Source organism: Pinus tabuliformis, chromosome 1_2 (genome assembly GCF_031772625.1).
Source record: "Pinus tabuliformis cultivar Carrire ecotype Pingquan chromosome 1_2, CPIR1, whole genome shotgun sequence".
Lineage (NCBI taxonomy): Eukaryota > Viridiplantae > Streptophyta > Pinopsida > Pinales > Pinaceae > Pinus > Pinus tabuliformis.
Genome location: NC_142298.1, coordinates 954349010 through 954493188, shown reverse-complemented (window position 1 = coordinate 954493188; position 144179 = coordinate 954349010). Strand labels below are relative to the sequence as shown.

At 38.0% G+C, this 144179-nt stretch overlaps 1 long non-coding RNA gene and 1 pseudogene across 3 annotated transcripts; both read right to left on the bottom strand.

Annotated features, from left to right (window-relative positions):
- Positions 1-55545: 55545 nt before the first annotated feature.
- On the bottom strand, positions 55546-61055 carry LOC149209128 (uncharacterized). 2 transcript variants are annotated; one of them, XR_016252832.1, is made up of 3 exons: positions 56259-61055; positions 56073-56165; positions 55546-55900 (listed from the first exon to the last, which is right to left on the bottom strand). It is a non-coding gene; the product is annotated as an uncharacterized LOC149209128 (long non-coding RNA). The 2 variants fall into 2 exon arrangements; XR_016252831.1 differs by having other exon boundaries at positions 56073-61055.
- A 175-nt stretch (positions 61056-61230) lies between these two features.
- On the bottom strand, positions 61231-114233 carry LOC149209127 (heat shock protein 90-5, chloroplastic-like; annotated as a pseudogene). Its single transcript, XR_016253080.1, has 13 exons — positions 114129-114233; positions 66054-66070; positions 64755-64880; positions 64571-64664; positions 64377-64459; positions 64034-64184; positions 63831-63947; positions 63563-63670; positions 63043-63147; positions 62783-62923; positions 62555-62647; positions 62041-62118; positions 61231-61640 (listed from the first exon to the last, which is right to left on the bottom strand). The product of XR_016253080.1 is annotated as a heat shock protein 90-5, chloroplastic-like (transcript).
- Positions 114234-144179: the final 29946 nt, after the last annotated feature.

The following is a 144179-nucleotide window of genomic DNA, read 5'->3' as shown; positions in this document are numbered from 1 at the left end:
TTTATTGTATTTGAAATAAATCTAATGTATTTAATACTTTCAAGAAATGGAAAGCTTTGGTTGAAAATGATACAGGAGAAAGGTTGAAGTGTCTTAGATCAAACGATGGAGGTGAATATTGCAGCAAAGAGTTTGATACGTACTGTTCAGAGAATGGAATTTGTAGAGAGAAGAAAGTTCCAGGAACACTACACTAAAATGGCGTGTCAAAAAGGATGAACAGGACAATCATGGAGCGTGCAAGGTGCATGAGATTGCATGCAAGATAGCCTTTACAATTTTTGGCAGATGTTGTAGATACTGTTGTTTATCTAATAACTAGAGGGCCTTCAAGTTCCTTGGATGGTGCTATTCCAAAGGAGGCATGGATAGGTAAAAATGTAAACTACTCATTTTTAAAGACTTTTGGTCGTGAAGCCTTTGTCCACATTAATAAAGAAAATAAAACAAAGCTTGAGGAAAAATCAACGAAAGGTACCTTTATTGGATATGATGTTAATGATTTTGGTTATCACTTTTATGATTATGAAAAACACGAAATAATTAGAAGCAGAGATGTCATATTCAATGAAAATGTTTTCTATAAGGATTAGTTATAAGAAAAGAAACATGAAAAAGAAAATAGAGAATACACAGTGCTTGATGAGATCACAGAAAAAGTGATGGTGCCTATAAATCATAATGATCAACAACCAAAACAACAACAACAACCAAAACAACAACAACAACCACAACAACAACAAGCACCTAAAACACCTGAAATTGGTGTTAGAAGATCTACAAGGATAAGTAGACCCCCTGAACGATACTCTCCTTCATTATATTATGTATTGTTGACTAATTCTAGTGAACTAGAATGTTATGAAGAAGGTGAACTAGAATGTTATGAAGAAACAATGCATGTAGAAACTAGAAGAAGTGGGAACAATCCATGAAAGAAGGGATGGACTCCTTAGCACATAACTAGACATGGGACTTATTCAGGTTGCCTGCAGGTAAAACAAAATTGCAGAATAAATGGGTCTACAAGTGAAGGAAGAAGATGGAGGTAGAAAAAAGTATAAATCTAGACTTGTGGTGAAGGGGTTTGCACAGAAAAATGGTATAGAATTTGATGAGATATTTTCTCCTATTATTAGAATGACTTCAATCAGAACTATTTTAAGTCTAGTAGTAGCTGAAGATTTGCATCTTGAGTAGTTAGATGTAGAGACAACCTTTCTCCATGGGGATTTGAAGGAAGAGATATATATGTAGCAGCCACAAGGATATGAGGTAAAATGGAAAGAGAAACTAGTGTGCAGGTTGAAGAAGAGATTGTATGGCTTAAAACATGCTCCAAGGCAATGGTATCTAAAATTTGACAGGTTTATGTCTGAACAAGGTTATACTAGAAGTCACTTTGATCATTGTTTTTATCTCAAAAGGAAAAATGATGGAAGCTATATTATATTATTATTGTATGTAGGTGACATGCTTGTTGCAGGTTCTAAAATGTAGGAAATAAATGTGCTCAAAAGAAAATTGGAAAACTCATTTGCAATGAAGGATTTGGGTGCTACGAAACAAATCCTTGGTATGAGAATAACTAGAGATAGGGAGAATTGAAAATTAACATTGTCTCAGAGTGAGTGCATAGAAAAGGTGTTGAAAAGATTTAATATGCAAAATACAAAACCAGTTAGTATACCTTTGGTTAGCCATTTCAAACCAAGTAAGGAGGTGTGTCCCAAGACTCCGGAAGAAATTGCTTATATGTCTAAAGTTCCATATGCATCGGCAGTTGGAAGCTTAATTTATGCAATGGTCTGCACAAGGCCTGATATTGCACATGCAATGGGAGTTGTAAGCAGGTACATGAACAATCCAGGAAAAGAACATTGGATGGTGGTGAAGTGGATTCTCAGGTATTTGAGAGGTACCACAAATCAAGAATTATGCTTTTGGGGTTTAAACATTGCTCTACAGGGATATGTTGATGCAGATATGGTGGATGATAGAGATAACAGGAGGAGCACCACCGGGTATGTGTTTGTTGTAGGTGGAACAACTGTCAGTTAGGTCTCAAAACTGCAAAGTGTTGTTGCACTCTCAACAACAGAAGCAGAGTATGTTGCTACTACAGAGGCTAGTAAAGAAATGATTTGGTTACAAAGGGTTCTGGATGAATTGGGTAAGAAGCAGGAGTTGGGAAAGTTATACAGTGATAGCCAGAGTTCCATACATCTTGCAAGGAACTCTGCATTTCATTCCAAGACTAAACATATACATCTCAAGTACCATTTCATACAGCCAGTGTTGGAAGACGGACAATTGAAGCTGGAAAAGACACACACTAGCCAGAATCCTGTAGATATGTTAACAAAAGTTGTAACCAAGGGGAAACTAAGATTCTGCTCAGTTTCAATTGGTCTTCAAGTATGATGAAGAAGATGAGAAACAACTAGGTCCAAAGTGGAGTCACTGTCCAACAAATGAAGCAGCGGTGGAGCTGCTATAATCAATCTCCAAGTTGCTATAATTAATCCCCAAGTGGGAGATTGTTGGGTGTGGAGCCTGATTATCTTCTTTATTCAGAGGTATCACCGCATTGGACCCCAATTCATAATGTGGCGGCAACACTGCCTGTAATATTTGCGCTGCAAGGGGGGTCTAGGGGGTGGGTGGCTATGATCTTTAGGAGCCCCCCCTGGTGGGGGATTGGGGGTAGCACCCCCGAAACTAAAAATATATGTAAAATTTCCTTGTAAAATGTTGTAATTTCATAGTCAATCTGGGCTGTTCATTAGGCATATATCTGATGGTAGAAGTTATGTTTAATTTAGGATTTTTTTCCCTAGAGGGCAACCCCTCATTATATATGAGGGAATTTTATTGTGTCTATGTAGATCTGTATTCTGAGTGAGAAAGAGAGAGGAGATTGTGTGAGAGTGAAGAGGGAATTATAGCAGATCTGTTATAGGTTGTATCTCTTCATTTTGATGGATAATATAAAAGGAAGGATTGAATATTTCTCCATGGAAGTAGCCCAAATTGGGTGAACCACGTATATCTGTGTCTATCTTGTTTTATGCATTTTTTGTGTTTATATTTCTGTGATATATTTTATGTGTTCCATTGCTCTGTAATATATAATTTTATAACAACACCCTCACTATCTCCTTGATGAATATTTGGGCTACCTCACTAGTTGAATTAGTTGACTTCAATGCAATGAAGTGAGCTACCTTTCTCAACTTATCAACCACAACCATGATGGAATCATGATGCCTCGATGTCCTCGAAAATCCTATAATGAGTTTCATGGAAATGAACTCCCATTTCCATTCTTGAATCAGAATAGGTTGTAATAGACTAGTTGGATGCTTGCACTCTGATTTCACTTGATACCAATACAAGCATATTGCAACAAACTCAACCACTTATTTCTTCAAATTCCACAAATAATAGAAATTCTTAACAATTGTCAAAGCCTTGTGATATCCTAGGTGGCCGAGTATGACTTGACATGAAACTCTCTCAAGATAAGCTTCTTCAACTCACCATTAGCAAGCACATAAATCATGTTCTTAAATCTAACCTGACCATCTACCATGAGGTGATACTCCTCATCCCTATCACATTTAACTTGTTTCTGTAATCCTCGCTTCAACTACTAGAACTTCTCATTGTGCTGCCTTGCATGTAATATCCACTCCTACAAATATGTCCCATAAGAGCTCACAACTAAAATATGGTTCACCTGCACTCTCCTACTGGGAGCATCTGCAACTTTGTTCTATTTTCCCTTGATGTACCTGATCTCAAATTCAAACTCACTGAGGGTAGCCAACCATCTAGCTTGCATGGAATTTAGATTGGGTTGATCAAACAGATACCTTAGCCCACCATGATCACTCATTAGAACAAACCTCCTGACAAGGAGATAATGTATCCACTTATTCAATGCATGAATGATAGCTACCAACTCAATATGATGAGTCACATAGTTTTTGTGTTGCTCATTTAGATTCCTTAATTCATACAAAACTACATATCCTTCCTACATTAGGACTTCACCAAATCGTTCCTTGCAAGCATATGTACAAAACACAAACTCATTATTAGGATTTGGAATCTTCAAAACCAGAGCATTTGTAAGAAACTTCTTCAACTACTCGAAATTAGTTGCAGACTCCTTAGTGCATTCAAACTTCTTCCCTTTCCTCTACAAAGATGTGATAGAATAGAAAATCTTAGAGAAGTTCCCGATGAAACTCTTGTAATAACCTGCTAGTCCCATGAATGATCTGACCTCATCCACATTCCTTAGAGTTGGCCACTCCATGATAGCCTTAATATTTTCTAGGTCCACTTCTATCCCTTCCTTGGAAAAACATGTCCCAAGTAATGAATAGGCTTTTGAAAGAAACTACACTTCCTAAGCTTGGCATAAAACTTATGCTCTCTCAATAATGTCAACACCGCTGCTAGGTGCTTTGCATACTCCTCTTCATTCTTTGAATATACCAATATGTCATCAACAAAGACTATCACAAACTTGTCCAGATAAGGATGCAATGAATTGTTCATTAAACACATGAAGGTGTTTGGAGCACTGGTAAGACCAAAAGGAACCACCACAAACTCACAATTCCCATACCTTGTTTGAAATGCAGTGTGATATATGCCTTCTACTTCGATGCACACTTGATGATATCTTCATACTAGATAAATATTCGACAACATTGTACCTCCCTTCAGCTAATCAAACAAATCATTAATCTACGACAATGGATACATGTCCTTGATAGTCACTTTCTTTAGCTTCCTGTAATCAATGTACAATTTGAGAGTACCATCCTTTTTCTTTACAAAAAACACTAGAGAACCCCAAGGAGATACACTTGGCCTGATGTATCCCTTTATCAAGAATGTATTTTAGTTTCATCTTCAAGTCCACCAACTCTGGAGTACTCATCTTGTATAGTGCCTTAGATGTTGGTGTTTCTCCTAACCTCAAAATAAATAGAAAGTAAACCTCTCTATTAGGAGGCAACTATGGAACCTCTACAGGAAACTCTTCCTAAAACTGCTACAAGACAGGGTACCTCCTTGGGACTTCATCATCCTCATCCTCTTTCTCCTTGTCACTGGAAATATGAATTGCAAACAATACACATCCCTTCCTACAACTACACTTTACATACATAGATTTGACCATTCTCACTTATGTAGGCTTCTTTTTTCCCTGCAAGACTCCCATTTCCCCATAATCTTCCAGACACTCAATGGCTTTATCATAATAGTCTAAATTGATCCTGTGAATAAACAACCTATTGATGCACAAAATATACTATATGATCCGAAATGGAGCTCGTGTAGATGTGTTGAGGTATGCATACCATTAATCTCAAATGCACAAGATCTCACCCAATGATGAACTCTTCTCTTAGTTCTTATGGCCAACTATACCAACCATGATTCTGCATGCACTTCTTTACTTAACCAGAACTGATCGACCATGTTAGGACTAATATAACTATAATTAGATCCAGGGGAAATCAAAATAGAAACAACTTGATCACAAATCTGACAGTTCATCTCGATAATAGAAGCCTGATGATATGCCTTCATATGCCTTCCTATTCTCCACCACTACATAAATATGGAGAATATTCTGGCCTACATATCCATGTGTCTGTGCTTCCTGAGCACTGTAAATCTGATCCCTATCACCTTGATGTGATGGAAAATCTCTCTTGCGATTCTCTCCAAGATAATTCCAACAGCTCAAAGGTTTCCTGCAATATCCTATATTTTGTTTCTCTCAGGCTACGATCCATGTCCTCTTTCAACTGCATTGAACTTCATATGAGGTTCCACAATTTTGTTATTACCTTCATCCTGAGATCTTCCTCGCTTCTTAGGCCATTTTCCTTTAGTATTCTCATTACCTTTCCAGTCCCTCTTGAACTCAAGATTTCACTTAGGCTACTCATAGTAATGATTCAACTTACCAAAGCATTCCTCCAATGACCGGGGCTCATCATACTCAATCTTATCCTTAAATTCTAAAGGCAATCCACTTATGAACCTTTGGACCTTGTCTTCTCATCCTTGAGGTAGGGCACATACCTCAACAACTCCAGAAACTTGGTCATGTACTCTTCATCTATCATGGAATCCATCTTGATCTCATATAATTCCTTGGCCTTCCCGTCATAATATCTCTCAGACAAGTACTTGTTCCTAAAGAGTCTTTTAAACTCATGCCAACTCAACTCCTCTTCCCTGATGTCTCTGACCCTCTTAACATCTTCCCACTAGATATCTTCTTTTCCCTTGAGATTGAAGATATCTATCTTGGCTTTCATATTATATGAATAATCATGTAATCCGAAGAAATTATTCATCCCAAGAAACCATGCTTTTACATCTTGTAAGTTCTTCACTTCTACATCAAAAGTAGGATGATTGGATTTCCTAAACTCATCTGGAAAGTAAACCCTCTCTCTCCTCCTATAAGGATGTTGGTAGTAATGATGATGATATTTCTCAGAAATGGAGCTGGAACAAAATCCATGAGTGTTATTCTGTCTATAAGGTGTATCCAAATATATGCCACCTTGGAATATATCATCTCTATCCATCATGTGAATTCTTTGAGACCTACTGCCATATGCCTTATCCATCTTCTCCTCATGTCAATCTCCATGATTGTTCCCCAATTGACCCTGCTTCTACAAATCTATAAGGCTTTGAATAATTACTGCATTGAACTTGGTTTGCTTTTCTTGAGCTCTAGTAAGTCTTTCTTGTGCCTCAATCAACTTTTTATTATCTGCCTTGCAACTTCTAATATCTGCCTTGTGTTATGAAACTAGCTCACAAAAAGATAGAAAAGATAGTTGAATGCCTTAGAATTCAGCCTCTTTGAGGGGGCAACCTCCTTTACATTACACAAATGAACAATTCTTGGATGATTTAAATGACAAATCCTGCTTTCTATATATAGGAGTCTAAGGAGTCACAATATAACCCGGCCGACCTAACAATAATAATATAAAGGCACAAAAATAACAATAGAGGGATTCTATGGGGCACAGTAATAACAATATGGGGACAATAGGGGCACAACAATATTAATAAGGGATACAACTACAATAGTAATGGGGTAATCACTAGTATTATAGGGACCTAACATGCCCCTTTCCTTCAAAAAAGTGTTGTCCTCAACACTTGAGTAGTTCTGGATGCTTCTGTATAAAATTCTCATCCTCCCATGTGGAATCTTCAGCGGATAAGTTCTTCCACTTGATGAGATACTCTGAAATTGATCGATTTCGTAGCTGTCGAGTTCTTGTTTCTATGACTACTTCCAGTTCCAATATAATTTTTCCTTCCTCGTCAAGTTCTGGCAATATTGCTTGAACTGGGAGCTTGTCACCTATAACCTTCTTTAAACATGAAACATGGAAAATTGGGTGCACTCGAGAAGCTGCAGGAAGCTCCAATTTGTATGCCATAGTACCTATCTTTTGCAACACCTTGTATGGACCATAATACTTTGGTGATAATTTATTATCCTTCTTAGATTGCTTCAGGGAAATTTGTTTATATGGTTGCAGCCGTAGGAATACCCAATCACCTACACCAAAACTTCTTTCACTGTGATGTTGATTTGCCTGTTGTTTCATTCTATTCTGCACCAACACGAGGTTATTCTTTAAGAGTTGGAGGACTTGTTGATGCTCGATGTGATGTTCCACTGCTTGAACCTTAGAATTTTCTCTTAAATATGATGTGATGGATGGTGGTTGATATCCATAAAGTGCCATAAATGGGATCATTTTTGTTGATGTATGGAAGGGAGTGTTATACCACCATTCAGCCAGAGGCAACCATTTGACCCATTGTGTCTATTTATCAGATACAAAGCAACGAAGATATCCTTCCAAACATTTGTTTACTATCTCAGTTTGCCCATTAGATTGAGGATGATAAGATGAGCTATGAGCTAACTGAGTACCAAGACAAGAAAATAATTTTGTCCAAAAATTTCCAGTGAAAATGGGATCTCTGTCACTTACAATAATCTTTGGGTTTCCATGTAGCTTTTGAATTGTTTCCATAAATGTAGTAGAAACTGTACTGGCTTTTAATGGATGTGATAATGCACAAAAGTGTGCATACTTGGTAAGTCTGTCAACTACCACCATGATGACACTCTTTCCCTCAGACTTGAGTAAACCTATGATAAAATCCATTGAAACCTCCTCCCAACATTGACTTGGAATGGATAAAGGTTGTAATAGACCCGAGGTCTTAATTGTTTCAACTTTATTTTGTTAGCAAACCAAACATTCCACCACAAAGTTTTGAATATCTGATTTAATGCCATCCCAAAAAAATTCCTTCTTAACCTTGTGGTAAGTTTTTAAAAATCCTAAGTGCCCTCCTAAGGGAGAAGTGTGCAATTCCATAAGAATATTTTGTTTGAGTCAAGAATGCTTACAAAGGTATAAGCGATCTTTGTACCATAACGAATCATTTTGCCAGCTAAATGTATCAGATGTACTGGAATCTTGTTGTAACTTTCGAATAAGTGCCCACACTTTTTCATCATTCTTCCATTCCTCCCTTGCTTTGTTTATCCAATCTGGTTGGATAATAGAAATTGCGCACAACAATGCTTCCACATCCTCATCCTTTCTTGAGAGTGCATCTACCACCACATTTTGCTTCCCTTTTTTGTAGATGATTTCAAAGTCATAACCCAACATCTTCGTGACCCACTTTTGCTGCTCTCAGAGGATAATCTTTGTTCTAAAAAGTATTTAAGGCTATCATGATCCGTTTTTACCTTGAAGTGTCTTCCCATTAGGTAGGGTCGCCATTTCTTAAGTGCATGTAGTATTGCCAACATTTCCTTCTCATAAATAGCTTTGTGTAAAAACTTTCTCTTGATTGGACGACTTTCAAAAGCAATGGGTCTTTCATCTTGCATTAAAACAACACCAATTCCATTTCCTGAAGCATCACATTCCACAATAAAGGTTTTTGTGAAGTTCGGTGTAGCTAAGACTGGTGCTTGGCACATTTCCTCTTTAAGATGTTCGAAGGCCTTTATTGCTTCTGGAGTCCATGAAAATGAATCTTTCTTCAATAATGTTGTTAGAGGTGCTACTATTCTCCCAGAATTCTTAACAAACTTGCAATAATACCCTGTCAACCCAAGAAATCCTCGCAAATGCTTTATGGATGTGGGAATTTTCCATTCCTTAAAGGCTTTAATTTTCCTAGGGTCTACCTTAACTCCTTCATGAGATACAATATGACCCAGATATTCCACCTCTTGTACTCCAAAGAAGCATTTGGATCTTTTTGCATATAATTGTTTCTCCTCTAATAGTTGTAGCACCCTGTCAACATGTTCAACATGATCCTTCCAAGACTTGCTTTAGATTAGTATATCATCAAAAAATACTAACACAAATTTTCTAAGGAAGGGTTTAAAAATGGAATTCATCAAACCATGAAATGTAGAAGGTGCATTGGTAAGGCCAAAAGGCATGACCAAAAGTTCATAATTACCCTCATGAGTTCTAAATGCTATTTTTGGAATGTCTTCAGTCTTCATTCTGATTTGATGATATCCTGAACGAAGTTCCAACTTGGTGAAGTAAATTGATCCATGCAATTCATCGAGTAATTCATCAATGACAGGAATTGAAACTTATCTTTAATAGTGAGCTTGTTGAGCTCCCTATAATCCGGACACATGCACCATGATCCATCCTTCTTGTGCACCAATACTACTGGAGCAGAGAAAGAACTTTGACTAGGTTGAATTATACCAGCCTCTATCATTTCTGCAACCATATGTTCAATTTCACTCTTTTGCGCATAGGAATATCTGTACGGCCTGATGTTTGGAGGAACACTTCTTGGAATCAGATGAATAGCATGATCATGATCATGAATAGGTGGGAGACCTTTGGGAGTCTCAAATACCTTGGAATGATTGTCCAAGACTTTTTGGAGATCTGGAGAAATAGATGATTTTGATGTGGAAACATCTAGCGAACATAATTGTGCAATTACACCTCTTTGTTCCTTTTTTAGAAGCTTTCTCATATCGTTATAGTTGATTATCTTTCTTGGTTTCCCTGCAATACCCCTTAATTCAACTTGCTTTCCTTCTGCATAAAATTTCATGAGAAGTTCTTGAAAATTAAAAGCTATTGTACCCAAGGACTGTAGCCATTGGACTCCTAGTACAACATCAGCACCTCCCATTGGAATGGAAAGCATTAGGCTAGTCAATACATATTCTCCCATGGATAGCTTGATATTATGGCACTTTCCAGAGCAATTTATTGTTCCTCCATTTGCAACCATCACTTGACACTCTGGTGTTGGATATAGAAAGCAATTCAATTCTTTTGCTACCTTACAATGAATAAAATTGTGGGTACTTCCTGAATCAATCAACACTATTATCTTTTTCTTCTTGATTTGTCCTTCTATCTTGATGGTTTGAGGAGTGGTAATTCCAGCCAATGCATTCCAAGATATGGTTGGATTCATTTCTTCTTTATCTAGGCTTTTTTCCTGGAGTATATCCTCTTCTTTTGACCTTTCTTGCTCCTTTTCTTCTTCCTCTTCACAATCTATGTAGAATTATTTCTTCTCAGCACACTTATGAGCTTTAGTGTATTTGCTATCACAACTATAACAAATCCCTTTTGCTCTTTTTTCTTCCAATTTTTGTGGTGTCAACCTTATAGGTTGTGGAAGACTAGGGGCAACAACACTTCCATCTTTATAGTTGTGAGTGGTATGCTTCCTGGTTGCCATAATTTTGATTTCCATTTTTCTTGCTAACCTGAATGTCTTCTCTAATGAATTAGGTTCCCAAAGGCGAACATCATGTTGGATATTCTCCTTTAAAGTCCCTATGAACACATCAATCCTATGTTCCTCTAGAATAATTTTTACCCTTATGTTCAATTTTTGGAACTCCTCAATGTGCTCCATTATTGAACCCTTTTGTTTGAGACTTATCAATTGGCTAAAAAAAAGTGTTGCTTTTTCTATCCTCATAATGTGCTGTCAATTCTTCTGTAAAAATTTCCCAAGTGATAATTTGTTTACGAGAGCAAATCCATTGATACCATACAAACTGATTTGGTTCCAAATATAAAGTTGCAATACATACCTTTTGTGTGTTTTGCACATTATTGAGATCGAAAAATTGCTCCATCTGTAATATCCATGTTGTGGGATCCTTGCCATCAAACTTCCTCATCTCAATTTCTGGAATATGGTGGGTCTTCGATCCAGCATTAGAGTCTATGAAATCATGATTAACATTTCTTTTGTTCGCATCATGAGTTTCCTTTGCTACCCTTTCACCATTAGTAAGTATTACTTGTAGAAAATTTGTCAAATCTGTCTTCAAATCTATCTTCAAATCGTCAATCTTAGCTTCCACGCCATTCATTTTAGCTTCCAAGCCATTCATCTTAGCTTCCAAACCCTTTATCTTAGATTCCACGCCATTTATCTTAGCTTCTGTTAGCTTTTGTGAGAGTGAAATTTGTTGCACTTGGTCTTGTAATTTTGATATGTCATGTAGCATTTCTTCCTCTTCTTCATGAGTCATGCTAGAGCTTTCAGGTTGCTTACTAGGTGTTTGCATTTTCTTTCCTCGGGGAATCAATTACTAATAATAATACTCTACTATGCCCTTTGAATTCCTTCAAAATAATTTTTCAAACCAAGCTTAAGCAAAAATTTAAACACGCCTTTTTTCACTTTGTAGGAGCTCGATATTGCCTTTGATATATCTCTGTAATTTCAGATCATCCAATTTTAAAATTGCGACCTGCAATAGCCTTCTGTGTCATCTTTCCAATGCCACCAGTCTGATCCCAATTCAATTCTCCAAGGAAGAGTTATGCCAAATCTCCCACAGTGCCCTGATTATAGACTAGTTTAGTAGAGCGAACCTATACGACGTGCCACGTGTCCCTGTTTCGACCTTTGGCTCTGAAAAATATGTACAAGAAACTACAGTCCATCCTCTTTCTGTACCTTCTAATGAAATTTCAATCCGATGCTCAGAGAGAAAATCATGACAATTTTCCCCAAGTCACCTGTTTGGACCGTAATTCAGAAGTCTGCAAAAAGACCAACTTCCTCAGATCATATCTCCACAAATATAGTGCAAAAAGTTTTGAAATTTGGACCCGAGGTTTAGTGCGATTTTGTCTCATATGGGTTTTTTTTTTCACTTCTGAAACATCGCATAAAAAAAGTTATAGTGAAATTTCCATGATGACCTATTTGGAGCAGCGAAACCCTAGAATCCAAAAGCTCTGATACCAAATGTTTTGAAACCAGCTCACAAAAGGATAGAAAAGATAGTTGAACGCCTTAGAATTTAGCCTCTTCGAGGGGACAACCTCCTTTACATTACACAAATGAACAATTCTTGGATGATTCAAATGACAAAACCTCCTTTCTATATATAGGAGTCTAAGGAGTCACAATATAACCCAGCTGACCTAACAATAATAATATAAAGGCACATAAATAACAATAGAGGGATTCTATGGGGCACAATAATAACAATATGGGGACAATAGGGGCACAAAAACATTAATAAGGGATACAACTACAATAGTAATGTCGTAATCACTGGTATTATAGGGACCTAACACCCTGAGACTCCTTAGTGTATCTGCTAGATAAGGAAAATACTCTTCTCCTTTCTTCTCAACTTAGGTTTCCCATTCCACTGATTTCACATCAGGACTATAAGATGATTCATGTGAACTGTAGTCCACTAATATGTTCTTCATCTCTGATCTTTTATTTCCCACAAAAATATAATGTTAGATAAACCAAATAGAAGACATAATCAAAATCATACCTCAGTTTATCTCAAGGGAGGATATTTTATCTGCACAACTTAGTCTAGATTTACATGATATATATATATATATATATATATATATATATATATATATATATATATATATCTATCAACTTCATGATGCATACAAAATAATAATACAAAATTGTAACAATAATTTCACACATGATAACCATAACCATCTAAATGTACCCAAAGATCCAGTGTTTCAACCTTGCTTTAATACCACTCTATAACCAAGTATCATAGGAAATGTTGTAGGGAATGAAACTTCTCTCATACCACTCCCCTCACATTTACCTGCTTTTACAAGCTCTCCAGAGTAAACACAAGTAGAGAGTTACTATGACATGATGGGAACTCCAAGTTCCAATTATGGAAGTGGGGCCTACTAACTAAAACTCTTATTGCCACCCATTAGGGACACCAGATCACTTAGGAGTTTAAAAACCACCCCTAGTGATCAATCCCTGAGTTGGAACTTCTTTTTATAGGATTTACCTCCCAACCGTACACTTGACACACTATGCATGAAGTTGGAAGGCTCCAATCGCACCCACAATCCTTCCTGCATGTGGTTATGATTGAAAACTTCCAGTTATGTGCATGTGGTGGTGAGATCTATGTCGCTTTTTCAGGGTTGGCTTGTAAGAAACTACCCATAATTTCCTAGAAATTTCGAGAGTCAAGGCGCATGTGATAATAAGTCTAACAACCAATACTCAAGAAAGATCTTGACCAGGACATGACTAATACATGATACACATTTCATCAAACAGATAGTAAACATAGAAGCTAAAAGTCATGAATTCACATCTAATCATAAGCATATGAACTTGATCATAGAGTTATCAAGTCAGTCCAATTCCCTCTCAAGGTAGTTGCAAAAACACTTATTAGCCTATGCATTCATCAACCATTCAATCACTTATCAAATCATGAACAAGTTCCATAGTAAGAGCACATAATATAACCAAGCATATAACTAGCATATAACCAACATAAAATCCATGATAAACCAACCATAATATCAACATAATAACCAGTATAAGTTTTCATCAATCACAATAAGGAAAATAAATTATATTAACATATGTAAAATCCAACCAAGTCAGGGACTTCCACGTACCACCTAATCATAGATTGGGATGAACCAAATATATATTCTATCAAAACACACCCATGACATATTATAAGCATGAATGTGGGATCATATCGGTTAAAACAAAATAGAACCAACCATGGATTCAAGAGGAAAAACCACCTCAACCCTCAACCACAGTGATTTCACCTAAATTGGTCCAGAAATTGCTAACATGAAAATAAGCTTGGATGCCTTCGACTTCCTTCACCAGCTCCAAAGGATTTTTGTTGTCTCCACCTATTCTTCAAGAGTTCTAGGATAAATCCCATCTCCCCCCTTGACCCTTGGGAATTTTCTCGAGACCACCTCAACCAAGATCCAAGTCTACTGACAATCCAAAGCTTAATCAAAGAGAGAATCTACTACATTGTTATCTAGAAAATGGAAATCCATAAATCTAGGTAAATACCATTCCAATGACATCCAAATAACCAAATAACCACGTCCATGTACCATGCATTCAAATCTCAACAATGAAGTCACACATGAAACCAATTACCTACAATGAACTCCAGCTTTAGTTGTTGATCCAACCTTCTCTCTGTTGCTGACTAATTCCTTAGCTTGCCCTTTGCTTTCTTCTCTCCAATTCAAGTGAATGTTAAGATGCTCCAAGAATTCTCTAAGTGTTCAAGAGTGTAAGAGATCTAGAAGAACAAGAGTTGAGCCAAAAACTGTCAAATCTACGTATTGATCAAAAGCTATGAGTTGTTTCTTCGATGCCTTTTTATCATTCATGTCTTGTCTCTTCCTTTCCTTTTTCCATTTTCTTTCATTTCCCTCTAATTTATCCCTAATTTCCCTTACATTCATATTTGTGTCTCTTCATCTCCTTTTTCTCCTACTTCCCTTTATTTCCTTAATTAACTTCTATTTATTACCTCTTTACCTTTGCCAATGCCTTTTCCAATCTCCATAGCCATTAAAAATGCAAGTGATGCCTACTATAATGTTTACCCATAATTAAACTTGGAATACATGTCCCATGACCTCGGTATTATTATATTTACATGGAAAATCAATAAGGGGATGTTACAAAAATAGAGATAGAGATCATCTTGGAAGGGATTAGTCATTTCTTTCTTCCTATGTGATTTACTTTTTGCAAGTGTGAATACATTTTTTTGCAAGCATGAATTTAATTTCCCATAAATGTTTTTATTACTTTCTAAAAATGTGTGGATTTGACTACAAATGTGGTTTGTACTCAAGAGTTTGTAGAACCTTGCCAAATCTTGTGAACTATGTGTATTCCCTCCACAAAAGTAATCATTGATACTAAAATTGTAAATCAAACCAATGAAAGTAGAAAGTGTGATATGCATATACAATGCATGGTAATTCACATGTTCCAAACCAACCCTGGGTTGATAATTAAACATATAGTCTCTTGGCCATCTTTCTGAGCAATTAGAAAGGTAATTAAAAGGTTTGTCAATTCATATGGAAGAAGATACTATAGAAGTACTTGAATAAATCCAAAGGGAGGGCATGATATGTTGAAGTATGTTGAAATTGCAGCAAGAAAAGGATTCATTTGACTAGCGCCTTTGTCAAATGGAGAAAATTTGATTTTCCACATTAGCAAGATCACTTATATTGCAGTTAGCTAGAGTGGAATGGATTTGTCTCCTAGTTAAATCATTAAATTCGAGTTATAAGGTAAAAGTAAAGTTATGCATAGGTTGATTGGTAAAATATAGAAATCTAGTGGAGTTATTGTTAGTTAAACTTAGTTAACTGAGATCTAGCCTTTAGTGGAGTCAGTAGAAGTTTAGTTGAGTAGTTATAACAATTGTTAACTCACCCATCTCTCAGTTAATTGATTATTTTACTAAAAATAGTCTCAGTCATGCATGGAATTCCAATTTCCTAGTTGAGTGGAGGAAAAGAGAATCAATGTATTTATTATTATATACTACTTGAGTGTATAGGTCTTGCATTGGAGCATGTGGTCAATTCCTTCAAGATTTGCACAAGAAAATAGGAATTATCTTATTTTTTAGGGACTAATTTCGACAAGGATTGTGGAAGGAAATAGAGGAATGAAATGTCCTATTTTGGCTATGTTGGTCAGCATAGATCAATGAGTAGGAGATCAGAATTGCAGTGCAAGGTGTGCTTCACGATTGAAGCAAGACATTGTAATTGATCCATATTATCATCTGAATTAATGCAAAGTAGCGGAGGGGTTTTTCATAGTTGGATTCCCTTATAAAATCATTGTGTTCCTTGTGTTTTGATGGTTGTATGTTATTTCAGGTGTTTCTATCATGTGTTTTCCTCTCTACAAAATATTAGAATAAATTTTTGTCTCTTGATTTCAGTTAGATTTCATTAGCAGTAGAAAAATTATTTACATTTCTTCATGGTATCAGAGCTATGAAAGACTGCATAGAAACCTTTCTCCAGATATTCTCTTAGAGAAATTTTGATTTGCAGAGTTTTGGTATAAATTCTCTTAAGTGCAGGAAAAATATCCTTCAATGGATTCATGATTGAGTATGAATTGGAGGGCACCTCAAATTTTTGTGCTTAGAAAGATAGGATGGAAGTTTTCCTAGTTGATAATGGAGTATTCGAAGATACAAAAACTAATATTCCAAATCTAACAACATCAAATGCACAAACACTTTCTCAGTGGAAGAAATACACCACAAAATACAGGAGGATTATTCTAGAGGGTGTCAAAGATCATGTGGTTTTGAACTTGCATGGAAATGAGAGTACTTTTGAAATGTGGAAAAATCTCAGATATCTCTTCAAGAGAAGAATTGATACTAGGAAATTGGCATTGAGAGATAAAATCAAGAGCATTCAGATGCTGAAAAATGAAACCATTCCACAATACCTCTCGAGATTAATTCGGATTTGAGATGAACTTGGAGGAGTAGGATAAAATGTGGCATCATCTGAACTTGTGAGATTAACACTCCTTGGCCTTCTGAAATCTTGGCACAACTATCAGGATTCAGTTAATGGAAGATAAAATCTACCATATTGGGATAGAAATTTGGTCTGGTTTAACGTAGGATGAGATCAGAAGAAGCATTCGAGATGGTGTCACATCCATTGCAAATGAGGTAGAAGACAATACTCTAGCCGGAAAAGGAAATAAGGCCAAAGGCATGAAGGCCCAAGGAAAGGAAAAATCCAACCATGAAAGTGGCAAGAAGAAGGACATCAACAAAATAAAATGTTTTCACTGCCATGAATATGGAAAATATGCAACCAAGTGTCCACATAAGAAATCCAGTAAGGAGCCTGTAGCAGGATCAAGAGGAGATGCTCTAGCATCTTAATTCGAGTTGGATTTCACCCTCATTTCTTGCATGGAAAGCACAGTAAGAGGGAGTGAATGGTACCTAGACTCTGGTGCCTCATATCATATGACATGAAGTAAAAATTTCTTCAGTAGCGTAGAGGAGAAGGACTTACAAATACACATATATATTGGAGATGAATGAAGGTAAAGTACCAAAGGGATTGACACTATCGCCTTTAAGAGGGAGTCAATATCCCATCTTCACCTGAACGATGTAATGTATGTTCTTGTTTCTGTAGCTATACTTGACGACCGTTATATGATGTGGTGTTTAGTGAGGGAAAATATTTTTTGAAGCATGTTGCTACTGTATAAGTGAAACAAATTGGAGTTGGAGTGAAAAAAATCTACAAACTAGAGGTAGATTTCATCATGCATGTAGTTATACCTCCAGGAGTGAGGTGGGATGATGTAGAGCCTTAGTCCTAGAGTTGTAAAGGTTTGGGCAGGATCCATAGGAGAGCAACAACAATTATAGTATACTCTTCTCTTGGATCATTACCCTTGCTACAGGGGCCCACAATATTCAATAGCATAAGGATCAATTTTATTTTATGCAGTCAGATCTTGAGCAAAAATTGCAGTCTAGTAGCAGTCAGAGACTTAGAGCTCAGAGACATAGCTGATTCATTATTTTGGATGCTTCTTAGTTGTAATTGTTGCAGTATCAACAATAACAGTGAGAGGGAGTTGTGTTACAGTACATTCCTACATGAGTAGGATTGGGATTGTCAAAAATCCTTTTCTTGCTAAGAAGGAGTGTTGAAATTGTAGCAAGAAAATGCTTCATTTGACTAGTGCCTTAGTCAAATAGAGAAAATTCAATTTTCCACGTCAGCAAGATGACTTGGATTACATTTAGCTAGAGTGACATGGATTTGTCCTCTAGTTAAATCAGTAAATTTGAGTTATAGGCTAGAAGTAGAGTTTTGCATGGGTTGATTTCTAAAATCTAGCAATCTAGTGGAGTTATTGTTAGTTAAACATAGTTAACTGAGCTCTAGTATTTAGTGGAGTCATTAGGAGTTTAGTTGAGTAGTTATAACAATTATTAACTCTCTAATCTCTTAGTTAACTAACCAATTGATTAGAAATAGTCCAATTCATGAATGTAATTCAAATTTCCTAGTTGAGTGGAGGAAAAAGGCATTAATGTATTTATTATTATATACTAGTTGGAGCAGGTGATCAATTCCTTCAGGATTTGAGCAAGGAAATAGGGAATTATCCTATTTTTAAGGGGCTAATTTCCTCAAGGATTGCACAAGTAAATACGAGGATATCATAGGCCTATTTTGGCTAAGTGTTGGTCAGAGAAAGTCAGTGAGCAGGGGATCAGAATTGCAATGTAGGGTGTGCTTCAGGATTGAAGCAAGACATTGTAATTGATCCTTATTCTCATCTGAATTAATGCAAAGAAGTGGATGGTTTTTCTAGTTGGATTCCCCTATAAAATCATTGTGTTCCTTGTGTTTTGATGGTTACATGTTATTGTATGTGTTTCTATCATTTGTTTTCCTCTTTGGAGAATAGTAGAAGAAATTTATATCTTTTGATTTCAGTTTGATTTCATTAGTAGTGGAAAATTTCTTGACATGTCTAAATAATAAGAGGTATTTGGCATAAGTCACTTATGAATACTCATGGGAAAGTATAATACACATGAGTATCATTATATTGAAGATATTTTGAGTTGTATTTTCTTGTAGAACACATGGCTTGTGAAGTGATTCCTTCCATAAGGAGTAATTGATGATGTTACCCTATATTAAGGGTTATTCTGTATATACTATTGGTGTATTTAATGGTGAATGTATTTGGTGTTTTGGGATTATATTGGAAATTTTCATGGCAGATTATCTCCTATATCTTTGAAGTTTTACTACATTGGTGCACATTTTTTGTTGAGGACATTTGCCAAGTGATGTGAATTTCCCTTGTAGTAGATAGTAATATATATATGAATACTGGATAAAAATATAGTATGTTATTTTTTGAATCTTTGAGCCATCAATCCTCGCTCGATTTCATGTTGGATGAAAAATATTTTCTTAAAGTAGGTCATTTTGTGTGATTATCCATCTACAATGATCTCGTACGAGTACCTAGTTATAAACCCCGATGCATTTCATGTAAATTTGAGTTTATAACATTATTTCCACACTATGTACACAACCTATTGATATGATCCATAGCTCCCATATTGAATAACCTTCAGTGATTAATGAGCCTCTAAATTAGACATAAATTAAGGCCCATGCCTCTAATTTAAAACATAAATTAAGGCCTATGACCATCCTTCAACACATTAAACCTCTTTTTTTTCATTAGATAATTTATTTTTAACTTGAATATATTCATTAGGAAGGTTTATGAATAATTGAATATTTGTGCCTAATATTATTTATTTTTTTGTGGATTATTATGAGAATATTGGGTAGATAATGAAGAGTTGGAGGAGGAGATAATTTAGGGGCTTGTTCCCTACTACTGGAGGATCAATAATAAATGATAAGTCAACAAGATATTATGGAATAATGGCACAAATTGTGGAACTCCAATGATTGAGCAAATCTAGGAATGTGTTCCACTAATCAAGGGAGCAAATCCATTAATCAAGGGATTTTTGGTGGGGAAAGCTTCCTCCATTCATGGGGAATGATTCTTAATCATTTTGTATAAGCACCAAGTCGAATTTTCCTCTAGGGAATGATTAATAAAATCTAGGAATGTGTTCCCTTCCATTTAATGCAAATTCCTAGTATTGGGGCTAGATCCACTAATCAAGGGATTTTGTTGGGGAAAGCTTCCTCCATTCATGGGGAATGATTCCTAATCATTTTGTATAAGTACCAAGTCGAATTTTCCTCCAGGGGGAGTTTTTGCATTAGTGTTATTGTGGAGAGAGCATTTTTGCAGCTCCATTGTATTTTCTTGCAGGGATGTAATTCTATTGATGAAAATAATGAAGATTGATGTCATGTTCAGCTTCTAAATCTTGTTCTTCTCCATAGGTCTTTGATTTTTCTTGAGCTTGGCCAGCCTAGAAACCTTAGAGCCCTTTTGTATCTTTTCTTTCCTTCTTTTCATTGCTTATTCACATGCATCTCTAGTTTTTATTTCTTTATATTTCTGCATTTTGTATTAATGATTTCTTGTTGTAGGATTGAGTTAAATGGTTGATGTAATTTCCTTTGTAGGATCACAAGCATTATTTCATCCTTGGAAAAGCTTTGGAAGTTCACAATAATCATTGAGTTGCTTGGATTAGTCTTCTTATTCCCAAATCTAGATTGTTGGACCTCCTTTTTAGCAAAGAACAATAAATTTCTGCTATTTTTTAGAGCATGCTAACAAGCTTCAATCGAATTGATTCCACTTGCATTAGATCAAAAAAAATTCTAGTTCATAACAAAAATCACCCCATTTCATTTTCAATTGCTTTGATTAGGCATTTTTTAGATTTATTAGCTCACTAGTTCGCGAATTTCTAGATTTTCGGATAGTAATGTTTTTTATTTTTTAGAATGGGTTAACAGAGGTAATTTTTAGTGATTCTACTTGGAATGGGGACCTAATATATCCTAGTTAATAACAAAGTTTGTACCATACAATTTGAATTTTATTTTCTTGGTCATTCGATGAATTATAGTGAATCTGTACATCCTGTAGGAAACTTCTCCAAGCTTTTTGAGCAAATCCATCCATCTCCCAACTTTGGTTTTGAGTTCGGAGTGATCCTAGAAATTTTCTCACTCCATTCCATCCATATACCACATTCCCTAAGCCTTCCATCACCTCCAACACCTTCCATTTTTCTCTCGGCTGTATCTTGTAGGTTTTCAGGGGATACTGTAGGTTTCTAGTACATCATGTAGGTCTTCCTGAAATGGTCTGTTTTGAGGCTGAATTGAGAGAAAACCTCTAGGAAGTCACTAAAAGCCTCCCAAGGGTCTCCCACACCATCCAGCCATCTTCTAACCCTTCCATCCAACCTCCAAAATCCTTAATTCACTTGCCACATCACCAAAGGAAATTAGTTTGCATACTTGATTTTGCATGAAAAGACAAAAATACATAAATAGATTTATTTCAGTCCCTTTACTTGCACATTAGTGATGTTTGATGCTTCTTACTTCTATTAGCCTCCTGTTGCAACAGGTGTTCATCTTTCATGATTGACATTTTTTACATGCCGAATATGTCATACTTTGCATGTTGCAGTGTTTCATATTTCCAGGAGAAGCTAAAGAAGATTCCATGAGAGTGTGCTAGTCTGAATGCCACTGCTGTGTTCCAATTTTGATGAGTCTTTTCATTCCTTGAAGATTTTCTATTTTGGGTAGGCCAAAGAGTCTAATCTTGGCCTCCCCAAGTTTCAATTTCCCGTCTTAGAATATAGAGAATAATATTTGTCCAAACAGCTTAATCTTGGCAGATTTGTAGATAGGTAGAGAATCAAAGGAGCCCAACTGCTTAATCTGGGCCCTTGGCAGAAATAAGTGTAGATTTAGATAGGAAGACAGAAAAAAGAAAAAGTGTAAAGCTGGGTCTGCAAGTCTAAATGCACCCAAACCAAAAAGAAGAAAAAATGTTAGGATAGTAGGCTGGGTAGGTAGTTTTGAGGTTGCAGAATGATGATTTATGATCAATTTTGTGTTTCAAAGTGTTATATATTTTCAGATCACAATCATGATGCAGTTTCATTTGGAGGAGCTCAAGTTGGACATCACTAACTCCCCCTTCTTCTTATTCCCTAAATCCCTTACTAACTTCCCCAAAGAGGTCAAGATCTGCTTGAGCCTCTTAGTTTCATCATTCTCCATATCATTCGCCTTGGTGAAGGTTTGCTTCACCCAAGGATTCTCCATTTTTTCCTCTGTGAGTCATTTTTACCCCCTAAATAGCCTAAGATCCCTTACCTTAGCGCTTTCTTGTCATCTTCATATTAACTATTGACGGTATTATCTAACTCCCTAATTTGTATCCCCTTCCCCTGCTAAAACTATGTATATAAATCCCAAAAACAAATATTAATATCCCCTCCCTGGCACTATAGCCATATTTCTTCTAAAGTCTGGGAAATGATAGCCCATCTGGGGCTGTTTTTAGCCCATCCGTGTCTTAGCAGGAGTTAGTTTGACACCTGGTCATGCTAATAACCATTTACCCCTAACCCTAAACCTACAAAACCCACTTTTTCGCCCTTATCCTAAGTTTTTATTCACAAACATTTAACCCCCGCTCGCTAATAGTCCCATAACCCACATTTCCTAAGTCTAAACCCCCCCTCCGCGTTATATTAATATCTGAATATTCCGCGCGCCCGTCCTTTATACTTCCGCCGCCTCGTCCATCCCGCCAGCCGTCCGATCATCCCCGCCCGAGATCTACGGTGGGCGGGCCTTCCCATATGCCAATAGCCCGAAGGTTAGCATCCGGGAGATGGGCGGTATTACCGCCGTACTCCCGCCATGTGTCACCCTCTGCACTGTGGCGGAGCCCCCTCCCCCGAAACCGCTTTAGGGCAAAAGCGGTGCGCCCAAAACCGGAAACCGCCAACACCCGTCATCTGCCGAGTCAGCGTCACGACACCGCTGACATCACCATCCCGCGTCGGCATCCTGCCACCACGTCCCTGCCAGATAGCTGCCACCGTACTGCCACATCATCACACCTATTGTACTGCTACGTCATCGCCCATCTGTACTGCCACATCACCTCCGTACATGCTGACGTCACCCTGTTGACGTCATCATGCCACGTCATCTGTCGTACCGGTCCCACCATGCTAACGTCATCATCAGTTTTGGCGCGAAAGGCGAAAATCGTGCTTAGGAAGCCCAGATCCAAATTCTGAGGCAAATGGCTACGGGAAATGGGCCAAAGTGGAAAATCCTTCATAGCGCAGCCCCCAGCAAGCCCAAAAGGCGCAAAATGACTCGTTTTTCTTCGCGAAGTGTTCAGAAAGGAGCAGAGACAGTTCTAAAGAAGACAGAAGGCCGAGCAGCGGCCATTAAATTGTGATTCGACAAATTCAGCACCACAACACATCAAGGAAGCGGCAAAGAGTATCAGTTGAACATTTTTAAATGAAATTCTTCAGTTCCCAAAGCAGGTTAACATTGAATGGCAGTCAGCAAAGTCAAATCAAACAGTGGGAGCCCATCCCAGCTCTCAAATCACAGTTAATGCCTTTAATGACCGCCGAACACCAATGAGCAGAGACCCATACACATTTATTTCAAAAGCACTGCACCAAGCCACCGAGGACAACACATTTACTCAGTTTTGATACGGTTGCCCTCAGCGCAGCCCAAAATATTTTCCTACATTTATTTCTGGACAACATTAGGTTAAAGTACTCTTTTTCTTTCAGACCAATTAGGTCAAGTTGTAAATACCCAATTTTGGACAAGTTTTCCCTATATATACCGCCCTCAGTATTGTTTTAAGGGTTGGAAGGTTGAGAATTTTCACGAGAGACTCGCATTGTATACCTGAGTTATTTTCTATAATCAAAGACTGCAGAAAGCCTGAAGAACGACTGTCTGTTGTGTTGATTAATGGTTTCTGGAGACTGAATGTGGAATTCCTGTGCTGCAAATTGAATCAATAAGTGCCTCTTACTTCTGTTTACATTGTTATCTGTTCATATATCGCCATCTGAATAGCAGAAAGAAAGACTAGTTTAGAATTTGTTTGAATACACTCTGAGCTCAATTTCTGTTGTTTATCTATGTTTTCAACTGAATGAATTAGAAATAAATATGAATTCCTTCTGGCTCATATTTACCCTAATTCACCTGTGTTTTCCATTTATCTAGGGATTCTTTGCTGCCCCTAGATAGGGCTCGTTCCTTCCTTTTGCTAATTTGAAGCAGATATTCTTAACCGCCTCTACTTCATTAGCATTCTACCCATCCTTTAAACCTGAAAGATTGTTTCATGCGCAGCTACCCTACTCCACTCTTACCTCTGGTGACCAAGAAAACACACAATTAGTTTTCCTCCTCGACTCCATGCCCAATGGTTTGAAATTTACTAGTCTATGTTTTGCCTCTCTACCTGGAAATATCAGTCTTCCCACCAAATCATACACAAAACCCTTGAATTGAACAACTAGCCTAAAATCCTCACAAACAAAGCTAAATCAGAAAGAGAGAGCCCTCTCTGACTGCAGATGGGCTAGAATCTGCAGTCCAAAGTTGGTCTGTGGTTACCTCGGCCGTATCCTTATTAAGCTGACAGGTAAGGACAACCTGAGTGATAACAACTTCCATGCTTAGATAGGAGAATTTGGTTCATGATAATTTAGCATTATTGCAAAGCATAGTTTCTTGGAAGTTAATTAGGAAATGGTGTGATTTAGCATTGAATTTCTGTCTCTTTCCTTGTAATTTTCTTCTTGCAATAGGTTAAGGTTCCATTTCAAACATTTCATTTTCCGCAATTAGTTTAGGACTTTACTTCAGTACATGCACTCCATTACATCATGACATCAAAGGAAACACATGTTGGAAATAATACTGAGAGGGGGGGGTGAATCAGTATTATCAGATCAATAAAACTTTTTCAATACTCAGAAACATATATGCTACTTCAGTTAAGTGAACCAGCGTGTACACGCCACTGTGTCTAAAGCAACCAGCGTATAACCAGAAATCTTATGATTCAGTTAGTTTATCTTCAGTAAATGCATCATGACATTATTAACCATATTAAAAGTAAACAGGTGCAGTATAACCGAACAGATCATCACACAAAATCCACACACGTGAACACCATGATATAAGGTGGAAACCCAATGTGGGTGAAAACCACCTGCTGCAAGTCGTCTCTATCTTTCTTTAATAAGAAACTTCAGTTTACAATCTTTTGTACTGGTGCAGCCTTATACCAGTACGCAGGCTACAACCTGCAGAAGGCTACAACCTTCTCTCGTTTTCCAAACTCTCCTGGAAGGGAGCTCCAACCCCCTTTGCTCTTGTACTAGCTAAGATACTAGTACGTAGGTGCTGACCTACAATCTTCTTTCCTTTAGGTACCACTTTTCATCAATTTTCAGACTGGATATTTCAATCTGAAGACCACGATTCATTCACTTTTCATAACAAATCATAGAAGCACAAAACAACCAATACTAGCATCATCAATCTTTGAATCACTGAACCTCTGAAACCCTGTCAACACCCAGTCACCAGAACACAGAGCAGACTACAGAACCCTGCAATAACAGACAGATCCAACTGCAACCCAAAAATTAAGCTTCAAAAGATATATGCTACTTCAATGAAACAAACCTGCGTATACACGCGCTTTTACCGAAGCCAACCTGCGTACAGATCTAAAAATAATTTCTCATAACTTGCAGCTGTACCAGACATCAGTCATACTCAGAACATAACATTGCGTCAGTATGCAGATCTAAAAATATGCGTAATCAACCATATACTGATAGTTCATTTCAAACAATTTGATCCCGATCTATCCTTCCATCAACCGATGTGATCTCTCCTTAGCTCAGATCAAGCAATGTATCATCAACCCAGAACCTGCATACTAGATCTCTTTCTTCATTAGATATTCAAGACTTTTTCCATACAATTGCCTAATGATCTTCTTCTCCTTATATAGCTTTAGGCCCTTCTCAATACCACGGTCCAAAACCATATTAATACAATACCATCAACTTCAAAACTCGGGATCAACACGACTGTTGAGATACTTTGGTCCAAAAACATAGGCTCAAGTACCGAGGACTAACTACCACGGACCAAGGGAAGCTTCTCTACATGTACGCTCTTTTATGTTCATGAAACTACGTGTATACGCAACTTCGTATATAGCGAGCATGCGTATCCGCGACTTAGTATTAGTGTACTAGCGTGTATACGCAACTTGGGCTTAATGAACCTGCGTATATGAAATTTCTCTTCATTCTTGTAGTCTGGACTGAGATCTGTCATCAAAGAGAGTTGCCATCAAGGACAACACCTGTACCGTAGCGCCACACCTGTGCCAAAATGCCAACAATCTCCCCCTTTGGACTTGATGGCAACCCTAAGATCCTTAGAATCATTCTCCCCCTTTGTCATCAAGGGAAAAGGGCTGTGCTCCCCCTGAGAACATGCTGATATCTCTGCTCTGCTGTGCTGAACATGCTCCCCCTGACTGTAGGCAAGATCTGCAAAAGATGTTCTTCAAAAAGAACCAAGACTTATACATCATAAAGGACCTTCCTATCACCAAAAGACTCAATACATACATCCATACTCCCCAACCAAGAGGGGATACATCAGAAATTTACATATAACAACCAATTACATTACATCATTCATCCCAGGCATAGTGGGGAAACCAACATAGGCCGTTACATGACCTTGACATCATAAAAGAGATATCACAAAAGAGATACATGACATAGAGACGAAAAATCTAGACCAAGACTTATGAAAGTCACCAGCAGCATCTGATAATCATCTTTTTCGATCAGCAACCAAGATTTCCTTCTGTGCTCCTTCTCCTGAAACCAACAACAGTTGTGAACTAGAACCAAAAGCATCTAAATGCCAACAATGCTTTATTAGACTTTAAGCTGCTCCCCCTGAAACTGTGCTTGCTGCTCCCCCTGAAACTGTGCCTGAAGGACTCTGTCATACCCATCTCAGACCTTCTTCAACCAGAATCTGCCCTTGCTGTTCAGAACTCCATATACGCGACTTAACCTGCATAAATCAGCGTATGTACGCGGATATCCCTTACACAACTCGCGTATACCAACTTTTCTTTAGAACAGACAAGCTTCAACAGCAGGATGAAGCATCAACTACTCCCAGCTTTTGTCTGAGATATTCAAAAGTCTCCCTGGGCAGTGGTTTTGTGAGAATATCAGCAACTTGTTCTTTAGAAGAAACATACTCCAACTTGACCTTTTGTTCAAGCACTTGTTCCCGGAGGAAGTGATACTTGATTGGTATGTGCTTGGTCTTTGAATGCATGACTGGATTCTTTGAGATGCTGATTGCACTTGTATTATCACATAACATAGAGACTGGTGGAGTGCAAGTGATTTGAAAATCCTGCAAGGTCTGCATCATCCAAAGAAGTTGTGTGCAACAAGATGCCGCGGCCACATATTCTGCTTCAGCTGTAGATAAAGCAATCGAACTCTGTTTCTTGCTGAACCAAGATACTAATCTGGAACCCATGAAGAAAGCACCACCACTTGTGCTTTTCCTGTCATCCACACTTCCGGCCCAATCTGCATTTGTGTAAGCATGAAGAGTGAGATCTATATCTCTAGGATACCATAAGCCATAGTTTTGAGTCCCTTGAAGATACTTGAAGATCCTTTTGACTGCCTGAAGATAAGTTTCCTTTGGGTTGGCTTGAAATCTTCCAACAATTCCTACTGCATGCATAATATCTGGTCGGGTACCTGTCAAATAAAGCAAACTCCCAATCATGGATCTATAAGTTGGTTGGTGAACTGTTGCTGATTCATCATTTGCACTGAGGCTGCATCCTGTAACCATGGGGGTACAAACTGGCTTTGAATCTTCCATGCCATACTTCTTCAATATCTGCTTGAGGTACTTGGTTTGAGACAAGAAAATACCTCCTTCATTTTATTGGATTTGCAATCCAAGAAAGTATGTCAATTCTCCAAGTAATGACATTTCAAATTCTTTCTGCATAACCAAGGCAAAATTTTGACTCATAGCCTCTTCATTTCTGCCAAAAATAATATCATGTACATACACAACAAGTATTAGCAATTTGTTATTTTCAACTTTCATATAGAGATTGTTATCTGCTGATCCTTTTGAAAAACCTTGTTGGTGAAGATATTTGTCCAAACGATAGTACCAAGCCCTTGGAGCTTGTTTGAGACCATAGAGAGCCTTTTTCAATCTGCATACAAGGTTTGGATCATTCCCAAGAATGAAACCATCTGGCTGCTCAATATATACTTCTTCTTCTAAGTCTCCATTCAGAAAGGTTGATTTCACTTCCATTTGAAATACCTTGAAGTTTTGAAAGCTTGAGAGAGCAAGGAACATTCAGATGGCCTCAAGTCTTGCAACAGGAGCAAAGGTCTCTTCAAAATCTATTCCTTCTTGCTGCGCATACCCTTTACAAACAAGTCTGGCCTTGTTTCTAATTACTTCTCCATTTTCATTCAATTATTTTTGAAGACCCATTTTGTCCCTATGACATTCTTATCTTTTGGTCTAGGAACCAATTCCCAAGTGTTGTTCTTTTCGATCTGCTCAAGTTCTTCATCCATTGCTTTGACCCAACATTCATCTTTGCATGCCTCTTTCACATTTTGTGGTTCAGTGGAAGAGAGTAATGCCAAATAGCTTGAAGCTTCTGCAATTGTTCTTCTTGTTTGTACTCCTGCTTCTTTCTGCCCCACAATCTGAGATTCTGGATGATTCTTCTGAACATATCTAGATGGAGTCTTCTCTTCTATTCTTGTCTACTCCTCTGGTTCTTCTTGAGGTTCTTCTTCATCATTCTATCTTTGAGGATAGCCTTCATCTTCTTCGATGTATTCATGACGAACTTGCCTAGGAATGTATCCCTTCTCATCAACCAAAACATCAATGCTGTCAACAATTCTGCCAAGTCTTTTATTGTAGCACTTGTATGCTTTGCTATGTGGAGAATAACCAAGAAGAATGCCTTCATCTGCTCTTGGTTCAAGTTTTCCAAGTTGCTCATCAGTATTCTTAATATAACATTTGCTCCCAAAGATTTTGAAGTGCTTCACCGAAGGAGTCTTACCACACCAGAGCTCATGAGGAGTTTGAGTGCTGTTTACTCGGACATTTGTTTTGTTGAGTATAATAACCGCAGCATGTGCAGCTTCACCCCAGAAAGTTGCGGGAGTACCTGATTCATCAAGCATAGCACGAGCCATTTGTTGGATTTTTCTGTTCATTCTTTCCACAACTCCATTTTACTAAGGAGTTCTAACTGTAGAGAATTCTCTTCTTATCCCATGTTCTTCACAGAAATCGAAAAATTCATTCGAGGTAAACTCCCCACCTCTGTCAGATCTGAGGCACTTAATTTTGTGTCCTGATTCATTTTCAGCCAAGGCTTTGAAGGATTTGAATTTTTCGAATGCTTCATCTTTGTGCTTCATAAGTCCTAACCAGACAAACCTGGAGAAATCGTCAATGAATAATATCAAATATTCTTCTCCTCGAGGTGTTGTTTTTCTGAATGGACCACATGTATCTGTATGTACTAGCTCAAGAGGCATGCTAGCTGATCCTTCCTTCTCAGGAAAATTAGTTCTGGTTTGCTTTCCAAACTGACGTGATTTGCATATGGTGTTGTCTGGAATTTTGATATCTGGAAGATCACAAACTGCCTGATATTTGCATGCTTTCCTTATTTGTGGAAAGCTTAGATGCCCCAACCTCCGATGCCATAGCCAGTGTTCATCATCCTTGCTCAAATAGCATTGTTGTTGTCTTTCTTCAAATATGTATAGATTATTTGGAGTCCTTCTTCCTTTGATCACTGTTTCACCTGTATCAAGATCACGAACACAACATCCATTTGATCTAAATATTACCTTTGTTCCTTGATCGCACATCTGGCTAACACTCAGAAGATTATGCCTCAATCCATCAACATACAAAACATTTCCAGCTTTGACCTTCTTTTTCAATGGAGCAACGCCTTTTCCTTTTATGGCTGCAGAGATATCGTTTCCAAAAGAAACTTTCTTTCCCTTTTCTAATGTGGTATATGATTCAAGTTTTTCTTTGTCCCCTGTCATATGCTTCGAACATCCGCTATCAATGTACCATAGAATTTCTTAACCTTCTGCATAAAAGGCTATCCCACATCTTTCTGGTTGCAGTTCCTTTATTCTCCATGTTCTGACATTTGAGGTTTGTTCCTTCTGAGTTGTCTTCCAGAACCTGCTCCTGCATTCAGAGTCTTCATGACCAAAGTTATTACAAATAGAGCATTCAACTTCATTTTCAAGAACCGAAAAGTTGTTATAAGTCCTTTTCATGGTTCCAGTCATACTTCTTTGCTTTTGAGCTTCTCTAGTCATGATTGTCTTGTAGGCAACACATTGAGCTGCTTTGTGACCGAAGTTATGGCAAGAAAAACATTGGCCATTAAAGAAATTTCTGCGGTAATCAGATCTATCATCCAACCGATTGTAGCTTCTATTGACATCCATTCTTGGGGCAAATTGGGAAGATTTTACCTGTGGCTGATTGTAGCTTCTGTTTGTCCTTAAGGCAGCTTGTCCCCGAGTTTCTTGATAGTCTTTATTTGTTCTTGAGGTAAACTGTCCCTGATTCACCTGATGACTTTTATTTGGTCTTTGCTCACTTCTCCTTGCTGCATCAAGATAACTTTTAGAGGTAGAAGCTTGAGATGTTTCTCCATTATATCCCAGACGTGTCTTGATCAGAGGAGAACGCTGCACATTGATAATCTCATCCAAGGTTTCAGATCCTTTAACAAATTTAAGATTAATCGCTTTTGTTTTCTCAATCTCCTTTCTAAGACAAACAATCTCACGTTCCAATTTTTCAAGATGTTTTTCCTTTTCCGCCAGTTGACATTGTAGAGAATCAATAATAGCATTTTTCTCTTCTAAGAAAACTTTGAGATTATTCATTTCTTCACAAAAACCTTCTACATCTATAGCATCCATGTAGTCATCATCTTCAAAAGCCATTAAAAGTTTATATCTATTACCCTGTTCATCTTCGTCACTATTTGAAAGACCATCACTATCTTCATGAGTGTAATAGCTTTTCTTCTTTTCATTCTGTTTCTTGTTCCATTTAACAGGTTCCTTTCCCTTGTCATTCTTATCTTTGTGAGGACATTTGGCAACATAATGACCTACTCTTCCACAAGCAAAGCATTTAAAAGGTAACTTGCCTCTGAACCTTCCAGAACCCCTTTGAAGAATTCTGACAAAATTTGATTCTTCTTCTTCATCTTCTGGCACGTGACTTGCTTCATAATAATCTTCTTTGCCTGAAGCCTTGAAAGCAGCTTCTCTTCTGTCTGATGGACCTCCTTTTCTCATTTCATAAGCAGTTAGAATTCCGTGAAGCTGAGACATAGTAAGAATTCGTAGATTTTCCTTTTCTTCTATTGCAGACACTTTAGATTCAAATTTGGGGGACAATGATCTTAACCTTTTCAACCACAATAGCCTCTTTTATTTCTTCACCCAAGTTTTTCATGCAATTAACAATCTCATCTACCCTAAGGAAATAGTTAGCCACACTTTCATCATTATACATTCTGAGAGTCTCATACTTAATCCTGAGAGTTTGAAGTTTAGCACGCTTTACCTGTTCCTCTCCTTCATAGCTCGTGACAATTTTGTCCCATATTTCTTTTGCGGATTTATAGTGCATTACCTTCATGAATTCCGATTGGGATATACATCCTAATAGAGTACTGACTACTTGCGCATTTGTTTCATATTTCTTTTTCTCGGCTGGATCTGTAGGAGTAGCTGAAGGAAAAGTGTAGCCTGTCTCTACGATGTCCCAAACTTCTGTACCAAGAGATTGAAGATAGGCAGTAACTCTTACCTTCCAATAATTGAAGTTTGTCCCATCAAAAACCGGTGGTCTGATTGATGCTTCTCTCTCATAGTTGCTCATGATGAACGATCTACCTTCAAGCAATCAAGCTTCTCTGAAGGACCTGCTCTGATACCAATTGTTGGAAATAATACTGAGAGGGGGGGGGGGTGAATCAGTATTATCAGATCAATAAAACTTTTTCAATACTCAGAAACATATACGCTACTTCAGTTAAGTGAACCAGCGTGTACACGCCACTATGTCTAAAGCAACCAGCGTATAACCAGAAATCTTATGATTCAGTTAGTTTATCTTCAGTAAATGCATCATGACATTATTAACCATATTAAAAGTAAACAGGTGCTATATAACAGAACAGATCATCACACGAAAGCCACACACATGAACACCATGATATAAGGTGGAAACCCAATGTGGGTGAAAACCACCTGCTGCAAGTCGTCTCTATCTTTCTTTAATAAGAAACTTCAGTTTACAATCTTTTGTACTGGTGCAGCCTTATACCAGTACGCAGGCTACAACCTGCAAAAGGCTACAACCTTCTCTCGTTTTCCAAACTCTCCTGGAAGGGAGCTCCAACCCCCTTTGCTCTTGTACTAGCTAAGATACTAGTACGTAGGTGCTGGCCTACAATCTTCTTTCCTTCAGGTACCACTTTTCATCAATTTTCAGACTGGACATTTCAATCTGAAGACCACGATTCATTCACTTTTCATAACAAATCATAGAAGCACAAAACAACCAATACTAGCATCATCAATCTTTGAATCACTGAACCTCTGAAACCCTGTCAACACCCAGTCACCAGAACACAGAGCAGACTACAGAACCCTGCAATAACAGACAGACCCAACTGCAACCCAAAAATTAAGCTTCAAAAGATATACGCTAGTTCAATGAAACAAACCCGCGTATACATGCGCTTTTACCGAAGCCAACCTGCGTACAGATCTAAAAATAATTTCTCATAACTTGCAACTGTACCAGACATCAGTCATACTCAGAACATAACATTGCGTCAGTATGCAGATCTAAAAATATGCGTAATCAACCATATACCGATAGTTCATTTCAAACAATTTGATCCCGATCTGTCCTTCCATCAACCGATGTGATCTCTCCTTAGCTCAGATCAAGCAATGTATCATCAACCCAGAACCTGCATACTAGATCTCTTTCTTCATTAGATATTCAAGACTTTTTCCATACAATTGCCTAATGATCTTCTTCTCCTTATATAGCTTTAGGTCCTTCTCAATACCACGGTCCAAAACCATAGTAATACAATACCATCAGCTTCAAAACTCGGGATCAACACGACTGTCAAGATACTTTGGTCCAAAAACATAGGCTCAAGTACCGAGGACTAACTACCACGGACCAAGGGAAGCTTCTCGACATGTACGCTCTTTTCTGTTCATGAAACTGCGTGTATACACGACTTCGTATATAGCGAGCCTGCGTATCCGCGACTTAGTATTAGCGTACCAGCGTGTATACACAACTTGGGCTTAATGAACCTGCGTATATGAAATTTCTCTTCATTCTTGTAGTCTGGACTGAGATCTGTCAGCAAAGAGAGTTGCCATCAAGGACAACACCTGTACCGTAGTGCCACAAGTGTGCCAAAATGCCAACAACACACATTATATGCCGCACATATAGTGTCGCCACCTCTTCAGTTTGTATGAACCCTGGGTTGATAATTAAAGTCGGTAGCCTTGGGAGTTGTAGCATTCTTGTTGCAATACCGAGGCGCATCAGTAATTATCCCTTAAATGTGGTGTTTAGAGAGTGTAACCCAAATGGATAATGTTATCCAACTAAGTTTCATTATAGATTTAGGTTTGAGAAGTAAATAATAGACTTTGTTTTACTACTCGCCATTAAAATGAAAGCACACTTGAATGTACCCTAAAGAAAATGAATATGCAAATGGGTGATCATGAATGACTAGCTTTGAGTCCATGTATGGTATCTTTCTTCTAGAACAAAGCTAAAGTGTTCTAATTGCACATCTAGAACAAAAAATATGGTGCAATGGGGATATGGCATTAAGTCCAATTCTAAACAAAGTTGCAGAATGCTATGTTATTGACATTGCAACATACTTAGAGTGCTCTGTAAGCACATGCAAATAAGAAAGTATTATATTTCCCTTCGGTTTTGAATCCAAGTTTTCATAAACATATTTATCAACGAATTTTTGTGTTGGGCTTGGATTATAGGCATCAATAGATTTAGTATTGGGTATGCAATTAAAACATAGGATTGTTCATTTATTTTTATGTGATACTATGAACACAACGACCAAGACTTTAACCTAATTGAGAAGCATATCTCATTCATGCATATTGGTTATTAGTAGTAGAAAAGTGGCACTCGTGATTGCACCAAGAATTGGCAAAAATGATTAGTAGAACCATTGGGTACAATAGTGTTTGTTGTAACATAAAATTACCTAGTAAAAAACTCTTGACTTTCATCACTGCATTAGTAACTAAAAAAAATATTACTAGACCCATTGAGTACAATAATGTTTGTTGTAACGTAAAATTACCTAGTAAAAACCTCTTGACTTTCTCACTGAGATTTTCTAAACCCTCCAGTTTCTTGCTTTTCCAAATCGGCTAGTACTTATTTAAAGTTTTCATTGAGTTAAAATTCCTATCCTATATCAAATTTTCTAGCCTATAACCTACTATATATATATATATATATATATATATATCTAAATAGAAATATATATATTTTTTAATTAAAATAATAATAATAATAATAAAATTATATTTTATATTTCATACCATCCGTTTTGCACATTTTATTTATCACTTTGAATATTGACATTATATCATATTATACCACTCACATCATATGCCTCCACCATATTTCACGGCCCTGCTTTACTCAACATGTAAAAACCATATATAAAACATAATGTTTGTAAAATCATCGTGAATGTGGGATAGCCCAGCAAAGCCAAAAAATAAAATAAAAATAAAATGTGGGTTTCGATTACAAAAATTTAGATTTCACACTATTTTTGCAAAAGGAAGGATTATAATAGTTAAATAGATCAATAAAATGATGGATTTCGCTACATAAAAATAATGGATGGTCATATTCAAACTAATAGTCATTTTATGTGAGATCACAACTGAGTTTTGATCAATGGTCTCAGTTTATTTCGGCACCAAAATTCAAAAAGTGATAAAATTCTAAAATGCAACCCCAAAATTAATAGAAAATCAACACATAGCATGTTTGTTTCTATGACAATGAAATGGGGAAAATTATACAACATCAACTAAAAATGAAAATTCCAATGGTGTAACTTTTAAATCGCATGATCAAATAATTAATTAACTATTCATATAAATTGCAGACCCCCCCCCCAGTACCTCAGTCCTTACTTGGAAGATTTATATGAATTTGTGAATCCTGGCTCAAACTTTATTTGAAGTTTGGAAATATCATTATCCTAGTCACTCTTGTGGTGCTTGAAATTGTGTTTTTCATCTAGAGAAGATAAAATACACATACATTGAATAAGACATTAAGATTAACCTTAAGTAAGATGACACTGCCTAGAACTTGGACATATGGGAGGCTTCCATTAGATATATTTGAAGCTGAACTTGTTTCTGGTCGCATAGGGAAGGTGTACTATTTGTCTTTCGAATTAACAAATGAATGAAAAGTTGTAGCATTTACCAGTTTGTGGACATGCCTTCCGTTTGGATTGCATTGATCAGTGGATTTCAAACAAGACCACATGCCAAAATTGTCTCCCTTCTCTAGGCAACTAAAGTTGTTCATCTAGATTTGGTAACTAAAGTTATTCCTCTAGATTTGGCAACACCACTTGCAATTACCCATCTAACTCATGAACTAGTTGAAGTGATACCTCATACATTGAATCACTAGAAGGAAATTCCATGGAAAAAGTACCTACACAAGAAAGGTTGAATATCCCTAATGCAATGAGAGAGTATCACAACTGACCAAGAGATGAATGAACTGGTCAAGCCATTGATATAATAAACTTGAATATGCAAAAAATTGAGTATAGTACTAGAATATTTCCAGTAGACGAAAGTTCGAGAATAAAACCAGATTTTCTATATTTCAATAAGATTAATGCAACATACCTAGAATGGGCTTAGTGCTCTATCTAGGTCTTTTACCATGTTATCATCTATATCCAATTTCGAAACATCATCAATAAAAAATATTTGGTATGATTGTCACAGTAGCGTTTGTAAATTCGGTGGTAATGAGTTCAATCCCTTAGGGTTGATAGTACATGGTTTTTTTCTAACATAGTATAAATAATTCACAAGTTTCATTAGTTGGGAGCTTAATCACATGTGATTAAATGTATAACCTATTTTTTGTTTTGGGTGCATCAACTTCAATGTGAGTTAATTTTGTTTGCTTCAGGGAAATTGAATGGGTTTGGTGTATTAATGGCTAAACATATTTAGATGGACGCCTCTCCTTTGATGATGATGACAACTATGCCATTTATCTCTTTTTCTCTTCATTATGTTTTAAGAATAATGATTGCAATTTTCATGTCTAAGGTCATCCTTCCACATGAATTTCCTACTGCCATATGACTGGGTTGTCATCTGATACTTTGTGTTTTTGGTGCATGAGGTTTTGAAGGCCCGTCTACATTAGGTGGAATTTGATCAAAAACTTGACAGTGTGGAATGGAAATAATGACATTTAAAGAACTTGGAATAAACACACACACACACAAGATGACTAATAGCATAATATGCATAAAATAAATAAGAGTAATTAGTTTATCTACAATTGTCATGGTAGGAGATTCCAAACTTAGTAGATTAGGAAAGTGGAAATTTTAGTTCTTGTTCTATTATTGGATATAACTAGGAATTTTATTTAACAAAGTTTGTAAAATACTAAAGGTTAATTGATTTTAACATAAAAGGGTTAATTGATTTTAACCTAAAATCATTTAAAGAACAATTGTCTTGACGTCATGTTTTCAGTAGTGATAAAATGTGAGGAGAGGGGACTTGAAAATGGATTCAATAATTTTCAGGAGAGAAGCTATGGGAATTTGTAATTTCATGTAGAGATTGAAATGATGTAATTATTAAAATCAATCATTCAAGATTCCAATTTTCAACAAATTGTCACATTTTCTTTTTTCTGGTGTGATTTTTTTGCATTTCAAAGCCTTTTTCTTCTTATATCTTTCTAGTGTTCAAATTAATTTAGTATGATAAAAAAACTTGCAAGCTATCTTTGAATATGACCGGTTAATTTAAAATGATTAAATTAGTGTAGAAACAATTTGTTTTGAACACACTTTCAAAGTTTATTTGCTATCCATGTAGTATAAGTTTGGGCATTGGGAAGGCTATATATATTGGTGACTGTAGGGAGAGGGATTCCCAAAGAATGGTTTTGGGGCTAAAATCCCATGTTTGAGTCAAATTTTGTAATAAAATTGTAAAGTCTCCAAATTTTGTGGTCACGGAGCACGAAGATGTCATAAGTCATAAAGGGTTGTCCGCCCTTAGTTTTGTAAAGTAAAGTCGGTTGTAAGAGATCTACCCATGGTCCGTGAACCATGGGATTATATAAAAAGACCTAAGCTCTAAGTAGTTTTAGGGACATAGAATGTAAAAGAGTCGTAGCTCTAAAGTAAGAAGTCTAAATCTTGGGTTGTAGTGTAGGTAGAGGCTCTGCATCTGTGTGCACAGAGGCCTAGGGTAGAAGTCCATAGCTGAGTGCGTGGACCCCTACAGTTGTGTCTGCAAGGTAAATAGAATCTGTAATCACTTGGAAGACATCAATAAAGAGAGATATTCCACAATTTATGTGTCTTTATTCTGTTAATCCATATTGTCGTCTTATGTATGAATTCCCTTTATTATTCTTATGCGATACATGAATTAATGCAATTACATTGGAAAACTAAATGCAATTATGGATATTTGTTTACATGATGTTAACTATAATTGTTGATAAAGATAAGCTAGTCACTTATATTAATTGGGGAATCTGCATGGTATGCTACCATAGCAGCGCGAAAGTACCTGAGTAGCAGGTTAGGTACGTGAAGGTCGATCATACCCTTTCGCGGAGGTAATGAAGGGTGGAATAAGGGGCTAGTTTGGCAACCCTAGAGCTAAGTGACCTACGCAAAGGCAGGGATAGAAGAAATTAACCGACATCACAACCATCTCAGGGTGTGGAAACTTGGTTCCAGCATCCCCCCATACTGCTTTGGGTGATATTTCGGCCCGAGCTCCGCGAGCTGATGCCGAAAGGGCCAGTAGTGTAGGGATTTATTTGGCTAAATAACGTTGAACCTAGGTCAACACCCCTCAAGCCAACAAATGGTTCCGTTGCTGGGACCAAAATTTGCATAAGAGATGTGTGATGTCATATCACTGGAATCCAATTAAGAAGGAGATCAGAGACTGGTTGGCTAGGAAGATCCACAAATTCGCAGCATAGGAGAACAGAAACCAACAACTGACAAAGGAATAGTGGCTGGACAAATACCTATATACAGAGATCCACGAAATTTTTTATGCTCCTTTCCAGTTGAGTTATAGGAGTGGATCACGAAGCTAGCAGATAGCCAAGGATGGTGGAAACTTGACGGTCCTATTGTCTGGACGCCGGAGCTAGTACAGAAATTAGAAGCATCTAAGGACAAGATCGCCCGCGTTGTCGATCATTAGCTCGATCGTGTCATAGGAGGATTTGTGATTGAATTCGCGGTCAACACCTTAGTCAGCTACAATGAGGCAGAGCGACACTTTTTCAAAGGACCGTGAGGTAAGTACGTGAAATCTTTGAATACCTGGATTAAAATGCTATTTTGCAAAAAACAGGTTATGCAACTACCTTGATGTTTGGAGCTACACTAAGTGGAAAAGTCTGCAGGAATGAAGGAAAAAGGGGTCCTGATTGTAGTCCATTAATTTCACCCCCATGAGGTGACGAAGAGGGGATAGCGCAAGTTTCTCCGTGAAGTGATATTCAATTAATAAGACAAGGATTCCTATGAATACCACCTCCACCCACACCACCTCCAACTTCACCACCATCACCTGCAACTTCACCCGTACCACCTCCACCTGCGACTTCACTCGTACCACCTCCACCTCCACCGCAGTTTAGTATGGAAAATTTAGTAAAGTTGCCTTTGATCAAAGGCTTGGGAATTGAGGACCCAGAAAAATTCTAGTTCGTTGTGAAAGCTGTATGGGAAGCTCAAGGCATTACAGATGATCACATAAAGAAGGCCACATTGGTTAGTGCTCTACAAGATCGTGCGCTAACCTGGTATATCAAGTACTCTAATGATAACCCGAATGTTGGAGTGGCAGACATCCAAACAACACTGAATAGAGAATTTAGTAGGCCTAAATATGAGGCACAGTAGATTGGTGGATTCAAAGAAATCATGATGCAACTAGGAAAGATGCCTTGGGAACTATATCAGAGGTTGAAGTGTACAATCCATGAAGCCAACATGAATTTGACAGATAGATAGCATCGCGTGTGGTTTGTGGCTTTGCTATTGCCACACTTAGAGGTTGCGCTATCACAACAGAAGATAACAACTCAAGCGGAGGCATTGGAGATTTCCATGAGAATACATGAAACTCTGATGCAAGATCCAAATCTAGGGGTTCAGCAAATCCATGTGCAGTTGAAGAATATGTGCCTTGAGATGTAAAGTCTGAAGCAGGACAAAACGATTCGACCAGAAGTGCACGAGGAGGTATGGTGCTTGAAATGCAAGAGTCAAGGGCATGACAAGGACCATTTCCCGGTCTTTGCGAACTATATTATAGGAGGAGGACTGATGCTTTTGAGGCTAGAAGCCAAAGAAAGACCTAGCGCGGGGCCTGCATTGTGGTGTGCTATATGTCAGGTAGCAAGAAAACATGCTACGGATAACTGTCATTTTCTACAGAAGTTTGTACAGACACTGCAAGAACTATTCTGCAACTTTTATATGTCGGTAGGGCATGATGAGCATAATTGCAGGAGTTATGAGATGATGCATAGAACTCCCGCCTATAGGGTTCAGGCAGAAACGCGGCCCCCTGACTAAAACGTGGGGATGGTGCAGACATGATTTTAGGGGCATGGACGAGGCCGAGGTAGAGGAGGACCTAGCAGAGGTCAAGGACAGGTTATCTGCTACAATTATAGAGAACTGGGACACTATGTCTGTGATTTCACTAACCCAACACGTCCTTCGTACAAGTATTTCACGTTTTTTAATAATGAAATGGAAGACTATCTTACGCTAATAACAAGGATACGTGACATAGGGGTGCTACCACCTCCGCCGACTCAGAAGCTATGGATGATGAGGTCTGAGACAAACGAGGAGGATCCAAATGTAAATATAGTGCTCAGAAGTGGAATCACGACAGGAGATGACAAGGGGAAACAACCAGAAGACAGTACATGGGTTTGCAAAGCTTTGATGAAGGAGGCTGAGTTTGATTTGGAGCGCGCACGTGAAACCTTCATGGAAGCTAAGAAGAGCTTCACTGAGGCCTCCACCTCAGGAAGCAAGGATAAGCCTGATCAGGAGATGGACCCTTCTATGCTCACAACCTTCCTGGAGACCTGCATGAAGTTACTGCGCGATAGTAAGGCTGTGAATGGGTTACAAGATCTCATCAATAGATGCACTGGAACCATTCTAGGTGAGTCGCGTGTAGTACGAAAGATTGGCAAGAATAAAACAAAAATGGGACAATAGATGAGACTGACCGTGTAGATAGAAGAGTATGAAATGGATCAGGTTATTTTGGACCTGGGGTGAGATGTGAACGTCCTACCAAAGTAGACTTGGGAACGGATGGGGAGACTCACACTACAATGGTCTCTGATTCAACTAAGGATGGCCAATCAATAGAAGATCATCCCCATGGGGCGGCTGCAGGGGGTGACTGTGGATATTGAAGGTGCAAGCGTGCTAGATGATTTTGAAGTAATAGAGATAGTGGATGACAACAACCCCTATCATGCACTCCTGGGAATTGACTGGGCTATTGATATGAATGGGGTAATCAACCTAAAGAAGTGAAATATGACAGTACCCCTAGATCCTGCAGAAGGATCGCCCTATACTAAACCAGTCTGCGATTATGCAAGTGATGATGATTTCGACTGTATCTATAAGATAACAACGCGAGACCAAGATTGGTTGAATCCCACCATGGATGGATGAATTACATGGGATCGTGAGAGTTCCTGCACCTCGGACTCCGATTAAGAGTTAAAACGTTGACAGAATCGGTTACACGAAGTGACTATGTTGAACTGCAACATGATGACCCAATCATTGTGCTATGTGTCCTCAGAGGTAAGAAATTTTCCTACTTATGATGGCTTGAATGAGGTAGATATATTTTTGGATGCATTTGAAAGGGAGGTACCAGAAAAGTAGCACTTCCAAGTGTTGGACTGGGCACTGCGTGCTACGCCTGCAAGATGGTGGGGTACGCATAAGGGAAGCTTTGATGATTGGCGCAAATGTAGGAGGATGATGAGAACATGATTTGGGAAGCCTAAGATGCGAATGATAGACAAGTATGATGGGCAGGATGATCCACACACGCATTTGGCCAAATGGGCCTAGGCTTATGGAGAAAAGCCCCAACCTGAATGGGTGCACTTGTTTTGTCACACCCTGGATGTGTCTTGATGAATTGATACGTAGAAATAGAGCTTCACCATGGTACAGGTGAATGGGATATTCTGCATGGGGGATTCATAATGACATTCAGTTTTGAAGACATTTGACTTTATTGATGAGGCACTACAAGAAGTGAAAGAAACAATCTTTAGGATACTGCAGGATTCTTTGGACCTGATTTAGCTTGAGTGGGCTACTTAGCTAAATCACATGTTGGAATGTTATAACGTGACTGCTGAAGAAGAAGATGAGGACTCACAAAAGATTAACATTCTAAAAATAGAGGGTCGTCGCGAGGTTAAAGGACCATAGATTGAGAACCCTAATATAACTGTGTCATTGAAAACGGAACAAGTAAACATTGATACAAAGGCAGAACCCAAATTCGCAAAGATTGGAGACTACTGGGATGATGCGACAGTGGATAAGGTTGCTGAATTGCTCTGCGAGTACCAGGATTTATTCCCCACCAAGTTTACAGATTTAAAAGGGATAATTGGGGACCTAGGTGTTATGAAGATCACGTTGAAACCCAACATGAAGTTGGTTAAGGAAAGACCTTACCGTCTCAATTTTAAGTATAAGGAGAAGGTCTGCTTAGAACTAGACAAGATGCTCGTGGCAGGAATCATTGAGCCTGTGGAAGAATCTGACTGGGTAAGCCCAATGGTGGTACAGGAAAAGATGTAGAAGGCTAAAATGAGGATATGCATGGATCTCAGAATGTTGAATGACACTTGTGTACATGATCCTTTCCTGACTCTATTCACTGATGAAGTGTTGGAAAATGTAGGTGGCCAGGAAGCATATTCCTTCACTAATGGATTCTTTAGGTACCACTAGATCAAAATTGCATTGGAGGACAGGAGAAAGACAACTTTCGCGACTGAGTAGGGTTGTTTTCAGTACACTGTAATGCCATTTGGATTGAATAATACACCTGCAATCTTCTCGTTCGTAGTCATTGTTGTGTTCAAGGAATTTATTCATAAGTTCCTGTAGGTATATTTTGATGACTATACTATGTTTGGGCTCGTAAAACGCCATGTAGCAAGATTGTGCCTGATGCTAGATACCTCTCAAAGATACCAGATGACGCTCAATCTAAATAAGTGTCTGTTTTGTGTTCCTTTTGGGACCCTATTGGGTCATGTGGTTTGCAAATAGGAACTGATGGTAGATCCCACGAAGATTGCGGTGATACTGAACTTGGAAGCACCGAGGAGTGTGAAGCAGTTGCGTGCTACTTTAGGACACACGAGATTACAAAAAGTTTATCAAGGCTATGCCCAAATCACCGCGCCTATGGAGAAATTGTTGAAAAAGGATGTCACATTCTTCTGGAACAAGGATTGTAAGAAGAGCTTGGGTATATTGAAAGAAAAGATGGTCACTGTGCCGATTCTAGTCTTCCAAGATTGGAAGAAGGAATTTCATGTACATGTCAATGCGTCATGTATAGTGTTGGGAGGAATGCTGACACGGGTTGGAGGAGTAGGCTTAGGCCATTCTATCGCATTGGAAAGTCGAATATTATCCAAAGCGGAGAAGAACTATTCCACCACCAAGCATGAAGGGTTAGCCATGGTGTATGCACTCCAGAAGTTTAGGCACTACTCGCTGGGAGGCCATTTTAAGATGTATACGAATCACTCTGCGCTGAAGTACCTGGTCAATAAGCCTATGTTGGGGGCGAGAATCTGCAGGTGGCTCTTATTGTTCCAGGAATATGATTTTGAAATTATTGTAAAACCTAGATGACTGAACGTGGGACCAGACCATCTGTCACACATCAAAACGGGGGAGGAACCCACTAATTTGGAAGAAGGATTGCCTGACGCACAACTATTTTCAGTGTGTGTCGTGGATGGTCATTTTGAGGATATAATACATTTCCTAATGACAAGTACTACACCGGAAGGATACACTGTCCAACAAAAGAAGGAATTAGTGTTGCACGCAACATATTTCTCTATCATTGCTAGGCATTTGTACAAAATGGGGTCTGATGAGATACTGCACCGATATGTACCCAAGTTTGAAAGAAGCAGAATCCTCACAGACACTCATGGGAGTGCTGTGGGAGGACATTATGCAGGAAGAGAAACCGGACAGAAGATTCTACATGTAGTATTGTGGTGGCCACCCTCCATCAAGACTCAAAAGCATATTGCAAGGCGTGTAATGTGTGTCAAAGGACTGGTAGGCCATTCCAAAGGGATGAAATACCTTTGAATCCACAGATAATGTTGCAACCCTTTGAACAGTGGCTGATAGATTTTGTGGGACCCATTCAGCCCCAAGGAAAGACAACGGCAAGGTACATTATCACCGCAATGAAGTATTTCACTCGTTGGGTGGAGTCACAACCTGTGAAGGATTGCACAGGTGCGACCACTACAAATTTCCTCTTTGAGCATGTACTAACGAGATTTGGATGTCCAAAGATCTTGATGAGTGATCGCGGTACGCACTTCCAGAATGAGATGATCAGCACGATGACAGAGGAATTTTAGGTATATCACCAGAAGAGCATGCCTTATCACTCGCAAGCTAACAAAACAGTGGAAGTGTTCAACAAAGTGCTCGAAAACGCGTTGACCAAGGTTTTCAATGCTCAGCGAAGTGATTGGGACCTATGCATACCTGCAGTACTATGGGCTTATCGAACGACATGCAAGAAGTTGACTGAACAAACCCCCTTTAGGCTTGTCTATGGGTTGAAGTGGTAATTCCTATGGAATATATTGTGCCTAGTCTATGCATAGTGACGCTCATAGGTATGATGGATTGTAAAGCCCTGGAGGAAAGGCTCGCATAGTTGGATGAACTTGAGGAAGATATGTTTTAGCCTGGCTTTCACCAACAGGTCCAAAAGCAGCGCGAAAAGGAATGGCATGATCGACACATTAAGTTGTGCACATTTAAGGTAAATGACATGGTTTTGCTATATGACAGTAAGTTTGATAAATTTCTAAGAAAATTTAGAATGCACTGGTTAAGGCCCTATGTCATTAAGGAAATTATTGATGGAGGAGAGGTACACCTGGTCAAATTAAATGGAAAACCCTTCCCAAGAAAGGTGAATGGAAGTCACTTGAAGCCATACACCGACAGTTCGGCCATGTGACTAAATGAAGGTAGCATAGTCTTAGCGCTCCAGGTAGATGAAAGGAGGTGCAGGACTATAAGCTACACTGCCCAGGTTGGGGAGCTGTGTGATTAGAGGATGGTGTGGAGCAAGGAAGTGTCACAGGGTCCGCAATAGCGCAGAGGGAACTGCTCTACCTAGGGAAAAATCGTTCAGGTTTGCTAAAAGGTGATCGTTAAAGTCACTATTCATGATTTGATAGCAGAAGTGAGGCCAAATGGAGTGGGTGGCCGATATTTAAGATGAAATTTATGGCTCAGATCCTTGAAAATCTACCACCAATCCAACATTAATGAACCGAATTTGGGGGGAATGGTCGGATTTGAATTCAAAATGCCCTATAAATTACAAGTGGTTGTCTAGTGAAAAACACTTGGCATTTTGAGTATTGAGTTGTTGAGCTCTCAGACACCCATGAACTGAGAACTCTTCACGGCTTTCAAAGAGACTCCCACATTTGCAAACTTGCCAGAGACGTTGCGAGCACTGTTAGAAAGCGTTATTTCAGCACACGCGGAAATTATAAATATTAAACAAGTAGTAGAGCAGCCGACATAAGAAATGGAGATAGAGGCAGAAGTAGTTGTAGAGGTCCATAAATCACCGAGGACGCTGAGACCAAAGCCGATCCCAACCAAGGAAACCGTGAAGGACAAGAAGGGCAAGCAACCTCCTATATCAGTGCATGCATTGCCAAGGAGAAACCCACCAAAGCGCACCACACAGGAGAAAGGAAAGGCCATAAACTTAGAACCAGAGGAGGAATATATCGAAGACATCCCAATGGACGATGAGGATGTGGGAGCTAAAGTGGAGGAGGTTGAAGCCTAGGGTGCGGACCCTATTACTCAGTTGTCGAAGTATGTCCCTCCATGCAAGCCTAAGACCAAGATACCAAAGTACATCGATGAGAGCAAGGCTCCCCTGCAAACCCCTCTGCTGTCGGACGAAATTGTTTTTGATGGTCCGTGCTTAACATGAGTGTTGATGGTGAAACTTGAAGGCTGGGACTTAGCGAACCATGAGAAGTTCCTACACCTAGCGACCGAGCAGCTGATGTGCCGCATCATTAATATGAATACGGGAATGACCGCATTGGAGCCGTGGAGGTGGCTCAAGGGAGTAAAAAAGGTAGGGTTTCTCAACCTACTCTAGGTGCCGCACTACAACCGCACCTCGGTGATAGTGTTGGTCATCAAGCATCTGTTGTGCTTGGTGCATGATGGGTATCTATGGCTAGAGGAGCTGATACCCATCAGAGATAGGTTGATTCATCGAATAATGTGACTACCATATACAGGAGAGAATTCAGCCATGATCTTTGGCGGAAAAGGTGGTGAGCAGGCTCTCGCAGAATCAATGAATGAAAAACTTAAACTATGAAGAAGCCATGTCGATACGCTATATCCAGCATTTATGACCCCGATGTGAAGGTAGCCACACATATTTTAGCAGGGAAAGTGATAAGCGTCGTGCCAATGAGGTGTCAGCGCCTGTCATCACGCTCACAACACATTGCGCTGAAGGAGTCTATTTCAACTGGTTGGACTACCTTCATAGAGAGTTCCTCGCGAACTACCGTGAAGAACAATAGCTCAACAAGACGTTCCACTATGCGTGGCTCTTGCTGTCAATTATGTTGGTAGCATGGGAGCTACCAAAGGGCAGTAGTTCCCTTCGGTCGCACCAGACCTCCATGAAGCAGTGAAGTATGCTTTGTTGTGGGCGACCAAGGACGTGCAGAGAGTCAGGGACAACAAGATCTTTTGGATCTTGATGATGTATGCCAACCTGCAGGGCTATGTCAAATTCAAATACGATTTCCATCGAGTATCTATCAAGGCACGGAAGGACCCTGAGCAAAAATGGTACGAATTTTCGTATCTGGCCACAGATGACGCCATTGATGTGGTGCTTGATCAATGGCCAGCAGAGTGGCGCACTACGAAAGAATTGGCGGTGGGTGGGAGCAAGTCCACTACGCAAAATAAGGAGGAGGCCAAGCTTAAGATGGTACAGCTGGTCAAGAAGAGGAAAAAGGAGGCCCCTAATACAGCCCAAGCAGAGCATGAGGCCACACAACAGACAAGGAAGCAGACAGGTGGGATAGAGCGGGGCTCTGACAAAGGTGCAAGGTCACCTTCACCTAAGACAGAGGAAGAAATAGAACATCATGGTGCAGACCCTCAAGAGACGTCTACCTGCATCAAATGCCTAAGAGAGCTGGAGAAGGGGGGGTCCAGGAATAAATCAAAGGCGACCAAGACCTCATTGGACCCCATCACATTAACAGAGGGTGATTTACATAACATCGATGACACAGTCAGGGATTTCAACTTGGAGGCCTTGTAATAATTCAAAAAGTAGCAGAAGATCATCCTGGGGTTATCCAGATAGGATTGCAGGAATTTCAAACCCGCGCATCGTAAGCTGGCACGGTGTCTACCAGCTTGGCTATCGGCACTTCAGAGGTTGCCGATATGTTGCGCACAAAGGCTTCTAGTGTGATAGTGCTATCGAATGGAGCACTGACCACAAAGAATGAGGCTAATAGGCCCACTGTCAGCACCCTAAAGGGAGTTGGGTTGAACCTGGTAGCACTCCCGCATGAAGCACTCCACCTCTTGTAGGATGGAGTAATTGCAAAACTGAGGGCCCGAGAGCATTGCACCCTCTAGGTAATCAACGAACAATGGATCAACAATAAACAGATGGCCCTACAGAGAAATGTTGTCATCGTCGCTAAGACCGAGGCAACCAATCATAGCAAGAGGATTATGCAGGTCATTGAGGAGGCATGTCGAATGGTCCCAGAGTTGGCCATTCCAGAGGAGGAGCCAGTCGAGGTACACATCCGCAAGTTGGCCACAGGGGTGTGCGACACTCAGACTGAGATGGCGCGGGTTTAGTTGGAGTTGAACCTACAAATTACAGAGTTACAACTGAGGGCCCAACCTTCAACTCTACTAGAAGTGAAGGAACAATGGGCGACCACTGTCACAGAAGCAGCAATGGTGGTGGATAGTGTAGTATCAGACTGCACACAATTGTTTGAAAAATCATTTGAGGTCCTAACAAGTTTGCAGGAGGACCCAATATACAGAGGCTAGAGACTGAAGCGTGTGTTTCCAGGAAAACTAGTGCCTTTTCGATCTGCTACTCCCACTAAGGTTGGTAGCTATCTTAGAAACAAACAATCAAAGCAATTTGTGATTTCCTTAATGTATGATAGATAAGAGAGAAGCAAAGAGGACCAACCTAGATCTTCCACTTGATTCCTTGCTTGATTTCTCTCTCCCTTGATAGAGGTTGCAACTCCTCTCCTACTTGTCCCGTTTTAGAGAATACCTGTAGAGACAAAGTAACAAAATGCCATCAAGGCATCTCAATCTATAATATCATAAACAATGCAGAATCAGAAATACATTGATCATACAATTGCATTTACAAATAACAAGATTCACAAATACACGATTGTATGGAGGAAAACTCAAAGAACTTTATTAATAGTAGAAATAGAAGAGAGGATTACAACCCAGCTGTCTGATCCAGCATCATCCTCCCAGCATCAAAGCCCTCTTCACCTCATGAAAAGCAAGATCACCCAACAATACAATGTTCCTTCTCAAAGAGAAACCAACAACACTTCCTTACAAATTACAAAATTCCAGCCTCTAGATCTCTCAGATGAGGGATCCATTTATAGATGTCTTCCAAGGGTGTGAGTCAGCTCTGGGTTTTTTATTAGTGTCATTCCACTGATAGTTCTTGGTTCCACTTGGAGATTTCATTGATCTCTTACTCATCCCTGGGCAAATTTAGAGAGGCAAGTGTCATAAGAGAAGTTTCTAGAAGATTCCATGAGCATCCACCTAGAAAATTGTCTCAACCGTTTGTCCATTCTCGCTCATCACACCCTACAGAAGGCCTCTTCAGTATGCATCACACCTGGCTAGTGTAGCAGCCAGTATGCATCACACCTTGACCAAGGAGCAGTTAGTATGGTCCAGTTTTGGTCAGTTCTGAGTGGTCTTTCAAGTGGAACTTATGGGAAATGATGTAATTAGTTGACCATGATCCTTTAAGGTATGAAACAACACTTTTAGGGGTTAAAGAACCCTTGGTTTATCAACATATGTGATTGGGGTTGAAATGCCCAAATATTTCTATAACAGTTGCCCCCTAAAGCATGAGGTCATAAATCTTTTGATGTCGGGTGAAATACTTTATCATGAGGATCTGAGGTATTCGAACTAGAAGGTGACCTACATAAGATACAATACAATACATCATCATCATATTATCTTCATGATCTAGCTGAGGTGGGCATTCCCATGCTCAGCTTTATAAATTCATTTTCATGCACATAGAACAGATAATCATCTGTTGTTGCAGACTGATGATTCTTTATATGTAGAGTCATCATCCCTTAGCGTGGATGATCATCTGTGCAACTTCTGTGTACATTTGACGTCTTTATTTTCCTAAGTATACCGCAGCCCGGTTGGATGAAACTAGATCCGGGGTCTTCAAACTCGATCAATCTTCGCCTGATGTACAAGTCGATCCATGTGAAAAGATGTTCTAAATTCAAACATGGAAATACATCGCCTAATTACCAGCCAATGATGTAAGTTGTTAATAGGCGTAAGAGGAATCATCGATAATGATAATGGCCCTCAAGGTACTATAGTACAATTCACGTGGTTTGAATATATGAGTCGATGTCAAACACCACGCAAAATCTTTTGGTTGAAGGCCATTGATGTAAACCTGTTGTTGGAAGTGAGAAACTTGCCATTGAGACATGCAAGCTTCAAAGTACTGAAAGGGTTGTTTCTAAGTCAACTTCTTGGATAATAAGCCGATGTCGACAAGAAGTGACTCATTGTAGCAGGGCCTTAATGTATCCCACATCTACGACATGAAATGGAGCAAATGATTTTCTGGAGTTGAAAACGATTTGATGATACAAGGTTCAGGAATGGCAATCATGAAAAATGGAGAGTGAAGGTATTGCAGTGGATGAGGCATTAGCTGGGCGGTAAATTCTCTGAATGACTTCTCTTGAACATATCGACGACACTGAGATGGATTGGTAGTGTTAACCCCAAAAGATGGATGGTGTGTAGGACCAATGGTGATATGACCGGTGAATGGAATAACCCAACCCGACTCAATCATGGTGATGGAGTGAAAGTGTCATGTTCAAGAGCGACCTGCTACCAATGAAGTTCTTCAAGTTTTCTTCCCTTTTTCCCCAGTCATTCCTGACCAGTACCTCTTTATTTTTGTCAAGCTTGAGGAGGATAATATATACTTGTTCTATAGTTTGCCCTTCGGGCAAACCTGTCGCTATGTTTTAGCGAGCCTAGCGACAATGAAACTCGTTCTTGTCTAGGTGGACAAGTTTGTCATTATTGTTTGAAAGAGTTTAACGACAAATATAACTTGATCTTTTTCATGTTTAAAGAGTTTGAAAAGGGATGAAAAGAAAACTCCAACAGTCCTTTTTCATAGCATAATCCCTTAAGTCTGAAAAAAGTATAAAATAATACAAAAGGGATGACTTTTCAATCGTTTTAGCGAGCCGAAAAAGACAAGCCCTCGATCATTTTGTGGGATGATCCCTTAGGTCCAAAAATATTAAAATGTAGAGGAGGGATGGCTCTTCCCCTTACTTTAACGAGCTGGAAGGGCCAGTAGTTCGACAATATTTTCATATTTAACGAGTCTAAAAAGAGCTTAAAAGAGACTCGTTTTTTAGGAACAAGTGATGTTTTCAGGTAGCAACTGGTTCCAGGTAAGTTTGGAACTTCTCAAAACATGACAGTGTGAAGAGGGTGGCTAATAGAATCATTCATTGCAATTGTTCCTCAAAAAGGTAAACAATCAAGTGGAAGCATATGATCAGCCAAAAGAATGGAGGTGATGGTAGAACACAACTAAGGCTCAAAAGGCTAATAGCATGGAAATCACAGAGGTCGTTTACTGAAGGTGGGTTTATTTTTAATGACCTTGAACCTTACGGAAACATTGCTCATTAGCGGGTTTATTTTTTAACGAGCTTGAACCTTGCGGAAACATTGCTCATCCCAGTCGTTTAAAAGATGTCTCTCACTGGTAGGTTCATTTTTTAGCGAGCTTGCACCATGCGAAACTTTGCTCATTTTCCTTTTTATGTAAGCTAGAAACAACCAAACTATAGAGCTAACTACACTAAAAGCTAAGGAACTACTGAGGTTAGGTAGGATAGTTTTGTCTTTTGTCTAGACAAAACACTTCCTTTGCTTCATCCACGCACTGCAGACAAAGGTGAATGGTGGTTAGACCAATCACCTAACCTAAGAAGTTGAAACTAAAAAGCTAAAAAGATAAGAAAGGAAATTGGTCGTTTTTCACTTTCATACAAAGGTTTGCATGCCCCCAGGTATTGAGAAAAGGAGAGTCTCCCAGTTACCATATGGAAGTCCCTGCGGTTAGGCAGGATTGTTTCTATCAGTGGTTAGACAAAAACCACTTCCTTGGCTTTGTCCATCGAAATAGACAAAGGTGAATGGTGTGAGCTTCCAATCACATAACCTATCGGGAAACCTATTTTTCAGCTGGGTTCGCCTGCCGAAGCAGACCAGGGTGCATGCCCCCTAAGCTTCGTTACATTCACTGGACTACTCGCCGCAATTTGGTGGATGGAATGAAGGTTGAAGAGACACTCTCAATGAAAAGAGACCATTTAGGGATGATGTTTGATTTGTAGTTGTGTTTGAACCGGGAAATGAAAGTTGGTCAATAAGCTATATCATTTTTCCTTCACGCAGGAAACATATCACTCGAAAGAGTGTGGAAACAATAGCTTCCATGCTATATATATAGTCACGTCCAAGAAGAATATTGTAATCTAATGGTTCTTGGACTACCATCACGTTCAAATGAACGATTTTCCTTTTGAAAGTTATAGGCAACTTCGGAAGGATCCCTAACGGTCCACTGGTTCCTTTATCAAAGCCTGATAAATTTTGAGTAACAGGCATAAGTGATGGTGAACCAAGCGCTTTCCAAGCAGTTGAGGAAAGGATACTCACTTAAGCCCCTTCATCTATGATAGTGCCAGACACGATCATTTTGTAAACTTGTACTATGATTTAGAATGGTACATTAGATGGAAGGCGGGATCTTGCTAGTTGATTCCAATCGAAGGAAACAACTAGACTGCTCAAAGGGGGTACCGAATAAATGGCTGGATGAACCCCTTGAATTGGGGGACTTTCCTCCTGTTGTAAAGGAATGGGTGGATTGCCCCCAAGTTCATCAGACTCTATATTAACAAAAAGAATTTGAATGACATCGTTTTCATTCTCTTTGGAAATAGTATCATCTGAAGGCGGACCTTCTGAAGGCAATACTAGGTTGACTGCCATCTCAACCTGTTGACTTTGGTCCGGTATGGACTCAAAAGGTTCACTCTCAATGATAGGCGTTTCGACTGACGATTGAGTTACGTTAGTCGGGTTTTCAACTAGCAATGGACTTGGTAAGAGTTTCTTGTATCTAGGTGGAAGTCGTTGCGGTGCAGCAGGATAGTTATCCAGGACACTTTTTGCTTCGTCCAGAAAAGGACAATGGTGAAGAGCATGATCACCTTCACATAGCCTACATGGAAATATGACTTTTCCTTTCTGTCCATTGATTTCACTAGTTGATGGTGTGTTGTCAACATGATGACCAGAGGTTGATGACACCTGACGGTGCGAACGGGAAGACCATTCTCTCAAGATATGAGGGAGGAATCGACATTCTCGATGAAGGTGGTCTCCCTTGCAAATTATGCATGGAGATCTGTGTTTGGAAAGTTTGGTGTGCGGATTTTCACCAGATGTTGCATGGTTGTTGTTTCTGGGAAAGCTAGTGTCTACTCAGATCTGCTAGTCCCACTAAGATGAGTAGCTATCTTAGAAACAAACAATTTAAAGTAACTTGTGATTTCCTTTATGAGAGATAGATGAGAGAGAAGTAGAGAGCACCAACCTTAGTCTTTCGCTTGGCTCCTTTCTTGTTTACTCTCTCCTTTGATAGAGCTTTTGCCACTCCTTTCTCACTTGTCCCACTTCAAAGAACACCTGTAGAGTCAAAGTAGCAAAATACCATGAAAGCATAGAGATCTATAACCATAAACAATGTAGAATCAAATGTACAATAACCATACAAATGCATACACAAATACAAGATTCAGAAATATACAAGTATATGGAGGAAAACTCAAATAGCTTTATTGATAGAAGTAGTAGAAGAGAGGATTACAACGCAGCTGTCTGATCTAGTGTCATCCTCCCAGCTTGAAAGCTCTCTTCACCTCATGAAAAGCTAGATCACCCAACAATACAATGCTTCACAGAGAAACCAACAGCTCTTCCTTACAAAATACAAAATTCTAGCCGTTGGATCTCTAGGATGAGGGATCCATATATAGATATTTGCAGGGGGTGAGTCAGCTTCTGGGATTTTGATTAGTGTCATATCACTGATAGTTCTTAGTTCCACTTGGCGATTTCATGATCTCTTACTCATCCCTGGGCGAATTCAGAGAGGCAAGTATCATATGAGCAGTTTCTAGAAGATTCTTTGAGTTTCACTACAACAAAACCAGTGATTTGCACCAGATTTAACCTCAGATTTTAGTGCATTTTTTTTTGTAATTGTGATGAGCAACCTAGCGCTAAATCTGGCTCTATTGTACAATTTTTAAAGCATCCTTTTTTGCACCTAATTTTTCATCATTTTTCACGCTAAATTTTGCATCATTTTCTACACCAAACTATGCATCATTTTTTGCGTCAAATTTTGAACCAAGTTTTGCATCTTATTTTATGATAGGTTTTGCTTTTAGTTTTGTGTCATCTTTTGCATCTATTTTTCATCGTCTTTTGCTTCCTATTTTGTGTCATTCTTTGATTCCATTTTTGTGCCATCATTTGCATCAAGTTTACATCGTATTTTGCATCCAATTTAACGTCTTTTTCTGCATCCATTTTGTGTTAGTTTTTGCATATATTCTTACGCTAGGTTTTGCATCTAGTCTTACACTAGTTTTTGCTTCTAATTTTGTACCTATTTTTGCATCAGCTTTTGTGCCTATCTTTGCACCATGTGTTGAATTTGATTTAGCACTAAATTTTGCATCCATTTTTGTGCCTATTTTTGCATTTTTTTTTGGACCATTTTTTATGTCCACTTTTATGTTTGATTTGTCTCCATTTTTCCCATCCCATTTTGCACCATATTTTGCATCATTTGTTGCATCCAATTTTGCATCATTTTTAACACCATTTCTTGCATCCAATGTTACATCATTTTGAGCATCCAAATTAGCATTTATATTTGCATCTTATGTTTAGTCATATGTTGTGTCCACCTTTGCATCTTATTTTGTGTCTAATGGTACGTTCAATTTAGAGCCATTTTTTACGTCTACTTTTGTATTTGTTTTTGCACCAAGTTTTGAATCATTTTTTGCATTCAATTTTGAGCTATTTTTATGTCCATTTTTGCACCATTTTTTGTGTCTACTTATGTGTCCAATGTTGCACCATTATTTATGCCCACTTTTTCATCCAATTTTGTATTTTTTTAGTGTCTAGTTTTACATCGTTTTCACCATCCAAATTTGCATATTTTTCTGTCTCTTTTTGTGTCCACATTTGCATATAATTTTGTGTCTAAGTTTGAGCCTAAATTTGCATTTGATTATGCATCATTTTTTACATCCAATATGGCATCCTTGGTTTCACCTTTTTTCAGCCCCATTTTGCATCTTGTTTTATGTATTTTCTTACATCTTTTTTTTTTCTTTTTTTTGCGCCCAAGTTTGCATCCCAAATTTACACCATTATTTTCATCATCATTTGGCATCTTAATTTATAACATATTTTTCTTCTTTTTAGCACTCAACTTTGCATCTTATTTTACATCTAGTTGTCTGTCTTTTTTTGCATCTAATTTGGTGTCCATTTATGTGTCCTTGTTTTTGCCCAATTTGATATCCTTTTGTATGCCATGTTTTGTTCCCTTCTTTGTGTCAACTATTGCACAATTTTTCACTTCTAGTTTAAAACACTTTGTATGTCATTGTTTGCATTTTGTATTAATTCCTAGTTTAACATCCAATTTTACTTTCAATTTTGCATCCATGGTTACATCCGCATTTGACTTCTTATGTAGAGTATATTTTTCTTTACATATATGACCCCCTTTATAGATTCATTTTACTAATTTCAATTGCATAGTGAAATATATCATAGTTTCTAAATATCATTAAAGAAGATATCACAATTCAAAATCATTTGTAAAGAAATTTAAGGGAAATTGACAACATCCATCTAAAAAAATAACAATGTCATCATACACAAAGATTCATTGACAATTTTCAACACATATGTATAAAATAGCAACATAATACTAATAAGATCAGTGTTATTTTTAATCAAAACAACTAAAATTTAAATATGATTAACAGATCAAAATATTTCATTAATATCATTATTCTACGATAAATTAACAACATACATCCAAAGATGGTAATATCACCATACATTATTATTCTCTATCAAAATAATGATGATACTATCCAATATATAAATCAAATAAAAATATAATAATGATAATATCATCATCATTTTAATTAAATCAAACTCATTGTATGATTACCAAATCAAAATGTTTCATTGATATAGGGTAAATTCACAACACCCATCTAAACATAACAATGTCATTCTACACAATAATTTCTTCATCAAAAACAATTCATGTGCATGCCTAGCTACCACCACCAAGATCATCCTCATGATCATCTTTACCATCCTCATTAGTCTCATCCACATCATCACCAACAGCACAACTATCTTCATCATCTCCTCCTTCACCACCATCATCCTCATCCTCATCATCTCCTGATATATGTTGAGCATAGTTTGGATCATCATCGTGATCATCGTCTTGGCAATCATTACCTATAGCATTCTGGCAAAAGAAATCAATATTAAATGTTAGTATTAATTACATAACACAATGCATGTTTTTGTTATACAATGCTAACCATAAAATGAGGTAAGATATAATATCTAATAGTACTAAAAAATAAAATGAAAATACGGTTCAAAATTATATTGGAAATCCAACTAAGAATACATACCATAGAGTCCATCCAAACAATAAATTCAACCCATCTCTTTTGTTACAGCACCTCCTTTTCCAAATGATTTGGAGGTCTTCCATATTTTAGTTCCTGTCAATTAGTAAATAGGGAGAAATTAGATAACAATGACTTTCTTCTAGTACAAATTTTATTTTAAAAATATCACATGTTTAATATACTTACAAAGGTTGTTATCAGTGCTTTTAAACCTTTCTGCCACTACGATGAGTGACTTTTGTCTTGGTTAACCTCGCCTTAGATGCCTTGTCCTTAAACATAAACCAATTCAATTTATTTTCCTAACTGTTAATCACTTTAGTAGTTTATTCCTACAATAACAATGAATTAATCACATTGCAATCTTCACAAAATTAAACATTGTGGAAGATAAACTGGAAATTGAGAATATACTAGCATACACAATTGTAACATCGTTATTTTTGGACAAAAGTCCCCAGAAAAATTCAACTTGGGAAAATCGGTGTAGTAGCGTAAGGTTTTTATTATTAAGCAACGGTGAGAAATTCCGAGTACAACTCGATGTTGAAATTTGCTAATCCTACAAAGAAAAATGTTGGTAAAAATATTGTGAGGAAATTTTCCTCATCCCCACAAGCAATCTTGGCTCAATCAAGCCAATCGAACTAGCTCTCCAATGCCTCTACACAAGCCCTACACCAACTCTGCGCATGCTTGAAACTCGTTGGCCTGGAACTGCCTCTGATTACTTTTTGACTGACTGTCACTGGTCTGGAAGCCTTTGGCTTAGCAATTTGGAATTTCTTTCGGCCACTATCACTTGCAATGACCCTTCCTCTAGCTAAATCAAATTTCCCTCTAGAGACGCATGCGCAGCACCAGCGTCATCCTCTCTGTGGCTATCTTTGCCTCTCTGCAAGCTACTCTCAAGATCTAGAAAGTTTCCTCCGAACTCACTGTCTTTACCTCTCTCTGTCCCTGCTTCCCTTCTTTGGCTCACACTCTTCCAGCGAAAAATTGTTGCTCTCTAGAAAGTCAAACTGCGCAAGGAAATCAATCTCAAGTGTATTCCTCCATCTACCCATCAACTTCTTCCTATAATCTCTAGTTGGGACTCAAACGACCAAGATTAAAACTTAATCAATGACTAAGATTATTTCCTAGTCGATCAATGTGAGTTTCTAGATAAATCTCACCTTCCTCAATTAATTACTGTTAATTAATCATTTTCCCTAAGACTTAGGAAAAATTTAATTACTGATTAATTAACTTAATTAAGGCACTTCTAGGTGGATTTTCCTAAAACTTTTTCTGGGTAATGGAGTCTTAGTGTTTCTTAGCCTCTCTGACAACTGCAAATACTAGAACACCATCCGATGCTACAAAAACTAACATTACCCACCAAAGTGGGTGGCCCTATAGGAGAAAAAAATTATCCCAATCTTCACATCCATCTGACCAACCATGCAGCCACTAAGAACCACCACTAGCTGACAATCTGCCATTGTATCCCCACCACCTGCATCTGTCATATACATTCTCACCCATCCAACAAAAGCACATGAATGAAGATTGGCTTCCAATCAAAGGCTAATTTATTCATTTTGCAATTTGGTGCTTATTCTTGTTTGTATTTGGGCATTTTATATGTATTATGGGATGACCTGGAAGAAAGAGGGGATTTGACTGTGATCTTGTTCCCTCACCTTAAATGGGAGGGTTAATCTTCGATCTTAATCCAATGGGGCCTCCCCTAATGGCCCAATGGGTATAGGAGGGGTTGATTGAGATAGCATTGTTCCATTTATCCCTATTACATACTTTCCACTTTTCATCTTACATTACAAGCCCATGTTCCACCTCCATTCTTCAGGTTCCATTGACCCCTAGTTTTCTAGGATTTGACACCCATACATCTACATACCTAGGTTGGGCTCGAAACTTTGCCCTAAGAGGTTGATACAACTAAAAGAAAAAGAAAGAGCATATCATGGCCACAAAATAAAATAAAAAGAACATCAAAATGCCAACCCTCAAATGATAATTCTGGGAACTGCAAAGTGATATTGATGGAGATTTGAGGGAAAACCCTCAAATAATGATTTTTAAAGGCTTTTACACCACACTTGACACTCAAAAGCCTCAACGCATGCCACATGGAGCTCATTTATTGGATGACATCAACCTTTTGAGGCCTCGCTGCTCACACATGTGGGCTTTCATTTGATTTATTGTCTAAGCTAGATGGGTTGACTTGTAACCCAATGCATCATTATGACATGTGGGCTTTCATTTGATTTATTGTCTAAGCTAGATGGGTTGACTTGTGACCCAATGCATCATTATGATTTTACTTATCTTTTAGTGGCTTTTAGATTAAAAATTATACTTGTCCTCCTGATGTAAATAAAGGAAAGGATTTTTTCATTTGTCATCATCATCACTTGTGAATTTAGCGTCTCTACTTGAGAATTTGAGCCTCTTTTCCTATTGGAAGATGTGATCTATGGAGAATACTTTGTATTGGAGCTATATTCTTCTCTTTGGAGAAGTTGCCTTGGATCAATGATTGGATTGTACAGGCATGTTGTCTTGCAAGTGCTCTTTTATTGAGAAAAATTGATTTCATGTATAATATATAGAATAAACCGATGATCTATATTAAATATTGTGCCTTAATTTTGTTGAATATCAACTTTGTGGATGCTAAGTCATATTATTGCATGCATTACTCATTGTATGATATGTGAATGGAAAGCCCCTTGGTGATCTTACATTAGCTCTCCCAAGTGAATTTTGGTCCCGCACAAAGAAAATACTTAGGGTTATGATGTTAGGGCATCAAAATATCCTTACTCCTTTGAAAGTTTTAGCCAACCTAAAGCATCCATACACTCCATCAACACTAGGACTAGGCATCGCCCATCCTTATTTGGTGATAAAGTCAATTTTCATCCATAAAGTGTACTTTCTCTCTCTTACCTATCTTAGTCCTCTGAATGGCCAAGCGACCAACTAGGGCTTTTAGTGACAAGGAGAGGGAATTTGGGTCATGGAAAGTCTAAACATCAAGGGTTGAGTGGTTGCCACAAAATCATTCCCCTTGGTTGGCATTCATTCTATTTTTATGAATAATCTCCTTGCCCTAGATATTTTTCCTAGCGTAAACCCTAGTTTAGTTATAGCTTCAACGTGGGGGCCTCTTAAGGGTTTCGTGTGTCTTAACCTTGTTGGAATATGTTGTAGGAAGCCCTTTCTTAGCATCTTGACCTTTAGTCATCCCAACTCTGAACCTAAAAAAAATCAAACCCTAGGTCTTATGTTGCCCTAATTTGGCCTTTTCAAGGAAAACGAACGTCTTCCTCTTGATGCCTTATGCCTAAATTGTGCCTTTCCCTTGGAGGCCTCTTTGTCACCTTACACCTCCAGGATTAGAACACCTATTAGGTGACTTATTATATATAGGGACTCCTCCCATTGGTGAAAATCCATAATGAGCAAGGAGTTTTGGTTGTGGTGACAATGGGCCGCCACACCATTGTTGTCACTTAGTCTAGTGCCTTCCTTGTAGGGTACCCCTCTCCAAGGCCTGCTAGATTTTGCAGCAACACAAAAAAAGGAGGTTAAAAGACAAAAGAGGCTGCAAAGGCAAACACCACTACCTGCCATTGTCATTGGCCTGGCACAGTCTCCAAAACTTTTAGGAATAGTTGTACAAGGATAATAATAAAGGTTTTGATGCCTATGAAGAGGGATTGAGTGCATGAATTATAATAGAGGTGATAAGCAGTATACTCCATGGAGGAAGAGAATGCTCAGACACACAACAAATCGATAGTATTAGTAATTATATGCATATCAATAACATCAACATATTTCTCCCTGTAATACCACCTATGAATGTTCCTACTGAGAGCTAGATGCTTGAATGTGCATTGAGAGGCCAAGAGGGGGAATATCAGTGATCAATATGTGTGCATGAGGATATGATATGTGTATTAGAGAAAAGAAAGAAATATTTCTGAGTGAAACTGTGTTTATATTTGTGTGAAAGCAAGCCTCTTCATTGGTCAGAACAAAGCAAGCCTCTTCATTGGTCAGAACAGCTAGGGATAGGTTGTGTAAATAATGTCTGTTCATATGATAGAGGTTCTACATGTATGTGTACGCCTTGGTTATGTACTAACAAACCATTTCAGGTCTGTTGCCGAGGACATGGTATAAGGTCCCAGCAATGAAGAATGTTGCACTGGACACCAAGGACTCTTACACAAACTTTGTCTACAGGTAAGAATAAATTATGCTGCAAGAAATAGTGCGCCATTGGTGCCCAAAGAGGACATGAAGATACCTATGAGCATGTGATCTGGGCATGCAAGCACACAGAAGAAAAGATAAAACCAAACTCACTTCTTTTGAAATTCAATATTTTTCATAACACGTACTCAATCAGACAAAACATAGGACTTAGACCATATGAATAAATGTGGACAATAACAAAAAAAGGATTTAAAATAAAAAAAGGCAGCAATTTTGTAATAAAAATATCCAATCCAGACATGCATGCCTGTTCTCTTTGAAAATATAAAAAAGAAAGCAATTCCGTACTCAAAACATCCAATCTGGACATGCATGTCTATTCTCCTTTGAAAATAATAGATCTACCTGCAAGCAAAAATAATGATCCCTTGAAAGCAGAGGATGAAAATTATAATAATAATCTAATTTTAAGGTGTATGAGACCCCCTTGTTTGTGGGACAAGTGACCCACCTCTGTGCAGTGATTTGACTGCTAAAGTCTACTGAGGTGTACATACTCTAACCCCCTGTGGTTTGACTTTGAACCTGTGACCTCTTACAAGGAAGCACATGTTATCAACTATTAGGCCCGCTCAAGATGTACAAAACATAGTTTTCTCTGATGTCAGAAATGAAATTGACAAATTTTGCTTCATTTAGGGTCATGTTTCTGCTGCAACTGATGGTCAGAGAGTTGCTCTTATTTATGGATAATTTTCTACCATATTCATTGGCATGCTTCTTCAGAATGAGACAGACTATATAGAACTTCCCAGACTATAGTTATTGTGTTCCATCATCAAGTATTTCAATAGAACATACAAATTACTTACCTAGGTCCAGGTCTTCTTTACAAATATCAACAAATTTTTTGTCTTTGTGTGTCTGAAGATTTTGAATAGCGACCTCATCAATTGGGTCTACGAGATAGAGGACTTGTAAAGCAACACAGTACAGTGCAGTTGTCACTTTCTATGTACTATCAAGTTACATGAAATATATAATTCATTTATGTGGAAAAGTAAAATCATATCTCAATATCCTTCTGCAAATTTTTTTCCAAAAATGGTGAACTCCTGGCACTTTTAATGCTATCTGAAGCAATATAAAAAATATCATTTTGTTTTTCAGTCATGTTTTCATATAATCATCCAAGCTAATCATCTTCTCATCATGCATGGATGAGAAGAACCGTAAAAGAGGAGCAATCTGTTTATGATTATTTGAGTCTTCGATACAGCCCAATTTGATATACTTTCCAAAGTTCTCCCAGAATTTCTTGTAATCCTGCATTAATAATCCAAAATAATGTAAATTCCTTTTACAAAAGCTTCAAAACACATTCACTCAATCAACATCAAAGAATATGACAGAAGACAATGCAATAATACTTCAATTTCATTAAGCTAACAAGAATCAATCAACATTACTGTCACAAAACATGATTTCCATTTCTGAGAAGAAAGTTCAGGAACATAAAGATGTAAGGAGTCTATAAACAACTCAAATTATGGCACAGATATTAATGGGATTCTACTAATCTATGAAACATAACTCCATTCAAATAGATAGTGTTTAATGAGCACCTCACATTGAATTTAAGGTGGAAAGTAGGATAGCATAACAATATTTTTGGACCATGACACGGTTAATAACTTTCCTCTAAATTTACACGTTGTGGACTTACATCTTTATTCTCACTTTTCACAATACCCTGATTCATATCAAATGTCTTCCGTACAAGATGCGTCTTCATTATACGAACCTGACATGCACATTCAAGGATTTAGTCACAACTAAACTCAATAAGTAGACAAATGTTCAACCAAAATGCCATTGCATCAAACATTTACTACTGCTAAAGACACGAAAGAAAATAATCACAATATCTTGTAGTTAGACTCGTTGAAACTTAAAATGGCATATGACTTGATGTAACAGCAATATAAAATCCCTACCTAGCTCCAGAACAAAACATTTACCATCTACAACTAAATCAAACATAAAGACACAATCCATATTTTTCTTCTTTAAGCCCACGAAATACTTGGAAACCAAAATATTTCCAACATAGAAGCTCATATTAATGCTTGCATATCAATAATATTCAAAAAGGTACCAACTGATCTACATATTAAATCTTATAATTTAACCTCATACAATGGCATATTTGAAAAGGAAGGTGTGAATGAGGAACTTACAATGTGGCTTTCTTGAAGTATCTCCCTGGAGACATTAAGAGGAAGATCATTTGAATCGACAACACCTTTAACAAAGCTCAGATAGCGTGGAAACTACATACATGTAGAACATATTTTGTTCAACATAAGCAAGTCCAGACTCCAGATACCCTCAAATGAGACTAAAATTTTTGGAGGAAACATTCCAGGAGTGAAGTAGTTGCAAAAAAGACAATCAATACAACTTACCAATTCACCATCAAAGTCATTAGAAATAAAAACACGCTTGACATATAGACGAATGTTCTTAGTCTTTGGATGCATTATATCCTCAGTGTTGAGGGGAGCCATACCAGGGATGTAAAGGACACTTCTGAACTCTACTTCACCCTGCATTTAGATAGTATGGGGCAATTTGTTGTAATAATATTTCATACACCGATTACGTGAACCAAAAGAAGGAATTTTCCTACTTAAAGATCTCTGTACATCTATCCAAAAGGCCATACCTTGGTTGTGAAGTGAGTGTATGTCAAAGGATCTAGAAACTCATTGAATGCCTTCTTGTAAAACTCATCGTAATCTTCTGATGTAACCTCTTTGGGATTACGCATCTAGAACATGAAAGTTAGAAATACATAAGGCTAAGCCCCAGAGGAACAACTAGAGATTGACATGGGCCATGCTTAATCTATATATAAAGGATTCAGGCATGCAATATTAAAATGAAATAAAACAAAATTTTGAGTTCACAATTAGCCAGAAAATATATGAAATGGTTGTTGAGAATAAGATAACACCCAATGCATCCATAGGGTTTTGGATAGATGGTGATCAGGTGCAATGTTAAGGCACTCCTAGATGTTAAGTCACTGGTTCAATTACCTGCCTTATTAGGGTGTTATTCTTGGACATGACCATGATGTAGCCTCACCATTGCTAAACTTCCAAAAAAAACAAAAAGATAAAACCCAATGCAGCCTAAAACATCCTTTGGCAAATTGGCACAATAACATACAGATGGCTTACCCAGATAGGATTTGTTTCATTTGCCAATTCCCAGTCCCAATACTTTTCTGTCACAGTCTTAGTTTTCTTTTCCTCCCCTTCTTTTACTTCAGCACTGTCATCCTCAACCTTCAAAAGATCCCAGCTTCTTTCAGAAGATAAATCATGCTTACAGCTAGCTTTGACACACTATTAAACTTTGTTTCACATATGATTGACGAGCAAGGGAATTAGTTCTTATCTTTTATAGACAGGCAGAAAGGAGCACGTCAAAACCTATCCCGCTCACCTCCTTCGTTTGGGACTTTTCCTGCCATGTGTACATTGGGAAAGAGACAAACTGTGAATAATTCTTAACCAAGTTACGAACCCTTTCCAGATCAGCATAGTCAAACTTGTCATCAGGCTGCATGGAAGGACAACAAATGGAATATAAACATATGGTAGCATAAAAGAAATTTAACAATTCCATGCAAAAGAAATGCCCTCTACCTTTGGGTAAAGGGTGATTTTAGTCCCTCTAACAATGAGATTTTCTGGATCTGTCTCCTCCCGTATTATATAGGAGCTAGTATCAGCTTTTCCTTCCCACACATACTGCTTATTAAACTTTGGGCTTTTGTTGAGACGGTGACCTGCGACACATTGAGGATCATTATTATGCGCAGCAACCAAAAGAAACTCCAGCATTTCCAAACAATATTTTTTGGTAATGATGACATCATTTCTTCAGAAGATCTTTGTAGCTCGTCTTTAACCAAAAGGAATAATTAAGCATAGCAAAGACTTATCAGCCATTAATCACTGAAAACTTAACCAAGAAATATAAAAAGATACCTTATCAGCAACAAGAAAAGCAGAATAGAAGCCTACACCAAATTGACCAATCAAATTGTTGTCAAGGCTAGACTTATTTTCCTACAAACAAGACGTACATTTTTGTAAAACAAGAATGTAGAGCATAAACTACTATCTCGAAGCTGGACTGGACCAACTGATTTAGTAGCAAAAATGTTAAAATAGTCCAACCTTCAAAGCCTCTAAAAACTTCTTCGTTCCACTCTGAGCTATAGTCCCAAGACAGTAAATTGATTCTTCTTTGGTCATACCGATGCCAGTATTCCTGTATACCACACAAAGAGATAACTCTTGTAAGTCATCAGTTACAAGAACACGATAATTTTATTTGAAAAGTGCAGCATATAGAACTTACAATATGGTGATGGTCCCATTCTCCTTATCTGGTTTTATGTGGATCTCCAATTCACCACCATCTCCAAGTACACTCGAATCGGTAACACTTAAAAACCACAGTTTATCTAGAGCATCACTTGAATTACTGTTGCACAAAAATCAAATGATCATTCTTTTGTATTAGACATATTTTATTGATAATCTATGTAGAAACTACATGGGAGAATTCCATTCTTAATAAAACTTTAAACTAGTATTTCTGATAGGTCGATATATGTCCATTTAACAAGAAACCAAATAAAAAACCCTCACATCCAACAATGACCAAAAAGGCAATGCACACAATTATATGAGATGTAATAGAACATATCAAACTTTAAATCTGGAAAACAAAAGAGAAATTTGCTTACTACTACACTAGCTTTTCCAATTTAAGTAACTCTTGAATTTATGCAACCTAAATTTCAGTTGTATATGTAGAAGATAAGAGTTTTTAATTTTGTTTTAGACAATTAGTGTTATATCTATCAATAATTCCTCTATTTCAGAAGATCAACTATGTATTTTACAGCCCAGTAATCATTCAGTTATACGTCTCCTATGTTCATATTTTTTCACTTAGATTTCAGACACAAAATCAAGGTCAACTAAGATCTTAGTCTGAGTCTCCTGGTTGTGTGCAGATCATTGAGATCAATAAGATTGTAAGTGTGTTACAATGAATGTCACAAGAAACAATGGTTGCACTTGTAGAACACTATACCATTAACAAAGTTTATATCAAAAATTCTCCAGAAACTCGAGATAAAAGTTCTCATAAAGAGTTTTGTGAGTGTTAGATGGTTAAAACATCAAACCCATAGAACACATGCCAGAATAAATTTCTGGAAATGAGGTTCTTGCTATGATCTCCTTGCAACCATCCTTATCTTTTCTTGGATAAAGTTTTGGATCCTCTACCCTTAGTTCAGTTAAGAACCCTAAAGAACCAACCGGTAACTATGTCTAATGGGAGGAAAAAGGTTCCAAGCTATTTTCTAATGTTAAAGGATATAATAACTGCCTCAGATAATCACAAATTTCTTCTGCTAGAAGTGGCTAGCTAACAGAATGTCTGCAATTCCTCTGCCCTAGGATAAAATAATGCTAACCTAGCAATAGAAAGTTATGGCTTATAATAATCCATTCATTAACAATACTGAAAAATAACTCTATGCACAGAAAGTTTAGGGGATTCCATCATTTTTTCACATAATGTGTATAAACAGCGCAGGCAATGTCAAAGTTAGTGAGGGTAAGTTCATATGGATCAACTAACCTCTGTGCTACGTCTTTCTAAGCCACGCAGATTTGTCCCACTATCTCCCCGGCCCATGCACTTTACTTCTCTCCTGCCACCAATAGCTTCAATCTACGGATGATCTGGTATTGCTGGCCATTTTTCGTTCCCACAACATCTTTTTATGTTTCTGGTTATCGTCCCAAGTCCCCTCCTTCCACATTTTTTCATATTCCAAATCGGGGTTTTCCCATAGCAAATGATCTATGGTCAGCATATTGAAGATGGGAGCGAGATCCATAGGTTCCAGCGCTAGCCCTTTTTCATTCCCACCGTGTCTTTTTCTAGTTATCCTCCCAATTCCCCTCCTTCCGCCTTTTTTCCTATTCAAAATCAGGGTGTTTTTTGGAGCGAATTGGGGTTTTCTGGTGCGAATGATCTATGATCAGCATATCGAACATGGGAGTGAGATCCGCAGGTTCCAACGCTGGCCCTTTTTCGTTTCCACAGCGTCTTTTTCGAGTTATCCTCCCAATTCCCCTCCTTCCGCCTTTTTTCCTATTTGATATCAGGGTTTTCTGGAGTGAATGGAGCGAATCGGGGTTTTCTAGAGTGAATGATCTATGGTCAGCGATTGAACATGGGAATGAGGGCCATAGGTTCAGTTACGGCCAGCCAAAAAAAAATAACTTATTTAATGGCCATGTATATTTATTTCTTGAAATTACAATAATCCCTACTAAATATATATATATGTATATGCATATTCATCATCTCTAATTAACAACTACACATTAACCACGTTCATGTACTCCTATATGGATAAACATGCTTATTATCTTTCATGAGTTTCATTAAATATTTAACATATTATTCATCATCTCCAATTAACAAATATACATTAATCAAGTTCATGCACTCTTATATCGATAACATGCTTATTATTTTTCATGATTTTCATTAAAGATTTAACATATTATTCATCAACTTTGGATTGGGCGAGGATGAATTCTAGTATATTACCAAGTGTATTTTTTTTTTCCAATTGTAGTTTTTACTTTCATGATTAATTTAGTTGTAGTTTTTACTTCCACGATTAATTTAGTCTAAGTTTTCTAGGTAGTCATTAATGATCTATTCAGTGCTATGTGGGGGTTTTACTTTTCAACAAATATGAAGTATCTATGTTGCATTGGGATCTAGTGACCTTGTTGAAAAACCCTAGAAAACATCTTTGAAACCATCTACTAACACTAGTTGAACTTGAGATTTCCCAAAAACTGAAAGGAACGACTAAGGGTTGCTTTGCCAATCCACTCATAACCTAATCCACTTTGGTGATGAAGGGAAACCAAATATAAGATATCAAACACCTTCCCTCATGCATAGTGTGCATAGAGGCTCAACCCCTGTAAAGGTTTGAACATGTGTTGTTTACATTGTAGTGCCCATAGTTGCACCATTTATACTTTACTCTTGTCTTTTTGGGAGGAATAGATCACTTAGGCATCATTTTAGGATTTATTGATTTATGCAATAATTATTTTAGTCATTATTGACTGAGGTTGGAAATGCCATTGTGGTTTTTTCCAATAAGAAAAAATATCATTTGTGTATTAATATTAATGCAAAGGTGTAATTTAGATCATCTGACATATATTAAATATGCTTCACATGTATGACATGGTAGTATAATATGTTCAACATCTAATGTTCAGTAAATATCAAAATCTCCATAGGATTCAAACAATTTCATGAGACTCTAGTACCACTATGTTCCTCATGTACATTCAAACTAGATAAGCAACTTGATATCCACGTTAAAAACTAGTATCCAAAATTCAATAGATATGACCCTAATAATCAGAAGTGCAGATCTGCATGAAAAGTTAAGACTTCAACTAGGGTTCAATCATTATCATAAGGGTGTCACAACAATGGTGGAGAATTTCATAACTGAAAATGCAAATAGCTAACATGAAAATTAGAATGGTTAAAATAATGGAATAAGAAATAAGACTATAACAATTCCATAGATGAATTTAATGAAAATTGTTATCATTGTTGTGTATCACAGGTGCTAGGAGAGGCCATCGAAACAAATGAATTTATTTCCAATGAAGACACACAACATGATTTAGGGCATTAGGTACTTAAATATTACATTAATTTATAAAATATAATAAAATGAAATTTAGTTTCCGATCCTTGTTTTCCTAAACCTAGTAATTTATATAGTTTATTATTCAAACTTGAAAAAAAATAATGCATGTTGTTGATTAGTTTAGGTGGAAAATTTGTTTGCAACAAATACAAAGTTGAACCCTTTTATTGTAAAACAACCAAAATATGTACACAAGGGTGGACCCCATACTGTTAAAGCACATCGCATGAGAAAGTGGGTGAAAGAAGATATGACAATTGAGTTTGCAAATACAATAGAAATTGGTGGAAATGAACAAGAGGTTAGTCATGATGATAATACATGGAATGAATACTTTGATACAATTGTTATACTTTGTGGGTGTTATAAATAAGTTCAGCTATAAATTAATGGATAATATAAGTACATTATATAGTCTAATCTCTAACCTTAGAAAAAAGAATGCATGTATCAATTATTTTAGGTTGGCAATGGAATCAAAACAAATGAGGAGTTTAATCATTTTGATAGACCAATACAAATACCTGCATATGGATGTGGCCTACGTCTTACAATTAAATCAAGGAAAAAGAAATGGATGGAAGAGGATATGACAATGGAGTTTGTAAATGCAATAGAAAATCAACACAATGAACAAGAGGTTGGTCATGATGATACTACATGCATGGATGAATAGTTTGAGACAATTTTTGTTTTTGGATGTTCCTAAGGTAGAATCTAAAAATATGAAATTGATGTGGCTTGTTTTCAAAATAATGTGTTCAAAAATAATATTTTTAATTTATTGGATATATGTATAATATTGTTTTGTTGAGTAATTTATTGCGTATATCTTTGAAATGGATCCATGTTTTATACAATAATTGCTATCTAACATTAAATAATGGTTGCATTTAATTATAGGTTAGATAATAGTTACTATGGTTACTTTCATCTATTAGTTGAAAATGGTTAGAAATGATATGAAGTTATGACCACGACAAAATTAAAATAATTTATGTGTGTATAAATTGTCACATATTGTGCATATAGACAAATATAACTTAACGCACAAATATAACTTGTTAAGTTGAATTTATGGAATTAATTAACACAAATATATTAAACTACACTACAATAAAAATTTAAATTATTAAGGATATTTGGATGGGTAATGAAGGTGAATTCAAATTGTCTAATGAGTTTATTCATATTTGTGATCAATAATAATTTTCCCACATGTAGGTAATATTTTCCCCATATAGGGAATCCCTGATGGCATAGGGTCTCTATCATTGTATTGTTGTCGTCGTTATCATCATTTAATCATCATCCTCATTGCCATTGTCATCGTCATCATATTCACCATCACCACCACTATCATAGGTCATTTTTTGATGAGGGTTATCATCATATCTTCCTTGGTTTCTAAAATATATATATATATATATATATATATATATATGACGACGATGATGATGATGAGAAAAAAAATCATTGGTCATAAAAGGTTACCATACATAGACTATCTTTAAAGGTAGATCAAATTATTTATTTGCACACTTCCAAAACATGTGGTTTCTATTCCAAGGTAGATCTTGAACACATTGATGAAGGCAACTTTGTCTTGGATGTATCATCCAAGCATTCTATATATTTACAAGTTCACCTCTCATTTTCATTGTTTTTTAAAATGTTAAAGATTTTCCCACATGATATACTGAATAGTTAATGAACAATACAAATAGTTTCCACGGTTGATATTATTCTACTTATATGCTCTTTGTAACTGAACAAAATTATTAATTTTGTCTTGAGAAATAGACTTGTAGCACAAATAAAATGGTTGGGAATCATTTAATGGCTATATCAATTCACAACTACTAACAATTGTTTTTTCTTTCTCCTTAAGTTTTGCAACCCAATTTGACTTAAACATGCTTAACATTGAAAAAACCATTTGTCAATACTTAAGGTTTTACAAAATTCCTATAAACAACTATCTCTACTTGGTAATCTAAAAAATATTAACAAATTCACAATCTCATATATTGGTCAAAAGAGACCATCGTCAAAGTGAATCAAATACCAAGAATGATCTATGTCTACTAAAACCTATAATCACATTGTTTCCCTAATAGAAACTAAAAACTTCTATACCCAGTTGTTGAACTTTTGCAACCAATTATAAACCTTCAACAAGAAGTTTTTTTCTAATGAGGATTATTGCCATATCCTCCTTGGTTTTATGAGGAAAAAGAAATAAAATTTCATTCCTTATCAAAGGTAAACCAAATTAATTATTTGCATACTTCCAAAACCTAGGGTTTCGTATCCAAAGTAGATCCTAAGCACATCAATGAAACCAACTTTGTTTTTATGTATCATCCAAACATTATGGACAATTATAGACTCACCTCTAATCCATTGTTTCTAAAAATGTTGAATATTTTCGTACATGATATCCTAAACAGTTGAATAATACAAATTGTTTCCATCGCTATTCTTCCATTTATATGTTTTTTGCAATTTATTTGAAAGAGCAAATGTGTCCCAACAATTAGACTTGTAGTACAAAGAACATGGTTAATACATATGATTCAGCCAAAAACTAGTTACTACCAAAATTCAACCAAAAACATATTAATGCATAAAAATAGAATTAAAAACAAAAAAACAAAAACAAAAATTTCCCAAATTAAAAACAAATAAATTATCAAAAAAAAATTTACCAAAATTTAATGATTTTTTTAGTGCTAATACTAACATCACCATTACAACAAGATATTTTTCTAGTGCTAATACTACCATTACAACAAGATATAAGAGGGATATAATGAAAAAAGTTTAATAATAATATGTATGTAGAAGATGGTCTTCAAACTGGTGAATTCATGATAATCAATGGGACTACAGTCAAAATAATTGTATGTTATTTACTTTTTTACATAGATTGTCAAAATAATTGCATAAATCAATTTTTTTAACCAAAATTTAACAAAAACTTTGCTGGTGCTAACATTAGAACCACCATTACAACAAGATATCTTTCTAGTGTTGACAACACCATTATAGTAAGATACCTCAAGAGAGACAGAAAATGTAAAAAGTATGATAGTAATACGTATCCAGAAGATGGTATTGAAACTAGTAATTGTTCACGAATCCATAAGATTGTAAGGTCATTCTCATTATCATAATCATTGTCATCATCATCACCATCATCCTTGTCATCGTTATTTCCATCATTACATTATCATCATAATCACCATTCATGCCATCAACATCAGCTCCATCATCATCATTATGGACATTTTTTGCAATTGTTCATAATTATAGCTATTGTAAGAAATATCAACCCAAAAAATGTGATCAGTGCTAGAAAAGGGTTGTTTAGGACACATTGATATACGTAAGAGAAATAACAACTCTATTTTTAAGAGATGATCGGTGATGATCATCATCACCACCCTTATCATTGTCATTGTCATTTTTATCATCCCCATCATCCTCATTAATGTAATTTCTATCATCATTGTTGTAATCATCATCATGGACATCATCATCATTCATGCCATTATTGTTTTTTATGATGACCTACATGAAAATGATGATAATGATGATGATGATGACAAGGATGACAACACCAAAGATAATGTTTATGATTATGACAATGGCAACATTTAAAAATTGGGAAGATTCGCCAAGGTCATTAGCGTCGTCATCATCATAATCATTGCCATCATCATCATTGTCATTGTAACCACTATCGTCTTTATCATCATAATCACAATTCATGTCATCGCCATCATCTTCATTTTCATCATTTTCAAGATTATTGACATTGTCATCAATTGTTCATAACTGTCAATGCCATAAGGAATATCATCAATGCAGAAAATATGATGAGCGTTGGAAAAGGGATGCAAAAGTGAACACAGAAATGGGGGCAATAATAGAAGTAAAATTGGATGAAGAGTGGATGCAACATAAGTAGATGCACAACAACATGAAAAACCTGACACAAAAGTGGATGCAAAAGAGATGCAGTTGTCAATGCAAACTTGGATGCAAACATGAATGCAAAAGTGGAAGCAAACATGGGTCCAATGGTAGGCGTAAAACTTGGCACAAATTGTGGTGAAACAAATGTGGATGCAACAACGGACACAGAAAAGGACACAAACCTAGATGCAAAAAAGAGACAAACATGGATACAAAATAAGATGAAAAAAGGGACGTAAACATGGACAAAAATATGGGTGCAACAGTGGACACAAAATTAGATGCAAAAATGGATGAAACAAAAGTTGATGCAATAGGGGATGCAAAAACATACACAATATTTGATGCAAACTTGAACACAAAAGAGGGTGCAAATGTGGATGAAAAAGTGGAAGAAAATGTGGTTACAATGGTAGGCGCGAGATATGGTGCAACAAAAGTGGATGGAACAATAGACAAAAAAATATGCAAAATAAGATGTAAAAAGGGATGTAAAAGTGGAAGCAAACATTGATGCAACAGGCGAAACAAAATTGGATGCAAAAAATGGATACAATGGAAGTAGATGCAAAAGTAGATACAAAACAATATGAAAAACCCAATGCATAAACCTAACACAAAAGTGGATGCAAAAAGATATGCACTATTTGATAAAAATATTTGATGCAAAAGAGGATGTGAACATGGATGCAAATTAGAAGCAAACATGGGTACAACAGTAAGTGCAAAACATGGTGCAAATTATGGCACAACAAAAGTGGATGTAATGATAGATGCAAAAAAGAATCAAACTATGATGCAAATGAAGATGTAAAAAGGGATGCAAAAAGTGGACTTTAAAATGGGTGCAACAATGGGTGCAAAATTGTATGCAAAAGTGGATGTAATAGAAGTATATGCAAAAGTAGATGCAAAACGAGACACAAAACCCAATGCAAATCCTGATCCAAAAGTGGATACAAAAAGTGATGCAAAAATAGATGTAAAATTTTATGAAAACCTAGACGCAAATGAGGATGCAAAATTATAATCAAAAGTGGGTGCAAAAGGAGGTGCCAAAATAGGCGCCAATTGTGGCACAAAAATATTAGATGCAATAGTGGGCACAATAATAGATGCAAAAGAGGATGTAAATATGGATGAAAAACAAGATGGAAAAGTGGATGCAACAAAAGTAGATGCAAAATTATATGCAAAACTAGACACAAAATGTGATGTAAAACTTGGCAGAAAAGGGATGCAAAAATGGATGCAAAAAAGGGTGCAAAAGTCGATGCAAAAGTTGATGCAAGTGTAGGTTCAAAAAGTGGATGAAAATGAGGATGGAAAAGTATGTCAAACAAAATTAGGTGCCAAACTTGATGCAAAACCTAGAACAATAAAATTTGGTGCAAAACCCGGTGCAAAACCTATTGCAATACATGGTGCTAAACTTGGTGTAAGATTTGGTGCAAAACTTGATGCAAATTTTGTGTCATGTTTTGCACCATATTTGATAAATGGATGCAAATAGCACCAAAAATGGGTTGTAGATGCAAAAACATAAGTAAAAAGGGACGCTAATCATAGGTATTTGTTGTAGTGTTTCCACCTAGCAAACTGCCTCTGCCATTTGTTTGCTCTCGCTCATCGCACCTTACAGAAGGGTTTTTCAGTATGCATCGCACCCTTTGTGTGTAATAGGTGAGATGCATCGCACCCTCAGCATGGAGTAGTCTGTATGGTCCAGTTTTGACCAGTTCTATGCAGATTTTCAAGGAGAACTTCTAGGAAATGATGTAATCGGTTGATCTTGGTCCTTTAGGGTATGAAACAACACTTTTATGGTTTTAGAAGCCCTTGGTTTATGGACATATGTGATTGGGTTTGTAGTGCCCAAATATGTCTATAACAGTTGCCCCCTAAAGCATGAGGCCGTAAATCTTTTGATGTGGGATGAAATGCCTTATCATGAGGATTCGGGGTCTTTAGAACTGGAAGGTGACCTGTAATAAGATTCAATACAATACATTATCTTCATAATATTTTCATGATCTAGCTGAGGTGGGCATTCCCATGCTCAACTTTATAAATTCATTTTCATGTACATAGGACAGACAATCGTCTGTGTAGCAGACTGATGATTCTGGTAGATCCATCATCCCTTATCTTGGATGATTATCTTTGCAGCTATGGAGTACATTTGATGTCTTTATTTTCCTGAATATATCGCAGCCTAGATGGATGAAACTAGATCTGGGGTCTTCAAACTCGTTCAATCTTCACCCGAAGTACAAGTCGATCCATGTGAAAAAGATGTTTTGATGTCAAACATGGAAAGACATCGTCTGATTACCAGCCAATGATGTAAGCTATTAACAGGCACGAGAGGAATCACTGATAATGATAATGACCCTCAAGGTACTGCAGTACAATTCACATGGTGTGAATACATGAGTCGATGTCGAACACCACGCAAAATCTTTTGGTCGAAGGCCATTGATGTAAACCTGTCGCCAGAAGTGAGAAACTTTCCATTGAGGCATGCAAGCTTCAAAGTACTGAAAGGGTTGTTCCTAAGTCAACTTCTTGGATAATGAGTTGATGTCGACAAGAAGTGACCCGTCATAGGAGGGCTTTAATGAATCCCACATCTACGACACGGAACAGAGCAAATGATTTTGTGGAGGTGAAAACGATCTGATGATACAAGGTTCACAGTGGCGGTCATGAAAAATGGAGCATGAAGGCATTGCAGTGGATGAGGCATTAGCTGTGTTAGTGAATTCTCTGAGTGACTTCTCTTGAACATATCAGCGACATTGAAATTGATTGGTATCGTTAACCCCAAAAATGGATGGTACAGAGGACAAATGGTGATATGACCGGTGAACGGAATAACCCAACCCAACTCAATCATGGTGATGGAGTGAAAGTGTCATGTTCAAGAGCAACCTGCTACCAATGAAGTTCTTCAACTTTTCTTCCCTTTTTCCCAAGTCATTGCTAACTAGTACCTCTTTATTTTTGTCAAGCTTGAGGAGGATAACATATGCTTGTTCTATAATTTTCCCTTTGGGCAAACCCGTTGCTATGTTTTAGCGAGCCTAGCAATAATGAAACTCGCTCTTGTCCGTACAAACAAGTTTGTCGCTATTGTTTTAACGAGTTTAAAAACAAAGATAACTCGGTCCTTTTCATATTTAGAGAGTCTGAAAAGAGACGAAAAGGAAACTCCAGTAGTTCTTTTTCGTAGTATAATCCATTAAGTCGAAAAAAGTATAAAATAATACGAAAGCGATGACCTTTCTGATCAGTTTAGAAAGCCGAAAAAGACAAGCGCTCGATCTTTTTGTGTAATGATCCCTCGGGTCCAAAAAGATTAAAATATAGAGGAGGGATGGCACTTCCAATCACTTTAACGAGTTGGAGAGGCCAATTTCTTGGCAACCTTTTCATATTTTATGAGTATAAAAAGAGCTTAAAAGAGACTCTTTTTTGAGGAACGAGTGATGTTTTCGGGTAGCAACTGGTTCCAAGTAAGTTTGGAACTTTTCAATCACGGCAGTCTAAAGAAGGTGGCTAACAGAATCACTTGTCGCAACTGTTCCTCAAAAGGGTAAACAATCAAGTGGAGGCATATGATCGACTAAAAGAGTGGAGGTGACGGTAAGAACATGACCAAGGCTCAAAAGGCTAATAGCAATGTGATCACAAAGGTTATTTACTGAAAGGGTGGATTCATTTTTTAATGAGCTTGAATCTTTGGAAACTATGCTCAGTGCTAGGTTTATTTTTTAATGAGCTTGAACTTTGCGGAAACATTGCTCATTCCAGTTGTCTTTAAGGATGTCTCTCATTAGTAGGTTCATTTTTTAATGAGCTTGCCCCATGCGAAACTTTGCTCAGCACCTTTTGTATGCAGGCTAGAAACGACCAACTACAGAACTAACTACACTAGGGGTTAATGAACTACTAAGGTTAGGTAGGATAGTTTCGTACAAAACATTTCCTTTGCTTTGCCAGTGCCATCGGCACCGACAAAGGTGAATGGTGGATCAGACCAATCACCTAACCTAAGCAGTTGAAGTTAGTAAAATACTACAGGGTTAGAGTTACACTGGTCACTTTTCACTTGCATAAAAAAGGTTTGCATGCCCCTAGGTATAAAGAAAGGTAGAGTTTCCAGGTTACCATACGAAAGTCCTTGTATTAAAGCAAGATTTTTTCTTCCACGTTGCAGACAAAAAACTTCCTTGGCTATGTCCATCGAAATGGACAAAGGTGAAAGGTGTGGATCCACTTCTAATCACATAACCTTCGATGAGCGAATCCTATTCCAGACTGATCCCATATCCTAAATGGACGGGTGTGTCAAACTGGTCATATATCCTACGAGGAAACCTATCTTTTATCTGGGGTTTTCCTGCCGAAGCAGACCAGGGCACATGCCCCCTGGGTTTCGTCACATTCACCGAATCACTCGTAGTCATCAGGTGGATGGATTGGAGGTTGATGAGACATTCCTTGTGCAAAGAGACCATTTAGGGATGGAATTTGACTAGTAGCTGTGTTTGAACCAGGGAATGAAAGCTGGTCAACAAGTTGTACCATTATGCCTTCATACGGGAAACACATCACTCGAAAGAGTGAGGAAACAATAGCTCCCATGTTGTAAATGTAGTCATGCCCAAGGAGTAGATTGTAATCTAGTGGCCCTTGGACTACCATCACGTTCAGATGAATGATTTTCCTTCTCAAAGTTATAGGCAAATTTGGAAGGATCCCTAACGGTCGACTGGTTCCTTTATTGAAGCCTGACAAATTTTGAATCTCAGGCAGAAGCGATGGTGAACCAAGCGCTTTCCAAGCAGTTGAGGAAAGGATACTCACGAAAGCCCCTTCATCTATGATAGTCCAGCCATGATCATTCTGTAAGCTTGTACTATGATTCGGAATGGCACATTAGATGGTAGGCAGGGTCTCGCTAGTAGATTCCAATCAAAGGAAACGACTAGATTGCTTGGAGGAGGGACCAAATAAATGGCCAGATGAATCTCTTGAACTGAGGAACTTCCCTCCTGTGGTAAAGGAACAGGTAGATTTCCCCCATGTTCATTGGATTCTGTGTTAACAAAAATAATTTGAACGGTGTCGTTCTCATTCTCTTTGGAGATTGTATCATCTAAAGGTGGACCTTCTAAAGACAATATTGGGTCGACTGTCGTCTTGACCTGTTGACTTTGGTCCAGTGTGGACTCAGAGGGTTTATCTTCAATGATAGGCATTTCGAATGACAATAAAGGTATGTCAGTCGGATTTTCAACTAGCGATGGACTTGGCAAGAGTTTCTTGTATCCAGGTGGAAGTTACTACGGTGAAGCAGGATGGTTATCCAAGACTCTTTTAGCTTCGTCCAGGAAGGGACAGTGGTGGATGGCATGATCGCCTCCACACAACCTACAAAGAAATTTAGATCCTCCTTTTTGTCCATTGACTTCATTTTCACTAGTTGACGGTGTACTCTCAACATGATCGACAAAGGTTGAAGACACCAGATTGTGCAAGCGGGGAGGCCAGTCTATCAAGATCCGTGGGATGCAAGGACAATCTCGATGATAGTGGTATCCTTTGCAAATGATATACGGAGATTTGGGTTTGGATGGTGCAGTGTGTGGATTTTCGCCAAATGATGCATGGTTGCCCCTTTTCGCCATTGGCTTCTTCTTCTTCTTCTCCTTCCCTTTCTTCTTCTTCTCAGTTACTTGGTTTTTAGTGTTACTAGTTTCACTAAGCGAAGAGGAAGAAGGAGAGGGAGAAACAAATGAAGTGGAAGGTGGGGGAGAAACTTCAGTATCATCTGGTTGCTAATTTGATTGCTGAGGAATTATGGTGTTTTGAATGACAGAGGTCGAGAATAGCCATACTGGCAGGCCAATTGTGAGTCCTGGAAGGGACAATGTAGCCATGTATGGAGCACCAATATCTCCCCAAGAAGAGAAAGGACTAGGATTCCCCCCAAGGGGAAATCCTTGATTTGTGGACTCCATTTTCTCAACCTAAGACCAATGAGGGAACAATGATGTTATTTCGAATAAAATAAATTTTATGACACTTTGACACAACTTTCTTTTTCAATTTTTAAGATCCGAGAAAAAGCTAAATATGACTCTAGTCGCCTTCGATTTTTAATGAGCCTGAAGTGACAAGTGCTCAGATGGACCTTTTCTTTTAAGGAGTCTGAAAAGGAACGAAAGTGACTACTCTAGAAATCTAGACAGAGGGATTACCAAAGCAATCGCAAAACTACAACATACACCTCGGTGGTAAATTATAGAGAAATTACCGAGGAATTTACTTACGGCAGTCAATCTTCTCGAATGCTGTGTTCAGTGTATTGCAATCGATAGGGCGGCAGACACAGCTTGCTAAGGATAAAGGATATCAACCTATTGTGGTCTCCCAATATATACTCGACGGTACGTGGGAACACAAGTCCATACTAACACTTGTCATATCAAAGAGGAGGAATCACCCAACCTACAATGAAAATGATAGTTACCAGACTTTATGACGCCGGAATACGTCTCTAGCCTAAACTTCTAGATGTTGTGCGTTAGGTTCCAAAGCGTTTTTATGTTCATTGAGGTTTATTTTATAGTTGGTCTTTCTTAAGAAGTTTGCCTTTCAAGTTTCACCACCTGATGTAGATATATAATTCCTAAATATGTAATCTAAATGATAAACAGTCGTTTATTTTCTTGTAGCAATGAAAATCCTAGCTACTAAGGAAAGAAGAGTACGATTCTTTCAACATAGAGCAGAGAGCACACTAAATGTACTTTTCCTAAATCAATTTCTGCATGCAGTCTAAATGCAAATGCACATGCATGTATTTGTTTTCAATTTCCTTAATGTGAGAATGACAAAAAGAAAACTAAGTACAGATCTGAACTACTTTTCCTCAAAGTGACACTTTAGCAATTTCTTTTCAAAAACGAAAGGAAGACTAAGACGACACTTTCACTTTTGAATGGAAAACTATTTTTGACACTTCAAAGAATTGACAATTCAAATCAAATACAATGGCAAAAGTATAATCGACTATCTAAAAGAGGAAGACTTTACAACACTCTTTTTCTTGACTGAAAACGACAATTGCGACACTTTCGAATCAAAAGACGACAGTTTGATTAAGCTACTTTTTGCAAAGGAGGACTGTAAATGATGAAAAATACATAAAAAAACATTCACAATTCCTTATCAATGGAGGCTGAATAATGTAAAGGAAGAAGGTTTCAATAGTAATATACTGATCATAGACAGTAAAACTACTAAATAGAGCTGAAAACAATGAAGAAAAAACCAAAATCTGGAGAGAGAAACAGTCTCATTCAATCATCGCACCTGTCCTTAAGGGAAACAGGGATGCATCTCACCTGTAGCACATGGGAGGTGCGATGCATCCAGACTACCAATGAGAGATAGTGCGATGGTCCAGGGATGAGACTGAGCTTGGTTTTCACCCACAGTTTGCAGCTAAGTTCAGGGATTTAGGCTGAGCTTATGATAGACAGTAAACACAAAGTATAGGGGCTGATCTAATGAGATTATTGAGCTACCACAGGGCACTTAGGATGTTTGCAAGTCAGATGTTTAGTTCATAAACCATCCTAGAGATTGGCTGAAGCAACGTTGATCTACTTTGCAATTGCATAGCAAAAGCATTTCGAAGGCTAGTTGGCTTAACTTCAAGCTCCGTCTATAGTTTATAAAGCAAACAACAGTAACAAATAAACAAAATATTCACTTCCTAGTGGAGTCACCGTTTTGTTTCTGGGAAAACTAGTGTCTACTCGGATCTACTAGTCCCACTAAGATGGGTAGCTATCTTAAAAACAAACAATTCAAAGTAACTTGTGTTTTCCTTTATGAGAGATAGATGAGAGAGAAGTAGAGAGCACCGACCTTAGTCTTTCGCTTGGCTCCTTACTCGTTTCCTCTCTCCTTTGATAGAGATTTCACCACTCCTTTCTCACTTGTCCCACTTCAAAGAACACCTGTAGAGTCGAAGCAAAAAAATACCATCAAAGCATAGAGATCTATAACCATAAACAATGTAGAATCAGATGTACATTAACCATACAAATGCATACACAAACGCAAGATTCAGAAATATACACGTATATGAAGGAAAACTCAAATAACTTTATTAATAGAAGTAGTAGAAGAGAGGATTACAACCCAACTGTTTGATCCAGTGCCATCCTCCCAGCATGAAAGCCCTCTTCACCTCATGAAAATCTAGATCACCCAACAATACAATGCTTCATAGAGAAACCAACAACACTTCCTTACCAAATACAAAATTCTAGCCTCTAGATCTCTAGGATGAGGGATCCATATATAGATATTTTCAGGGGGGTGAGTTAGCTTCTGGGATTTTGATTAGTGTCATTTCATTGATAGTTCTTGGTTCTAGTTGCAGATTTCATGATCTCTTACTCATCCCTGGGCAAATTCAGAGAGGCAAGTGTCATATGAGCAGTTTCTAGAAGATTCTTTGAGTTTCCACCTAGCAAACTGCCTCTGCCATTTGTCTGCTCTCGCTCATCGCACCCTACAGAAGGGCTTTTCAGTATGCATCACACCCTTTGTGTATAACAGGTGAGATGCATCGCACCCTCAGCATGGAGCAGTCTGTATGGTCAAGTTTTGACTAGTTCTGAGCATTTTTTTAGGGAGAACTTCTGGGAAATGATGTAATCAATTGATCTTGATCCTTTAGGGTATAAAACAACACTTTTAGGGGTTTAGAAGCCCTTGGTTTATGGACATATGTGATTGGGGTTACAGTGCCCAAATATGTTTCTAACAGTTGCCCCTTGCTTGGCTGACTTCTTCTTTTTCTCCTTCCCTTTCTTCTTCTTCTCGGCCACCTGGTTACTAGCATCGCTACTTTCACCAAGCGAAGAGGAAGAAGGGGAGGGAGAAACAAACGAAGTAGAAGGCGAAGGGTCAACTTCAGTGTCAACTGGTTGCTGATTTGATTGCTGAGGAATCACGGTGTTTTGAACGAAAGAGGTTGAGAATAGCCATACTGGCAGGCCAATTGTGATTCCTGGAAGGGACAATGTAGCCATATACGGAGCACCAATATCTCCCCAAGAAGAGAAAGGACTAGGATTCCCCCCAAGAGGGATTCCTTGATTGGTGGACTCCATTATCTCAACCTAAGATCAACGAAGGAACAGGGATGTTATTCCGATTTAAATAAATTTTAATGACGCTTTGACACAACTTTGATTTTTCAATATTTAAGTGTCGAGAAAAAGCTAAAGATGACTCTAGTAGCCTTCGATTTTAATGAGCCTGAAGTGATAAGTGCTCAGATGGACCTTTTATTTTAAGGAGTCGAAAAGGAACGAAAGTGACTACTCTGGAAATCTAGACAGAGGGATTACCAAATCAATCGCAAAATTGCAATATACACCTTGGTGGTAAATTAAAGAGAAATTACCAAGGACTTATGTACGGCAGTCAATCTTTCTGAATTCTATGTTCAGTGTATTGCGATCGATAGGGCGAAAAACATGGCTTCCTATGGATAAAGGATATCAACCTATTGTGGTCTCCCAATATATACTCGACGGTACAGGGAGCACAAGTCCGTACTAGCACTTGTCATATCAAAGAGGAGGAATCACCCAACCTTCGATGAAAATGATAGTTACTAGGTTTTATGACGCTGGAATACGTCTCTAGCCTAGACTTCTAGATTTGTTGCGTTAGGTTCTAAAGCGTTTTTATGTTCATTGAGATTTATTTTAGTGTTGATCTTGTTTAGAAGTTTGTCTTTCAAGGTTCACCACGTGATGTAGATGTAAAATTCCTAAATATTCAATCTAAAACGATAAACAGACGTTTATTTTTTTTTAGCAATGAAAATCCTAGCTACTAAGGAAAGAAGATAACAATTCTTTCAACAGAGAGCAAAGAGCACACATTAAATGCACTTTTCCTAAATCATTTTCCGCATACAGTCTAAATGCAAATGCACATGCATGTATTTTTTTTTTTATTTCCTTAATGTGAAAATGCCAAAAAGGAAAACTAAGTATAGGTCTAAATTATTTTCTTCAAAGCGACATTTCGACAATTTCTTTTCAAAATGAAAGGAAGACTAAAACGACACTTTTCGATTTCGAATAGAAAACCGCTTTCAACACTTCAAATATTAACAATTCAAATCAAATACAATGACAAAAGTACAATCGACTATCTAGAGGAGGAAGACTTTACGACACTCTTCTTTTTGACTCAAAATGACAATTACGACACTTTTGCATCAAAAAATGACAGTTCGATTAGTCTACTTTTTGACTAGAAATCGTAAATGATGGACAAATACATAAAAACTGTTGACACCTAATCCTCACGATTGGGTGAATTTATGTAAATTAAAAACAAATAAATTATCAAAATTTTTTTTACCAAAATTTAATGATTTTTTTAGTGCTAATACTAACATCACCATTACAACAAGATATTTTTCTAGTGCTAATACTACCATTACAACAAGATATAAGAGGGATATAATGAAAAAAGTTTAATAATAATATGTATGTAGAAGATGGTCTTCAAACTGGTGAATTCATGATAATCAATGGGACTACAGTCAAAATAATTGTATGTTATTTACTTTTTTACATAGATTGTCAAAATAATTGCATAAATCAATTTTTTTAACCAAAATTTAACAAAAACTTTGCTGGTGCTACATTAGAACCACCATTACAACAAGATATCTTTCTAGTGTTGACAACACCATTATAGTAAGATACCTCAAGAGAGACATAAAATGTAAAAAGTATGATAGTAATACGTATCCAGAAGATGGTATTGAAACTAGTAATTGTTCACGAATCCATAAGATTGTAAGGTCATTCACATTATCATAATCATTGTCATCATCATCACCATCATCCTTGTCATCGTTATTTCCATCATTACATTATCATCATAATCACCATTCATGCCATCAACATCAGCTCCATCATCATCATTATGGACATTTTTTGCAATTGTTCATAATTATAGCTATTGTAAGAAATATCAACCCAAAAAATGTGATCAGTGCTAGAAAAGGGTTGTTTAGGACACATTGATATACGTAAGAGAAATAACAACTCTATTTTTAAGAGATGATCGGTGATGATCATCATCACCACCCTTATCATTGTCATTGTCATTTTTATCATCCCCATCATCCTCATTAATGTAATTTCTATCATCATTGTTGTAATCATCATCATGGACATCATCATCATTCATGCCATTATTGTTTTTTATGATGACCTACATGAAAATGATGATAATGATGATGATGATGACAAGGATGACAACACCAAAGATAATGTTTATGATTATGACAATGGCAACATTTAAAAATTGGGAAGATTCGCCAAGGTCATTAGCGTCGTCATCATCATAATCATTGCCATCATCATCATTGTCATTGTAACCACTATCGTCTTTATCATCATAATCACAATTCATGTCATCGCCATCATCTTCATTTTCATCATTTTCAAGATTATTGACATTGTCATCAATTGTTCATAACTGTCAATGCCATAAGGAATATCATCAATGCAGAAAATATGATGAGCGTTGGAAAAGGGATGCAAAAGTGAACACAGAAATGGGGGCAATAATAGAAGTAAAATTGGATGAAGAGTGGATGCAACATAAGTAGATGCACAACAACATGAAAAACCTGACACAAAAGTGGATGCAAAAGAGATGCAGTTGTCAATGCAAACTTGGATGCAAACATGAATGCAAAAGTGGAAGCAAACATGGGTCCAATGGTAGGCGTAAAACTTGGCACAAATTGTGGTGAAACAAATGTGGATGCAACAACGGACACAGAAAAGGACACAAACCTAGATGCAAAAAAGAGACAAACATGGATACAAAATAAGATGAAAAAAGGGACGTAAACATGGACAAAAATATGGGTGCAACAGTGGACACAAAATTAGATGCAAAAATGGATGAAACAAAAGTTGATGCAATAGGGGATGCAAAAACATACACAATATTTGATGCAAACTTGAACACAAAAGAGGGTGCAAATGTGGATGAAAAAGTGGAAGAAAATGTGGTTACAATGGTAGGCGCGAGATATGGTGCAACAAAAGTGGATGGAACAATAGACAAAAAAATATGCAAAATAAGATGTAAAAAGGGATGTAAAAGTGGAAGCAAACATTGATGCAACAGGCGAAACAAAATTGGATGCAAAAAATGGATACAATGGAAGTAGATGCAAAAGTAGATACAAAACAATATGAAAAACCCAATGCATAAACCTAACACAAAAGTGGATGCAAAAAGATATGCACTATTTGATAAAAATATTTGATGCAAAAGAGGATGTGAACATGGATGCAAATTAGAAGCAAACATGGGTACAACAGTAAGTGCAAAACATGGTGCAAATTATGGCACAACAAAAGTGGATGTAATGATAGATGCAAAAAAGAATCAAACTATGATGCAAATGAAGATGTAAAAAGGGATGCAAAAAGTGGACTTTAAAATGGGTGCAACAATGGGTGCAAAATTGTATGCAAAAGTGGATGTAATAGAAGTATATGCAAAAGTAGATGCAAAACGAGACACAAAACCCAATGCAAATCCTGATCCAAAAGTGGATACAAAAAGTGATGCAAAAATAGATGTAAAATTTTATGAAAACCTAGACGCAAATGAGGATGCAAAATTATAATCAAAAGTGGGTGCAAAAGGAGGTGCCAAAATAGGCGCCAATTGTGGCACAAAAATATTAGATGCAATAGTGGGCACAATAATAGATGCAAAAGAGGATGTAAATATGGATGAAAAACAAGATGGAAAAGTGGATGCAACAAAAGTAGATGCAAAATTATATGCAAAACTAGACACAAAATGTGATGTAAAACTTGGCAGAAAAGGGATGCAAAAATGGATGCAAAAAAGGGTGCAAAAGTCGATGCAAAAGTTGATGCAAGTGTAGGTTCAAAAAGTGGATGAAAATGAGGATGGAAAAGTATGTCAAACAAAATTAGGTGCCAAACTTGATGCAAAACCTAGAACAATAAAATTTGGTGCAAAACCCGGTGCAAAACCTATTGCAATACATGGTGCTAAACTTGGTGTAAGATTTGGTGCAAAACTTGATGCAAATTTTGTGTCATGTTTTGCACCATATTTGATAAATGGATGCAAATAGCACCAAAAATGGGTTGTAGATGCAAAAACATAAGTAAAAAGGGACGCTAATCATAGGTATTTGTTGTAGTGTTTCCACCTAGCAAACTGCCTCTGCCATTTGTTTGCTCTCGCTCATCGCACCTTACAGAAGGGTTTTTCAGTATGCATCGCACCCTTTGTGTGTAATAGGTGAGATGCATCGCACCCTCAGCATGGAGTAGTCTGTATGGTCCAGTTTTGACCAGTTCTGTGCAGATTTTCAAGGAGAACTTCTAGGAAATGATGTAATCAGTTGATCTTGGTCCTTTAGGGTATGAAACAACACTTTTATGGTTTTAGAAGCCCTTGGTTTATGGACATATGTGATTGGGTTTGTAGTGCCCAAATATGTCTATAACAGTTGCCCCCTAAAGCATGAGGCCGTAAATCTTTTGATGTGGGATGAAATGCCTTATCATGAGGATTCGGGGTCTTTAGAACTGGAAGGTGACCTGTAATAAGATTCAATACAATACATTATCTTCATAATATTTTCATGATCTAGCTGAGGTGGGCATTCCCATGCTCAACTTTATAAATTCATTTTCATGTACATAGGACAGACAATCGTCTGTGTAGCAGACTGATGATTCTGGTAGATCCATCATCCCTTATCTTGGATGATTATCTTTGCAGCTATGGAGTACATTTGATGTCTTTATTTTCCTGAATATATCGCAGCCTAGATGGATGAAACTAGATCTGGGGTCTTCAAACTCGTTCAATCTTCACCCGAAGTACAAGTCGATCCATGTGAAAAAGATGTTTTGATGTCAAACATGGAAAGACATCGTCTGATTACCAGCCAATGATGTAAGCTATTAACAGGCACGAGAGGAATCACTGATAATGATAATGACCCTCAAGGTACTGCAGTACAATTCACATGGTGTGAATACATGAGTCGATGTCGAACACCACGCAAAATCTTTTGGTCGAAGGCCATTGATGTAAACCTGTCGCCAGAAGTGAGAAACTTTCCATTGAGGCATGCAAGCTTCAAAGTACTGAAAGGGTTGTTCCTAAGTCAACTTCTTGGATAATGAGTTGATGTCGACAAGAAGTGACCCGTCATAGGAGGGCTTTAATGAATCCCACATCTACGACACGGAACAGAGCAAATGATTTTGTGGAGGTGAAAACGATCTGATGATACAAGGTTCACAGTGGCGGTCATGAAAAATGGAGCATGAAGGCATTGCAGTGGATGAGGCATTAGCTGTGTTAGTGAATTCTCTGAGTGACTTCTCTTGAACATATCAGCGACATTGAAATTGATTGGTATCGTTAACCCCAAAAATGGATGGTACAGAGGACAAATGGTGATATGACCGGTGAACGGAATAACCCAACCCAACTCAATCATGGTGATGGAGTGAAAGTGTCATGTTCAAGAGCAACCTGCTACCAATGAAGTTCTTCAACTTTTCTTCCCTTTTTCCCAAGTCATTGCTAACTAGTACCTCTTTATTTTTGTCAAGCTTGAGGAGGATAACATATGCTTGTTCTATAATTTTCCCTTTGGGCAAACCCGTTGCTATGTTTTAGCGAGCCTAGCAATAATGAAACTCGCTCTTGTCCGTACAAACAAGTTTGTCGCTATTGTTTTAACGAGTTTAAAAACAAAGATAACTCGGTCCTTTTCATATTTAGAGAGTCTGAAAAGAGACGAAAAGGAAACTCCAGTAGTTCTTTTTTGTAGTATAATCCATTAAGTCGAAAAAAGTATAAAATAATACGAAAGCGATGACCTTTCTGATCAGTTTAGCAAGCCGAAAAAGACAAGCGCTCGATCTTTTTGTGTAATGATCCCTCGGGTCCAAAAAGATTAAAATATAGAGGAGGGATGGCACTTCCAATCACTTTAACGAGTTGGAGAGGCCAATTTCTTGGCAACCTTTTCATATTTTATGAGTATAAAAAGAGCTTAAAAGAGACTCTTTTTTGAGGAACGAGTGATGTTTTCGGGTAGCAACTGGTTCCAAGTAAGTTTGGAACTTTTCAATCACGGCAGTCTAAAGAAGGTGGCTAACAGAATCACTTGTCGCAACTGTTCCTCAAAAGGGTAAACAATCAAGTGGAAGCATATGATCGACTAAAAGAGTGGAGGTGACGGTAAGAACATGACCAAGGCTCAAAAGGCTAATAGCAATGTGATCACAAAGGTTATTTACTGAAAGGGTGGATTCATTTTTTAATGAGCTTGAATCTTTGGAAACTATGCTAAGTGCTAGGGTTATTTTTTAATGAGCTTGAACTTTGCGGAAACATTTCTCATTCCAATTGTCTTTAAGGATGCCTCTCATAAGTAGGTTCATTTTTTAATGAGCTTGCCCCATGCGAAACTTTGCTCAACACCTTTTGTATGCAGGCTAGAAACGACCAACTACAGAACTAACTACACTAGGGGTTAACGAACTACTTAGGTTAAGTAGGATAGTTTCGTACAAAACATTTCCTTTGCTTTGCCAGTGTCATCGGCCCCGACAAAGGTGAATGGTGGATCAGACCAATCACCTAACCTAAGTAGTTGAAGTTAGTAAAATACTACAGAGTTAGAGTTACACTGGTCACTTTTCACTTGCATAAAAAAGGTTTGCATGCCCCTAGGTATTAAGAAAGTAGAGTTTCCAGGTTACCATACGAAAGTCCTTGTATTAAAGCAAGATTTTTTCTTCCACGTTGCAGACAAAAAACTTCCTTGGCTATGTCCATCGAAATGGACAAAGGTGAAAGGTGTGGATCCACTTCTAATCACATAACCTTCGATGAGCGAATCCTATTCCAGACTGATCCCATATCCTAAATGGACGGGTGTGTCAAACTGGTCATATATCCTACGAGGAAACCTATCTTTTATCTGGGGTTTTCCTGCCGAAGCAGACCAGGGCACATGCCTCCTGGGTTTCGTCACATTCACCGAATCACTCGTAGTCATCAGGTGGATGGATTGGAGGTTGATGAGACATTCCTTGTGCAAAGAGACCATTTAGGGATGGAATTTGACTAGTAGATGTGTTTGAACCAGGGAATGAAAGCTGGTCAACAAGTTGTACCATTATGCCTTCATACGGGAAACACATCACTCGAAAGAGTGAGGAAACAATAGCTCCCATGTTGTAAATGTAGTCATGCCCAAGGAGTAGATTGTTATCTAGTGGCCCTTGGACTACCATCACGTTCAGATGAATGATTTTCCTTCTCAAAGTTATAGGCAAATTTGGAAGGATCCCTAACGGTCGACTGGTTCCTTTATTGAAGCCTGACAAATTTTGAATCTCAGGCAGAAGCGATGGTGAACCAAGCGCTTTCCAAGCAGCTGAGGAAAGGATACTCACGAAAGCCCCTTCATCTATGATAGTCCAGTCATGATAATTCTGTAAGCTTGTACTATGATTCGGAATGGCACATTAGATGGTACGCAAGGTCTCGCTAGTAGGTTCCAATCAAAGGAAACGACTAGATTGCTTGGAGGAGGGACCAAATAAATGGCCAGATGAATCTCTTGAACTGAGGAACTTCCCTCCTGTGGTAAAGGAACAGGTAGATTTCCCCCATGTTCATTGGATTCTGTGTTAACAAAAATAATTTGAACGGTGTCGTTCTCATTCTCTTTGGAGATTGTATCATCTAAAGGTGGACCTTCTAAAGACAATATTGGGTTGACTGTCGTCTTGACCTGTTGACTTTGGTCCAGTGTGGACTCAGAGGGTTTATCTTCAATGATAGGCATTTCGAATGACAATAAAGGTATGTCAGTCGGATTTTCAACTAGCGATGGACTTGGCAAGAGTTTCTTGTATCCAGGTGGAAGTTACTGCGGTGAAGCAGGATGGTTATCCAAGACTCTTTTAGCTTCGTCCAGGAAGGGACAGTGGTGGAGGGCATGATCGCCTTCACACAACCTACAAGGAAATTTAGATCTTCCTTTTTGTCCATTGACTTCATTTTCACTAGTTGACGGTGTACTCTCAACATGATCGACAAAGGTTGAAGACACCAGATTGTGCAAGCGGGGAGACCAGTCTCTCAAGATCCGTGGGATGCAAGGACAATCTCGATGATAGTGGTATCCTTTGCAAATGACACACGGAGATTTGGGTTTGGATGGTGCAGTGTGTGGATTTTCGCCAAATGATGCATGGTTGCCCCTTTTCGCCATTGGCTTCTTCTTCTTCTTCTCCTTCCCTTTCTTCTTCTTCTCAGTTACTTGGTTTTTAGTGTTACTAGTTTCACCAAGCGAAGAGGAAGAAGGAGAGGGAGAAACAAATGAAGTGGAAGGTGGGGGAGAAACTTCAGTATCATCTGGTTGCTAATTTGATTGCTGAGGAATTATGGTGTTTTGAATGACAGAGGTCGAGAATAGCCATACTGGCAGGCCAATTGTGAGTCCTGGAAGGGACAATGTAGCCATGTATGGAGCACCAATATCTCCCCAAGAAGAGAAAGGACTAGGATTCCCCCAAGGGGAAATCCTTGATTGGTGGACTCCATTTTCTCAACCTAAGACCAATGAGGGAACAATGATGTTATTTCGAATAAAATAAATTTTATGACGCTTTGACACAACTTTCTTTTTCAATTTTTAAGAGTCGAGAAAAAGCTAAAGATGACTCTAGTCGCCTTCGATTTTTAATGAGCCTGAAGTGACAAGTGCTCAGATGGACCTTTTCTTTTAAGGAGTCTGAAAAGGAACGAAAGTGACTACTCTAGAAATCTAGACAGAGGGATTACCAAACCAATCGCAAAACTACAATATACACCTCGGTGGTAAATTATAGAGAAATTACCGAGGACTTTACGTACGGCAGTCAATCTTCTCGAATGCTGTGTTCAGTGCATTGCAATCGATAGGGCGGCAGACACAGCTTCCTAAGGATAAAGGATATCAACCTATTGTGGTCTCCCAATATATACTCGACGGTACGTGGGAACACAAGTCCATACTAACACTTGTCATATCAAAGAGGAGGAATCACCCAACCTACAATGAAAATGATAGTTACCAGACTTTATGACGCCGGAATACGTCTCTAGCCTAAACTTCTAGATGTTGTGCGTTAGGTTCCAAAGCGTTTTTATGTTCATTGAGGTTTATTTTATAGTTGGTCTTTCTTAAGAAGTTTGCCTTTCAAGTTTCACCACCTGATGTAGATATATAATTCCTAAATATGTAATCTAAATGATAAACAGTCGTTTATTTTCTTGTAGCAATGAAAATCCTAGCTACTAAGGAAAGAAGAGTACGATTCTTTCAACATAGAGCAGAGAGCACACTAAATGTACTTTTCCTAAATCAATTTCTGCATTCAGTCTAAATGCAAATGCACATGCATGTATTTGTTTTCTATTTCCTTAATGTGAGAATGACAAAAGGAAAACTAAGTACAGATCTGAACTACTTTTCCTTAAAGTGACACTTTAGCAATTTCTTTTCAAAAACGAAAGGAAGACTAAGACGACACTTTCACTTTTGAATGGAAAACTATTTTTGACACTTCAAAGAATTGAAAATTCAAATCAAATACAATGGCAAAAGTATAATCGACTATCTAAAAGAGGAAGACTTTACAACACTCTTTTTCTTGACTGAAAACGACAATTGCGACACTTTCGAATCAAAAGACGACAGTTTGATTAAGCTACTTTTTACAAAGGATGACTGTAAATGATGAAAAATACATAAAAAAACATTCACAATTCCTTATCAATGGAGGCTGAATAATGTAAAGGAAGAAGGTTTCAATAGTAATATACTGATCAACAACAGTAAAACTACTAAATAGAGCTGAAAACAATGAAGAAAAAACCAAAATCTGGAGAGAGAAACAGTCTCATTCAATCATCGCACCTGTCCTTAAGGGAAACAGGGATGCATCTCACCTGTAGCACATGGGAGGTGCGATGCATCCAGACTTCCAATGAGAGATAGTGCGATGGTACAGGGATGAGACTGAGCTTGGTTTTCACCCACAGTTTGCAGCTAAGTTCAGGGGTTTAGGCTGAGCTTATGATAGACAGTAAACACAAAGTATAGGGGCTGATCTAATGAGATTATTGAGCTACCACAGGGCACTTAGGATGTTTGCAAGTCAGATGTTTAGTTCATAAACCATCCTAGAGATTGGCTGAAGCAACGTTGATCTACTTTGCAATTGCATAGCAAAAGCATTTCGAAGGCTAGTTGGCTTAACTTCAAGCTCCGTCTATAGTTTATAAAGCAAACAACAGTAACAAATAAACAAAATATTCACTTCCTAGTGGAGTCACCGTTTTGTTTCTGGGAAAACTAGTGTCTACTCGGATCTACTAGTCCCACTAAGATGGGTAGCTATCTTAAAAACAAACAATTCAAAGTAACTTGTGTTTTCCTTTATGAGAGATAGATGAGAGAGAAGTAGAGAGCACCGACCTTAGTCTTTCGCTTGGCTCCTTACTCGTTTCCTCTCTCATTTGATAGAGATTTCACCACTCCTTTCTCACTTGTCCCACTTCAAAGAACACCTGTAGAGTCAAAGCAAAAAAATACCATCAAAGCATAGAGATCTATAACCATAAACAATGTAGAATCAGATGTACATTAACCATACAAATGCATACACAAACGCAAGATTCAGAAATATACACGTATATGAAGGAAAACTCAAATAACTTTATTAATAGAAGTAGTAGAAGAGAGGATTACAACCCAACTGTTTGATCCAGTGCCATCCTCCCAGCATGAAAGCCCTCTTCACCTCATGAAAATCTAGATCACCCAACAATACAATGCTTCATAGAGAAACCAACAACACTTCCTTACAAAATACAAAATTCTAGCCTCTAGATCTCTAGGATGAGGGATCCATATATAGATATTTTCAGGGGGGTGAGTTAGCTTCTGGGATTTTGATTAGTGTCATTTCATTGATAGTTCTTGGTTCTAGTTGCAGATTTCATGATCTCTTACTCATCCCTGGGCAAATTCAGAGAGGCAAGTGTCATATGAGCAGTTTCTAGAAGATTCTTTGAGTTTCCACCTAGCAAACTGCCTCTGCCATTTGTCTGCTCTCGCTCATCGCACCCTACAGAAGGGCTTTTCAGTATGCATCACACCCTTTGTGTATAACAAGTGAGATGCATCGCACCCTCAGCATGGAGCAGTCTGTATGGTCAAGTTTTGACTAGTTCTGAGCATTTTTTTAGGGAGAACTTCTGGGAAATGATGTAATCAATTGATCTTGATCCTTTAGGGTATAAAACAACACTTTTAGGGGTTTAGAAGCCCTTGGTTTATGGACATATGTGATTGGGGTTACAGTGCCCAAATATGTTTCTAACAGTTGCCCCTTGCTTGGCTGACTTCTTCTTTTTCTCCTTCCCTTTCTTCTTCTTCTCGGCCACCTGGTTACTAGCATCGCTACTTTCACCAAGCGAAGAGGAAGAAGGGGAGGGAGAAACAAAAGAAGTAGAAGGCGAAGGGTCAACTTCAGTGTCAACTGGTTGCTGATTTGATTGCTGAGGAATCACGGTGTTTTGAACGACAGAGGTTGAGAATAGCCATACTGGCAGACCAATTGTGATTCCTGGAAGGGACAATGTAGCCATATACGGAGCACCAATATCTCCCCAAGAAGAAAAAAGACTAGGATTCCCCCCAAGAGGGATTCCTTGATTGTTGGACTCCATTATCTCAACCTAAGATCAACGAAGGAACAGGGATGTTATTCCGATTTAAATAAATTTTAATGACGCTTTGACACAACTTTGATTTTTCAATATTTAAGTGTCGAGAAAAAGCTAAAGATGACTCTAGTAGCCTTCGATTTTAATGAGCCTGAAGTGATAAGTGCTCAGATGGACCTTTTATTTTAAGGAGTCGAAAAGGAACGAAAGTGACTACTCTGGAAATCTAGACAGAGGGATTACCAAATCAATCGCAAAATTGCAATATACACCTTGGTGGTAAATTAAAGAGAAATTACCAAGGACTTATGTACGACAGTCAATCTTTCTGAATTCTATGTTCAGTGTATTGCGATCGATAGGGCAAAAAACATGGCTTCCTATGGATAAAGGATATCAACCTATTGTGGTCTCCCAATATATACTCGACGGTACAGGGAGCACAAGTCCGTACTAGCACTTGTCATATCAAAGAGGAGGAATCACCCAACCTTTGATGAAAATGATAGTTACTAGGTTTTATGACGCTGGAATACGTCTCTAGCCTAGACTTCTAGATTTGTTGCGTTAGGTTCTAAAGCGTTTTTATGTTCATTGAGATTTATTTTAGTGTTGATCTTGTTTAGAAGTTTGTCTTTCAAGGTTCACCACGTGATGTAGATGTAAAATTCCTAAATATTCAATCTAAAACGATAAACAGACGTTTATTTTTTTTTAGCAATGAAAATCCTAGCTACTAAGGAAAGAAGATAACAATTCTTTCAACAGAGAGCAAAGAGCACACATTAAATGCACTTTTCCTAAATCATTTTCCGCATACAGTCTAAATGCAAATGCACATGCATGTATTTTTTTTTTTATTTCCTTAATGTGAAAATGCCAAAAAGGAAAACTAAGTATAGGTCTAAATTATTTTCTTCAAAGCGACATTTCGACAATTTCTTTTCAAAATGAAAGGAAGACTAAAACGACACTTTTCGATTTCGAATAGAAAACCGCTTTCAACACTTCAAATATTAACAATTCAAATCAAATACAATGACAAAAGTACAATCGACTATCTAGAGGAGGAAGACTTTACGACACTCTTCTTTTTGACTCAAAATGACAATTACGACACTTTTGCATCAAAAAATGACAGTTCGATTAGTCTACTTTTTGACTAGAAATCGTAAATGATGGACAAATACATAAAAACTGTTGACACCTAATCCTCACGATTGGGTGAATTTATGTAAATACTTAAATTAGGAATGTGAGCAGTCATCAGGAGATGAACTGAGTAGTCACACCCTTTTGTATATAACAATAGCATACCTAATGAAATAAACGAAATCAGTTTTACTGCCTATTGGAGTTACTGCCTGGCCTGACATGGTATCAAAGCCAGTTCTCAAAATAGTTGTAACTCCCTTCATTTTTGCTACTGTGGGCTATACGCTGGTCTGAGCATTGTCCACTGAGCGCTGCCCTCTGTCGTTCTGACCTAAGCACTTTTCTGACTGACCTCTGTTCTCTGCGTTGTGTTTCATTGCCTCAACACCTCAGTCATCAACACCTCTATCCTCTGTGTTGTGTTTCATTGCCTCAATGCCTCTGTCCTCTGTCCTCTGCGTTGTGTTTCATTGCCTCAACGCCTCTGTCCAGAGCGGAAGGCAGACAAACGTTTTTCAGTGAACTGGTATTGTGTTTTACTGCATTTTGTATGCGTTTGACTGCAATCCATGTTGCGCTGGATTGCCATGGGAAATCATGATGGGATCAATGGCGTTTGACCGCTCCTCCTTGTTGCTTGGTTAATGTCCAGATTGAATGTGTATCTCCCTGTTATACCACCCTCCACTGATTAAACGTTGTTGAATTGGCTGTGTTATACACCCTCCACTGCTTGATCCATCGATTGAATTGACTGTGTTATACCACCAGTTCTCAAACAGTTGTGATACCCGCAATACCGCCTCTCCAAACCACATTGTCCTGTGATATAACATTGTCATATGGTAATGTGTATGGTAATGGTATTCAGATAGTGAATGGTGTGTGAGCGCAGCGGAAGCGTGATGAGCCCAGGACCCAGGTCTCTTCCCATGTTCGTGGTGCCAGGCGGAGATCTCATAAGTTTTGAACGTTTGTTATAAAAGTTTTGAATGTTGCTTAACATACGCTCATTATGAAATTTTTGAATGCTGCTGACATACGTTTTGAATGCTATTTCAAATAAATACGTTTGCTGTTGTTTCAAATACGTTTGCTACTGTTTCAAATAAGTTCGAATGCTGCCTGAATGGTATACGATCCAACGAATTCCATTTGCTATGAAACATTTCAAGTAATGGTATCTGGTGATTTTTGTTTGGATACCAACGCATTTTTAAATTACTGTTCAGATTGGTGCAATATTTTTTTACATGAAAACATTGGTGCGGTGAATTTCATGTGTGTAGGAATAATAATATATTATATGGAGTGATAATATATTATTTTGAATGGGAATAAAAGTGAAGATGAAATTCATTAAGTTTTTTATGGCGATATGTTATATGGTATATGGAAGGTATAGCATATATATTTGAGAAGTGGAAGGTATAACATATATATTGTTTTCTATCAGCAGAAGTAATTTTTTCTTACAGAATGCACTCAATCATCTCCATGGTAGGAATAGTTCTCACTCGCAAAGAGAACTATCCTGAATGGTCCCGAATGATAAAACACACCCTCATCTTCAATGAGTTGTGGAAAGGAGTGTGTGTCGGAGAAGGAGACAATGACCCAGTAAAGCCTACCTCAGACAAAGAGCTCGTCATTTGGAAAACAAGAACAGCAAAGATTATGCATTAATCGCAGCATCTGTAAATGAAGAGGTGAGTCGCCATATTTCGTCATATTCAACTGCCTTTGAAGCCCTACAAAAGCTGAAAGAACTCTATGACTCACATTCTGCACTTGAAGTTGTCCAACTCATGATTAAACTCTTCACTCTTGAATTGCAAAATAATGATCCTCTTGCTCTTCCATTTGAAGTAAAGTCTATAATGCATGATATCAAATCCACTAAGGTTGAATTGGATATTCCTCTTATTGCTTTTCTCAAGGCACTTTATCCTACTTACTCCAATTATCTTGAGTCATTGCAAGCAAATGGAAATCTCAAAGATATAACCTTTGACTCTCTTGTGAAAAAGTTTGTTGAAAGAGAGAAAGCTTTCGGAAAGAAGACAGCCCCTGAATCTTCTGAAGAGACTGTGTGCCTTGCTCATAAAGAAAAGCATCCTGCTCAAGATTCTACAAGAGGAAGAGGTGGACGAAGAGGAAGAGGAATATATTTCAGAGGTAGGGGGGGCAGACATTCTCAAGGAGAAAAAGCAGATTTACATTGTATTCGCTGCAAAAGAAATGGATCACATGATGCCTCTACATGCAAGCTACCATGGGACAAAATTGAGTAGAAAAGAAACCAACAGAAAGGTAAAACTGATGATACAGACAAAGGTAAAGCTCTTGAATCCGCTCACTATGTTGAGGCACAATGTAACATTGGAGTAAATGAAGACTTGTTTAATGCTTCACTTGCTTCATGGAAAAATGATTGGTTGCTTGATTCAGGAGCAACCTGCCACATGTCTCATAGAAAAGATTTTTTTGAAGATTTCACTGACAATTTTGATGGAGCAGTATACTTTGCAGATCAATCAAAAATCAAGCCATCATGGCTTGGCACAATCAGGCTTAAACTGCCTGGTCTTCCAGACTTTCTTTTGGATCATGTTCTATATCTCCCACAGCTCAAGAGAAACTTGTTGTCTTTGGTCCACATCCGCTAGCAAGGTAACTCCATTCATATGTTTGATGTCAAGCTTGAGGTAAGAAAAGCATCTGACCACTCACTTGTCATGAGGGGAATAGAAGAAGAAAGGCTTCTCAAACTGCAAGGAACCTCTGCTCATGCACAAAATTTCTCATTTATTTCTCATCATGAAGAAGGTACACTTCCATCAAGTTTATTATGGCATGCTAGATTTGGACATTTAAACTATGACAGTCTCCGCTTATTGAAGAAAAATGGTGTTGCTGGTTTGCCTACAATTCCTAGGAAACTTAAGCAATGTGATGCTTGCATTCTAAGAAAGCATAGCAAACAGTATTTTCATGATTCACATTCAAGAGCACATAGGAAACTTGAACTCATTCATTCAGATTTATGTGGTCCAATGCCTGTTCCTTCTGCAAATGGAAATAAATATATCATGACGTTTATTGATGACTACACCAGAATGTGCTGGGTTTATTTATTGAAGAACAAATCTGATGCTTTCCAAACATTCAAGAATTTTCATAAATGGATTGAAAATGATGCACAATCTCATATTGGGTCTATTCGCACTGATAATGGAAAAGAATATACATCAAATGAATTTGAAAACTATCTTCGCCGACATGGGATCAAACATCAAACAATTGTGCCTTATAATCCCCAACAGAATGGTGTAGCTGAAAGAATGAATAGAACAATCTTGAATATGGTACGATCCATGCTTTTCTTGAAAAATGTAAAGATAATGTTTTGGGCTAGTGCTGTTCTATGTGCTGCATATATAAAGAATAGATGTCCATCTAATGCTATAAGAAACAAGACTCCTTATGAATTGTGGTATGGACATGTTCCTTCGGTAAAACATCTCAGGGTCTTTGGTTCCACCTGTTATGCTTTGATACCAAAGGTACATAGAAACAAACTTGGTGCTAGAAGCCGTAACTGTATCTTCCTGGGGTATTCAAACACCTCCAAAGCATACCACCTCTATGATGAAGTAAATAAAAAGTTTGTTGTATCTAGAGATGTAATTTTTCTTGAATCATCCAAATCTGACAATGTTGTTGAGCGGCAACTTCATCACTTGGATAGATTCGCAAAAACAAAATCATTTCAAGAATTTGATAATCAGATTCCACATCTTGAAGGGGGGATTCCTATTCTAGATCAACATGTGGAATCTTCTACTGAAGAACACTCTCCCCCGAATGAAACTCCAACAATGGATGATGCTTTAAGTGATGTAATTGATAGAATTGGAAGACTCAATCTTGATTCAGTCCCAACTCAATCAACAGAACAGCCTGGACCATCTCAGAAAGGTCCCCCAAAGTGGCTGACAAAGACACTTGAAAGTGTTCATCCTGATGAAATTGGAAAAACAGGAACCAGAAATTCAAACCGGAAAAATGAAGGTGATGTAGATGACTCTAATTCACCTATTGATATGGATGTTTCTTATGATTGTGAATTGAACTTGTCTACAGATTTTGAACCAAATTCCTTTAAAGAAGCTGCTTCTCATGATGAATAGAAAGAAGCGATGCAAAAGGAGTATGATGCCCTCATAAAGAACAACACTTGGAAGTTGGTTGATCCTCCATTTGGAACCAAACCAATTAGCTGCAAGTGGGTCTACAAGAACAAGTACAAAGCTGATGGCTCACTTGACAAGCACAAAGCTAGGCTTGTGGCAAAAGTTTTTGCACAGAAGGAAGGGGTCGATTATGAGGAAACTTTTGCCCCCACATCAAAATGGGCCACCATCCGGACACTCTTTGCACTAGCAGCTCAAAACGGTTGGAAAGTCCATCAAATGGATGTAAAAATTGCCTTCTTGAATGGAGATCTAAAAGAGAATGTTTTTATGTCCCAGCCTGAAGGATTTGCTGTGAAAGTACATGAACATGAAGTATGCAAACTTGTGAAGTCCTTGTATGGCTTCAAACAAGCACCACGAGCCTGGTATGAAAAACTAGCTGAGCATCTTCTGAAACTCAACTTCAATCATTTTGATCTTGATGATGCAACTTTATTTGTCAAGAAAGTTGGAAAAACAGTTGTATATCTTGTGGTATATGTAGATGATCTTTTAATGACAAGGAACAATGAAAGCTACATTGCATCCATAAAGAAGGAATTGGGGAAAAGTTTTGAAATGACTGACTTGGGCTATGTTCATTACTATCTTGGCATTGAAGTAACCCAACATCCAAAGTCCATATTTCTTTCTCAAAAGAAATACATTGGAGATTTGTTAAACAGATTTGGCATGACAGAGTGCAATCCTCTTACTACTCCAATGGAACAAAACTTAAAGCTCACATCTATTGAAGGAAAGGAATTTGAGGACGCAACAAAGTATAGAGAGCTTGTAGGTAGTCTCAACTACCTTACTACTACCAGACCAGACATTTCATTTGCTGTTGGAATCCTCTCCAGGTTTATGCAAAAGCTTTGTGAGGGACATTGGTCTGCTGCAAAAAGAGTTCTAAAGTACTTGAAGGGAACTCAAGACTTTGGAATCAAGTACACACAGGTGGATGACTTCAGTTTGATCGGATACTCTAATTCAGACTTCGATGGAGACAAAGAAACTGGGTTATCTACTTCAGGATATGCTATGAGTCTTGGATCAGGAGCTATCTCCTAGAGATCACGCAAACAAACAGTTCCAGCAGATTCCACAACAGAAGTAGAATACGTGGCAGCAGCTGAAGCAACAAAAGAAATTGTGTAGCTCAAGAAAATTCTTGAAGATTTGCAGGTAAAACAAGTACAATCAACTCCACTCATGATTGACAACACCTCTGCAATAAAGTTGGCCAAGAACCCAAAGTTCCATGATCGAACAAAGCACATCAATACTAAATATCATCTGATCTGACATCATGTTGAGGCCAAAACAATCCATCTCCGTCATTGTTCCACAAATGAGAAAATTGCAGACATCTTCACCAAAGCGCTTGGAAGAGAAAAGCTTGAAAGATTCAGAACGATGCTTGGACTCACCAACATCCCTTCAGATTAAGGGGGGGAATGTTGACACCTAATCCTCACGATTGGGTGAATTTATGTAAATAGTTAAATTAGGAATGTGAACAGTCATCGAGAGATGAACTGAGCAGTCACACCCTTTTGTATATAACAATAGCATACCTAATGAAATAAACGGAATCAGTTTTACTGCCTATTGGAGTTACTGCCTGGCCTGACAAAAACATTTATCAATCCTAATCAATGGAGGCTAAACAATGTAAAGGAAAGAGGCTTCAGCAATGAGATACTGATCATAAGCAGCAAAACAACTGAATAGAGCTGAAAACAAGGAGGAAAAACCCAAATTTCAAAGAGAGAAACAGTATAACTCAGTCATCGCACCTGTCCTTCAGGAAAACAAGGATGCATCTCACTTGCTACACACGGGAAGTGTGATGCATACAGGCTTCCAGTTACAGACAGTGAGATGGGTGAGGGAGCGAAACTGAGTTGGGTTTTTGCTCAAAATTTGCAGCTAAGTTTAGTGATTTAGGCTGAGGTATGATGAACAGTACAAGAAAAGTACAGGGTTATGATCTTAGGAGGTTATTGAGCTACCATAAGGGCATTTAGGATGTTTGTAAGTTAGATGTTCAGTTCATAAACCAGCCCAGAGATTGACTGAAGCAACATTCATCTACTTTGCACTTGCATAGCAAGAGCAGTTCGAAGGCTATCTGGCTAACTTCAGGCTCCTTCTATAGTTTATAAAGCAAAGAACAGTAACAAACAAACAAACTAATCACTTCCCAGTGGAGTCGCCATTTTGTTTATGGGCAAACTAGTGTCTTTTCGATCTACTAGGCCCACTAAGATTGGTAGCTATCTTAGAAACAAACAATCAAAGCAATTTGTGATTTCCTTTATGTATGATAGATAAGAGAGAAGTAAGAGGACCAACGTAGATCTTCCGCTTGATTCCTTGCTTGATTTCTCTCTCCCTTGATAGAGCTTGCAACTCCTCTCCTACTTGTCCCACTTTAGAGAATACCTATAGAGACAAAGTAACAAAACGCCAGCAAAGCGTCTCGATCTATAATATCATAAACAATGAAGAATCAGAAATACATTGATCATACAATTGCATTTACAAATAACAAGATTCACAAATACATGATTGTATGGAGGAAAACTCAAAGAACTTTATTAATAATAGAAAAAGAAGAGAGGATTACAACCCAACTATCTGATCCAACATCATCCTCCCTATTATCACTGTAAAACTTCCTTAAAAAGTTTGGACAACTTACATGGTTTCTCAATTCTTGTATCAGTCATGGTCAATTCATGGTCAAGTCATTTTTATGTTTTAGAGTCTAAGTCATAGGGTTAGAGTCTCAGGTCCATCTTCAAATAAAGTTTGATAGCCTCATTCCATGTCCTAGAAGCCTCACCATGTGTTTAGAAGACATATCTCACATAATTTTGGAGAAATTTTTGAAACTAGATACGAATCCACGTTTTCGTAGCGCAGACAGTGTAAAAATCATGTTTTGCGCTACGAAATTAGTGTTTTCATAGCGCTACGAAACCCCTGTAGCAGCCTGTTTTAGCAGAAAAAACTCTGTTTTCTGCGTTTACTAGTAAATTTCCAGAAGGGGTTCTAAGCCGCTGAAAACTTAATTTTGAAAACTGAAAGAGGCTTTTATTCCTAACATACCAAACTACAAAAACCTCTTTCATTTTCTTCAAATCCATTCTGAGGTGGGAGGAATTTATGATCAAACTTGCGCTACGAAACTGCTGTAGGTGCAAGTTTTCCACAGGCATATTTCTCTGTTTTACACCTGTTTTTCAAAATCAGTTTCTGGTCACATGAAAGGGTATTTTGGAATTCTGAAGGAGGTTTATCTTCATCAACTCTCCTACTACAATAACCTATCTAAATTTATTCATAAGTGTTTTCAGTTGGGATATACTAAGCTTTCATTGAGACCCTACTTTCAGAAAACGGATTTTTTCCTGTTTGCCACGTGTTTTTCAAGGACAGTTTCGGGACAGCTGGAGAAATTTTTTAAAAAACTAGGAGAGGTTTTTGTTCTGGACAACATGGGATACAAAAACCTCCTTCAGTTTCGTAAAATGTGTCATGGATGAAGAGATAAAGGCTCTGTCCCACGTGTCATTTTCAGGGATCCTAAACCTAAAAACAAGGAAACATGTTCCCTAATTTCTAGGGTTTGTCTTCAACAGTCAGATGACCACGTGGGAGGCTTCATCAAATTCGACTTCTTGAGGTTGCAAGTTGTCAAATAATGCTTTAAATGCTTAGATAAGGTTGTTGAATCATGATAAGGAGTTACACTCCTAGTTGTATTAGGTCTCTAGGACTGCTAGTTAGGTGTCATTTGCATTTAATAATTAGTTTTATGTATAAATAGGTGTCATAGTAGGATGAATTCGAATTTCCCTCATGATGGAGGAAGGAATCCAAGCATGTAAAGAGCTCTATATATAGCAGAAGAGCTGATGTACAAAGGGTTGGGAAATTTCATGTAAAAGGTTGTATTTGGCCTATGTAAGACTCATTTTCAGTTATACATGCTTGACTTTACTTCTCAGGATTCATGAAGGATTTTTTAGGTTCAGAATATGTGTTGTTGTCCTTTTCTTAATTCTTACAGTGGTATGGATGTATAATCACTCAGAATTCACTGAATGTGCTTTGACTTCCTGTATGCATCTATAAACTGTGTGGTTCCATATGAGTTTATGTTCTGAATGTTTAAATGCGGAATGCCCTGACTTCCATGTAAGGTTGAGTTCATTGTTATATTGAGGTGTTTTTGACTCCATAAGCCCAATGGATGTTTACTGATCATGTTCAACCATTCATATTTTTCACTTGTTTCATAGAGTTAGCCATCTAATCTTTATCAAAATCATTAACCTTTGAGAGAGCCCTCTTAGGTTGAGGAGGCTAAGCCTCAGCCAAAAGTTGGTTTGAAAGAGTTACATAAGGTCTTCCTGATCAGAAGCCTATCAGGGGCATGATTTTGTGATAACATTTTGGTGCGTCTGCCGGGAGTCTGAAGATTATTCATTCCCGAAATCAATGGCTGAACTTCTGAAGGTAGCAGGAGCTCAGACATCTTTTTGAGGCTGCAAAACTACCTTGGCAACTCCACACATCAAATAAGAAATTGGAAGGTGACTCAACTGCTAGAAGATCAGTAGCTTGATGAAGTTTCAAGATGAGTTCCACTGCAAGAATGAATGCCAGGTATGCTCCTATGAATCGGTCTCATATCCCTGGTTTTCCAAATCCTATGCCAAAGGTTGATTGGTTAGAGGATCTTCCAATATTCAAAGATGAAAAGAAAGATAATGCTGCTCTTCATTTGGTTAGGTTTCATATGCATGTACGCAGTCTTAAGGTTAATTTCCCTGAAGATTGTCTCATGAGGATGTTTATGACCACTTTAGAAGGAGAAGCATGGTCTTGGTATAAAAGTTTGGAAAATGGTTCATTATATTCTCTTTCTGATTTCCATGATGTGTTCTATGACATGTATAAAGAGTGTCATCCCTCCTTATTGCTGGTCAAAGATTGTTGTAAACATCCTACGAGTTTTATTCAATATTTGGAGGATTGTTATGAGGATGATGAATTTATGGATGAAGAAATTTTAGAGGCTCTTCATAACAATGCATTTCAACACCAAGAAGAAAGTATAACATCCCATGAAACGCAGCATGAAGAGCAGCAGGGGTTTACTTGTGAAAACCATGTTTCATCCTTTGATATGAATGAAGAGATGCAGCAATATTCTCAGTCTTCGAATCATAATGAAGATAAAAATGATTGCAAACACCAAGAAGAAGTACTGGAAGATAGCTTTTATAACCCTCAGGAAGAAGAAAAGGTTGTTCATTTTTGTAATTCCTTGCAGCAGCTTGCATCAAAGAATGATCTTTATAATGAAGAAAATTACATTGTTTGTGGGCATCATTTAGAAAGGCAGTTGGATAGCATATCAAATAAATCTTGTGTGGTTGAGAATCAGTTGTCTGAGGATTTAGAGTGTTATGATGGTCATCAAAATAATCATGTCTTCTTTGACCCTATAAGTGAATACATGGCAAAGCTTTGCACACCAGTATTTCATTTTCATTTGCATTATGAAGATCAGGTACATTATAAGTTGATTTGGTCATCTCACTATCATGGTTATTTTGAGGTTGAATGCAGTCAAGAGCCTCCAATATCAGAAAGAACAATTGATTGGCTTTATTGGAAGTTTCATGTTCCTTGAGCTACAAGTGGAGATTGCAGCTGATAGGGTAGGTAGGAATGTGCAAATAAGCTCAGGGTAGGTTGACTGAGCATCTGTTTCAGTAGGTGCAGTTGGAATTCTTCATTCAGAAATAATTAAAGGCTTGAGGAGCAAATTGGACAGAAGTTCAAAGTTTTCTTCTAGTGGATGGATAGCGGCACTGGAGCTACAGGTTCTTAATGTACCACAAGGGCACACTATCCCTAGTGGAGCCACTGTTATCACTGTAAAACTTCCTTAAAAAGTTTGGACAACTTACATGGTTTCTCAATTCTTGTATCAGTCATGGTCAAGTCATGGTCAAGTCATTTTTATGTTTTAGAGTCTAAGTCATAGGGTTAGAGTCTCAGGTCCATCTTCAAATAAAGTTTGATAGCCTCATTCCATGTCCTAGAAGCCTCACCATGTGTTTAGAAGACATATCTCACATAATTTTGGAGAAATTTTGAAACTAGCTACGAATCCACGTTTTCGTAGCACAGACAGTGTAAAAATCATGTTTTGCGCTACGAAATCAGTGTTTTCATAGCGCTACGAAACCCCTGTAGCAGCCTGTTTTAGCAGAAAAAACTTTGTTTTCTGCGTTTACTAGTAAATTTCCAGAAGGGGTTCTGAGCCGCTGAAAACTTAATTTTGAAAAATGAAAGAGGCTTTTATTCCTAACATACCAAAATACAAAAACCTCTTTCATTTTCTTCAAATCCATTCTGAGTTGGGAGGAATTTATGATCAAAATTGCGCTACGAAACTGCTGTAGGTGCAAGTTTTCCACAGGCATATTTCTCTGTTTTACACCTGTTTTTCAAAATCAGTTTCTGGTCACATGAAAGGGTATTTTGGAATTCTAAAGGAGGTTTATCTTCGTTGACTCTCCTACTACAATAAACTATCTCAATTTCTTCATAAGTGTTTTCAGTTGGGAGATACTAAGCTTTCATTGAGACCCTACTTTCAGAAAACGGATTGTTTCCTGTTTGCCACGTGTGTTTCAAGGACAGTTTCTGGATAGCTGAAGAAATGTTTTAAGAAACCAGGAGAGGTTTTTGTTCTGGACAACATGGGCTACAAAAACCTCCTTCAATTTTGTAAAATGTGTCATGGATGAAGAGATAAAGGCTCTGTCCCACGTGTCATTTTCAGGGATCCTAAACCTAAAAACAAGGAAACATGTTCCCTAATTTCTAGGGTTTGTCTTCAGCAGTCAGATGACCACGTGGGAGGCTTCATCAAATTCGACTTCTTGAGGTTGCAAGTTGTCAAATAATGCTTTAAATTCTTAGATAAGGTTGTTGAATCATGATAAGGAGTTACACTCCTAGTTGTATTAGGTCTCTAGGACTGCTAGTTAGGTGTCATTTGCATTTAATAATTAGTTTTATGTATAAATAGGTGTCATAGTAGGATGAATTCGAATTTCCCTCATGATGGAGGAAGGAATCCAAGCATGTAAAGAGCTCTATATATAGCAGAAGAGCTGATGTACAAAGGGTTGGGAAATTTCATGTAAAAGGTTGTATTTGGCCTATGTAAGACTCATTTTCAGTTATACATGCTTGACTTTACTTCTCAGGATTCATGAAGGATTTTTTAGGTTCAGAATATGTGTTGTTGTCCTTTTCTTAATTCTTACAGTGGTATGGATGTATAATCACTCAGAATTCACTGAATGTGCTCTGACTTCCTGTATGCATCTATAAACTGTGTGGTTCCATATGAGTTTATGTTCTGAATGTTTAAATGCTGAATGCCTTGACTTCCATGTAAGGTTGAGTTCATTGTTATATTAAGGTGTTGTTGACTCCATAAGCCCAATGGATGTTTACTGATCATGTTCAACCATTCATATTTTTCACTTGTTTCATAGAGTTAGCCATCTAATCTTTATCAAAATCATTAACCTTTGAGAGAGCCCTCTCAGGTTGAGGAGGCTAAGCCTCAGCCAAAAGTTGGTTTGAAAGAGTTACATAAGGTCTTCCTGATCAGCAGCCTATCAGGGGCATGATTTTTTGATAACACTCCCAACATCAAAGCTCTCTTCACCTCATGAAAAGCAAGATCACCGAACCATACAATGTTCCTTCTCAAAGAGAAACCAACAACACTTCCTTACAAATTACAAAATTCCAGCCTCTAGATCTCTGAGATGAGGGATCCTTTTATAGATGTCTTGCAAAGGTGTGAGTCAACTCTGGGTTTTTGATTAGTGTCATTCCATTGATAGTTCTTGCTTCCACTTGGAGATTTCATTGATTTCTTACTCATCCCTGGTGAATTTAGAGACACAACTGTCATAGGAGAAGTTTATAGAAGATTCCACGAGCATCCACCTAGCAAAGTGTCTCAGCCATTTGTCCATTCTCGCTCATCGCACCCTACAGAAGGCCTCTTCAGTATGAATCACACCTGGCTAGAGTAGCAACCAGTATGCATTACACCTTGACCAAGGAGTAGTTAGTATGGTCTAGTTTTGTCCAGTTCTGAGTGGTTTTTTAGGTGGAACTTCTGGGAAATTATGTAATCATTTGACCATGATCCTTTAGGGTATGAAGCAACACTTTTAGGGGTTAAAGAGCCCTTGGTTTATCGACATATTTGATTGGGGTTGAAATGCCCAAATATGTATATAACAGTGTGCGAGCCGCAATAGTGCTACGATGAGGTTAAGGGCACAGCGTGAACCGTCGTGCTTACACAGAGATTAGCCAAGCTGCAGGAGGCTAAGAAGTTGAAAGAAAAGTTGGACACATCGTTGCACAAGGAAGCAGTGATGAAGGCGAGACTAAAGCCCTGGCTAGAGGAAGCTTACATAGTCACAGGAAATATCGAAGGCAAGCTTATGACTCTGCAGGCAACACAACAAAAGCTTTAGGCTAACAACGCGGGAGTAGTGACCGAGCAGACAATGGAAGACGTGAAGTAGGCAGTAGCTCAGTGCATGGGCGAGGTAGCGGTCATACGGGTCGAGTTGGAAGGGCTTCGCGCAAAGATCTCCACACTTACTGAGTGACTCGAGGGCGAGTCATGATGTTTGTGTTGGGGGCCTGTTGGGAGCGAGATCCCCCAAGGACAGTTTTGGGGCTAAAAGCCCATGTTTGAGTCAAATTTTGTAATAAAATTGTAAAGTCTCCACATTTTGTGGTTGCGGAGTGTGAAGATGTCATAAGTCATAAAGGGTTGTCCGCCCTTAGTTTTGTAAAGTAAAGTCAGCTGTAAGAGATCTACCCATGGTCCATGGACCATGGGATTGTATAAAAAGAGCTAAGCTCTAAGTAGTTTTAGGGACACAGAATGTAAAAAAGTCATAGCTCTGAAGTAAGAAGTCTAAGTCTTGGGTTGTAGCGTAGGTAGAGGCTCTGCAGCTAAGTGTGCAAAGGCCTAGGGTAGAAGTATGCAGCTGAGTGCACAGACCCCTGCAGTTGTGTCGCAGCGTAAATAGAATCTGTAATCACTTCGAAGACATCAATAAAGAGAGATATTCTGCAATTTTTGTGTCTTTGTTCTGTTAATGCATCTTGTCGTCTTATGTATGAATTTCCTTTATTATGCTTATATGATACGCGAATGAATGCAATTACATTGGAAAACTGAACACAATTACGGATATCTGTTTACGCGGTGTTAACTATAATTGTTGATAAAGATAAGCAAGTCACTTACATTAATTAGGGAATATGCACGGTATGCTGCCATAACAGCGCGAAAGTACCTGAGTAGCAAGTTAGGGCTGCGCGAAGGTCGATCATACCCTTTCGCGGAGGTATTGAAGGGTGGAATAAGGGGCTAGTCTGGCAGCCCTATAGCTAAGTGACCTGCACGAAGGCAAGGATAGAGGAAATTAACTGGCATCACAACCATCTCAGGGTGTGGAAACTTGGTTCCAGCATCCCCCCATACTGCTTCGGGTGAGACTTCAGTCTATGCTCTGCGAGCTGATGCCGAAAGTGCCAGTAGTGTAGGGATTTCTTTGGCTAAATAACGTTGAACCTGGGTCAGGCCCCCTCAAGCAAACAGTGACCCCTAGATTCTTAACTGCTTAGTGTGTCTTCATCTCAAAAGTTATGGCTATGTGAAATGAATGAAATTCTCAGATAATTGAACTTTGCATCTTTTTATCTATTGTCACTCTCATTAAGTCTTGAAACTGCAAGTTGTTGATGATTTGGACTTGGTGAATGATTAAAGGAAAAATATTTACAACGACAAGGAATGAACCAATTTTTCCTAGCCAATAATATCTTAAGATAATTTATTTAATATCCTTGGCACTAATTCCTCTTCAGCCAAGAATTTTCTCAATGGTTACAATAGTGTTGATAGCTCTTCTTTGTGATATGATGCAATAGAGCCATTGAGTACAATAATGTTGATATCTCTTCTTTGCAATCTAATGACACCCCTCTGTTGTGGCCACAACACCCCCCCTTGATTTTAAAAATTAATTACAAGGCCCTCATTAGACATTTTGGAAATTTCTTCTTTATATTCCATTTGTTTGGTTGATACTTGCTCTTATTTTAATTGATCGGATTTTTTCCCACTTGATATTCTAAGGTTTGATAAGTCCTAGCATATATTTTATCCCAATCCTTGAGGGTGTCACTTTCGTTGCTTTGGCTTTGTCGATTCTTGTTCATTGGTTCTAATCTCCCCATCTACTTTCGCTCCTTTAAGAGTTCTTTGATGATTTATTGTTCTTGTGGTTTTGATGTACATTGTATTTGGATTACTTTCGTCATTTTGGTGCCTTGCTTTGATCAATTCCTACTTTGGGTTGTTTGGTCTTGGTTCAAATTGTTGTTCACATGAAATTCCCATAATTCATATTAGTTAAGAAAATATGTACATATAACGATAAATAAATTGTATCATATATTAAGACTATTTTAATAAACATTAGTATGCCATGTTATAAACTTTATATGTATCTTATTTATGAATATACACATACTTTATTTAATACATAATATTATACAAATAAAGTATTCATTGCAAATATATAACCATATTAGAAACTATAATATAATTTGTATTATAAAATATAACCCACATGGTATTCGTTATAATGTATTATTTTACATGTTGTATCCATATTATTATACACCCATGCATATAACACATTCAATTTTGCCTTTGATTGTTTATTAGTTTGTCTTTGACCAAAAATTTATGATGTTTATCCATGGTTTAACATTAGGAATTCGATTTTTATTCCTTTTTATTATTATTGAAATTTATTTATTTGTAAGGTGATTGGTTGAGGTCTTATTATGGTTGTTTAGTAACTTCCATTTTTATTAGTTACTAATTTTTTATTTTTAGTTTTATTTCTTTTTTATTTAACTTTTTGATTTTTTTCTTTTTCTTTTTCTATTATTTCTATTTTCACAATATTTTCAATTAAAGGTGACTTATTATTATATTAAAAACATATTTTAATAAATTTAATTATAGACAATTATATATATATATATATATATATATATATATATATAAAACACACACATATAGATTTGTGTATTTTAATATAAACAATATTAGTTAATCATATTTCTTAATTTTTGGTGATGGTATTCAATATAATATTTTATTAGTTGTTTTATTTTTGTAATTAAATCTTTGCCTTTGTTATTTTTTTGTTTCATTAAGCTATATTTAAGCTAAACCGCAAGTACTAACTAATATGTAACCCTTGTTTATATATGTAATAATATGTAATGTTTGTTACATTATATATATATATATATATTAAACTACATAAAACAAAAAATTAAGTAAAATCTATAATTCATATATGTAAACATAATTAATGGAAAATCAACACATAGCATGTTTGTTTCTATGACAATGAAATGAGGAAAATTATACAACATCAAATGAAAATGAAAATTCCAATGGTGTAGCTTTTAAATTGCATGATGAAATAATTAATTAACTATTCATATAAATTGGAGAGTCCCCCATGCGTTGTTCAGTATTTACTTGGAAGATTTATATGAATTTGCAAATCCTGGCTCAAACTTTATTTGAAGTTTGGAAATATCATTATCTTAGTCACTGTTGTGGTGCTTGAAATTGTGATTTTCATCTAGAGAAGATAAAATAGACATACACCGCGTAAGGCATTGAGATTAACCTTAAGTAAGATGACACTGCCTAGAACTTGGACATATGGGAGGCTTCCATTAGATATATTTGAAGTTGAACTTGTTTCTAGTCGCATAGGGAAGGTGTACTATTTGTCTTTGGGATTAACAAATGAATGAAAAGTTGTAGCATTTACCAGTTTGTGGACATGCCTTCCATTTGGATTGCATTGATAAGTGGATTTCAAACAAGACCACATGCCAAATTTGTCTCCCTTCTCTAGGTAGCTAAATTTGTTCCTCTAGATTTGGCAACACCACTTGCAATTACCCATCTAACTCATGAACTAGTTGAAGTGATACCTCATACATGGCATCACTAGAAGGAAATTCCATGGAAAAAGTACCTACAAAAGAAAGGTTGAATATCCCTAATGTAGTAAGAGAGTATCTCAACAGACCAAGAGATGAATGAACTGGTCAAGCCATCGATATAATAAACTTGAATATGCAAGAAATTGAGTATAGTACTAGAAGATTTCCAGTAGATGAAAGTTTGAGAATAAAACCATATTGTCTATATTGCATTAATCTTAATGGAACATACCTAGAATAGGATTAGTGCTCTATCTAGGTATTTTACCATGTTATCATCTATATCCAATTTTGAAACATCATTAATACAAAATATTTGGTATGATTGTCACAAGTAGCATTTGTAAATTTGGTGGTAATGAGTTCAATCCCTCAGGGTTGATAGTACATGGTTGTTTTTCTAACATAGTAGAAATCATTCACAAGTTTCGTTAGTTGGGAGCTTAATCACATGTGATTAAATGTATAACCTACTTTTCTTTTTGGGTGCATCAACTTCAATGTGAGCTAATTGTGTTTGCTTCAAGGATGTTGAATGGGTTTGGTGTATTAATGGCTAAACATCTTTAGATGGAAGCCTCTCCTTTGATGTTGATGACAACTATGCCATTTATCTCTTTTTCTCTTCATTATGTTTTAAGAATAATGATCAACATTTTCATGTCTAAGGTCATCCTTTCACATGAATTTCCTTCTACCATATGATTAGGGTTGTCATCTGATACTTTTTGTTTTTGGAGCATGAGGTTTGAAGGCCCATCTACATAAGGTGGATTTTGATCAACAACTTGACAATGTGGAATGGACATAATGACATTTAAAGAACTTGGATTAAACACACACACACACACAGACAATATGACTAATACCACAATATGTATAAAATAAATAAGAGTAATTAGTTTATCTACAACTGTCATGGTAGGAGATTCCAAACTTAGTAGACTGGGAAAGAGGAAATTTTAGTTCTTGTTCTATTATTGGATATAAATATGAATTTTATTTAACAAAGTTTGTAAAATACTAAAGGTTAATTGATTTTAACATAAAAGGGTTAATTGATTTTAACCTAAAATAATTTAAAGAACAATTGGCTTGACATCATGTTTTCAGCAGTGATAAAATGTGAGGAGAGGGGACTTGAAAAGGGGTTCAATAATTTTTAGGAGAGAAGCTATGGGAATTTGTAATTTCATGTAGAGATTGAAATGATGTAATTATTAAAATCAATCACTAAAGATTCCAGTTTTCAACAAATTGTCACATTTTCTTTTTTCTAGTGTGAGTTTTTTTGCATTTCAAAGCATTTTTCTTCTTATATATTTCTAGTGTTCAAATTAATTTAGTACGATAAAAAATGTGCAAGACATCTCTGAATATGCTTGGTTAATTTAAGATGATGAAATTAGTGTAGAAACAATTTGTTTTGGGCACACTTTCAAAATTTATTTGCTATCCATGTAGTATAAGTTTGGGCATTGAGAAGGATATATATATTGGTGACCCCTAGATTCTTAATTGCTTAGTGTGTCTTCATCTCAAAAGTTATGGCTATGTGAAATGAATGAAATGATCAGATAATTAACTTTGCCTCTTTTTATCTATTGTCACTCTTATTAAATTTTGAAATTGCAAGTCGTTGATGATTTGGACTTGGTGAATGGTTAAAGGAAAAATATTTACAGCAACGAGGAATGAACCATTTTTCCTAGCCAATAATATCTTAAGATAATTTATTTAATGTCCTTGGCACTAATTCCTCTTCAACCAAGAATTTTCTCAATGGTTATAATAGTGTTGATAGCTCTTCTTTTTGATATGATGCAATAGAGCCATTGAGTACAATAATGTTGATATCTCTTCTTTGCAATCTAATGACACCCCTCTATTGTGGCCACAATACCGCCCCTTTATTTTGAAAATTAATTACAAGGCCCTCATTGGAAATTTTGGAAATTTCTTCTTTAAATTCCATTTGTTTGGTTGATACTTGCTCTTATTTTCTTTGATCGGATTTTTTCCCACTTGATATTCTAAGGTTTGATAAGTCCTGGCATATATTTTCTCACAATCCTTGAGGGTGTCGCTTTCGTTGCTTTGGCTTTGTTGGTTCTTGTTCATTGGTTCTAATCTCCCCATCTACTTTCGCTCCTTTAAGAGTTCTTTGATGATTTACGGTTCTCGTGGTTTTGATGTATTTGGATTACTTTCGTCATTTTGGTGCCTTGCTTTGATCAATTCCTACTTTGGGTTGTTTGATCTTGGTTCAAATTGGTGTTCACATGACATTCCCATAATTCATATTAGTTAAGAAAATATGTAAATATGTACATATAACTATAAATAAATTGTATCATATATTAAGATTATTTTAATAAATATTAATATGCCATGTTATAAAATTTATATGTATCTTATTTATGAATATACACATACTTTATTTAATACATAATACTGTACAAATAAAGTACTCATTGTAAATATATAACGATATTACAAACTATAATATAATTTGTATTATAAAATATAACCTACATGGTCTTCTTTATATGTATTATTTTACATTTTGTATTGTATAACACACTCAATTTTGCCTTCGACTGTGTATTAGTTTGTCTTTGACAAAAAAATTATGATGTTTATCCATGGTTTAACATTAGGAATTCAATTTTTATTATTTTTTATTATTATTGAAATTTATTTGTTTGTAAGATGATTGGTTGTGGTCTTATTATGGTTTGTTTAGTAACTTCCATTTTTATTAGTTACTAATTTTTTGTTTTTAGTTTTATTTCCTTTTTATTTAACTTTTTGATTTTTTCTTTTTCTTTTTTATGTTATTTCTATTTTCACAATATTTTCAATTTAAGGTGACTTATTATTATATTAAAAACATATTTTAATAAATTTAATTTTATATCTATATATATATATATATATATATATATATATATAAGGATTGAGGGAGATAGCTCTGAGGTGCGATGGAGAGTACGTCTGACCCTTCATGGATACAGCACAAGGCTGCAGATGGCAGATTAGGGTGTACACACGTAGCTCGCCTGGTCTGGGGCTACTCCTTTACCTTAACCCTGGCAACATTTCGGAAAGGGTTTACATTTTTACTGTGTCGTTTTTACCATTCTGCTTCCCGCCCATTGCCTAGGTTCGGGTCACCTACGCTTTCTCCTCTTGTAGCTATCTTGGCAGTTACTCACAAGCAGTTAGCATTTTTGTACCCCCGACAACCATGGACCTCAATCTTGTTGATTACTCAGAGAACTCGCTGGCGGAGGGCTCTATCTGGACAACCCCGCACTCATCTAAGGAAGACTATGTTCTATTTAGCTGCGAACTGAGTGAGGCCATTGCCGACTTACCTCTGTTTTTGGGGCCTTCTATCCACCCGGTGATTCTGCCGGACGACCCCCTGACCTGACCGTCTCTTTCCTCGCCCCCGCCATCACCTTCTTCGTTAGGGTTTTCCTCCGGTTGCCTAAACCCTAACCCTACGGAGACCTGTGTAGGTCTTACCCACATCCCTTCATCTTCTAGTCATGCTTCTGGTTTGCCCAACTTGTCAACCCCAGCAGCCTCGGTGCCCCCAACCACGTCTCATCTCCCCATCCCTTCCTCTGGAAGCTTCACAAACATACCTCCTTTATTGGAAGCCCTCCCATCTGCACTTTCCCATCCACTCGAGGATCCTCCTGTCTCTGGAATTAGACTTGCTCCAAAGGAGGACTCATTAGCTTGTGAGTCTTAGTTTAGCTTGGCTTTTTAGTTCTTTAGCTTGGAGTTTGTAGTTCTTCCTTGATGGCTTTGGAAAGCTTTGGAGAGCTTTGTTGTACTTTGTAATTTTGAAGAATTTGAATAAAGTTTTGATGTTCTCAACATGGAAGGAGATGTGAAGTAGATGTCATGGAGCATATTAGAATGTAAGGTAGAGTAGATTTCATTTTGTAATTTTTCTTTGATTTCATTTATGTATGTCATTTTATTGCTTTCAAGTTTTATAATTTAGATTTTTCATTCATTCAATTTTAATTCATGCAAGTGTGTTCAACCGGTTGATTGTAGATTAGTTTTTCTTTACATGTTTTTGCATCAAATAGTGACATGAGATTGGCCTCTCTACTGACTTTGTATTTTTTAGCTTTTCAATTTCAGTTATGCTTTGATTTCAGTCTTATTTATTTGTTGTTGTTAGTTAGTTTAGATATTAAATTCTTCATGACATTTGACGTTATCTCCAGAGCCATGGCTTAACCCCGAAAAGCTACTTGGCGAGCTATCGGATTATGAGTGAAGTGATTTGATTTTACTTTCATTTCTGCAATTAGATATTAGGTCCTTCATGACATTTGACATTATCTCTAGAGCCATGGCTTAACCCCGAAAAGCTACTTGGCGAGCTATCAGATTATGAGTGAAGTGATTTTATTTTACTTTTATTTTTGCAATTAGATATCAGGTTCTTCATGTTATTGACGTTATCTCCAAAGCCATGGCTTAAACCCGAAAAGCTACTTGGCGAGCTATCAGACTATAAGTGAAGTGATTTGATTTTACTTTCATTCTGCAAGTAGGTAATTTAGATATCAATTCTTCATGTTATTTGACGTTATCTCCAGAGCCGTGGCTTAACCCGGAAAGGCTACTTGGCGAGCTATTGGATTATAAGTGAAGTAAATTGATCTTGCTTTCGTTAGTCTGCAATTTTTGGTTTGTTTGAGTGCAATAGTTTAGATTGTATTTCTGTAATTAGATGGGCAACAGAGACAGTGATTTCATGATCAGTATTTCATCTTTTGTTTGATTTAAGTAGCTGCATATTTACACTTTTGTTCAAGTACTGATTTTATCAATAACATGTTTTGAGATCTTTTGAAGTGCTAAGTTTTGGAAGTTACCATAAGGGACATAAACCTTGTCTTCAAATCTCTATCCATACTTGACCTTTAAAAGTATTCTTAAGACCTTAGAATAGAATTTCCATTTGCATTAGACACTTTAAGAGATCAACAAGAACAAAACCCCAAAACAAGATAAAAACTATAAAACAATGAAGTAATAAAAAAGGTTAACTAAGCACATATGCTTCACCAGACTTCATCAATTTAGGATACCTGGATTGATAATTTATGTAGAGCAATTTAAGACATTAAATTGATTAGACACTTCCCATTATTTAGACTTTTGTAAGGGGTTGGTTTGCTTTTAGGTTTGCCAGGCCTGATCACACTAATTGGGTCTTATCATCATTTTCGCATTTTGAACATGCACCCGTCCTCTTGAAGCGATGGACACCTCTCTTTGATACGGAATCAGAGCAGATAGGGGTTGGCCCAATTTGGATCAGACTCTCGGGGCTCCCACCCCACTTCTGGTCAGAAGATATCTTTCGACGCATTGGCAACTCTCTTGGCACGTATATGGAGTTTGACAGATCCTACCTCTCTACTAGCAAGATGGCATATGCTAGAGTACTGGTGCATATGGATACAAGAGGGGGTCTACAGGAGCATATCACCATCCAATGGTGAACCTACTCTCGGAAGCAATTGCTGGATTATGAAGGAGTGCCCTACAGATGTCGCCGATGCCATAAGGTTGGCCATGTGTTCAGGGATTTCCCGATGAACATCAAAGGGGGACAAAGGTCACATGAAAATGTCACAAGCAGTGCCATTCCTCAAGAACCATCCCAGCACTCAAAGGAGGTTGAAGAGCAGCCACTGCAGGCTCCTACTGAGGAAGGAAGGGAGCACGAACAAGGCCCTAAGAAGAAGCGGGGGAAAGCTCCACTTCGGCCACCCTCTCCACCACTAACGAGAGCTCAGGCAGCTTCAAGGGACACTTTCACCGCGGGTATGGAAAACCCTCCCCTCTCTTTTGACTTCTCTACATCTGATTTACATTTTTCATCTATTTCACTTTCACATGATAGAGTTTCTCTCCCCCCGAAGCTCCCCTATGCTCGTCCCCCTCTTCCCTGGCTCCACCCCCTCCTCCCGGCCCCCTCCAGTAGATCCCCATCAATCAGCTTTGCTCCATCGTGCCTCCCCCCCCGTTTACTCCTTACCCTAGCCTTCCATCCCCGAGGTCCCTCCTCTCCTGCACCCCGCTTATTCCAATTGCCCCGATCATCAATACCTTACTCGCTCAAAGTTTCAATCACAGGGCCTCGACGCGGTAGGGTTTGTTGTCGATTCCTCACCCTCCTTACCCAAGCCTACTCGGGGTCACCCCTCCTCTCTTACTAGAGCCAAAAACCAGGAAAGGGAGGAGATTGCCTTGGGGAAACAGAAAATTCTTGACTGGGTCCTTAGAATAGAGCAAACCCTAAATCCCCCCCTCCATGAAGATGCTCTCCTATAACTGTCGTGGGATGGCTAGTCCCAGGAAAAAACTAGCCTTGAGGTGATTAATCTCCATGGAATTTTTTGATATCATCTTTCTTCAAGAAACCCTTGGACCTACCTACACCATCACTCCCCTCCTAAAATCTTGGCTCCTGGGCTGGACCTTCCACTCGCTTGATGCGACGGGCCGATCCGGAGGGGTTGCCCTGGGAATTTGCACCCACTCCATCAAATTGCATAAAGTTTGGGGTGGGCTTTGGCTACTTGGGAGCCGACATCTTCTCATCATCCCTAGAAGCCAGCTTCAGAGTCATCAATGTATACGACCCCTATCGAGATAGGGCTGAATACTGGAGGAAATTGCTAAACTCATCTATCTTGCAGCAAGATAACCTTATCCTAGGAGGGGACCTGAATTTCTCTATAGGGTTTGCAGAGTCATGGGGTCAACAAGCTCAAGTGGACTCTCTGTCAGTCTTTTTTGAGAATCTATTGGAGGATCACAACCTAATAGACATCCCTTCTGCCAAAATACAACCCACCTGGAGTAACAACAGAATAGGTGAGGCCAGCCTAGCTAGGAGGCTCGACAGATTCCTTATTAAAGAAGCTCTGGCCAGTAGCGACACTCACATCAGACAATGGGTCGACTCGGGTGGCTTATCAGATCACAAGCCCATCTACTTGGAGATACAGGATGCCATTCAAAAACCCAAGGCTCCTTTTAAATTCAACTCTACTTGGCTAAAGGACGTTGAATATATGAGGATGGTGGGTGATTTCTGGAAGACTCACCTAGTTGGCACTGAGGGAAACATAGCAGAGGGGTTTGCACATAACATGAAGGACTTGAAATCCCTCTCAAAAGAATGGGCTCATAAGAAAAGAGAACAGGAAGAGAAACTACTCAAAACAACAGAGGAGGCAATCCTTATTTTGGAAGAGGGCACTGGAGTAGTGATGAAAAGAGATCTTGGTTATAGGCCAAAATCCCCTTTCACATATATATTTCGAACCTGGGCTTGTGGGTTACGACCCACAAGCCTTATCAGAAGCGTTCTAGGATTTGAGCCTCTTATAAATGATGGACTTATATTAAAATCAAATCATGCATTTATCAGAGCCTAAACACCCTTCACAAGCATTACAATATATGTATTAAGCCTTAAAAACCCCGTGGTCACACATAATACGAATACATGGGAAAACAACATAAAACCCCCTTCGAACCCTTGGGCCGGAACTCAAAATTTATGCACCCGCCTCTATAAATATCAGTGGGTCTGCCTATTCGGCATTCCTCCGATCTCCACACTTAACTTCCCTTCCTTTTCTCCGATGCGATAGTCGCATATCTCTATCGCGGCGAGGTCTAAAGTGTTGACGAACCCGATGCCCTTTATGCTGCTCCGTTTAACGATTTCAGGTCCGGAAGGTCGGGGTTATTGCGGCCTCTTCGGGTTGCGATGCAATATGTTCTTCGGACCCGATGCCTCCTTCTGCTCCCCTATATAATATTTTGGCTCCGGAATGTCGAAGCTCACACTTCAGCAGTTCCAAAGGTAGCTGCTCCTCTACACTTCTCCGATGTGATATTTGGGTCGGAACCGATATCGCATGAATCAATTTAATAAAGTTCAAATCTGGAACAGTGTTCCGCTTAAGGTATTTATCGTGAATTCTCTGTGTAAACAGAGTTATTCACAGGGCTTTGTAACACAACATTAGGAAGCTCCTGCGCAATAATATAAAGAAAAACGAGCTTTCAAGGGTTTCAGCCACTGGTCTTCTGTTCCTTCGCTGCGCGCTCTTCCTTCTGGCTTAACCTCTTTGCTCTCCTTTAATCTCTATCTTTTTCACAGAGTTTAATGGAATCAATGCTCCACTTCGATTCTTCTGAATCCTGCAACTCCTCCTCCAAGTTGTTCTGCCTTTCACTTGGACTCAAAAGTCCACTGTGATTCGTCTTAATCACTTCACTCCTCTGTGTCCTGCAGAATTCTGTCTGCCACCTGCAGAGCCTACGAATTCATAATAATTCATACATCCATGAAATATTCTTCAACATAATTGACACAGACAGGAATTAACTCAAAATATATATTAATATAAAAGCAGGGTTACATCTGAGACTCCTAGATCTCGCTCACACACCCAGGCACACAGGTCTAATATTCAATTATGTAAGGCCTCCCTCTCTCACGGGCCTGATTATCAACACTAGTGGCCTCATCTTGCCCGTAGGCTTACATACATACATATAATAAACATTGAATCGGATCCTTGAGGTCCGATCAAAAGCCTAAAGCTTCTACATGCATGCATACATGGCAAAAAGCCTCTTGAGGCTTTATTCCATCTTTTCCCTGTTTTAAAACAGAAAAGCCTCCTTATCACTTAATGGTCCACATCCATTCCTTTTATGCCTAAAAGCTCTCCCTAGTTCCTATGTTCTCATTTATTTATTTTGAGAACATCTAATTAAATCACACTTAAAAGCCTAAATATTAAACTGACTTGGAACTTAGGAAACTAATTCCAAAAATGCATGACCCCCTATGTCTACTATTTACAATGATTTCCCTTGGGCTGAATGCTCCTGCATCAGACTCCCAAGGTAGAAAATATTCATGATCTCCTGATCATGTGTCTTCTGGTCTTGGTCTTCCTGGATCCCACACTTTGTTCTGTAACTGTCCAAATGCTTTATTCTTTTGCTACCGCTGCACTTCTGTTGTCCTTTGCTCCATTCTCTTCTTCCTGTCAATCAGGTTCAACTTCTGATTGATCTTGCTTGTTGTTGCTACCATTTTCCCCCATTTGAATGACTTCATCATCTGCTGCCATATTTCTTCAATGTCTATGTCCAGCATATCTTTGAATTGGTCTATCTCCTGCTTCTGACTTCTATCTTCTTTTCTTTGTTTCAAGTTACTGTTACCGTCTCCAATTTCTATTAATTCAGCTACTGTAACTGCTTTTGTTGTGACTGTTGTTACTGCTCTTCTTGTTGCCAACATTGATGTTGCTGCCTTAAATGTTGCCTCAGCTTTCATCTCCCCAATGGTTGATAACATTGGGTTTATTCCTGCAGATGTCACCCCACATGTTGCTTCAACTGCCACCATAGATGTTGCAGACATCTTCCACCAGCGGTATATGAGATCTATCTACCTCATCTTCTTCCATAACAAAATTTTGATTCTGCTGGTATTTTTCCTTCTTCATGACAATATCAACCAATTTTCCTTCACCTGCAAACATACACAAATTGTCAGATTTAAAACCATGTGACTCTTCAGTCTTACTTGAAGTTTCAGTCTTCATCTTCACTATCTCCCAGAAATTCTCCTTGTTCTGGTTCACAAATGGATTCTTCCATTTCAACTTCCTTGAGTTTTCCCTTCAACCACTTCACTTCCTTTTGTTGCAGCCTTCTCTGCAACTTATGCCACTTTACTGGCTTCTTACTTAAGACCCAACCTAGTCTCTGTCTTTCCTCAAGCATTCTCCTTAATGCATTGAGTTGTTCTTTTAATTCAGCAACCTCTTTGTCAATTTCCTCTTGACTCATCTTCTTGCCATTTGTCTTGGCATCCTCTTTCTTATATCCTCTACTGTGGCTTTTCTCTGAACCTCTGCTATGACTATCAGTAGTCATCTTCTTCTCTTATGAGCTCCTTTGCAACAAGCCTCTGCAATAGCTAGTCCTCCTGGCTGCAATCTTACCTCACTAAGTTCTCCTCACTCAGTATTTTGGTAAGCATGGTCCTCTCTCTGGAACCTCTTCCTGAGCAACACCTTTGCTCCTTCTAGGCTTCTGCAATCTCCCACTCTCTCTTGAGAACACTTCAGTTGTCCTCTCTATCCAATTTCTTATTGGATTCTTCAGGTTCACTGCCACTTCTCTATAAGAGTATTCTCCTTACTCTGTCTTTAAGAACTCACTTGGTTCTTCTCTCACATCTTATCTTGCTATCACCTGTGCATTGGCATAAAAACACACATTCTTAAAATAGAACATAACATATTACCTCTCTTTCAAGATCTCAACATGATCTTGGTTCACCCATTCTTCTGCACTTGAATGGCTTGTCCTCTGGTTGGTTTCTCAAGTCCTTTTTCCTTCAGAACTTGCATTACGCAATCTTTATTTCTCTTTCCTTTGAGGAATTACCTATTCCTATTTGCTCCAATCCTCTGTTGGAATTGGTACAATCTCCCACTGTAGTCTTTTATCATTCATCACATTACCTTTTTCCTATGTGCAAGTTTCCTTTCAAAGAAATCTTCCCCGCTTTAATTCTGTTCTGATAGTAATGCTGCCTTGACCTCAATTCTTCTCTGATACCAACTTCTGCTCTCTGGAATCCTTCTCCCCGCAGGAAACTTTCCCTGCTCTGATACCACTTGATGAAAAGAGATCTTGGTTATAGGCCAAAATCCCCTTTCATATATAAATTTCGAACCTGGGCTTGTGGGTTACGACCCACAAGCCTTATCGGAAGCGTTCTAGGCTTTGAGCCTCTTATAAACCATGGACTTATATTAAAATCAAATCATACCTTTATCAGAGCCTAAACACCCTTCAAAAGCATTACAATATATGTATTAAGCCTTAAAAACCCCGCGGTCACACATAATATGAATACACGGGAAAACAACATAAAACCCCCTCTGAACCCTTGGGTCGGAACTCTATAAATATCGGTGGGTCCGCCTATTCGGCATTCCTCCGATCTCCACACTTAACTCCCCTTCCTTTTCTCCGATGCGATAGTCGCATATCGCTATCGCGACGAGGTCTAAAGTGTTGACGGACCTGACGCCCTTTATGCTGCTCCTTTTAACGATTTCGGGTCCGGAAGATCAGGGTTATCGCGGCCTCTCTGGGTTGCGATGCAATATTTTCTTCGGACCCGACGCCTCCTTCTGCTCCCCTATATAATATTTCGGCTCCGGAATGTCGGAGCCCACACTTGGACAGTTCCAAAGGCAGTCGCTCCTCTACACTTCTCTGATGTGATATTTGGGTCGGAACCGATATCGCATGAATCAATTTAATAAAGTTCAAATCTGGAACAGTGTTCCGCTTAAGGGATTTATCGTGAATTCTATGTGTAAACAGAGTTATTCACAGGGCTTTGTAACACAACATTAGGAAGCTCCCGCGTAATAATATAAAGAAAAACGAGCTTTCAAGGGTTTCAGCCACTGGTCTTCCGTTCCTTCGCCACACGCTCTTCCTTCTAGCTTAACCTCTTTGCTCTCCTTTAATCTCTATCTTTTTCACAGAGTTTAATGGAATCAATGCTCCACTTTGATTCTTCTGAATCCTGCAACTCCTCCTCCAAGTTGTTCTGCCTTTCACTTGGACTCAAAAGTCCACTGTGATTCCTCTTAATCACTTCGCTCCTCTGTGTCCTGCAAAATTCTGTCTGCCACCTGCAGAGCCTACGAATTCATAACAATTCATACATCCATGAAATATTCTTCAACATAATTGACACAGACAGGAATTAACTCAAAATATATATTAATATAAAAGCAGGGTTACATCCGAGACTCCTGGATCTCGCTCACACACATGCACAGGCACACAGGCCTAATATTCAATTATGTAAGGCCTCCCTCTCTCACAGGCCTGATTATCAACACTAGTGGCCTCCTCTTGCTCGTAGGCTTACATACATATATATAATAAACATTGAATCGGATCCTTGAGGTCCGATCAAAAGCCTAAAGCTTTTACATGCATGCATACATGGCAAAACGCCTCTTGAGGCTTTATTCCATCTCTTCCTTGTTTTAAAACAGAAAAGCCTCCTTATCACTTAATGGTCCACATCCATTCCTTTTATGCCTAAAAGCTCTCCCTAGTTCCTATGTTCTCATTTATTTATTTTGAGAACATCTAATTAAATCACACTTAAAAGCCTAAATATTAAAGTGACTTGGAACTTAGGAAACTAATTCCAAAAATGCATGACCCCCTATGTCTACTATTTACAATGACTTCCCTTGGGTTGAATGCTCCTGCATCAAGGAGTTATAGACTCTCAGGAACAAAAAGACAAAATAGCCTCTCTCCTATAAAGAAGGACACAAATCCTGAACGATAGAGAAGAGAGCTGGAGACTTCAAAGCGCTCAATTTGGCTCAAGGAAGGAGATGATAACACCAAATTTTATCATAAATATGCAAATGGGAGAAAGGCGATCAACACCATATGGGAACTCAAAAATGGACAAGGACAATCAGTACAATCCTTCCATGAACTGGAAACTCTGGCGAATACACATTTTAAAGACATCTTCAAGGAACCACCCATAGCCACTCTGGCAAAAGTAATGCGTACAACACAGTCTTTCCCCTGATTTTTTGATCAGGAAGCCGAACAAGAACTTACTAAAGAAGTAACCCTTGGCGAGCTCGAAGCAACCCTCAAGTGGCTTAAGAAGGACAAGAGCCCGGGACCGGATGGATGGACAGTAGAATTCTGTATTGCCTTTTTCGACATCCGAGGGCTGGATCTCCTGAGACTCATAGAGGGATGCCACAGTAAGGGAAGGATGTGGGAAGGTCTCAATTCCACTTTCATTGCCCTCATTCCTAAAGTTGATAAGCCCTCGACCTATGATGACTTCAGGTCTATTTCTCTATGCAATTGCATCTACAATATCATTGCAAAAATCATTTCCAATCACCTTAAGCCTGTCCTGTCTTCGCACATCTCCCCTGAACAGTTTGCATTCTTACAGAAGAGACAGATACATGAGGTTGTTGGCACTGCTCAGGAGCTCCTTCACTCTGTACAGACCAAACATCTCAAAGGAATGATCTTGAAAATCGACCTTTCCAAAGCCTTTGACAGAGTTAGCTGGTTGTACATCCGAATCCTGTTAACCCATCTAGGCTTTCCCTATCCCTTCATCAAGTGGATCATGTGTTGCATCACCAATGTATCTTACAGTGTACTAATAAACAGCTCGGCATCCCCTTTTTCTCATGCAGAATGAGGATTGAGGCAAGGTTGCCCCCTTTCTCCCCTACTCTTCTTACTCATAATGGAGGGTCTCAGTAGAATACTTGGAGAAGAACACAGGCAAGGATGAGTTAGGGGAATCAAAATCACCGATGCATGCACATTGACCCATTTGCTGTTTGTTGATGATGTGCATGTTTTCCTTAATGGAGGTGTAGGCGACCTCACATCCTTCCATCATGCCCTGGGTATTTTCCTAAAAGCTATGGGTATGGTGCTGAATGAGGCAAAATCCACCATCACTGCTATAGGATGTTCCCAATATGAATTACAATTTTCTCTCAGGAGATTTGCCTTTGCTGTTTTTCCACTTGAAGAAGGTCTGAGGTATCTTGGCTACAGGTTAAAACCACATGGTTATACAATCACAGATTGGTCATGGCTTATAACCAAGGTAGAGAAGCGACTAAATATCTGGTATCATAAATACCTATCCAGAGCAGGGAGGCTAGTTCTAATCAAGGCTGTCCTGGAAGCAATGCCGGTATATTGGATGTCGTTGGCATGGATTCCTCGAGGCATACTGGCCCACTTGCAAAACATCTGTTGTCATTTCCTATGGAAAGGCAAGTAGCCCGGGAGAATATTTGCATGGGAAAAATGGGAATCTCTCGCCTTACGAAGTGATGGGGTGGTTGGGGGATCAAGAGGCTGGACATATTCTCAAAAGCCTTGGCAGCGAAGTTAGGATGGCAACTACTCAACAATCATAGTTTATGGACGAAGGTGGTCGTTTCTAAGTACATAACTCCCTCCAATACCATCGATTGGATTAGACAGAATCACAGGATCTCAGCTAACATATCCATCATTTGGAAGGTTGTATTAAACACCAAGGAACTCATCCGAAACGGATTGACATGGAGAATCCAGTTTGGAGAACAGGTGCGCTTAGGCGTAGACCCTTGGGTTGGATGTGGCAATGCTCACTGTTTACCTGAGGAGCTGAGAACTTTCCTCAGTGAGCAAGGTATCACGCATATCGGCCACATTGCTAATAATGCTCAGACCACGCTGCTACATCAGGCCTGGAAATCAGGTCACCGTCTTAACATCCTGCAGTGCTGGCAACAGGAGTGGCGGGACTTCACAAAAGCATTAATTGAGGCCCACATAAGAATAACAGAGGGGGATGATGAACTTATCTGGGCTTTCGCCAAACATGGCATATATACCCCCAAGATAGGATATCAGGTGCTAATGGAGGCTTACAAGCCTCCAATTATCGAGCCATGGTGGAAACTTATGTGGAAATTAAAGGCGACACCCAGAACGAGGCTTCTCATGTGGTCCATACTACGCAATAAGGTCCCGACCGGTGCTAATTTGATGAAACGATCTTTTTTAGGCCCATTTTGGTGTTACCTCTGCAAGAACAGTAGTGAAGACACGAATCACCTTTTTCTTCACTACCCTAGCACACAAGAGCTTTGGAACAGTCTCCTTATTTTGTTCCCTATCTCACTTCGATGGCATGGTAATAATATTGCAGACGCTTGGAAACACTGGTGGATAGAAGCTTCTGACAAAGAAAGGAACATCCCTCTTCTCTTATGCTGGGCTATCTGGATCGCTAGAAACCGAATCATTTTTCAGCAAAAGGACCCATATTGGCCCTCCATATTGACCAGAATCAAAGCCGACTACAATTCTATCCCTGACGAGGGCACTCAGCCGACCCATAGGATCCTAACTCTAGAAACCATCAATACCTCCCAACCATGGGCCTATTTCGATGGATCGGCACAGGAGACAGGTTGTGGAGGGGGTGCAATATTACATTTATCTGAAACTCACTCTTTCAAGATTCAAATGGGACTGGGCAGAGGGGCAAATAATTATGCTGAGCTTTTAGCAGCCAAAAACCTCATACATTTTGCATTGAACAAAAAATGCTTGAACCTACAACTTTTTGGCAATTCTAAAATAATATGCAATTGGATAAACAAAAAATCTCAATGTAGTGCATATTCATTAAGGCATATTTTGGATGAAGCTCTTAGACTCATCACAAATTTTGACTCCTTTTCTTGTTAACACATTTATAGGGAACACAACTTAGCTGTCGACCACCTATCCAAGGAAGCAGCGCTCAGGGATGATGTTACTTGGTTGATCCAAGAGGAACGAGATGGAAACACATATCAGTACTACCACAGGCCATTCATAGATCCCATAGTTTAAGACAAGCAAATTTTTGACCATTTTTTAATTTAAATGATCATATGTAAATGTCTATATAACTTCTTGTATTTATCTTAGAACTAGTCTCTCTACAAAGAGAACATCAGCATATCAATGTTTTTTTGAACAGTTTCCTCCACTGTAAGGAGTATTCCAGAATTACTTTTGGGTTTGACAGGCATGGCCTCACCATATATATATGCTCTGCATCTACAAAATGTAATTTTCTTATTAATAAAGAAAATTACGACATTTTCCACGAAAAATAAAAATTAATAAAAATAAAAAACACACATATAGATTTACGTATTTTAATATAAACAATATTAATTAATCATATTTCTTAATGTTTGGTGATGACATTCAACAATATAATTTTTTATTAGTTATTTTATTTTGTAATAGAACTTTACCTTTATTTCATTAAATTATATTTAAGTTAAACCACAAATACTAACTACTATATAACATTTATATATATAACAAAAAAATTAAATAAAATCTACAATTCATATATATAAACATAACACCTCTACACCATATTATAACCCTACGACACCTACTATGAATTACTATTTTTTAAATATTAATATATTTACTCATTACATCATACCCTTAATAAACAAGATTACGAAGCCATATATGTTTTACGTTCCATAATTCAAGAAACCCGCAAGTGATCTCTTCGGCCTTTGACCTGCTAGTTCGGCCCACGAAGGGTCCATTTAAAATATCAAAGCTTTTGTTTTAATAAGGAGATGATATTACAGGGACTTGTTTTGAGTGCGGTTTTTTTTGGAGTTTTTAGAATTTTGGGTGTGTTGAAAAAATTGTGATGAAATTTTGATTTGTGTTATTTAAAATTTTTATTTTTGTTTTTATTTTTTATTTTTATAAATTCAGCACTCTAAAAAACTCTTAAAAAACTTTTATTATGCAGGGATTACCTATTAAACTTGTGATTTCAATAAATTCTTAGAAAAAATAAATTAGAAAAATTGGAATTCAGATAGATATCAAAGAGAGCAAAATAGAAAGAGTGATGATATTACTATCAACAATCAATAATTTTAATTTTATTTCTGTTTTGGTTTTTAGTTTGCATTTTTATTTTTGTTTTGTTTATTTTATTAATTTAAATTTTATTTATTGTAGTGAAGTTTAGTCATAGTTTGTTTTTAACTTTTTGCTTTTATTACTTTATAGTTATAATTTATTTTTGTTTGGTTTATTTTATTAATTTAAATTTTATTTAGTGTAGTGAAGTTCAGTCATAGTTTGTTTTTAACCTTTTGCTTTTATTACTTTATAGTTATAATTTCTTTTGTTTGGTTTATTTTATTAATTTAAATTTTATTTAGTGTAGTGAAGTTTAGCTTTTAGCTTTTATTACTTTATAGTTATAATTTAGTGTTCTTTAGCTGTGCAGTTACACTGATTTTATTTTATTTTAGTATTTTATTTTTTAATTAAGTTTATTATATTAAATTTTATTTTATTGATATTTAATTTTTTGTTTTTATTGGTTTATTTTCTATTCAATTTTATTTTTAGATTATTTTTAATTAGATTATTATTTAATTAATTTTCGGTTATTTTTTTAAGTTTAGTTTTAATTATTTTAGTTTGATTACATTACTGTATTTAGTTTAGTTTTATTTTATTATTTTATTTATTTTTTATTTTAATAATAATTAGATTAATTTAAATTTAGTTTAATAAATCTTTACAAATCATTTTGATTCAACAAATATTGATTGTTTTGGATTGCAGATTGGAGATGGGAGATTTGAAGCCTAAGATCAAGGAGAAAATAAATAAGTTTTTATGCTTATAAAAAGAAGATGATTGTAAGCTTATGGGGGTTCTATATTTGAAACTTGAGTAAATTCTCTTAAAAAACAAGGCTTTTTGCACTGTGGTAGAGGGATGAGTTTTGTAGAGAATTAATTAGATGGACGAGATTAAAGAGATGTATTTTAGCTCTGAATATTTCATGCTATCATGAAATTTTTTTAGAACTTTTGTGTTCAAAAGGCTTTGATCAGAGCTTTAATTTTGTACACTTTTGTCAGAGACAGAGGGTGATTAACGGCCTACGTTTCACCAAATTTGATGTAATTCTTTATCCATATAAGTATGTGATTTGATGTAATTCTTTATCCATATAAGTATGTGATTTTTGGTTTTTGTACTATTGTGAATTCATTTAATTATATGCTTGTTTAAATCATTTGAAACTTATCTTTTAATGATGGATCTAATTTCTATCAAGTTAAATAACTAATTCAAATAGATAAGCATGGTGTAATTGTTAACTATTTAGCAAATTCATGTCAAGTTTATCTTGGTTTTACTAACGATTGTTTTGTGAGAACTTTTCCTTAAGGCAATCATACCATTAAGCTTGAATTCATTTTATTTAAATTTGGATGTATGTGCAGCAGAGATGTAATGACTATTCATCAGATAGTTGAATGTATAAACCTAATTGAATTAGTAGTAAGTCTTAGAACTATTTCCTTGGCTTATTGACTTTGTTTTTATTGTAAATTCAAATCTAGTCCAAATATTTACTACCTTTCTCTTGGTTGGGATCATATCTATATCTTCCCAGTCAAGATAGATTTAAGATTTTTTTTGTTGTTTGCACACTAGAATAAATTTGCATTTAGATTTAATAATTTCATTTTTAGAAGATTCCTTACACAGGAGAAACTTTATGTGTGGCTTGGCTAAGCTCTCAGTTTAGCTTAAGAACTACTTTCTTGCAAGCATGCATGCAGAGGGTAGGTTTAATTTCCTCTTCTTGTTGATAGTTAATTAGAGACATCACAAGTGTTACAGGTCTATTTGGGCACATCACTCCCAACATGCAGATCAGTAATTTTAGGGCTCATCAAAGCCTAATTCAATTGTTACATACACTAGAGAAGTCAACTCATCGAATGCCTCCTTCTATGAAAGTTTCGTGGCCTTAAGCCCTCCTGAAAAGCCTCCTTGGGATACCAGCGTAGCCCAAGCCTTGAGGCAGTGCACTGCAGAGCAGGCAAGCCCAATGTGGTCTGCACTGCAGTGCAATTAGGCCCTGTTTAGCCAGCGCTAGGCGAGATTGAGCGAAATTTGCATAGGGTTCTTGGAATATTCCTTCATTCTCGATGACTCTAGAAGGTTCACATCTCTTATCCCCTCCTATGAGCTCGAAATTGGATAGGCCAAGGATCCATTAACCTCCTATCCTCTCATCCCTTGCTCCATGGAAACTAACTCCAAGATTGGAAAGCCATTCAATACCCTCATTTATGAAAAAAACACCTCCATTTCCTATAAATTGAGTACTCATCATAGTGATCAAGGGGCTAGAATCTGAAGTTTGTAAGGAAATTCTGTTTGTTTGAGGATTGAGTTTATGTTAAGAAATGTTATGCTACTGGAGTGTTGAGCTTTTGATGTGGAAAGGGTTGAACTGAAGCTAGAGGAGTGGCATAGAATCGAATTGTATTGGGTGATACTCTTCCTTCTACATTAATAAAGAGCTTATTCCTTTTCTCATATGATTGTTCATATCTATGATGATTATGTGTTTCAATGTATTTGATTCCATTGTTTTATAGTTGATAGTTCATGTATGCTTTGATCGTTTCTTGTTTATGTTTCTCTTGATGCAAGTACCTTTTGAGTGGATTTAGTTCAAGTGGGAGCGACGGGAGCGATTCAAAAGAGATTTAGGAAGCGAAAGGCAACAAGTAAGTTCCTCCATCTCATCTATCTTCTATAAGAAAAGGTTAAACTACTTTCTTTCTGTTGTTCTAGGTGTAGTCACCCACCTAGGGAAAATGTGTTTATTCGTAGATGAAAATTCCATGTAACAAATTGGCGACTCCACTGGGGAATGACTATTGTTCTTGGTGGCTTACCCTCATCATATCACATCCTAGTAGACTTTTCTTAGATTTATTGATCTTATTTCAGTCTTTTTGAAGTGTTTTTAGTCAAAAATTGTGCTTGAATGTCCCTTGAATTGACTCTCTGGCACCAGCGCAGTCTTAGTCTTGACACAGTGTGCTGCAGTGCAGCCCCTGCCTTAGAGATAGTGCATTGCAGCACATTGTCTCCCTCTTTGGCCTGCACTAATCCCTCTTAGGCTAAAAAAACCACCTATGGTCTGATTTTTCCAAAGTTACTTCTCTTGTCGTTTGTTGAAAGATCAATGATGTTTGTGGTTCTGAAATCAACTTGTATTTCTCTTCCTATCCATACTTTGGCCTTTATTGTTTATTGTTTCTTAAATGATTTCTTTATCATTGTCAATTCATTGTCAAAGTTAGCTTATAGTCAATTAATCTTTGTTGAAAAGAAAGTGTCGTAAAAGTATTCATTTCTTTCGAAAAAGAACTGTCATAAAGTCTTTGTTTTTGCTAAATATTGATTGATTGTATGTGCATTAGTTTCCTTTTGTTCATATCAAAATTAAGGGAATTGAAAAGAAAAAATTACATTATTCAATTAGAGGTTCTGTGTGTGCTTATAGGAATAGTTTAGGGAAAATGCATCACATGTGCTCTTTTATCTTTGATTAAACATTCTGATTGATCTATCCCTTGTAGTTAAGGTTTTCGTTGTTCAAAATCAAATGAAAGTATGTTTCTCATCATAGTTCCATTCTAGTGGTTTCAAAGACATCATGCATGTTATAGACATTTTTGGGCACTGCAACCCCAATCACATATGTCCATAAATCAAGGGCTTCTAAGCCCCTAAAAGTGTTGTTTCATACCCTAAAGGGACAAGCTCAGCTGATTACATCATCTCCCAGAAGTTCTCCATGAAAAACTACTCGGAACTGGTCTAAACTTGACCATCTCACTTGCTCCATGGTCAGGGTGCAATGCATCTCACCTACTACACATGGGAGGTGCGATGCATACTAAAAAGTATTCCTTCTATAGGGTGCGATGAGTGAGAATAGACAAATGGCAGAGACAGTTTGCTAAGTGGATTATCAAGGAATCTTCTAGAAACTTCTCATTTGACACTTGCCTCTCAGAATTCGCCTAGGGATGAGTAAGAGATCAATGAAATATCTAAGTGGAACCAAGAACTATTAGTGGAATGACACTAATCAAAAACCCAGAGTTGAATCACACCTCTACAAATATCTATATATGGATCCCTCATCCTAGAAATCCAAAGGCTGGAATCTTGTATTTTGTAAGGAAGTGTTGTTGGTTTATTGGTGGAACATCATAGTGTTGGGTGATCTAAGATTTTCATGAGGTGAAGAAGGGCTTTCATGCTGGGAGGATGACGCTGGGTCAAATGAATGGGTTGTAATCCTCTCTTCTACTCTTTCTATCAATAAAGCTATTTGAGTTTTCCTCCACATTCTTGTATGTTTGAGTTGATATATGCATTTGTGCGGTCAATATATATCTGGTCCTATATTGTTTATGATTGTAGATCTCCGTGCTTTGATGGTATTATGTTTCTTTCACTTTACAGGTGCTCTTTGAAGCGGGGTAAGCAAGGAAGGAGTAGCAAAGATCTATCAGAGGGGAGAGGAAACAAGCAAGGAGCCAAGCAAAAGACTGAGGTTGGTACTCTCTGCTTCTCTCTCATCTACTTCTCATAAAGGAAAACGAAAGTGACTTTAGTTTGTTTGTTTCTAAGATAGCTACCCATCTTAGTGGGACTAACAGCTCTGAATGGACACTAGATTTCCCGATAACAAAATGGCGACTCCACTGGGGAGTAAATAGCTTGTTTGCTTGTTTATATTTGTTTGCTTTATAAACTACAGACGGAGCTTGAAGTTAAGCCAGCTAGCCTTCAAACTGCATTTGCTATGCAAGTGCAAAATAGATCAATGCTGCTTCAGTCCATCTCCGGGTTTTGTTTATAAACTGAACAATTGATTTGCAAACATCTTGATTTCCCTGGTGGTGGCTCAAGTAACTTCATTAGATCAGCCCCTATGATTGTATTTACTGACTATAATTAGCTTGGCCTAAATCCCTGAACTAAGCTGCAAACTGTGACCAAAAACCAAGTTGAAGTCTCATCCCTGGACCATCTCACCTTCTCCTCTTTGCAATCTGGATGCATCGCACCTCCCATGTGTAGTAGGTGAGATGCATCCTTGTTTCCCTATGTTACAGGTGCGATGATCAGATAAGACTGTTTCTACCTCCAAATTTTGGTTTTTTCTTCACTCTCTTCAGCTTTATTTAGGGATTTTGATGTCTGTGATCAGTATACCACCGTGGAAACTCCCTTCCTTTGCATTATTCAGCCTCCATTGTACAAAGAATTGTGAATGTTTTTATGTATTGTTCGCCATTTACAATTCTCCTTTCAAAAGAAGTAGCTTATTCGAACTATTGTCTTTTGATTTGGAAGTGTCGCAAGTGTCGTTTTCAGTCAAAGAAAAGAATCCTACTCTTCTTGATGGTCGATTACACTGTTACTCTTGTATTTGATTTGAATTAATAGTATTTCAAGTCTTGAAAGCAGTTTTCAATTCAAAATCGCAAAGTATCGTCATTGTCTTCCTTTTGTCTTTTGAAGAGAAAATTGTTAGTACTGTCGCTTTGAAAAGATAATTCAGATTTGTACTTAGCATTATTTTTGTCATTCACACATTAAGAAAGTGGAAAACAAATACATGCATGTGCATTTGCATTTAGACTGCTTGTTGATTTTGATTTAGGACAATGCATCTAGCGTATGCTCTTTGTTCTATGTTGAAAGAATCTCGCTTCTCTTTCCTTAGTAGCTAGGATTTTCATTGCAAAAAGAAGAATAAACAACTGTTTATCATCTTAGATTGCATTTGAGGAATTGTATATCTACATCACACAGTGAACCTTAAAGGCAAACTTCTTAAGAAAGATAAACTGTAAAATAAATTCAATGAACATAAAAACACTTTGGAACCTAACGCACAACATTTAGAAGTCTAGGCTAAAGCCGTATTCCAGCGTTGTAAAGCCTGGTAACTATCGCTTTCATCATAGGTTCGGTGATTCCTCCTCTTTGAGACGACAAGTGCCAGTACGGACTTGTGCTCCCACGTACCGTCGAGTATATATTGGGAGACCATAATAGGCTATATCATTTATCCTTAGGAAGCCGTGTCTGCCGCCCTATTGATCGCAATGCATTGAACATAACATTCGGGAAGATTGACTGCCATACTGTAAAAAGTATTATGTAGTTTTGCAATTGTTTTGGTAATCCCTCTGTCTAGATTTCCAGAGTAGTCTCTTTTGTTCCTTTTCAGACTCCTTAAAGGAAAAGGTTCATCTGAGAACTTGTCACTCCAGGCTCATTAAAAATCGAAGGCGACTAGAGTCATCTTTAGCTTTTTCTCGACTCTTAAAAATTGAAAAAGATTAATGAGTCAACCATCTTTGACTCCGGAAATGAAACTATTCTGGGCCAAGCGAACTCGTTTAACCAGATCAAAGTCCCCTGGTTTGCTTGGAACTTGTGTTTCAACATCCTCAAGGACTCTAGTTACTCCAACCATTTCTGGTATCCCTGCCTTTACAGAAGAATTTATACAGTCACAAGAGGACATTAGAACTGATCCTAGTGTAACGGTAAACGCCTCTATTCCTGAACTGGCTCCATCTATGGCTGGTTCCGAAGGTGTTATCCCTTCGACATCTATCGCTGCAGAGTCTATACCTTCTTCGGCACCAGAAATATTTTATGGACCTGACGGTCTACCTTTCCCACCTGGATTGATTGCTATAGAAGAGATTGTGGAGGATCTTCCATCCAGTACTCCATTGCATTTTGGAACTGGGATCCGTCTATATCCTTCTTCGTCAGAAGTTAGTCTCCCTTCATCGCAAGTTCCTATAGAATCGCTAGGAAATCTTTTGGATAGACTCGATATGTCTGAACAATCGTCGACATCAAGGACTATGTCATCTGACACAGTAGCAGCAGAACCTCTTGCTACTACTCCAACGATGTTCGCTGGTGTACCATCTATCTCAACTAGCTCTCAACTGCTAGATGGAGTCCATCTATGGACTGTTTCGATAGTATGGTCTATTCCCATTTGTTCATTCAGAATAATATCTAGAATCTCTTATGTTGAGTCTTAGCAAATTGATCCTTCGCAACAGTATCAATTTGGGCAGTCCGGCCCCCAAAGGAAAATCTTTCCTTTGACCACTGGATTACTGCCGTATGGGGGGCAGTATGGCCTTTCATTGTTCCCTCCGGGAGAACAACCATATGAGAGTTCGCAACAGAATTCAGGTCATGGTGGAATTACATCTAGCAGTTGGGTGCCAATACTGCCTCAAAAACCAAGAGTTGTATACTCAATGCAACAAAGTCTGCCTGTGTCAAATATCCCCACTACACTAGCTATTGTGATGGTGTTGCAAGTACAGGCATTGCCTGTTGTATGCCAACCTCAAGTTTCTTAGGTCGTAATACAATAGCCTCTTGTCTCCACGACGCAACCACAATCACCGATTAGTGGCTCCTTAACTGGAGTGACCCAGGCTCAAACAGGTACTATTACCCCTCATCTTGGTCAAACAGCCAGTATTGGACAACAACAAATGGCTTCACAACCATGGCTGGTACAATATCAACAACCGCAATTCCAACAAGCTTACCGAGGACCTGAGCAACAAAGCTTTGCGGGTAATGGGCAGCCGTATATTCAAAATGGTCAACATCAATCATATCATAATGGTTATGCCCATCAACCTTACCAAAGTTATCAACATCAAATACATTATGCTGGTATGCAAAGACCCACTGCTCAGGCGATCCCATCTTATCCTGGGTATGCTTCACCGAACCTGAATCAACAGTTGCCTTTCGTGGCAACTTTAGAGTTACTGGATCTAAATCGGCTAACAAATGATCCAATTGCTTATGCCCCTTGGTGGCCGGTGATTCCTCATAAACTTCCGTCAGATATTCCTAAATTTAATGGAAATCTAGGTGAAGACCCATCGAATCATGTGATGACCTTTCATCTGTGGTGTTCGTCCAACACTCTCAATGATGATTCAATTAGGCTTCACCTTTTTCAGCGAATGTTAACTGGTCTGGTAGCAAAATGGTACATTGAATTTCCTAGAGCTTCATTTGATAACTTCAACGCCCTTTCCACAACCTTTTTAACCCATTTTCAGTTACCAATAAGGTACGAAATAGGAACAGAGCTTCTTACCAATTTCAAGCAAACGACGACCACTCACATATCTAATCATATTCATGAGGGGCGACGTCATCATAGAATGGTAAAAACATATGTTCCTGATCAGCTACTAGCTGAATGGTTTATTAAGTCATTGTTGCCTTCTATTACAGAATATGTGGCAAAGGGAGGGGTCGTCACTGAAGAGCAAGTCATTTCTCATGCACAATATCTTGACTTGATCTATACTCAATCTAGCACGCTCTACGACAAAATCCCTGATGCTCCTAGACTGGAGTTTTCCATTCCTCCTCCTCCTAAATCAAACAAAGACTCTCATGCTAGCAATGGCATGATAGGTACGACTAGCACGAAAATCGTAAAGGCTACATCAAAGAAAGCCCGTATGGTTTATCGTCAAAATGCAAATGAAGAACTTCTCGCCTTGGAGGTAAATGCCGTGTCAACTGACAAAGGCAAAGAACCGAAGCAACCAGGAGGCAAGAAGGAAAATAAAGGGAAAAGAAGAAACAGGAGGAGTCGTCTCCTGAAAAATCTTCTGCAAACCCTTCTGGAGAAAGCAAACCAAGTCATCCATGCTTTATATGCGATGAGGATCATTGGACGAAAGGCTGTTCGCATAAAGCTGACCTTAGGAAATTCTTCAAGAATTCAAAAACCTCAGCGGTATTGACTGATCCGTTTCCAAACCCAGGAACCAATATGGTTGCTAGTGACAATGCTTCCCCATCCCAAGTGTTTATTCCGTCCATTTCGAAACAACAAAATGATGCTTTGATATCGACAAGGAATAAAGATTACGAGAATCCACAGCTGTCGAACAACAAGGCTAATGATCAACCTAGTAGTTCAACAACAACTTCGACCGAAGTTGTGCCACCCATCATTCCTGAGCTAACGATAAAGCCACCAAAAGGAGTAGTAAAAAAATCGACATTTAATCCTCGTGCCAGAGCAACACATAATTATAATATAGTAGAGGACCTGGCCCAATCTCCGTCAGCTATGTTGACACTTGAGGTACTGCAAAATTGCCCCTCCTAGAAGTAGGCTTTATTATCAACAATAGGTGGGATTGACCCTTCGGATTCCAATATTGTGGCCTTTAATCATAAAGGATATGACCCTCAATTACCAGCTCAACTCGCTTTCCTCATTCAAGTGAAAGCCCTCAACAAAACTATTCATCGAACAATTATTGATGAGGGGGCATCTACATGTATTATGTCAATGAGTTGCTGGAAAACTTTAGGCTCACCACCCTTGTCGCGATCGTCAACGACGTTAAAAGCATTTGATGGATGAACATACACTCCATACGGGATTTTAAGTAACTTGCAAGTCGAACTGGGGGGCAAAACAATAGAAATTGATGTTGAAGTTATCGATGGAAACCTCGATTACAACATCCTACTGGGAAGGCCCTGGATTTATGCTATGGCTGCCGTTGTGTCGACATACTTCAGAAAGATTGCATTTCCCTTCCAAGGAGGAATTACAATCGTTGACCAACAAACATTTCTCCCCAACAGTTCACAAGTTACGGGAAGCATTCCGATGATCCACGGAAGCTCTCAATCGCTTCAAAATATTGGAGTAGGCCTACTAAAAGACCCTACATTGATGGGTACTTTTTCCCTACCACCTCCAAAAAATCTAGCGGAAGTGGCCACGATGGGAACCTGAAAAAAATATGGTGTCTTCTATTCAGAGGATGTCCGAACACAATATTAGCATGGATCATCAACTGGTATTGCCTCCAAGCCCAATAGAAATATTGTAGCAATCAATGTTTTCGGCATGGGAGGCAAACCCAAATCAACGTTGATCAAGTGTTTGGATAAATAGGTCTAAGGAATATGTTACCTCTTCAGATTCTTGGTCGCATGTACATTCTACAGACAAAGGAATTGTTCAGTCAATGATGATTGACGAGGCACCATGGGAAGATTACCACCATCATTCTCATCTTCTAGATGACAAAGAAGATTGTTCCAGTGACCTTAATCATCCTTCAGTTTTTTATTTTCTATCAAATACTGTAAATACGGTGGATTCTGAGCGAAACTTGTCCAATATTAAAGAGACTATTGCCATAAATATCTCGACCAAACCAGATGTTGTAGAGAATATTCATGTCGGCAAATCTTGTTCTTCTTTAGAACTGGAAGTATATTACACTCTCTTTCGCGAGTTCAGATATGTCTTTGCTTGGTCATATAAAGAAATGGCAGGCATTGACTCGAGCATAGTTGAACACGAAATTAAGATGTATCCAGATGTCAAACCTGTACGACAACGGCTTCGGCAGGTGCACTCGAAGAAAGCTGCTGCCACTAAGGCAGAAGTTGAGAAACTTCTCCATGCTGGCTTCATTTACCCGGTTCCTCTAACTGATTGGGTATCGAACATTGTTCCTGTGATGAAAAAGCAAGGAACACTTAGAGTGTGCGTCAATTATAGGGATGTAAATCAAGCTTATCCAAAGGACAACTACCCTACACCCTTCATCGACCAGATAATTGATGAATGCGCCAGATGTGAAATCTTTTCATTTATGGATGGATTTTCCGGGTATAATCAAATAAATATCTGCCCACAGGACCAGTCAAAGACTGCATTTATTTGTCTGTGGGGCACATTCGCATACCACAAGCTACCTTTTGGTTTAAAGAACGCAGGGGCAAACTTTCAGAGGGCAATGAATTATGCCTTCCATGACATAAAGAACATCATTCAACCATACCTCGACGATCTTCCAGCTCATTCGTGAAAGCGGACAGATCATCTGCAGCATTTGAGAGAAATATTTCTACGTTTCCGACACTACAAGATACGAATCAATCCACACTAATGTGTGTTTTATGTCAGTTCTGGTCGTTTACTTGGCTTTGTAGTTTCAAAAGATGGGATTCGCCTTGACCCGTGTAAGGTTCAGGCAATCATCGATCTGCCTCCACCTTCAAATTTGCTTCAGATTCAGAAACTCCAAGGGAAAGCAAACTTTCTAAGGAGGTTCATTCGAAATTACGCCGCACTTGCTAAAGGCTATACGCATCTGTTGAAAAAAGAAGTACCCTTCAATTGGGATCAGGTTGCACAAGCTTCCTTTGATGCTCTAAAGGAATCCCTAGTAAAAGCATCATTAATGTATGCTCCTGATTATCAAAAAGACTTTAACCTGTATCTGGATGCAGTAGATACGACCATAGCAATGGTTTTAGTTCAAGAAGACAATGGAATTGAGCATCCTGTCTATTATTTAGGTCGAAACTTAAATGATATAGAAAGAAAGTACTCCTATGTTGAAAAGCTAGCTCTCGCAACTGTTCAAGCAGTACAGAGATTTTGACACTATGTCCTCTTTCGAAAAACTACCATTTTGTCAGATTGCAACCCCATGACTTATATCTTGTCGCGACAGTTACTGGGGGGCAAAGATTCCAAATGTATAGCAATTTTGCAAGAGTTTGATCTGGAATTCGTAAAATCCAAATCAAAGAAAACCTTGGTTTTCGTGGAGTTACTATGTGACTTCCCATCGTCATCCAATGATTCCACATCCAAAGCACCAATCGTGGATGAATCTTTGTTTCTGATATCTTCAAGCGATCCGTGGTATGGAGATATAATCATCTATCTCCAGACCCAAACATATAGGTCTAATACCTCCCACTCAGAGCAACAGCGTACTCAATACCAAGCAAAAGACTACATTATCATCGGTGATATGCTTTACCGTCATGGTATCAATACAGTTCTACGGAGGTGTTGTAGGGAAAAGTATCCGACTCGGATGACCCTATCCCACTCTAAGGGTGACAGTTCCTTAGCAACAACTGTAAAACAAACTACTGAAGGTTCACTTCTTTATGAAAGCAAAAGAGAATGGAGGAAGCACTAACCGTTGCCTTGCGCTTAATGTCGAATCCAAACTCTCCTCTTTGGCCGCTTGCTCCTAGCTCTTTGTTCTTCTGCTCGCCCAGCTACAATGAGATCCTACACAATAACAAAGAAGGAAACTACAAGAGGCATGCAATCATAACTGGTTCATGGATTAGTGTAAACCAAACATGCAATCATCACAATATATAATTGAAACAAGAGCACATAGAAGAACCTCAATAGCTTTTATTAATGAAGAAATAAAGGTTCTGAGAGTATTACAACCATTGCAGGCTCCAACCCAGCAACACCTCCCAGCAGAAAGAATTGCTCTTCTTCACCTCTCTCAAACAATCACCCAATAACTCAAGAATGAAACCAATAGCATATCATTACTTTGCACAAAATTCCAGCCCCTTGAGCTCATAGGAGAGAGCTCAATATATAGATGAATTGAGAAAGGATGAGTCAGCTTGCAACTAATGTGTAGCTGCCTTGTGTCCTCTCTCTCTTCAGTTAATCTTTAGTTGATCTTCAGTTCTTGAGTCCACTTGGTGAACCTTGTTTCCACTTGGAGAAACAAAGCCTCTGACTCATCACAAGGCGAAATACCTGATCCAAGTGTCATTTTTGGAAGATTCCAAAGCAATGACTCACTGTGCCACATGTCCAAACTCGCCCAACGTAGGTGGGCTTTGTTCTACCTGCTTTGCAACGCAGGTACACCATGGAGCAGTTGTGTTTCAACGCAGAAGCCTAGTGGAGCACCTGCTTTGATTTCAGGATTGCTTGTTTTTGAGTGTTTTCAGGTGGAGAACTGATCTGAGAGCTGTTGGTTTGCTGACCTTGTTCCTCTAGGGGTAGGAACATCATGTTTAGGGAACTTTGGATCCCTTGGATTATTGACAATTCATGCTTGTTGCTGTAAGGCACAAAATTGTCTATAACAGATGCCCCCTAAAGTATGAGGTCGTTTATCGGGTGAAATGCTTTATTGAGAGGATCCGAAGTTCATTCAATCTGCTGAGAAGTGTCCTGTAATAAGATACAATACAATACATTATTTTTCATACATTTTTCATGATCTAGCTGAGGCGGGCGTTCCCATGCTCAGCTTTATAAATACATTTTGGTACATAGAACAGACGATCGTCTGATTGTAGACTGATAATTCCCTGCCGAATTTATCATCCTTTGAGAAGGATGATCATCTGCTGTAATGATGTACATATCAAATGTCTTGATGTCCTGAATATATATCGCAGCCCGGATGGATGAAACTAGATCCGGGGTCTTCAATCTCTTCCGATCTTCACTCGATGTACAAGTCGATCCATGTGAGAATTTCTTGAAGTCGAACATGGAAAGACATCGCTTGATTACCGGTCAATGATGTAAACCGTTAACAAGCGCGAGAGGAATCACCGATAAGGATGATGACCCTCAAGGTACGGCAGTACAATCTACATGGTGGGAATAAAGGACTTGGCGTCGACCACCATGCAAAATCTTCTGGTCGAAGGTCATTGATGTATACCTGTCGCCGGAAGTGAGAAACTTGCCATTGAGGCATGCAAGCTTCAAAGTACTGAGGGGGGTGTTCCTAGATCGACTCCTTGGATAATGAGCTGATGTCGACAAGGAGCGATCCGTCAAAGGAGGGCCTTAATGAATCCCACATCAGTGACACGGAACGGAGCTAGTGATTGTGATGAGGTGAAAACAAACTGTGATGTATGATTCAGGGTGGCGGTCATGAAGTGGATGAAGGATAATGTATGGCAGTGGGTGGAACACGGTTGACTCTTTACAGAACCACATCTCTTGAACACATAACGACACTGATGTGATGGATTGGTAGCATTACCCCAATTGTGGATGGTGTGGCGAGGACCATGGTTCTGCGACCCAGTGAATGAAACAACCCAACCCGATGCGGTACGGAGGACAAAGTGTCATGTTCAAGAGCGACTTGCTACCATTAATGCTGTGAGGTTCTCCCAATTTTTCCCCAGTCATTGCTGACCAGTACCTCTTTATTTTTGTCAAGCTTGAGGAGGATAACATATGCTTGTTCTATAACCTGCCCTTCGGGCAAGCCCATCGCTATGTTTTAACGAGCCTAGCGATGGGGAAACTCGTTCTCGTCTAAAGACAAGTTTGTCGCTATTTAATCATTTTAACGAGTCTAACGACAAGGAAAACTCGGTCCTTTTCATTTTTAGAGAGACTGAAAAGGTACGAAAAGTTAACTCCAAAATTCCTTTTTCGTCTTCTAATCCCTTAAGTCCGAAAAAGTTTAAAACAATACAGAAGGGATGAATTTTCGGTTGCTTTAACGAGCCGAACAAAACAAGCGCTTGATCTTTTTGTGCAATAATCCCTCAGGTCCAAAAAGATTAAAATCTAGAGGAGGGATAGCCTTCCAGTCGCTTTAACGAGCTGGAAGGCCAAAACTTGGCAAACTTTTCATATTTTACGAGTCAGTGAAAAGAGCTCAAAGAAGACTCGTCTTTTGAGGAACGAGTGATGAACAGGGATAGCAGCAGATTCCAGGTACAGGTTGGAATTCTCCAATCACGGCAGTGTCACAAGGATGGCTAAGTGAAATCACTCTTCGCAGCTGTTCCTCAAAATGGGTAAACAAACATATGGAGGTGAACGATTGGCCAAATGAACGGATGGAGGTGATGGCATATAAACACGACCAAGGGCTTTTAATATGGCTTTCAAAGGTTACATTTCTCGAGGTTGTTTACCGGTTCATTTTTCTGGATGAGCTTGAACTACTAGGGAAAGATTGCTCACAATTTATGTTTATTTTTTAACGAGCATGAACTCTATACAAAAACTGCTCGATTCTTGCGTTTATTTTTTAACGAGCATGAACATTGCTAAAACTGCTCGATATACGGTTTACTTTTGATTTTTACCATAATTAGCTTCTCTTTTTCATTGATAGCACTGCATTTTCCATTTGCTGCAACAAACTAGTTAGAAATGGGTAATATTTACTTGAAAATGAGATTAACTTACAATATTTACCTTGAATTACGTAAGAAAGCAAATAAAAAGGGTTTTACCTCTCATTTTACCATTTCATTTGCATTTTGCTTGTTGGAGCTTTGGAGGAGCCTCTTTCCCCTCGATTTTCACCAGCTGATTTCGGAGGATTCTGCGGAGGATTTTCAGTGCTGTTTGGACCAGGTAGGAGCTAAACCTTAGCTCTTCATTTTCATGGTTTCATTTTCCTGTTTTATGCCTGTTTTGCTGCTCTATTGAGCCTCTGGGGTTTTGCCAGGGCGCCCCCTGATCAACGCAGGTACCCCATTCGAAACCTGCGTTGGGATCCAAGCTGCTTGAAGGCAGCTTGTCCCCCAACGCAGGTAGTACACTGGGCACCTGCTTTGGGGCATAAAAGCAAAATTTTTCACAGATTTTGATGAAATTTTCGCCAGTTTTTCATCAATTTCAGGAGCTGACTCATCCTCCTGTTTGTTTTGCAGGGATCCTTGAGCAAGATGGCCCTAACATGGCGAGAATGAGAACACGAAGAAGAAGATATGATTGCCCTTCATGATCCTGTTACGGTGGGCGCATTGCGAGACTGTGGTTTACTGAAGTTTTTCCGTATCTCTAGCATGAGAGCACAGATTTCACTACTGGAGTATTTACTTGATGCTTGGGATCCTGTTAACCAAGTATTCCAGATCAGGAACAAACCCATTCCATTGACTGTGACAGATATTTACTTCTTGACTGGCCTGTCAAGGCGGGGTGCCCCCATTTCTTTATCAGGTACAGTTCGGGGGAATGATTCCGTGAGAGATTATGTTTGCCAGTATTGCAGGGAGGGGTCCCAGCCGAGCAGAGACGGCAAGGTGGTTATCCGTGATGTTACTAGCAGGCCTCTCAGGTCCATTCTGTATACTCTTGGTAGGATGGCCAGTAGCGCATCTTTACATGTTGCCAACAGGTCTCACATGCAGCACGCCTTGGAATGTCTCCAACCGAAAATCGTCAACTGGAGTGATGCAGTGCTTAGTCAGATGAAAAATCAATTGAACAAGGTGAAGGACGGGAAGCTGAAGAACTTTGGTTTTGGTTCAATTCTGACTGCCTTCGCCTTGGAGAAGATCCCTCTGATGCAACCTCAGTACATTGATCTCGGAGTGCCTTCTCCTACCGAGCCACGTATGCAGCGATGGGTCGATCACATGTCCAGGCATGCCGGTCAATCCCAGATTTCTTTCAATGCTTCTTTCTTTAGGTGGTTCGATCGCCAGGAGATGGCTTTTTCCGAGTACCCATATGTTGGTATGGATTTCCGGGGCGATCCGGATATGGTACTGCCAGACGGTGCTCAGTGGGATGCTACTGGTAAGAACTTCAACCATATTACCGTTCATTGTTTTCATTCATAATGTTCTTGTGCTTTATTCTTTCGAGACTTTAATTGAACTCATGTGCGCTTGCAGATGTCGGTCCTGTTCGTCCGGCATTTCATCCGAGGCCACCTGTTATTGTTCCGGCAGAGGAACCTGCTTGGAGGGTTATTATCCGTGATCTTAGCGACACAGAGACCCTTACAGCTGTGCAGGGGCAGGTTGAGAACCTTACCCGTGGTCTTCCGGATGTACAGGTTGACGAGTTACCTTTACCGATGCAGCAACATACTATCGGTGTACCTAGACGATGGACCCGTCTTCTGCGCATGATCGCACATACTGTGGCTTACTATCAGGAGCATCACTAGGCTAGGGTGCCCCCTAGCATTTTGAGTTTTTAGGTCATATGACCAATTTTGT